The sequence below is a fragment of the Aptenodytes patagonicus genome, chromosome Z (assembly GCF_965638725.1).
Source record: "Aptenodytes patagonicus chromosome Z, bAptPat1.pri.cur, whole genome shotgun sequence".
NCBI lineage: Eukaryota > Metazoa > Chordata > Aves > Sphenisciformes > Spheniscidae > Aptenodytes > Aptenodytes patagonicus.
This window is the reverse complement of record NC_134982.1, coordinates 73338272-73482450: the sequence shown is the minus strand read 5'-3', so window position 1 is coordinate 73482450 and position 144179 is coordinate 73338272.

Below are 144179 nucleotides of genomic sequence, written 5' to 3'. Positions count from 1 at the left end.
AGTTTGATCATGCTCAGCACAGTTGTCTTCCCCCAATCCCCAAGCCAGAAGTACTTCTCACCATCAAAACCAGTGTGTATGGGGGGAATCCACTCAGCCCCAGGTCTCATGTTCCAAAAAATGGTGCTGCTAGTTGCAGGGCCCTGCAAAAGTTAGCTTCACAAGCATGTAGATTATGGCAGCACCCAGGAATCTCAAGCATGGGCACACTGTGCTAAGCAGGAGACATACCCTGAAGAAAAGACTCCGAAGAACTCATGTCAGGTTTTGTTGGCTTCAGCTTTTGATGGTGGGATTCTGTTTCCTTCCTTTTTTTTCCCCTCCCAGAAAATCTCATTTTCCATTCCTGTGACAGATGTTAGCTACCTGATACCAAAAAGCTGTAACTTGCTGAATATCCAGATGTTCTGATAACTGCTTCATTGCATTAACATCAGTTTCACACAGCAATATGTATCACCTTTATTGTAAGCACTGCTATATTCCAGAAATCCAATCAAAATAATCAGCAGAAAAACTCAGAAAGATTAACATCAAGGAGATGCCTTAAAGAGAGATCGCTTTGGAAAAACAACACTGTACATTGAAAAGGGTTCCTTATTAGCCTCTTTGAGTTGTTAAATACATCAGTTCTCATATGACCCTGAGAATTGACAAAATGGATGAGTGTATCTAAAATGGAGGGTACAAAGTGGGACCTGGCAATACAACAGAAAGGGTTATAGAAATAATAAAAGCTGCTGTGGAAAAGGGTGAAATTTGAAGAATATTCTGCTGTCTAATATTCTGCAGGATTAAGGAGAATTTGAGGCTCCACAGAAGTCACTCAAAAGATTGCTGTCAGATCCTGAAATGGAAGCAATCATTCATTCACGAGTTTCCCTTCTAGACCTACTCTCCATGAAATTAAGATACCTGTTCCCCTGGAGCAATGCTGAGCTGCCATCTGGAGATGCCTCCTCCAAAAGCAGAGCTAAACCCTATTAGATGAGACTTTTTTTTTTTTTTTTTTCCTCCTGCTGCTGCTACTGTTGATCTCACGCAGTTACAGTTAAGATAAGAGGTAGGCATAGCGTACAGACCTTTTGCTTCCCTGCAGTAAGGGAAAATTTGGAGCTGCTTCCACATGGGCTTATTCTAGCAAGCCCTGCTTTATTAGAGCACACAGGGGTGCAGCAAAGAGCAACAGATGAGTAGTGATCAAGTGCTGCTGCAATCTCCATGTACGAAAAGAACCAGAAAGCAACCTTTCCAAATCATCAGATCCTACTGGTATTCCAGCAGCTTTAAGTCAAACAAACTCAAAAGGTCTAGATCCAAGAAAGTTCACTCTGCATACATCCTGGGTTTCTGCACCTGCTAATCGCCACTGGGCCAAAAGATAGAGGGGGGTGGTGCTGGGCTAGCTGATCTAGCTAGATCTGAGGAGGAAGTTCCCGCACCACTCCTTGAAGAAGCAGTGCAAGTACTGTAAGTAATCACCCTGGCTACATCTCTAAGAGAACCCAGATGTGTGTATTTATGTATTTATTAAAGGATTAAACTGATGCCTTGGAAAGAGCAAGAAAGATAGGAAAAAAAATATATTTTCTTTTCACTAGATAATACCCAGGTCACATCAGCACTGACAACGACCTTAGTTGCAGTATTTAAAACAAATAAATGTATCAGTTATGTCAGGCTTACAGCAGAAGAAAAATTACTGTTTCATTTATGAAACAGCTAGGAAATCAATGAGAGCTCAAGCCATTGCAGAATTTTGACAGTTCCTAATTCTCCCCCCCGCCCCTTTTTTTTTTATAAACTAATATTTGGATCAGACAAATTTCATTTTCCCTGACCAACAACAGTATGGGCAGGTGTGGTGGGTTGACCCTGGCTGGATGCCAGGTGACCACCAAGCCATTCTATCACTCCCCTCCTCAACTGGACAGGGGAGAGGAAATATAACAAAAGGCTCATGGGTTAAGATAAGGACAGGGAGAGATCACTCACCAATTACTGTCACGGGCAAAACAGACTCGACTCAGGGAAATTAATTTAATTTATTGCCAAGCAAATCAGAGTAGGGTAATGAGAAATAAAACCAAATCTTAAAACATCTTTCCCCCACCCCTCCCTTCTTCCCAGGCTCAACTTCACTCACGATTTCTCTACCTCCTCCCCCCCCCAGTGGCACAAGGGGACGGGGAATGGGGATTGTGGTCAGTTCATCACACGTTGTCTCTGCTGCTCCTTCCTCCTCAGGGGGAAGACTCCTCACACTCTTCCCCTGCTCCAGGGTGGGGTCCCTCCCACGGGAGACAGTCTTCCATGAACTTCTCCAATGTGAGTCCTTCCCATGGGCTTCAGTTCTTCACGAAGTGCTCCAGCATGGGTCCTTTCCAGGGGGTACAGTTCTTCAGGAACAGACTGCTCCAGCGTGGGTCCCCCACGGGGTCACAAGTCCTGCAAGCAAACCTGCTCCAGCGTGGGCTCCTCTCTCCATGGGTCCACAGGTCCTGCCAGGAGCCTGGTCCAGTATGGGCTTCCCACGGGGTCACAGCCTCCTTTGGGCACATCCACCTGCTGCGGTGTGGGGTCCTCCATGGGCTGCAGGGGGACAGCCTGCCTTACCATGGTCTTCACCACGGGTTGCAGGCGAATCTCTGCTCCGGTGCCTGGAGCACCTCCTCCCCCTTCTTCTTCACTGACCTTGGTGTCTGCAGAGTTGTTTCTCTCACATACTCTCACTCCTCTCTTCCCGCTGCAGTTGTGCAGTAGTTTTTCCCCTTAAATATGTTATCCCAAGGGCACTACCACTATTGCTGATGGGCTCGGCTTTGGCCAGTGGCAAGTCCATCTTGCAGCTGGCTGGCATTGGCTCTGTCGGACATAGGGGCAGCTTCTCGCAGCTTCCCACAGAAGCCACCCCTGTAGCCCTCCCACTACCAAAACTTTGCCATGCGAACCCAATACAGAAGGGCTACTCTTTCACACAGGAGCCTGGGAACATTCTGGTAGTTCCAGATATTTTCGTACTTGTGCAAAAAAGGACTATACTCCTTGTGAAGGTTCGATTCTGAGCTGCTCCTCCTAACTTGAACAGCCTTACCCTCCTTCAAGGCTCTACTCTTTCAGGGACAGAACTATATATTAAATAGTATTTTTCCCCTACAACTTTCTCAGGTCTTCAGTACAACCTAATCTGAAGAATTCCTTTCATTTCGGACCTTGTCTCCACAACCATAAAGCATCTTGCATGGGTTTGTCCATACAATGTAACAGGGCAAAATATTCCTTTTGCAAAAAGGAGAAGGAGATTGACCTTTGTCAGCATTGTGCTTAGTGCTGGTAAACAGAAAAAGCAGACAGCAGAGAAAAGTGGAAACACAAAGGTGCACAGAGGATGTTTTCTCTAGGATACTCAAAATTCTTCTATAGCAGGAAACTGCAAATGTTTCTTTTACTATATTCCAGCCAATGTGAACCTGAAAAACATTCAGGTATTCAGATAAAGTGATCAGAACTCAGGCAAACCGACTTACCCCCTCCAAGATCTGATTCATGCTCACTCTTTATTTAACCTGTTCCTTGTTTTCTATTTGAGTAATTGAGAAATTGATTTCAACCAAACAGACTTAGCCCTCTGGCAAAGGTCTATCCAAGAGTTATTAAGCCAAAGAAAATATAAGGGTAATTATCTGTTTATGAACTAATGTACTGTGATCAGACAATCTATTTGTGATACACACCGAAGTCCACTTGTTCTGCGAAACTCAGGAATATGCTGCTCTGTTCCTGGAAGACATCTAGAAGTATTTCACCTCTTCATACCTTCACCATTCTTCATACAAATATAGCACTGTCAAGAACATGTTGTGATAGGGAGGAACCTGCTGTCACTATTGCCTGTTACTGCATCTACATTTCCACATTTTAATGAATGACCTTGTCTAAGCCTGCACAATACCTCGCAGGAGTAAACCTAAAGGATGAATGAACAAATACACACTGGAGAACTGGTTAGAGGGAAAGAAGAGACAGAAAGGGAGGAAATGAAGGAGGTATTTCTAGTTATCTGAATACTTCTCATCTGCATTTTTGAAAGGAGCGTGTGTTGGGGATTAGTATTGTCCGGGTTTGTTTGACTTGCAGCAAACCAGAGCTGTCTCCACTTCCAAAAGAAAAGTAATTCAGTCCGTTTTGTCATGAGAGCCACAAAAGGCAGTGACCTGGTGATTGGTGATATAATGGAAGCAATGACTCAAAGCTGAATGACTACAGTAATAAATAGGCCTGAATATGAAAAACAAAATTAAGAGATTGGAGGCAGAACCAACAATACCAAGGAACAATTTTGCTGTCCAGGAGCAGCACGAAACAGAACCACCTCCAGATTTAGCCCTTGAAAATTGCAACCATAAAGGTGCACTTCTTTTCCAGTCTTGACATTGAGCATTGCTTCACTTATGTAAACTAAAATGTTTGTCAGAACAAAGTCCAAAATATAAAACCGAGAAGTATACTGAATGCTTCATAGGCCACAGACATTTGGAAGTGTTCAGTCTGAAAGGTTACACAGACCAGAAGTGCTGTCCCAGGAAGAGCAGAACCCGATCCTTTAGCAAAATGAAAACTTCACCCACAGCTTGTTAAAGACTGTACTAAACAGACTGAGAAGAAAATGTATGTTTGCTCGCACTAGCACTGTGTGGAATGGCAGAAAATGGTAGACTTATTCCTGATTCACACAGAAGCTGTCAAGGCTCAGTCTGTACTCGGAAATGACAGGAAGGATCCAATGCTAAGATCTGCTTTTGGTTTGTTTGTTTATTATCCTTTCCAGCACTGATAGAGCTCCCCTCCCATCCATCCCAGGACCACGGGCTTGCAATGGAGAATATAATTTTGTAACTACAGACTGTATAGCTATTTGAATGAGCAATGTTCTCTGTTTTACTTATTCTCCTTGAAGGAAGTAAAATAGTCAAGGTCAACACCTACGGTTGACTCTAGCTTACTTGCACACAAGGTGGAATGAAACAAAATGGGTATACATGATCTGCCTACTACTTTCCTTTTCAGAAACGGAGAACAACTGTAATTGCAGATTAGGTTCCCCACAAAAACCATAAGAGCGCAGGAATTTAAAGCACCAAATTTACTCAACAACGTGAGGCTGGAAAGATATTATTCTAAAAGAAATGAGGAATTTGTAATGCTGAGAAAGCACAAGAAAAAACACACAGAATGGCTATTCCAGTCTAAATCATTACCTAAGCAAGTTCTCAAGAGTCAATAATTCTGGATTCTCTTCATAAAGGCACCTCATTTTTAATTCCAAATCCAGAGGCAAACTCACAAACCCATTTTGTTCTGGTGTATAAACATGAGATGCAGTGTCAGTGTAGCAGAAAACTAATGAAGGTATAAAGACCACTTTTGTAGATGCCTTTCTATATTTTAGTGACATTGTCACTGAAGTTGCCAAAATAGGCTTTCCCAGTCATCCCTATTATTCAAGCATCCCCGGCACATTAACAAAATGAAAAGCATTAGCTTGACGCAACTTTATTATACTTAGAAACATAAAAAGTGTGTTAAAGCACCCCACTTTATTTTAAAATTCCCATGTTTTAATTAATGCACTTTTTTAAAAAAGCTTGCTTAAAGTTACATTTCAAGTCATATTAGAATACATTTTTGGATTACCAGCTGCAATGCTTTTATCTTAGGCTCAGCACTGAAAGTGTGTTCTTACATCATATTAAGAATTGTCAGTTAATTGCTGTATGTTAACTACCTCTCTCTATAATGTGATTTAGCCTTATAGTAAATACCACATATTAGCTAACTCAGAAAGAAGAACACACTCCCTTTACCTTCTCCTGCCACCTGGAAAGCTGACTGGAAAATGTGTTTCACAGCTTCTCCCAAAACATTAAAAAAAACCCCATGGCTGTCAAATCCATGTTTCCATTCCCTCACTTAGGAATCAGTTTTCCAGTCTGCAAAACAAGCTTTAATGTCTGTAAAAATAACTTCTCGATATACAAAAACTGTATTCGTAGCATCTGTATTGCTTTTTTCTACTAATAGTATGACACTGAACCCAAATGGATTTACCAAATGTCTTAAGCTAGCTCCTTTTTCTTACAGATATTTGTTGTCAAACTTGCTGCTTCAGTTCTTTCTGAAGCTCAAATACTGTAAACTCAAGTCCAATTACTCATTAACATGGTACACAAGACACAATGGATTAGGTACTCCAGGCTTTAAGGTAGCTGAAAATAGGGATGCTTTGTTTGTAAACTGTCAGGTACTTCAAGGGATATAAAACTTTATCATTGCTGAAGCAGTATTTCCTTCCCTTCTCCCCTCATTTAATTAAATACTATCTGTCATTAATTCCTTGAGTCTTGGTATCCCACTTGCTCAACACTCAGCTCAGCCACAGGCCTGTACAAAGTCCTGATCCGAGAGCTCTTCATCCTTACTTGGCACCAGCATTGTCGACTACCTATATGAAAACTGAGGAATCAGATGTTCACCTTAAAACTGAGGCAAGGCTTACAGGTCTGTCTGTCTTCTTATGGAGCTACGAACGGATGCCTTAAAAGTGAAGAATCACATTGCCCAGCCACATTTTGTCCTGCAAGCACTTTCTCAGTCCTTAGAGAATCCAAATCTTTGTTGAAGCAATTCCTGTGTTCTTGACCACTCTTCGAAGTTTAGGCTATTCAAGACAAGCAGGTTGCTGCCATCCTTTATTCTAACAGATCTGCAGCTTTTACAGCTCAATACCCTTTCCCACCTGGAAGAAAATGGATCCCAGTTTTTGTGGCTTTGCCTTCATATTTCTTTTTCAAGAAATTCAGTCAGCACTCCTGCATTTTACAGCTTCTTCCCTGTCAAGATTGTAATGCTGTCACATACTCTCCATCTGACGAAACTGCATTCTTTTTTTACCATTTATTGAAACTTTTTCATAACATTATATTCATTTTTTGCTGATATTTTTATTTCTCTGACTACTTTAATCATCCTTAATATTCTTTCCCTTGCTCTTGTACACTTTTTCATCATCCTAACTGACATCTGGAACAACCGCTGCCTTTTTCTTTAATCACATCACAAACCACCTCCTTTGGCCAGTATTATCTCATCTGTTTTGTTCTGATTTTACAAAGGATCTTACTTAACATCATTAAAGCACTTGGAAAATACCATTGTGCTCAGTGGAGCTGATTAAAGAGATACACCATCCAACATCTTAGCTGATCTGTTTCAACATGATGTTTGCTGTGTTCTGAGATTAATTTTGTGGTCCCTCCTCACAACTGAAATTTGGGTTTATAACACTCATTTGATGCAGAAGCAAGATTTCAAGCAAAACTCATGTCTAGAAATGCTCTTACCCGGGACCTGCTCCAATCTTTTCCTCTTTCAGGAAGACTCCCAGGTGAAAACCTCTTGAGTTTGCTCAAAGGCCGTTTACCCCGGTTCTTGTCAATGCAAGTCAGGAGGAACCCATTCTGTATTCAGGGAGATAGACTACTGCCAATTTGACATGAAAAAAGGAGAAGTCTCCCTTGCTGGAAGTCTTTTAAAAACAAATTAAAAAGGTGAGATGTGGCATAAACCATTCATCCAAAGTAAAGCAAGAGAGATTTCACTTGTGAACTTGCTGAACTGAGGCCATCTTGTGTCACACGGCAAGCGATGTTACACACAATTTCTAGTCATGTCCCTACAAGTCCTGAAATAACCATAAAATTCGATGTGCTAATAAAGAGCTATGAGATTTAATAATAAAGAAAATCATATATCACTGCAAATGGATATTACTGCAAGCACTGCATGTGAGTGGACTGCAATTCATCATGCAGAGCACGACTGGTTGCGTATTGTCACTCTCTTTCTCATATATATTAAAATTAATATCCCTCATGAATTTTGATGGCTCTTTTCCGTCTCCAGCTTGGAATATACAATGCTCTTCCACTGACCACTTCAGAGCTGGCTGTCAGGGCCCCGGAGGCCGCAGCAACGCCTGGTCTCCAGCCCTGTCGCAGCCCTGCCCGGCCACAGCCCCCACCCCCGAGCACACACGGCCCAGGGCACGCTGAGGGGACAGCCCCCACTAACACCCTGCCCCTCCCGGCCCCCATTGGCCCCCAGCCAGCTTGCCCCTCTTCCACTGGCTCTTGGCATTATCGCTCAGGGAAGCCCTGCCCCTATTGTTGCACGGACCTTGAGGAGTGCCTGCCCCACAGCATTGCCGTAGTGGCACCAGGCCTCATGATGTGGGCTTGCAAGTGCTGCCACCTTCAGCTTCCTGTGGGTTGTGGGGGGATGTTCCTGGTGCCCCTGGGCAGCCGCTGCCCTGCTGCTACTATGGTGGGGTTGTGGCCACTGTTTCTCTGACGGGGTCCCAGCCAGGAGCTGAGCTGCCATTGCTGGGGTACTGGGCCAGACTGACCCCTGTGCCACCGCTGTCTTCTGCCCCCACATCCAGGCCAGGCTGTCAGGGAGCTGAGCTGAGAACAGGGCAGTGCTTAGCTGTTGGGGCGGCAGGAGCAATGGGGCCCTTGGGGCTGCAAGCCCATGGCATGGTCCCCTGCCTGATTTACCTCTCTCATCTGATGCTTCTCCCTTGATTGCTTGAGGCCTTCTGCCCTGCAGTCATCACAGGCTGCATGTGCTGGGTGAGAGTCGGGGGCTGAAGGTGTTTCTGCACAAATCCTGCACATTTCTCTATCCAAACCATTCAAACCCCGCAGTAAAGCTTTTCCACTTACCAAATCAAGAGGGCTAGCAAATATTTTGGGCCACAAGGGCTTTCTGTGAGCAAGGGGCAGGCTGCTCCGATATGAGGCAATGCCCCAGGCTCCTTATCTCTCTGCAAGCACAAGGCAAGATGCTCTGCCATGGGGTCATCCACCAGGCCTTACATCCTGTGAGCTCAGGGTGGTCGGTGGTCACCCTCTGTCCTCTCTGGGGTATGACAGGCTCCATCAGGAGGTGGGATGTGAGAGTTTTTAAAACATGCCCACATTATCTTGGAACTGCCTCTTCCCCCTGTAAAGAACCTGAGCAGTGAGTGTACAGCATGGCACGAGTGATGCCATGTTTACAGGTGGAGGTTCAGCTGAGATGGTTGTGTAGACAGCTGGAACAATATGCACTAGATGTACAGGGGTGTATTTTTGTATCCTCCATTCCCTGATCAAAGGGAGAGCTTTTGGACATCCAAAGCTTTAGAATCACTTTCAACTGGCAAACCTGACAACCAGTTAAGCACCAGTCAGGCCATTCCTGTACCAGTTCAGTTATCCTAAATGGTGGGTGAGAACAGTTTTGGAAGAGCTGGGCCATCCATACAAAACCTAGAGAACCGTGATGTTCACAGCAATGCTTACCTGTAAATGGGCCTCCCAAAAGCTGTTGAGATCTAGGATCTGACGGTCCTGAGGGAACTGGCAGATGAAGTTGCTACGCCACTATCCATCATATTTGAAAAGTTGTAGCAGACTGATGAAGTTCCCAGTGACTGCAAAAGAGGAAAAATAACCCCGATTTTTAAAAAGGACAAAAGGGAAGACCCGGGGAACTACAGGCCTGTCAGTTTCACCTCTGTGCCTGGCAAGATCATGGAGCAGATCGTCCTGGAAGCTATGCTAAGGCACATGGAAAACAGGTGACTGGTGACAGCTAACATGGCTTCATTAAGGACAAATCATGCCTGACAAATCCGGTGGCTTTCTACAATGGGGTTACAGCATTGGTGGATAAGGGAAGACTGACTGACGTCATCTACCTGGACTTGTGCAAAGCATTTGATACTGTCCTGCACAACCCCCTTGTCTCTAAAATGGAAAGACATGGATTTGACGGATGGACCATTCGGTGGATAAGGAATTGGCTGGATAGTTGCACTCAAAGAGTTGCAGTTGACGGCTCAATGTCCAGGTGGAAACCAGTGATGAGTGGTATCCCTCAAGGGTCCGTATTGGGACCAGTATTATTTAATATCTTTGCTGGGGACATGGGCAGTGGGATTGAGTGCACCCTCAGCAAGTTTGCAGATGACACCAAGCTGAGTAGTGTTGTTGATACTCTAGAGGGAAGGGATGCCATCCAGAGGGACCTGGACAGGACAGAGAGATGGGCCTGTGTGAACCTTATGAAGTTCAACAAGGCCAAGTGTAAGGTCCTGCACCTGGGTCGGGGCAATCCCAGACATGGATACCAACTGGGCAATGAGTGGATTGAAAGCAGCCCTCCGGAGAAAGGCTTGAGGGTGTTGCTGGATGAAAAACTGAATACGAGCCTGCAATGTGCGTTCGCAGCCCAGAAAGCCAACTGTATCCTGAGCTGCATCAAAAGAAGGGTGGCCAGCAGGTCGAGGGAGGTGATTCTGCCCCTATACTCTGCTCTGGTGAGACCCCACCTGGAGTACTGTGTTCAGCTCTGGGGGCTCCAGCATAACAAAGACACGGACCTGTTGGAGCGGGTCCAGAGGAGGGACACGAAGATGATCAGGTGGCGGGAGCACCTCCCATATGAGGACAAGCTGAGTGAGTTGGGGTTGTTTAGCCTAGACAAGAGAAGGCTCTGGGGAGACCTTATAGCGGCCTTCCAGTACTTGAAGGGGGCCTACAGAAAAGATAGGAAGGGACTCTTTATCAAGAAGTGTGGTGATAGGATGAGGAGTAATGGTCTTAAACTGAAAGAGGGTAGATTTAGATGAGATATTAGGAAGAAATTCTTTACTGTGAGGTTGGTGAGACACTGGAACATGTTGCCCAGAGAAGTTGTGGATCCCTCCTCCCTGGAAGTGTTCAATGCCAGGCTAGGTGAGGCTTTGAGCAACCTGATCTAGTGCAAGGTGTCCCTGCCCATGGCAGGGGGGTTGGAACTAGATGATCTTTAAGGTCTCTTCCAACCCAAACCATTCTATGATTCTATGATCATCTGAAGGGATCACTAGGAAGACTCCTGGCTTCCCCAGGGATTTGTACCAGACAGACCCTTGGTCATTTTGTGCTTCTCAGCTTTTCATCTGCCACATGAGGGCAGGAATACTTCCTTTGTTCAACCCTGTTTCATTTGCCCTTTGCAGTTTATAACCCCCTGGGTGGTAATAGCAGCTTCTTGTAAAGAAATGCCAAGAGCAATAGAAAGTTGGTCTCACAAAACTTTTGTAAGTTCCCACCCTTTACCCTGTCCTGATGATTGTGTCAAAGGTCTGAGCTTTCAAAGTGTCTCTGGTTGGTAGACAGGGGATTGGTCTCCTCAGTAAAAATAGGAGTCATTTGCAAGAGAGATTTTCACTTGTAGACATCCCACACTGCAGCTCCCTTCACACATGCCAGTTCATCATGGTGATGATACCTGGAATAATTCCCTGGCAGATCTTTCCCATGCACAGCAGCTACAAGGACATTTGTTTTTTTCCAAATGGGGAAAAAAAATAGGAAAAAAATGCTCCTCTGAAAGGAAAGAGGGATCCAGATCTTTGACAACATCTCTGATCTGCCCCGTGATGCTTCATCCTGTCTCAGGGACCTTCCTCATGAGGCAGAACTGTGCTGTTGCCTATGTCTGTCCAAAGGATGAGGAACAGCAGGGTCTAATGCTGTTTCTCCTTTTCTTGCAGCCCACAGGCTGTGAAAGAGCTCTGGCTGTATATGCTCCTTGGGTAAGCCCTGCCTGGGAATTAAATCTGTAGTTCAAGCAATCTCTGCTGGACATTCAGCCTGGCTTGTGCCGTGAGCATTGGGGAGTTTGAGATTTGAATGTGAAGGTTGACCCATACCTCTTTTCCCTCTGGAAAGGAGGAGGACTGACCTCGTGGAAGTGAGTGGAATTTAGCAGTCCAAACGGAGTACAGGGCAAAAGCAGACTTGTCCCAGTGTAATCTGCTTAGAGCAACAGCTAGATCCCAACCCAATGAAAGCACAGTCTGCCTCGTCATCCAAATTTGTTTCTGTCTCTGAGGCAAGGTTCACTTGTCACAAGGCCTTTCTTCGCCAATGTAACTGTTCTTCCACCCCTGCCTGCATACCCTGCAGGATCTCCTGGCTGTGTTGTATGCAGGAGGACCATCATCTGAGGGGGTCTTTGAACTGGCTGCCAGTGAGAAAGTGTGCCAGGAGCTAAAGGAGACCCTCAACAAAGGAGGGCGTGGTGACCTCCAAAGCCAACCTATACACCTGCTGGCAGAGACCTTGAAGATGAGTTCTTCTGACTTCCAGCTGTGATAGCTCCTTGCTAACCCACAGGCTCACTTTAGGAACGATTTGGCCTACCTGTGACTCCAAGCTAAAAGCACAAGGAAGACAAACTGCCTGTTTCAGTTGTAGAAAAGTTTGGCATTTTTGTTTTCTGTCTTCTTTTCTGTTCCTCTTGTACGGCACTTGATTTGTTGTGTGCCTATGGGAAACATTTTATTTTCTTCCTCTGTATCCTCCTCAGGGAGGCTCACTGAAAGAACACTGAGAAGGAGAGCAGAAGGCAGAGGAGAGCTTGGTCATGTTAGGATACTAATGTTGGTTTACCTCGCAGGTACCCCAGAAGCTCCTGCTTTGTCAGTGTTGATGGGTACCAGTGAGAGCAGGTAGCTGAATCCAGCCTGCCTCCTTGTGAGCCAGGGTCACAGAGATGCTCACTCTGGACTCCGCAGCAGTGCTTGAAGCCTCATCTGAAACTCTTGGCATTGCAGAACTTCCTCTGACGCATCCCCTCAAAAATTCTGTTAGCTGACCTCCATGAGAAAGGGATGCTAGCTTTGGAGAAGCCAAGCAAGCAGGGCAAATTAGAAGGACTGAAAGAGTAAGCTTTGCAAGCAGTCCTGCTGTTATGGGGTGACTGGTAGAGCACTGAGGTTTCCCTGCAAGTTGACAGCCTCATTTGAAAGCCCATCATTTCTATTAGCTAGTTCTTGCTGCTGCACAGTTGGATTTGGAGGGAAGGTAACATAGGAAAGCATTTCTGTGGTCAGAACACTTCTTTAATGCCTTTGAGATCGCTTCACAAAATGACTCTCATAAGAAGGGGAGAGAGGTTGCAGTATCTTAGTGAAGGTAGTCACTCTCCTCTAAGTCAGGCATGGAAATGAGAAACACCACCATGCTTCATAGTTGAAAAGCAAGAGACTTGAAAGCTGACGTAGAATACCTTGGAAGCTACACAATGCAGCCACAAGCTTTCATGTGCCTTAGGAAAGCCTCTGGTGAAATGTTATAGGATTTATTAATGTTGTTGATGTACTCTATGACATGGGATTCTGCAATGCTGACCTGTTGGTCCAGATCTTAAAATTAACCTCATGCTGAGCTGCCTTTGGGAATTTTTGAATGGCATTTCTGTTAAGTTGCTGAGAAAAGCACACGCTTTTCTTTTTTTAGCAGTAGCATCATTTCTGTGAGTTTAATGGAAATACACTTCTATAAAGAAGTAGCAGCCACTGAATAGATGCACTGGTATCATACTACATTTGTGTTTCCCTAGGGTGGCTGACAATTGCCTAGAGCAAATCTGTTCCTCCTCAAGCAATTGCTTTCTCTGCCCTACCACACCAGCCAAAACTCTTCAATGAGCAGGATGAATTCTGGTAATCTTGCCATCTGCATTGGGGCAAATATGCTGAGCTCAGTCAAGGACAGCTCCCACTGTAAGTGCTGATGAAGACAAATGACAAGGTACACTGAATTTACCAACAAGCTACACCCTTCCAGGCTGATCAGAACATTCCTGATGAGAGAGAGATACCTTGCTCTCTCCTCTCTTGAATCCTTGTGGAGGTGTTTCATGTGAAAACAGACACATGGCTGCAAGGGTCAGGAATGGAAAAGTCTGTTTGATACATCTTCATCCCATTGTGGTTTTATGTGTGCAGGTGAAGGTGCTGGTAGAGTTTCTGATCAACAACTGAACTGAGATATTTGGGAAGGAGATTGCTTGACTTTTCAGTCTATCGGCTGAAGAATCACCAGCACACATGGATAGCTCCACAGGTGGGAGGATGAACTAGGGATCGTCACAAAGCGGGGCTGCTGGTCTATACTCTTCAATTTGTTACTGAGGTGAATCTGTGAAAATACACTTCTGAGTGCTCAAAACATTAATGCAGAAGTCAGAACATGGATGTGAGCAGAGATAGAGCCCAGATCACTGGTCTGCCTCTCCCTGGTAGCCCCCAGTGCAGCTGTGATGGGACTGTGATATGAATGAGTCCATCAGACAGGCTAAAGCTCACTTCACCACACTTGTCCTTTTGCCCCATGCTGCATTAATACTTTCTGCTATAGCTGACAAGGGCCAGCAGCTCCACTTCACAGCACTGCCTTCAGCACAAGTTCTTTTTCATCTTCCTTTCTCCTTGCTAAGCTATTAAGAGAGACTGTGATCAAGGTTCCTTTACTTCTGCTTCCCTGACTCCCAGCCTCAGGTGCTGGACTTTGACATGGAAGTCAAACTGATGCTTGAGGTGTTGATTGCAGAAACTCTGGAGATCTTCTAGAAGTCATGGAAAAAGAGGAGCTGGCCCACCTGCAGGCAGATGAGGAAGTGCCTCATGCAGAATTTGCTGAGGTGCAGTACCAGGAAAATCATGGGAGGCAATACTGATTGGAGAGGGAGGAGGAGGTACGAGTCCCTAAGAGCAAAATAGGCCTGTCTTACTCCTTGCCAGAAGAGATACAATAATTTCCAGCACTAGAAGGCAAGACCTGAAATAGTCTGATTAGACTAAAAAGACCCTGCTGAATTTTATACCCCTTAGAGCAGCCCGGTGCCTTCCTGCTGCATTCTCCAGCTGGCCACCATGCCCCATCACAGGGCAGGAGTGTTTCTCCTCTGTGGTCCCACGCAGGGACCCTGTGTGGTCGGCCACCTGATCAAGAGAACAAACCTGACAGCATTTTCCTTTTCTACCTGGTGCCATCAAACACCTCTTAGTCAGGTAACAACCATTTGTCTTGCAACACCTCTTAAATTAATCCTCACAGTGCTCTAAAGCAAGAAGGGCACTCTCCTGTCTTTTAACACTGAAACTCCTGAATATACACGTGTACCTCTCAAGATTTCCAAATGTTAAATGCATTTTATTCATAGCACCCATGAATAGTAAGAAGAATGGGCAAGTCTCTGTTATTTGCCATTCGTCAGCCTTGTACATTTGTTTTTATAATCTTTTCTTGGATGGAATGGGATAGAGAAATGAGAATGCTGAAACATTCAGATATTTCTGGACCAACATCATCTCACCCGAAGGCTAACCATCTGCTTTATCTGCAATCCCAATAAGGCAATGTGCCACTAGATCAGTACATGCTAAGATAGCAGAGAAGAGCTTAGTTTTACCAGTCACAAGATGATTGTTTTGCAGACTTACCAAAAAGAAAAAGGGGATTCCCTTTCATTCTCTTGGGGCTTGGTACTACATGTGACTCCCATCATGACTTTAGACAAATCAGTCTCTTTCTGTCTAATTTTGTCTAGGTGAAAATAAATCAGTAAAAGGAAACTGAGATGTGACTCGTGAGAACTGCAAATGTTTCCAATTCTTTAGTGGAACATGATATGTCAGTTTGAAGCATTACTCATTACTGAAAGGGTATTTGGTCATATATTTACAGGAGACTTACCTAAGAAAGAGAATGGCTGTGGATCATCAACCAAATGCTGACTTGAGTTTGTTTTTTTTTTTAATTATCCAAGACAGGAGTGGTTGACTGCAAGATTTTAATTTTTTTTTTCCACTTCTACTTTGTCATTTATTTCCTGGATAACTTGGTTAGAAAATGTTGAATTACTATACTCATGTAGGGTATAAGACAATTTCTACTCTAAATCTTTTTGTAAAATAATGAGTACACACATTGCAGTAACTCAGAAATCCTGGGTAATGAAAAGTCCAGACCACATTAGAGAAGAATCCAAAGCAGGTATGTCACTTTTGATTTTCATGTCCCATTAAAGATGCTGTACAGGAAAGTTGCACTGGCACTTACTTGATATTATGTGAACTAGAGATACACGTGCATATACGTAGCATATCTGTAGAGGAGAAAGCATTTTTAGAAATACTTAGAAAGATGAGTTCCTGATTTCATTACAATAACAAGTTTAAAAACCAAAACAGGAAGAGTTTATTTGTGGCCCAGCACTGGGCCTCATCACTGTAGCCTTTTGGCAAAGAACAAGTCTCCACAGAGACTTCAGGGCTGTATCACACCCCTCTTCCCGCTGGTCACTACCTTTTCACTTGGCCACAGAGTCTTGGGGCAGAGTGTCCATTAGTCAGTATTGCTAGGGAACTGTTAATTTCCTGGGGAGGCCCATGGGCAGCGCTGCATGCTGTGGGATGGGAGGGCTCATGCATGGTTTGGAGCAAAGTTGAAGCCCTTGCTCATAGGTTTGGACCAATTCATCCCTCTCAACCTATGGCTTCCTTGGGTCTCAGGCTGTGAGTGTGCACTGAGCCACAGCTGCTTCTGCATGAGTGGCTTTCCATCTTCCCATGAAAGAAACCAGAAATCCAGGTCCAGAAACATCAGCCAAAATCCTTCCAGGCCCCAATACAGTCTGCAGGGAAGACCTGTGCCTGCACACCCCTGCCGGGGACAGAGCCAGGCTTTGCCCACCCCAGAGAAGGCTCCAGTGAGAGGAACTAGATATTTTTATACTTTCCATTTCAGACCATCCTGCTGCCAATGACACCAACATAACTTCAGCTCTCAAAAATACACGTTAATTAGAAATCACCAGCCTGTGCTCCCTGCAATATCAAAGGGGAGGAAGAGGTACCTCCAGGTGGTGGTGGACACCTCTGTCACGGCCCTTTTTTCCATTGGCCATGGACTGCACCCAGTCAGTCAGCTTTTGCATTGGATGATTTGAGGAGGGAATGGGAAGAGTGAGAATGAAGAGTTCTCTGGCCTGCAGTTCATGTAGGAAATGGGCACTGTCCAGAGCACTGCCATAGTCAGAGCTCAAAAAAGCCTCCCCTTTGGCAATGTTCTTCTGTACCTCTGTTAACCATGGACTCTTTGGAAATGATGAGTTGGGAATAACTCCAGAGTGCAGCTCTGTCACACACATCAGTCCTGGGCATTCAGGTACAATAGAGGACCTAGAGGGAACTGGGACACTTGAGTACAGGCCAGTCCTGCTGTCTTCTTCCTAGCCCCCAACATTTTCTTCTACAGGGAGAGGACCAGAAACCCCTCCAGCCCCAGTGCATGGGTGCCCCAGCTCTGCGAGCTGCACAGGGAGCTGCTGTCCTGGGGGCCCCTCCTTGGCATGACGGGGCTTTTCCAGCCACTCCAGGAGAGGCCTGATGCCAGGGCAGTGCTGCTGGGGGTGCTTGGGGACAGAATCAGATGCAATTTCATCAGGGATATTAGTGATATTTTCTGTGTGGGATTATAGTTGTGTGCAGAGAGTGCAGGGAGCTCTGGGGGTGGAGAGGCCTGGTTTCCTTCAGTAATATGGGAGGTAGAGGAAGAGGAGGGCAGCAGGCTGGAAAAAGGATAAAGGATTATTCTTCCTTCAACAACCAGCTCCTCCAGTGGACTCAAAGGCACCATGCCTGGGTAAGCAGGATCTCAGGAAAACACCCTCAACACTCACCCTGTTCCTACATCGCAGCAGACCTGGGCTCCTGTGCAACCCATCGGAGCTGGTGATAAGAGCCATGCCCACAGTCAAACCACAAGTTCAGTCTCAGGCTGAACATACAGTTTCCTTCCTTCCTTCCTTCCTTCCTTCCTTCCTTCCTTCCTTCCTTCCTTCCTTCCACCCACCCACCCACCCACCCACCCACCCCTCCCATTGCTTTCTTACTGATTCCTTTATTTCAGGTCTCTGACCACAGAGGTGTCCCCTCGACCCTGCCCAGTGAACCTGGAGCTGTATCTGAACCTGGGTCCCCTCACCACACCTGATCATGGCTGACATCTCAGTCTGGGCTCAGTCTGTCCCTGTCCCCAAGAACGTGCCAGCTGCCTAGGGCTGGGACTGCACCAGCTACCCCCCAGTTACCCTGCTCCCTGGTGGGGCAGTGGGATGGTCCTGGCTGCCAGGTCCTGACCTGCCACCCCCAGGTAACCCCCCCAACGCTTCCAGTCCCCAGCAGCCCCCAGCCCCTGCAGTGCCCTGGTAAAGGACTAGGAAAAACATCTCTGTGTAGGAAAGCATTTAAATCTGTGCCTAAAAACTTTTCTAAATTAGGTTAGGTGTCTGGGTGTGTAATTGCACTTTTTTTTTTTTTGCTCAGGTAAGCTTTCAGGATCATGCAGTGATGAAGGAGCAAGACTTAAGTTTTTATTTAGCAAATAGTTCCATCTGAAATTCACCAGTCTTCAAAGGCCCCAGGGCATGTTATTTAGTGTTAGCAAATGTGACTATAGGTCATTTTTAAATAACAGGCCTGCTGCAAATTATTAAACAAAGGAAAACAAGACAATGCTGTCCTTGACTTCACACACTGGTCAATTCTCTGGCATGAAAACAATAGTCTCAATCTTAAAGTCCAGTTATTTGATGTCTGAGCAATTAAAAAAACATAACCAAAACACTAAACCACACCAAAGACACTAGTACCAAGTTTTTTCAAGAAGATGGCATTCTGAGCTGAAGCTGGTAAGCAGTTAACTTGAATTTTTCAGTGGAATAAGGATTTCATCAAGTATCTATCTGAACTATGACCTGGGAATGGGGGAAATCCTAGAAGCTCTTGGATTTTGTGTCTTCCATTTCCTTAGATTCATTCAAGGTCCTTGCAAATAAGGACCCAGATTGAAGTCAGTGTAACAGCACTGCTCACCAGTGAGCCATTGTCAGGAGGAGAACTGATCAGGGACACGGTTTGTTCATTGAGGGGATGACTCATTTACCTCAATCTACTAGCACAGATGTTTTAGCATACCTGTCATCCCTTAGGTGATCCATCTATCTGAAGGCCTAAGCTGCCTGAACCTTCATTTCTGTGATTTGTGATTTTTTTGAAAATATGCTTGGAAGCAAAACCCCATTAAAAAGAAATATATAAAATGTCTGCATCCCCACAGAAGTCGTTTTTCAAATATGGTGTTTTCATGGACATTTATTATGAATGGCCATGATAAAATTGCATAGACAGTGGACGCTAGCATAGTAATAGCAAAGTGAGGGGACGTGATATTAAATATTTGTTTATTTTTATTAAAATAAAGTTTCATCTCAAGTCAGTAAATATTTAAACAAGGCTAATGCTGGCTGATTTTCATTCCTTCAACTCATAAAAGATTTCAAGTGTTTTATTATAGTGTAGCTATAAATCTAACTACAGGTAGTGAAATGAGAGGTGCTCTAACTGAGAGGTGCTTTTATACTATAAAGAAAATTGAAAACAAGATAGCTAATCTAGGTTTTTTTCCTGACGATGTGGCTGTGGATGATACATAGTGATGCCTCATGGAGACAACGAAGCCTTCATCAGACTGAAGATGAGGGAACCCCATGTAATCGCACAATTTGCCATGAGCCTCTCTAAATTTGGGAACAAGGGACTCAGATATTCAATAAAATCTGTTTTTCCAATATTTTTGAGAAGTGACATGTTTTGATGAGTACGGAGTTTCAAGTTTTATTTATTTGAAACAGTCTGACCTTGACCAAATTAATTTACCTCTCATCCCTTAGTTAAAATAGTGGCAAGGAAATGTGTACTTGGTGAGATGCTTTGAAACCAAATGTAAACCCCAGCTGTTGTGGGGCTCAGTTAGAATCCAACGCAAAGCAGGAAAGGCAGGATTCTTCCCTCAAAATACTCCTGGAGGTTCCAGAAGTCCTGTGGGAAATCTCAGTAAAGGCTTCAGGATGATTTCTTGCTCACAGGATTTCAAACCCCAGCTTTTTTGAGCTTCATTCCTTCACAGAAGAACAAAGGTTTATCTGTCTCTGAGGCCAAGGCCTGTGCTGCATGCATACACACATACCAAACCTTTCATGCAAAAGCATGTCAACATCTGCTTTTGGAAGAAAGGTGCACATGTGTACACATGCACACATGTACATCTCTTTGCTGCCATCTACATGAGTGCAAGCAGTATGTATAAATGCAACTGAAGTTTTTCAATCACATATTTTAGTAATCTGTTCAGTCATTCTGACTCATTCTTCCATTCAAAGCCATCAGAGATTGCTTCACAGGCACCAAAACTATATAAAAAAACTATTTAAAGCTCAGGGTTCTCCTTAGCAAAAATGGATTTTTGAACTTTGGATACCTAGAAAGAGTCTGATTTTTCAGAAAATCTGAAGTACTTCCTTTAGGATGACCAATGAGTTTCTGGATGCAGCCAGTCATTTTTTTTCTCCTAACGTATTACGTAGCTTATTGAAGATCCTGATTCTAAGGTATGAGAATTTCCAATATAGAAGGACTTGGGAAAATCAATTAAGATTAAAATCTCTTGCACCAAGGTATTCTTTGCTAGAGAAATGCACAGAGTTATTTTAACAATCCAGCAAAGAAATTAAATGAATTCACTTGTTCATAGTCCAGCTTAAGCAGTCCAAGATGCAGAAACTTTCACAGAAGTACATAAATGCCAGCTTAAGGAGTCCAAGGTGCACAAGCTTTGTATTTCACAAAAGTATATAAATGCCAGTTATCCTAAGAAACACTGGCACATTTTAAGCCATGGGAAACAGGAGTTATCAATTTATACACAACAAAGTATGATGAAACACCTAGAGATACAGAAAAAACTTGTCAGAAGTCAGTAACAGAGCTAGTAATGGAAATCTGAGTTCATCTACAATAAAAAGCTTTGCCTGGTAGACCGAGTAGTTCATCGCTTCCTTGAGCTCAGGGTGTGCAAGAAGGTCATAGACAAGAAATCTTTCTTCTATAAAAGAAAAGGTAGGAAGTTAAATGTAAGCATCCTTATGAAAATGGACCAGTCTCTCCAAGAAGGCAACATGGCCTATATTAGCATGAACAGACAAATAATTGGAGACTCTCCATAAGACTTACCAAAAATATTGAGCAAAAAAAATCATGACAGCCTTCTCACTTTCAATGCTTGATTTGAAGTAGGTCATGTCTTCACGACCTTTCACTTCAGTCCAACATAAAAATATTCTTCATAAGGCACTCTGGATAAAAGCTCCAATTTGTCCCCTCTGTTCATTTTCATTACTTTTTTTTAATTATTTCTAGCAGGTACTTTCTATCTATATGTTAAAATGAGAGAGATTATTTGCAGGGATGATATTTACCATATGCTCACATGGCAGTTCTCAGTTGCAAAGCTGTATTTTTCAATAACTAGCTGCTTATGCATAATTTTTTTTCTTTTATCTATCTTAATGATATTATATTGACCAAACTGGTTTATACCACGAAAGCAGAAAAATACGTTTGAAACTGTTCCCCAGTGCAGGGAATAACCTTCTGTGTTCTTGAGGTTTGTGAAGTTCAAAATCAAAATAGCTAAAATAAAACATTCTCAGCTGTGAATTAAATACTAATTAGTTTCCTACATACAAACTATGTTTTCTTCTTTCCCTTACTACAGGATTAATGATAAGCTTGTACAAAAACGCTATCATTCTCTACATTTTCCATGTCTGACAGTCCTTCCAAAGTGTGACAGTATTTAAAATACACTAGCCTTCAGATAGCACACACACAAATCAGAGATGAGTGGCTGAGAGAGATGAGCAAGAAGAAGCAGCAGACAGAGGATGGCAGAGGGGAAGAGGGAAGGAATTGGAAGGAAAAGTGGAAAACATCCTCTCAAAATGCCCAGATATGGGGGTGAAACAAACCCTGCTAGTGAATCAGTTGTTCAAAACACAAATGTACCAATAGCAGATAAACCAAGTGTTATACCTGTCTAAATAAGGTAGTTAAAAGAGGAGGTCTATTCTGCAGAATGCAGAGAAAGTAATAAATTGAGCCAAGGAAGAAGAAAACTTGCTCAGTCACTACAAATACTAATGATAAGCTTTTATTTTATTGAGCCAAAGCCTTCATACCTTTTTAAATGACTATGACCTGTGTATTGAAGCAGAGTTTAGACACACTCGTGCTAGACGTAGAAGCAGTAATTTGGGTTCTCAAGGCAATTTAACATAGCAGTTTGGGATTCAGCGCAAAGTAACTTAATCTGTTAAAAATCCCTTACATTCACAACTTCTGCAAATCTGAACAAAACAGTTTATTTTCTATCCACAAGCTAAAAGAAAAAGTGTGCCTGGCACATTCTTAAAAAAAAGAAAATTAAAAAAATAGATCTCACATTAATCTTTTGTATGTTCACGACCAGGTAGCTCATTCAAAGCCCACTTGGGAATCTCCCCACTACTTTGCAGTATAGATGCACTGCTGGAACACTGGTCATTTTTAGTGAGCTCATTGGCTTTGATGCAGTCTTCTCTACTGCTATAATTTAATTTATAACAGAGATCTCATCAGATACAAAAAATATTAAACCAAAGCCAGATACCATAGTGTGTCTACCTATAGGCAGTGAAAAATACATATGCACAGCACACTCATGCTGTAGACACCTGTAGATTTCAATCCTGATGCACGTATCATATGCAGGTTTACACTTGGTGGAAATTCACAGTCCTGTGCCTTTGAGTGAAGTAATCTAAGATCTAAAAAGTGCTAGAAGTATGCAGACATCACTTCATTTTTTGTTGGTGGTTTTGGGGTTTTTTTCCCAAAATAAAACAAAAATAAACCACCAAACAATGTTTCAGTATTGGAAGAACATTAGGACATTTGAAATAACATTAAAGAAGCCATTCACAATGAGCCTGAGGGAAGCAAACCAATACCTTTGGAAATTTTGCAGTATGTACTTCCAGACCCAGTCCTTTAGAGATTTTGAGCTGTGAGATAGGATATATGTAGGCTACATATAGGAAAGGCAATAATTTGGCAGAAGGACAAGCTGGATAGATAGACAGCATGGTCCAGGATGGTTTCATGATACAGAAGGACTGAATAAAAAAGCCCAAGGGTAATTTAAAAGGCACCTAACTTTAGGTCCATCTTTGCAGCAGTATTTAAAATTATTTATACTGTTATTTGTGTTTAGAAAAGAGAAAAAAAAAGGAGAGCATATGTTGCTGATCAGGAATATCCTCAAGAAGATCCATCAAGAGCAAATTTGGCAGAACACTTTCTCCTCAAAGTTTATCATAACTCAGTGAAAACTGAGGATTCCTTTTAAAATAATAAGGAAGAAGACGTGTCACCTGTTTCTATATATGTTTTTATATATATATAAATATATATATATATATATATGTTTGGGAAGGTCTCTGGATCAATAATTCTACACCCACATACCCTACAAACTTCAGAGAGAAGCAGCTGAATGTTTAAAACCAGTCTTAAAACCAATTCACAGAGATCTTAAAGGCATGAAGCCAAAGTAGAGGAGTATCTGCAATATTCTGTGTCTGTAAGTGCAGTTATTGAACATTGCAAATAGTTTTATTGCATTTGTTCCCCTCTCTGCATTCCTCTGTCTCAGCCTCTGCGGTGGAAATCCTCCACTATTTTCAGCTTCTTTGGACACAGATCACAATGGAAGAGGAGAAAACATTTGCCAAGGATCTGAAAAATGGTTCCTTGATGAAATAATGTCAGAGCTGAGGACCTAACACATATTAGCATTTTGGAATAAGGCTGGCGCAAACAAAAAAAAAAGGAAAAAAAAACCCAAAACAGTTTCCTGAAGGAGGTGAAGCTGGGAAAAAAAGGAACATAATCACCAGTACCCATCCTATGACTGTTTTATATCCTGACAGAAAGGTGAGAGCTGTCCCAGAAAAAAGTGATCTCAAAGCAAGAAACTGACTTTGCAGAAAGGGCTGGTGTTGTCACAGAGTGCTCTGGAGGATTACAGCCTCACAAAGGAAGAGCTGGGAACCAGGCTGCTTTCGTTAGCTTTTGCAGGTCCTGATAGTGCTAGAGAAAAATATTTAAACTCAGACATGTTCACAGAAAGAAGAGTCCTTAGCTTATATCTGTCAACTCTATGCAGCATTCTTCAGAGAGAGATTAAAGTCTGCTGACTTGAGCTTCATGAATGATTACGCTGTTTCAAAACACATGAATGCAGACATCAAAGCAGAATCATCACGAGAAGTGGATGTACCACCATCTGTAGGGAAGCCTGAAAGGCAATCAGATGGAACAAGATAACTAAAAAGAGATAAAGTTGAGTTGGGAATAGCCAACCACTGAGGAGTCTAAAATATGAAATAGAATGAAATAAAATGGAAGCTCAATATGGTGCTTCAACATTAAGAGAGAATTTATTTTCACTACAGGACAGTATGAGATTCCCAGATTACTCATTTCACACATAGACATAAAGTTGGAACATTTCTCCCTTTTTTTCCCCTGTTGTTCTCCAGTTAGACTCATAGAATCAGAGACTAATTTAAGTGGGAAGGAACCTTTAGGGGTCACCTAGTCCAACCCGCTGCTCATGGTATGGACAGTCAGGTCAGATGATTCAGGGCCTTGTTGAGCTGAGTTTTGAATATGTCTAAGGATGAAGACTCCACAGCAGGACACCTATTTAAGTGTTCAACCACCCTCGCATTACAAAGATTTTCCTTATATCTTATTGGAAATTTCCATGTCACAACTTGTGTCCATTGCTTCTTGTTCTATCATTATGCTGCTTTTTCAGGTGTACACACAGTGTCACAAGAGAAACAACCACTAGCATTTTTAGATGAGGAGACTACACATCAGATTTGAGTCTTTGCAGGAGCTGAAGTTTGCTGATCCTGTGTTGCTGTAGAAAGAAATGAGTGATGTTTTTAGCCCTGAACACAGGTAATTAAAAGGAAGGCATGAAATTTCTAGAATAATTTTATTTCTATGTGAAATAGAAATAGTCCTATGTGACTGCCTGAAGATATCTTCAGTGGTTGCTCTGTGCTTCAGCTACGTGTATGGGCTGGTGTAGAAGGAAAGCTGCTTATTCCTAATCTTGACAATGGCACTGCAAGGATTTCACTAAGACTGTGGAGCTTTTGACTAAACAATGATACCAGTTTAAAAAGTATGATTTGATTAAAATACAGGAAAATGCCAAATGAAAGGAAACATATGTACTTTTTTTGTTACCATATCTCTACAACATACATGCTGACTGGCAATTTAGCCCTGATAAATATGTTTATACAGCAAACCACTGCAGCTTAAATAGCTAATTTTACAGACTCTGTGTGTGGAATCATGTTGGATGTATATAAGTGGTTTTAATAAAATTACAGAAACATAAAATAAGCTGCCAACACAAATGCAATTTCAGAGGAGCGGTTTATCTCCTGGCTTTGTATTTTTCCAACATGCAAAGCAAGGGAGATAAAGCTTGCTGATATTGATCTCAATGCCCAGTCATAAAAAATTAAAAGTTATCTGTCAGTAAAAGAGAAAAGAATGTTTTCCATTTTGTTTAGAGAGCTCTTGAGTGCTTGTGTGAATGAAATTTACGGCATTAATAAAATCCTCTTGCAAATATTATTTTATTTTTATTGGGTTTTTTTCCTTCTCTGATTTAATAAAATACTCTGTAGTGCTAACTTGACTTTCCTGCCCTTAGATGTGCTGGTATATTTAACTACAAGTTTGCATATGTATGTCACCGAGTCCAGTACACCAGTACCCCAACTCGTTTTGGGCTATAGCCCACAACTTCAGTGGAAGTTTCTCCTTTGCTTCAGTGTCCTTTGAGACAGGAGAAAGGGGAAATAACTCTCCATAATGATGGTGAGTGGGACCTGGGCAGCTCTCTGAGCAGGCTACCAAGTTGGGTAACAGGATTTACTTCCCATTTTTTTTAACAGCTCAGTTTAAGAAATGTTTGTTTCAATGGAAAGACTCCTTTGCACACGGTGAATAAGACAACTGTCTAGAAGGTGATGTTGTTTCCAAGGAAAACAGAGGCAGAAATGCCTTGATCTTCATGAAGTTAATCCCTGTATTTTATGTTGTGTTAGAGATCCATGTTAGTGAACTGTGAAACCACTGACACTGAAGTTGGAAATCAAAATCATGTCTACTGACTGTAAAATCACCCTTTTCAGGACAGCAGGCAGGCTTCAAATATCTTCTGGGAAGGCCCACAAGAAGCCATCGCTTCATACAGTATGCATAAACCCATCACTTACATGATATGTACAAACAGACCAAGAAGGGAGATAACCACTTTGTGAAAGGAAGCATTGTGATACTGCATTGGCAGGTATGTAAACACAACTTACATGGGGTGGTAGGAACAAAATAGGAGCTCTTTGGGAAACTGCCATCCCTCAAAAGCCTACTCTTGCCCCAAAAGCCTGCCTTCCCTTTCAGTGCCATTCAGCAGTAGTACAGTTTATACTCTCCTTGAGGGTAATACAAAGAGCAAAACTTTCTAAGTTCCTCTGCTTCGTCTTTGCTTCCCATCTGGCCCTTACATGTCCACTGCTCACTCTCCTGTGTATTTTGTTATCTCCCCCCTCCCCAGTAAGTCCAAGGTAGCCTAAGAAGTCAATGTTCTCTCAGATGTTGTCACGGATATTTAATAAGGATCAGCTGTCTCCCTGGCACAGTAGTGCACTGCCTCCACAAATTTAACAGTAATGGCAATACTCCCCACCCCTGTGAATCCAGAAGCTGTTCTTAATCCTCGTTGGTGGTGGTTTATTTAAGAAAGGGGATTTAAAACTTCTTTTAGTCACCAGAGCACTGCCATCTAGTGCTAATCACTAGAAATGCAAGAAAAGTTTTGTAACTGTAGAGGTTCACACTGCTGGAGGGGTGATGGCCACATCACGTAAAAGTAATTCAGAGCTACAGTTGTAGCTGGAATTTGAAAACTGCTGATGTAATTTGGTATAGATAAAGATTGGAAGGCTTTGACAAGCAGAGAAAAGTGCCTGCAGTATGGACATGCGGGCTGGATAAGAATGAATATCAGAGGATGGTGCAATTACATTTCTGCTCTTGGCACACCACGCAACCATCAGATAATTACAATTGCAGTACAGGGAACAGACCTTGCAACCAAATATTGGGGACCCTGTTTGTCTGTGGACACAGTGATTTGCTTTAATGTGCATTTAAAATTGCCTGAGATTCCCTACCCTGCTCTAGATGAGGGATTGTGCCACCATGAGCGCTAACGAGCAACCGGCTGGCTGTGCTGAGCTGTCCAACCAGTGTGCTTTTCTAGCCTGTGGCAGATGCAAAGCAAGCTTATTGCTAAGCACCTGGGCCTGCCCTCATGCACGCTTTGTGGCTTAGTGATCAAGTTGTAACTCCTCCAGGCATGGTAATTTGCTCCCCTTAGTTTCACCTTTCCAGACTCTCAAGATTATTTTATTTTTGTCAAATTCAATTAAACCTAACTTTGCTAAATATGATGGATTTGGTAAATACTTCCTTTAGCTGCCAATATGTAGCAGAAGTGGTGTAGAAATATAGCTGATTACAGCTTTTGGGGGAGACAGCTTACTAAATGCAGATTACAATGCCATTCTCAATTCCACCACTAATTAAAATTTGAACTGTGGTGTGACAGAATCAGAGAATCAGCTGATGTAAACCGGCTGGGGAGTTCTCAATGTGCAATCTGATGAACTGCAGGGGCACAGTGTAGACTGAATAAGCAAACAAGACGATGGCATACCCTCCATATTATTTAATTTCATTTAAGCCATAGGCCTAAGAACCTTTTCCTTACTTTGCATGTATACAATCACTTACAGTACAAAATGTTTTTGTCTATTTTACAGCATAAATGATGGTTTACCTGTTGTTTTTTATCAAATGTTCTATTAAAGCAAAAAAGCTAGCACATGAAAAAGTAGATACCTATTACTGCTTTACAAATTTATCACCAAAGTCTTATTACAGCAGTACACATATAAAGCACCACAGAGTTCAAGATGAAGCTCTGCAAACCCACAGGCTGGCATCTCAGTTGGTTGGCAATTCCAGCTAAGCTGATTTGTTTCTGACTGTTTGTGACAGCACCATTCGTATTCTCTAGCGATGTTATTTGCAAGAGGTCTAGTCTGATTTGTCTGACATTCACAGCTACTTGGGAAAGTCCCAGGAAACCTGTGCAAACAGTTCTATGTCAGCATTCAGACTCACTGACCAGGGGCAGGAAGGAGGATTGTAATTGCAGAAGCTGTCAGATCATTGTTTTTTCCAAAGGACCAAACACAGAGCAGTGCCCGCTATCTAGGGGCAGCACTGACAGCCCACGCTTGTATTTTATGTGTACTAGTATTGCACAAGCATGGGGAAGCCCTTTATGGTAAAATACCTTAACACACTCAGCACTGCAAGAACTTAAGAGAAAACGCACACAATATAATTAAAAACTGGTAGAGCACCAGCTTTCTGTTGTCTCTAAGGCCATTACCCTGGTCAGCTGTATGATATACATGAACATAGAGCCAGCTTGCTTTGGGGGAAGGAGCAGTATTGATTCTTTCCACAGGAATAAAATACTGCTCAGAGGTTTAGTTTATATGAAGATCTTGCTTTGGTTGCTGTTTCTGACACTCTCGTGAGACTGGTAGTAGTAGCAGGTGGGAGACCTGTGCTTCCCTGGTAGCAACTAGAGGCTATAACATCAGTACCTTGTATAAGTTTAATGTATTTCCACACAGAGTCATGGTTACAGTATTTTGGTCAAAGCCTGTCCCCCTAGTGGGAAGGGAAAATTATCTGTCCTGATTGCTCAGCTCTAGCATGCATCCCAGTATCCAAAGCATCCCAGCACTTCATCACATTTAACATAATTATTTCACAATTGTACTGATGTGGAGAATTAGTATCTTGAATGGAGAGGGCAAATTCAGTCTGAGGAGAGGATTTGAAGATTCGGTTCCAGTAAGTCTCCAGCTTAAAAGTTGTTCTTTGCAAAAAGAGCTGCACTTTTCAAGCTTCTTTCACAGATCATCATATCCATTTTACAGAAGAGGCAGCTGAGGAAAAGAGACTTTCATTCAGAGAGGTCTTACCAGTTCAGGTGTCTTTCTAACTTCTTTCTCGACAACATATATTTTTGTATTTTTTTTCATCCTACGGGCAAAAAATATCTCATTCTATTTCATTTACAGATTCTCGCTTTCCATTTCCCTGCCAAAATTTTTAGGATACAATAGCAACAAAGAATAATTAGGTTTCTAAAAAACCCACACACTTTCCATTGGATTGTAAATATCAATGACCCTTAAGACCAAATTTGACTGCAGTGTACCTGTAGCGTTTGGTTGAGAAATCTGGATTTCCAAACCTGTTCATCTGAAACTGTTTTTACAGATCACTGCTCACTTATGAACTGTAGAGGAGAAGTACAAGTCCCTGTAAAATTGATAGAGTTTATATTTGTTGCCTTTCATTCTTCTGTATATGACCTAAGTTAACCTGTTTTATGCCACACAGCACTCCCTGAACAGCAAGCCACCAATTAATAACTTGTGTAGAATTAGAAGATACAGATTACAGAAGAGATTATGAAAATGTCAGGAAAATATTAGTCGCAGCATATTTCCCCAGTTCTTAAATGAATGGCAGTTATGGGAATGCACAGGAAATACTTGTCCCATTTTAACTTCTGTGCTCCACGACTCTCATGGATATATCAGTTCCTTAGTATAGTTTTCTTATAAATAAATTGTGCTCAGGGGGCAGTCCCTCCCTCCCTCTCCCCCAAGTTATGCGTTGCCATAGTTACATTCAAATTGCATAAAAAGCAGTTTTTCCCCATCAATCATGTCTACAAAAGGACTAATGAAGAAAACAATATGTATTTCTTATCCTGTAGACCTTAACTAAAGAAGGAATCACTGAACATAATTACTAAATCATGGAGAGCTCTGAATTTGCCCACAGCTTCTTCTAGTAAAAGAAAACAATGTTTACATCTACAACTTGACTGAATAATAACAAAAAAAAGAGAAAACATGAGCCAAACCAAAAGAGAAAATAAAAATATTAAAATATTATATTATATTATGTTATATCACAGTAGATGTAATAATCTGTCAATATAATATGAAAAAAAAGCCTTACATATTTCCTCTTTTTCTCCAGATTTTGAAAGGACTCAAACTAAGTAGAAACAGCATTTTTAAAACTGCATATTTACATTGAGTCTTGGACTAGCCAGTTGAAGAGTTAAAACTAAACTTACCAAAATGGCATAAACTCTTTATTACACAAGAGAACATGAAATCTAATTTCCTTGTGATGAACTATAAAATATGTTTTCTGCCTGGATTGAGACAGTTTTATCCTGTCAATATTATTTGAATGACAATAAGTGCAACAACTGAGGTTTCTATTATGCAACAACATTTTAGCACACAAGCAAAATGGATCTGGGTTTGAAGAAATTATACTACTTCTTAATGTAACATGATCCGTCAAAACTAAACAAGGAGTGGTGGAGGAGCTGAAGACAATAATAAATGCTTGAAATCTGTGATGCTTGGTTGTGTTAAATCAAGCAGTTCATCCATACTTTTAAAAGAGCTAAATACCAATTTGTTTTTTCGTAGCTGTAGATACACATCAGCGTGCTGTTGTGCGATCGTGCTTTGCATCACTACAGACTTGCTCCAGTAAGACTATGAGTCTTTACAAGAGAAGAGGAAAAAATACAAGAAATCCCTGTTTAAAACTTCCTAGACTAGCCTCATTTGACTAAAAATAGTCACTTGTACTAGTGTGACTTAATGACAAAGGCATAAAGGAAAGCATAAGCCCCAGGTCATCTAGTCCCTAAGAAATCCCAGAGGTAAAGTGAGAGAGTAGACTTGGGTGGAGACTGTTGTGGTGCAGTGGAACAAAGGAAAAATAAGTGGAAAAATGCCATGGGCAGGCCTGAAGCACAGTTTTGCATGAATTGTATTTGAAAAACATTTCTATGAAAAAGTCTGTTAAAGCATGAAATGCAAGTTTTCAGCTGTAATAATGGCTGTCTAGGCCATTTCACTCCATGTTAAATGTGCTTGAGGTGAGGGATTGCTTTAGTGCAAGATAAAAGGTCTCCTTCAGGACCTGGGGAGCAAAGGTCAGAGTCTAGGAAAGAGAAAGGCAGTCAAGGGATCATTGTAACCTCGAAGTGTTGTTCACGTTCTTTACCTCATCATCCCACCAGAACATCATCTTTTTCTCTCACCAGCTCAGTGTACACTTTGGATCAGTCTTCAGTGGAACAAAATGAAATCTCCCTCATCAACTGTTCTTCGAAATGTTAGTTTCTAACAAGTAAAACGAAGGTGTCGTGGTTTAACCTGTCAGCAACTGAGTACCACACAGCCGCTCACTCACTCCCCCCGCTGCCCTGGTGGGATGGGGGAGAGAATCAGAAGAGTGAAAGTGAGAAAACTCATAGGTTGAGATAAAAACAGTTTAATAATTGAGCAAGTGATGCACAATGCAATTGCTCACCACCCGCTAACCGATGCCCAGCCAGTCCCCGAGCAGCGGCCCCCCCGGGCCAGCTTTCCACCAGTTTATGTACTGAACATGATGTCACACGGTATGGAATGTCCCTTTGGCCAGTTTGGGTCAGCTGTCCTGGCTGTGCCCCCTCCCAGCTTCTTGTGCACCTCCAGCCTTCTCAGTCGGTAGAGCATGGGAAGTTGAAAAGTCCCTGACTAGTGTAAGCACTACTTAGCAACAACTAAAACATCGGTGTGTTATCAACATTGTTCTCATCCTAAATCCAAAAGACAGCACTGTACCAGCTGCTAGGAAGAAAATTAACTCTATCCCAGCCGAAACCACGACAGAAGGCAAAAATGGTTTCAGAAACTATATGCAGTTTGAGCCTTCTTTAAAATGCTGGGAAGTTTGATTTGGAAACTGCGATGAAGATAGCACAGGAAATTTAATAGGTAACTGCTGAGCACATTTTGATGAGATCAAGACTGAAAAATTTGAACACCGAGCAAACCAGGGAGAAGGAGAGGAGAGGAGAGGAGAGGAGAGGAGAGGAGAGGAGAGGAGAGGAGAGGAGAGGAGAGGAGAGGAGAGGAGAGGAGAGGAGAGGAGAGGAGAGGAGAGGAGAGGAGAGGAGAGGAGAGGAGAGGAGAGGAGAGGAGAGGAGAGAGGAGAGAGAAGAGAGAAGAGAGAAGAGAGAAGAGAGAAGAGAAGAGAAGAGAAGAGAAGAGAAGAGAAGAGAAGAGAAGAGAAGAGAAGAGAAGAGAAGAGAAGAGAAGAGAAGAGAAGAGAAGAGAAGAGAAGAGAAGAGAAGAGAAGAGAAGAGAAGAGAAGAGAAGAGAAGAGAAGAGAGAGACAATATGTGTCTTTGATCATAATTTATTTTTTCAGAAGCTAGAGTGTGTGTGCGTTGTGCTAGGGAAAATAGGGCCAGATCCAGCAGCTTGACAGAGGCAAGGCTGCCACAGCTCCATGCCCCAGGTCTGACCAGCAGCAAGACTGAGCATGCATTACCAGTGGGCACATGCACACAAACACACGTATACACCACATGTATACACAGCCAACCACATGGATCAGCACAGGCAAACACACAGACCAGTCACACAAATTCAGACAGCTCCAGTGGCCTCATCCTGCTCCCCTCTCTGGCTGAGCAGGATGGACATCTACTAATGGGGAACATGTATGTGTATACATAGATATAAGGTGTATCCCCCTCAGCAGCTGGGCTCAGACACTCTGTTTACCCTGTAGCTACCCCTTGATCTCAGTCTTGATGGGCTTCATACCTGAACCGTAGAGCTGAGGCTGGGAGGGGCTCAGACAGGTTGTCCCTTCCTCTGAGTCCATAATTTGAGTTCCTGGTAGCCATTGTGCTCCTCTGCAGGTCTACAGAGAGCTTTTATTACAGAACTTTTATCACATAACCTAACAGGTTGTGCCACATTGCATGAATAAGAAAAGATACAACATTCAAATCTAAAATAAGTTCCCCCCCTCCCCCCAACAAGAAGTACAGGCAGCAATTTTGGAATGAAGCAGTAGAAACTGCAAAGTTTATTTTCTGTTGTTGCTGAATCGCTCAGTTTTGATTAAACCTTTAGGTTTGTTTACAGAATTAGCCATGTGCTCTCCAGTGACTGGGGATGGGTTTTTAAAGTGAATAAGGTGGGATGGATTGCAAAAGATTAGTTGTCCAGAAGGCTATTACAATCTTTTGTGCATCAGGTGCTGCTCCAAAGCTAGCTCAGAACAATAACTGCTGATAGCAAGTCAATCAAAGGTCTCTGTGATAAAAATTGGAAGTTCCAGTCTGTTTCTGGGCAAAAATCTACCTCAGCAGTTGTCCAGCACTAGCAGCCCTTGCTGGCACCTGTGTGGTTCACAGACGTGTGATCAGCCTCTTGTTCCTGCAGATGGAGGAGTCTCTGTGGGTGTGCACAAGCATTGCAAAGAAGAAGCCTTGCAATAAATGACTGTGGAGCTCTCATGGCTGTCATTACTGTGCCTCTCCCCAGCACATTCACAGTTGTAAAAGCTGAAAATGCAGCAGAGGAAAAGCAGCAGCACAAGTGTACTATTTGCTAAGCACTGAAAGTGTAATTATGCCTTGGTAGATGAACCAGCAATGGGAGTTGGCTGTTGCTGTGTTTGTGGAAGAGAACAAGGATGAAATTCTAAGAAAATGAAGCATTGGGAAAGAAAGAGAAGAAATGTCACTGTACTGAGAGAGGGCATAATGCAAATAATGCATTCCTTGTTTGTTCAAATATCTGAATGAACAGCTGTCAGAAATTAGTTCCTGAATTTCAAGATTAGACCACAAAAGCCACCTTTCAACATGGCACAACATGTGTAGGCATTTTCATGCTTTTTCTAGCTGAAGAAGGTTTGGGTGGGGTTTTTTGTTGGTTTAAGAACTTGTTAATCTTATCTTTCACTTTGCTGATCTTCTCTGACCTTGCTACTAACTCAAAACAGTAAGTGTGGTAGTCCTGAACATTCAAACTTTTGCATATCTCTCTTAACCAATAGTGCATCCCTTCTAGACAGTTACCAAAACAGCTGAGGAAAACCTGCCCTGTGCACTTTTGCGTGAAAGATCCGTTGGGCATATCTTTTCAGTTTGTCATATTTTAGAGTAACTGTAAAACAGATGTCATTTAGCAGTAACTAATTCAAATAGCTGGTAGCTACCAGGGGGAATCATTCTTTGAATTAGCCATTAGAATGGCTTCAACACAAAGAAAGATAAATTGAGACTCTCTTAATCAGCCACCTGTTCAGGTAAGCTTTGAGAAAAATATTTGTATTATCATGAAAGGTCGTGGAGATGGTCATCGACAGTAGTTTAAATCTGTCACACCCCCCGTACCTCATAAAACAGATATTTACAACAAGTAAAAGTAAATGTCTACTTCTTATTATTTAGTGTATTAGGTAACAGCAGCTTTAAACTGCTTACCACACCTCCTTGTGCAACTGAAGCCACATTATTAAAAAGTTATGTGTCCTAAGTAAACTGGGGAATGGTATACAATGAAGGGGTTTACAGGGGTTTCTGTGGAGATATGCAATTTGAAAAGAGGGAGACATTATCAAGATGCAGTTATAGGATATTAGGAGCGTGGACACCTGCTCCAGCTGCTCCAGCCCGGGGCTTCCCCCTGCCCAGCCACTGGAGCCCAACACAGTGCCTCAGAGACCTGGGGCTTCTGCCCAGGCTGCGGGACATGGCTGCCGCTTTCCTGGTTGCAGGTTCAAATGGTAACAAAGCTGTGTAGCAACTTGCCAGCTGGTCCAGCTCGATGCTCACTGCACACATGCACCACTCACAGACTCATCCCAGCTGGCCCTGCTTGATGTTTACTAGTGAGTACACACACATCCCCCATGCACACTAGGACTGAGGAAGATACAGATGCTCGCCCCCAGCACAGGGGCTGTGACCCACGGTCCTGTTCCAGCTGCCGGTGCTGAGCCCCTCACTCACCTCACTCGTGCCTGTCCCCCCCAGGTAGCTGGTTTTCAGGACATATACCTTTCCCACCCCATGGCTGGAGGTTAAAGACCCCCACTCACTCCAGTAGCTGACACTGACCCCATTCACTGCCATAGCTGACACCACGGGCCGGGGCACCCACATGCAGTCTGACGCCAGGAGCTGGCGCCCAGCCCCTGCATACAGAAGTCTCACCAGCAGCTGGCACTTGGCCCTTGCAGCACACACACACAGAGGATAGAGAGTGAGATTACACAGAGAGCTAGTTAAGAAATTATTTAATATGAAGATATAAGATGGGACAGACTGTGGTGGTCAGGCACAGGACTCAGCCAGACACACGTACTGACCAGCCCCGTTTTATACGCAACCAACCCCTTTTATACCTTTTCTGCCTACCCCTGCTTTGTTCCTCCCTGCTCCCCTTCCCCTCAATGTCCCCTGCTGGTTTGTACAGCTCTGTCGATCCCCACACCCCTCCCAGTCCTGGTTTACAGTCTATTCCATTGCAAAGTCCAGGTTGATCTTCCTGGAAGTGGCACCTGTAGTTTCTTGATAGCCCATCAACTAATGTGAGTGGCAAGGTTTGTTTCTTGTCATTTTCTCCATGTTTGTTTTGTCAGGTCTGTGTCTCTACATATTTTGTCTCTGGCTTCCTCCTTCTTATTATCCCTTGTTGCATTTAACAAGGTCCTTGTCCAGATACCCTTAAAGGAGCAGACACTCTCCTCCCACATACCCTTACAGATTCCTCCTTGAATGGAGGAAAAGTACTGATGTACTCTGTTCTTTAAAGAATTTAATTCATTATGTGAACAAAAAAAAAAGGAAAAAAAGAAAAAAGAAATAAATTTATTTTCCTTCTGTAATTCTTTAAAATATATGCTTAGCAGTGTGATCCCCCCCTTCTCTGCCAGATCTAGCCTTTACCTATCAAAAAACATGTTGTAAAACTTCTGTTATGCTGAATAACTATGAAAAATTTCAGTCATTATGGCTTACAGTGTGAATACATAATAGACACATTTTCTTTGGGGATTGGGTGTAGGGGGTGGGCAACACAGTTTTCCAGTACAGTCTCTACAGTGGTATAAATGACGACTTAGCATGTTATAAATGCAGGTAGTTACTTGGTTTTCATTATTTTCCCATTTGCCCAAGCAAGTGTATGTCCTTTTTTCCTCTCTCCTCCATGTTAGCACAGAGTATTGTTTCTGAGTTTGTTTCCATCACTTGAAGGTATCATGGCAAATAAAGTCAAGCCAATAAAGAAAAAGGAGGAGCTTTACATCAACCAAGTCTACTACCTTTTTAACTGGACTTGCAATCATGCTGCTACACAAGCATAAGTTTCTCCCAGTCCCAGTGGTCCAACAAGAGGCAGCAGATTTCTAGCTTCTCTGGTACATTACCTGAAAACTCTGCATCTGCATCGAAGTTAATCCATACATGAAGTGGAAAAAACCTATTAAGTAGAGAAAATGAAGACAAAAGTGCTCCCAGTTGCACAAAGCGAGTGTTTATTACATAGGGAGTTCAGTATTTTGTATGTTTTGCAAGTTTACCCACTGGAGGCGGGGGGGAGGAGAGAGAGATTGTGGGGGCTTGCTTATTTCTACATTGAAGAGATGAGGGGAATAACAAAAATGAGTAGTTAACATACTGCTGTAATTTCCGTAAATTTCCTGCTACACCTTCATCTCTCACCAACTAGCAAATTTACAGTGAAAATATGGAAAGTTGACATCTGCTTCCACTTTAAAAAAAAAAAGGTGTATTTCCCAGCTAAATGAGCTGAGCACCCTGTCAACAACTGTGAACATCACAATTTCCATTAAACCCTGCATGAGCAGAACTGGGAACATTCAATCAGTTTGCTCTGTGATACTTTCTTTACTTCAGGGGTCAGGAGTGAGCAGGCAGATATATTCAAGAAATAGAATTTAAAAGAGCTTCAGATTGGAGTTACTAATTTCTTTATCACACCTGGAGAAAATAAACTTTAAATCCTCTTTTTTTAACATGCAATATATAAATGCAGAAGCACACAAGTTGTCTCAGAAGTCAAAACCAACTTGGCATAATACTATCATAGTATTGTAGTTGCACCTGAAATATTCTAGATAATAATGAAAAAAAGTTTGTAGGGAGAGATAACAAACCAATTTCAATAGCTGAGAAATAAAGAAAAACTCAAAGAACAGGAACTTTTGAGAAGGAATTGACTACATAGCTGCAAAATGCAGAAAAAAACACTTCTTCTGCTGGTAGATGAACCTTAACTACAGCAAGGCACTTACATCCCAGAGTATCCTCCCTGTGGGAACCAGCTGTGACACTTAAAAATTCATATCCTAGCTTATTCTCACAAACATACCCATGTAGATAAGCCCTGAGGTTACTTTAACAAAGCCAGAGTAAATTCTCTGTTTAGAGAAAGGCCTAAAGCATACAAATGAAAGACCAGATTTTCAAGCATCCAGCTGCTCCTGTTGTAAACAACAAACGCTGTTTTTTTCCAAATCCAGAGGAGAATTTCAAAGGCTCCCAATAACTTTGTGTTCTATCAGCAGCGGCTGGTCTCATCTGATCTACACTAATCTTAACAAATATGTCCTTTTCACTTGCCTGTGCAGTCTGAAGTTATGACATTTTTTGTAAAATATCCCAAGGCCATGGAAGTATGAAAACTGAGCAGTATTAATCATATTTGGGAAAAAGAGTGTTCTTTCTTTAAAATGAAAAAAGTAGGAAATATAAATATTCTCAAACACTAATCAGAGAATACTTCATTTGCAGTGCACTGTATTTAACCCAGCAGGTTACAACTATGATAATTTCCATCTGACATTGTAGAAGAAAACTACTTAGTGCAGATAGAAATATTGGATATGAAAATGAGGGATAAGAAAAACTGCCTGAGGTGGTTTCTTTTCTAAGTTTGTTCAAGTTTTTGCTATCAACAGAGCTGCAGAAGAAATTATCAGAAGGCTTATAGAAAAGTTATTACAACTATTTGTGCTCCAATATTAAATAGAAGTACAGTGCAGAAAGTTGGACACAGAAAGCTTGGTGGAAATGTTTTAGGAAAAGTCTCACTAATGAAAGGAGCACATGCTCAGTTTCCAAGAATAAAGGGAAACCTTACACAGTGAAAATAGCTCTGATTTCTGCTAGAAGAGAGAAAGGAGACTGGCAAAGTCAGAGCAGATGTCAGCTGCCTTTTATTTTGTGTTTAAAACTGCCTAGCAAGTGCCTGATAACAGCAAATGTTTTATTCCTCCCAACAATAAATTTTGGCATAACCCTTTTGCTTCAGATATCAAGTTGCAGCCCATGTATCAAGTAGAACGTTTATTCAAGGCAACGTGCATGCAGCCTAGGTCACTAATGCCCTAACTAGCCACAGCTTTATCCCATTCATAAGCATTTCTCTCAGTCAGAGCTTCTCCTGCCTTTGGGTGATAATAGGATTTCTGTCTTGCACATTCTTACTGCTTTAGTATAAGTAAACCCAAAGATCTTGCTTTGCACTTCTGAACCATTATTATGGTTATTGCATAACTTGACTTGTGATTCAATCCCATGCTATTTGACAGTTTTGCTATGTATATAATTGGGCATTAATTGTAACAATCTAACTACTGAAGTCTAAAAAATCTAACTACTACAGAAAGTTAGAGTTCTAATAGAAATGTCACCCGACAAATAAAAAGCAAGCACAGCACATAAATTAAAAAAGTTATTTAAATTGTGAGTCTCGGTGTGTAATTATCCACTGTGAAACTGAACTGCAGAACAAGAGAATTCAATTATATCAAAATAAATGTGATTTCTAGTAGAATGCTAATGACCACTCTGTTTCTTGACAGCACACTCTGACAGCACCATACACTCACAACTTCATGCTAATGAAGCAGTGTTTATTGCCAGTGTCCTATGGCAACATTCTTCTTAAGTGCTATGTCTAAATATAAAATTAAGGTTTCATTGAACAAAAGAGAATTTAGTGAGACTAGCCATTTGTCCTAATCTCAGCATCAGAGCAAACTAATCTAATCTAATCTAGTCTAGTCTAATCTAGAGTAAATGATAAACTAATCATATTCTAAATGGTGTGGAGGTGTTCCAGTTAATTCTTTTTTTGTGTTTGTTTTGGCAATTAAAAAGAAGTCTACAAATTAGATTGATGATTAGCAGTGTGCTCTTCAGTACTGTACTTCTGAAATTCAAACTGGTGACTATCATTTGGCTAGCTCCATATGGACTTCCTTCTCCAAAATGGATGGTCATGAAAGTCAGAAGAGCCCCAGAAGAAAGAATTGCAGAACATCGGATCATCAGTACTTCAAATCTTTCTAGTGCTAGTAGCAGGTAAGCCACACTGGCAAAATATTAAAAGTGTTAATACAATCTGGAATTTTAACATGTGCCAGATGGTTTTATCATTTGCTGGTTTATGATTACAAATCAGCACCAGATAGATGCAAAAAGCCTGCCATAAACTGATCCCAAACCAAATGTTTCTGTCTTTCTAAACTACACCAGTCCACCCTAGGCCACTCCTTCTAAAAACTGTAATTAATTATGTTGGTGAAAACACAGAAATAACATTTTTTGCTGTAGTCACATAATCTGACACTGAATAGGGGGTACGCTCTTCCTTATTAAAAATGTGATCCTCATGACATTTACTGTCACAGAATGATAAGGTTGAAATGGAAATTTAAAGATCATCTAGCCTATCTCTTTGCGTAAGGTAAACTCAGCAATATTGATTTAATTCGTGACAGATGTTTGTCCAAGTTATGATTAGAGAAACCCCATATCATCCTCAGACCATTTATTTGAGTGCTTTATTATCTACCATTAGGAAAGCTGTCCTAATGCACAATTTAAATCTGTCTTTTTTTCTACAGCTGATAATTCTTACCCTATCCTTCACATGCGTGAAAGACCATTTCTTTTCTGCTTGAGGCAATTCTTCTGTCAGTCAATGGAGTACCTATGTTTCCACTCTTCGTTAGATGCAAAGCAAAGTGTTCAGTTTTTCCTTCTAGGTCATACTTACTGTACATCTGAAAATTATTCTTATCCCCTGGATTCACTTACTGGTTTAATAACTTTCTTAGAGAGCAACACCTAAAATTGGGTGCTTTTTGTCACACAGCAGTTTACTAATTCAGCTGCTTAGATGTACCACAATGGCATACTCCAGCTTTCTGTGTGAAAGATAAGCCTCTTCCATGCCATGTTTTTTTATATGGGAATAAGGATATGCGGTTACTAATAGGAGTCCAGCATGACTGAGATTTTCTAAGGAAAATAGGAAGGGAAGAGAAGCTGATAATTAGCATCATTTGATTTTCCTTTAAGAAGTGAGGACTTCCTCGTGAGAGTAGCAAGCTGAATGAAAACAGTTATTTTTTCAAGGCAAGGTAAACATTATTAGGACAATTTTAATATATGCCTAAACATACTTTCATTCATTCTAAGAGGAATCTTGTCTGCTGGAAAAGGGAAGTATTGGACCCTAAGGAATGAAGACTTTAGAAGAGGAATAACTTAGTGGCAGATTGCAGACAAAAAACCTCATTGCAGATGAAAGTAAGCAATTGGATTCATAAAAATGATGTTACACAACTATATGCACACTAGTTTGATGGAAAATTAGAGAAAATTTTGTATGATTTCAATGCCTTACAGTTTGCCGCCTGCAATTTTACTGAGCTAACAATGGCTGGGGTGAAGGGAGAGGGACTATTTGGAGGATTCCACTGTCCCATTTTAAATAACAGTTCCAGTGAAAGTGCCAAATGTTTCCAATAGTCTACTAGCCTTCTCAATATCAAACAGCAGCTAATATGAATATAATTTCTGTAATTACCTTTGCATGCAGCAAAAGTAATAACTCTTTAATACAGGTATTGCAATTTGGACTATGCCAAGGTTAGTACCAAGTTACCTGGACACCTGAAATAGATTATAACAAATTATTTTAAAAAATCATTAGGGCTATGGAATGGGTATTAATTGATATTTTACTTTGGTCCTTAACTGTTTTATGGAAAATTAGAGCGTGCTACAATAAATCAATACAAACAAGATATAATTACAATTCCTACTCAGATTTTTCCCCCAATATCAGGAAGCTCAACTGAGGTTTGAATAATAAAAAAGAATGCAGTGAAAGATCCTAAATATTATTTTCTTGTCAGAATAGAGAGCTCAGGTGAAATACACAGACTTTGTTCAAATTACTACTTTGGCTGAAATTATTTGCTTAGTTCTCATTAGGTATGGAAAAATGATCATCAATATTTTGGCAATTAAGCCAAGTGTAATAAAGCACCACAATTCACTTTTTTGGATCCAGTCTCCACAAAGACTATCAGAAACCTACAACCCTGAAACATTCGAAGGCAACTCCATGGCTGTATCTTCCTCCAGCGGCCTGTTTGATGGAATATCAGCTGATATTCATGTCCTAATGACACTACTGGGTAGATAAAATTGTGCTTTTTTAAGTCCTCCTCTTCCAGCAGTTTAAGATAAAGTTCCTGGTGAAAAATAAGATCTGATCACTTTTCCAAAAAGCAAGTTTCATGGTTGAAAAGAAGCTTAGCAACATAATCCATGTATGTGAGGTATTTAAAAAACTTGGAGGCATACCCATGGAAATCAAGAGCAACGGCTAAAGGAAATAAAAGGATCTATTTATTTCAGTTGTTTCAGTGTCATGAGGTTCATGCAGGAGTAATAGGACTGGTAGATGTTTGGAATTAGCATTAGTAAAGATCATGTTCAGCTGCTTCTTTTTTTCCTACTCAAAAGTGAATTGGGGATAAATTAGATCATCCCAGGCAGAAACTAATTTCTATACTTATTTATTTATTTTGTATTATTTCTTAGTCCATGAAGACACTCAAGATCATACTTCAGGGATTTCTCTTTATGTATTCTGTACTTCTTTTGCATACAGAGCAATTGATACCAGACTTAACAATGCTTCAGAAACTAATTTCTGCACTTCATCTACCAATTAACATTGCTGAATTATTTTTCACTTGACTGAATGCAAACACATACACAAATTCATATTCCAGTAAAAATAAAATAATTCTTCACACAGGAATTTTTGAGTTAGTTCTCTAGTAGCAGGTCATGTCCATGTAGAGAAGCCTGTGGGAGATGCCTTCTGTGTAACAGAAAGCAACTAGCGATGACTGAACAACAGTATGATTCTGTTTTGTCACTATCCAAAGAAGAACATCCTCAAATTAGTCTCTAATCCTTCTGTTCACAGTTAACACTGCCTAATATTTCCCCATGGCACATGTAGTATCTGCTGTCACTGTGTTTGCTCTTCTGCAGTGGGATTTGAAAGGTTCAGGGGGAGAACTGAGACCCTTTCAGCAGCAGTCAAGAAGGGATCATCATCTGCTGTCCACAGTCAGTAGCAGAAAGCACTCTTGCATGTGACGATGGGAAAATGGCTACCAAGAGATAAACAGTTTCTCACAGAAACACACTATCTACCACTAACAAGTATAGCACGTGTGTATAAATCAGATGCTTATTTAAATTTAGCCATGAAAACCAACCCAAAGATGTATGAGAAAATGTTCTTCCATGCTTTGGTACAATACGGAACAGTTTAGCTCCGTACAGTGTTATAAGCACTTACCTGTCCAAGATGTCAGTATTGTATTTTAAGACTCTAGCTTTTGCAGTCATTAGCTGCACATGACAAGGCACCAAAATGGGGATAACTTTATGCTTTCTGAATGGGAAGCACTGTCTATGCTAACTTAATTAATTTTATTGCCTGATCTGCTTGCAAGGAAGAGAGAAAAAGACAGAAATAACACACTAGCTGATGGGTGAAGCTTTTAGCCACCCAAGGAGAAATTGAAAGAGCCATTGGATTTATTTAGGTTTAAGTTCATCTGTGCAATGCTGAATTCATTTGCCTAAGCAAACAGCGAAATGTGCCTTGGCGTCATTGCAAAGGACTGTCACTACAGAATAGTTCTGAACTCTTCCCCAATATTAGTTTAAGAAGCTTCATTAAAAAAAAAAAAAAAAAAAAAAAAGGTCTATGCAATGACTCAAACAAAATTAAAAGGAAGAAATTCATTTCCAGGCACAATTTTAGTCAGTATGACCTGCAAGCCTGAAAATATTAGCTGCACAGGCACATTTGGAAGCACACAGAATAACTTTCTATAACTGATGGCTTTCTCCTCTCCACTCCTACTCTTTTCTACTAATCACAGTAGCTGCTCTGCAAGACAATAGCACCGTAAGGTGTTATCTTTGGATGTCAAGTGCATCTGTGAAAAAATATTGAACCCCACTGTTCATGTATCCTTCAGGAAATACTTCAGTGAAGGTTCAGCAAAACAGGGATTTGGTGAAACAAACTCTGCCACTGCAAAGTGATTTAAATCAGTTTGTTCAAATTCTGCCATTCTCTCTCCATGTTGTAAAACAGTTTCTAAGCTTTATCAGTAAAATCAAATGCATTTCAAAATCATGGTAATCATTGTGCTATTTTTGGACTGAATAAATATTAATTTATTCCCTCTAATTTAAGGTTTAAATAAATCTGAAATATAAATGTTGCAAAACTAAGCTGACCTTCTTACAAGCTATAACCCCACCAACATTACTGAAAGCCAAATCACATCAAGATAATTTTATACATTTAACAGAATAACAGAATAAGAATGTATTAGGCATCTGAATTAGAGTGAAGACTGTAACAAAAGATAGTAAAAAAGAAGGACGATAACAGGATAGTGAACTGAAAGCAAGAGAGAACTGAGGCACAAAAACCTGACAGCACTGTTTGTATTCTGAGAAGAAGAGAACAGTTGAGCTTTTGCAAGCTGGTATCCATCTGATAGCCAGTCTAGAGCTATGCCTACAGAGGTAGAACTTACAATGTAAAAAGAATTATAGCTAAGAAGATCTGCAAAGCTTACTGTTTTGTGCTTTTTACATGGGTATTTGTTAATCTTAATGGAACACAGCCAATTAAACTTTATTGTCTCATAAACCTCCAAGCCTATCCCCCTTTTGTGAGTTCCTTATACTGCTTTCACAGCTATTGCAAATATGCCATTTATAGTGGTCCATGAGAAGGAAATTCAAACTGTGTATTGCCTTTTGTAACTAAGTAATTACATATTATTGATTAATCAGCTAATTATACTATGAAAAATGCTTCCTTTGTTTATAAGGGATTTAGCCCAACTGTGTCTGGATTCACTGCTCTGAGGAAATACGCAGGTTATACCCATGTGCTTTAATTATTTCCTTCCAATTCTGTTGCCAACCTGTAAGTAAATGTTTAATGCTAGGAGCATTTACCCATATAAAGCCGGCTTGGTTTCCATCAATACATAAGAAAGACAATTCTTGTTTATTTACCTTCTTCAGGATTTTTTTTTCTTTTCAGTGGAGTTTTATCTTGAAAAGACCACTCAACTAATTTATATTCAGTTTTGCTCTTCTTCTTAATTTTACACTACAACTTAGTGCCAAACTGAGCAGTGTCATCTAAAAGCAAAATCTGGCCTATCATTATTTATCCCCTGAAATCTCCAAAAAGTGTCTTGTACTTTTGGGTTTATCTGCATTTATTCAAGGTATTTTAAGTACTTTTCCAAGAAAGGGTCTCATGGAGTTCCTTCCCTGGTGTTACCCTGGGGTGGACTTAGCCTATTACCTTTAGAACAATGATCTCAGTCTCCCATGGGAAGATGAGCCACCACTCTCTTTCCTACTCCGTTTCCCCACCACACACCCATATGTCCACACCTTGAGCTATGGTTTAATTTAGTTATTCCAGCCAACACAAATCTCAGTTGAAGATACGATGTTTGACCTGTTCTGTACACAATTCTTTATGTGACCCAAAGCCTGTGACTATTGGACACTTGGCTGCAATGCAAAGGCCATTAACCATCTAAATTGATGGAAGTGTAGCAAACCTTTTAATGAGTCTGAAATAAGGGTCAAATTTGTAGCATGACTTGAAATAACAGTTTCATTTATTTCAGAAAAATAACTTAGGAGCTGCAATTATTTCTTTTCAAAAATCACATTTTATATTTCATAAAATGTTGGGTTTTGAAAATTGTTTACTTGGTAGTGATTAGCAGAACTGTAATTTTCATCTACTGTTTATTATTCATGAGGATTAGCTAGCAAACAGCTCTGTAAAAAAGCACAACACAGTGCTTTTAGTTCTGAGAAAGTAACCATTACAAGTCATAGATGTTGCTAGACAGTGTCACAATTTTTTATGAGTGAGATAACCCACGTTCAGACTCCAGTGTGACATGTGCCTAGCTGCTGCTGTTGTTGAGAAACTGGTGGGCTCAAAAACTCACATGCTATGAATTTCTGGAGCTCTGTATACAGAGCATGCTTTTCTCCTTCAAAAGTCACAAAATTCCAGATGATAACTGTAGAGAAAGAGCTATGACAACAAGGAAAGCTTTTGAAAATCTTCTTAATATATATTACTGAGATGATTTTTCCTCTTAAGGATACCTGAGGGATTTATAAAGTAATGCCCAGATACATGACAGATATGGATTTTACAAGCCAGTCCTGAAAGGTCATTGTTTTGCCACCAGACAATATAAAGGAAGCATACAAATACTGGTGGCAAAGAGATATGGTGTAGAAAAATAATTGTTGCCAGTTTTCCTCAGATTTTTATTAGTTGCATATCAATTAATTGCACACATTACCAAATTCTACTAAGGAATCAATTGGCCAAACTTCAGTACTTTAGCAGTCTTGTCTGATTTAAATCTGGTACTGTATAGATCTCAGAACTCAGAAAATCTCCAGCAATTGAAGTACATTTTAAAAAATGACATAGAATACTCAGTTTACATGCCACTGTTAAAAACACACCAGGCTGAAACAGCCAATACCATTTATATGCTGCCTTTTTATGCTGCCACACAAACAATGCAAGTATTACATTACCACTGGCAAGCAGCTAGGCATTTTTACATAATTAAGCAAAAAGCATGGTCTATCGAAGAGAATTACGTTTCAAACACCCCAGCAGAGCGATATTTATTTAGATGAAACAAGACAAAGACTCCTGAGGCTGGAACTACTTTTGTTGTCTAATGATTTAAACCTGTTTTGTGGGCTTTGGATGATTAATGCAAATCACCATCAAAGTATGACTTGGCAAAAATTAGAGCTCATGTTCATATTTTAAGAATAAATGTAGGTTTTGCCTTTGTACCACAGGTGACCATAATAAAGAATATAAATATGTATACACACAGAGAAATTCCACATAATATCAAGAAAGCATTTCAGTGCTATTTCAGTCTCGGGACAAGAAACTACAAGTTTTCATTTCAGTTGAAATGCAGCACATTCAGAGCCAGTAACAAATTCTTTCCAAACATCCCATCATTAGAGTACCAAATTTACTGCCACAGTAAGCTACTGAGGCCAAACAATTCACAAAAAATTAATAGTTTTATCTGTTTGCAACGCTTTCCTACAGGCTTCTCTTTCAAATGATTGATCTCAGGTTATATCCAATGAAGCAGTTCCAAAAGCATTGATGCCAGTTTTCCAGTCTAGATTCCCACTTGTTAAAACTTGTTGGATCCACTGTAACATCCTGTTACTGGCTCCCATTTCATGAGCAAGGTCCAAACCTATATTCTTGAAAAGATATTGTTTCCTCAGTAGCACCCAGGCTAGTTGCAGGTTTTTATAGACTAGTTAATATTTTCACTCCTTTTGGCTCTCTCTTCACAGGGCTGAGTTTTTTTCATCACAACATTTGCTGGAAGAAATGCATTTCAGAGCATAAGAAAGGACAGAGAGGAAAATCTGTTTTTCCCAGATGTCTCTCTTTCATGAGCAATCAACCTGTTTATAACCATTGTCCCAAAAGTATCACCTCTGAGCAAGCTACCTTGAATCTGGATTTTATTGACAGCATGGGCATATATAGCAACACAGAACACCTTGGATGTGTGGTGTTAGGACTGATCTGTACGTTATGAGTCTGAAACATAACAAGTCTACTGTGCATTTGCAGTAAGTCTGGTGGTCAAGCCAGACTATTTTCATGTGATAAGTTGACAGATATGAAAACTATGGCTAATTGTCACTTCACATGTGAATTGCAATACTCATCTATCTCGAAAGATCATGCATTGTTTGAGTTTGCATCTTGGATTTCTTAAGTTCTTGCAAGGTTTCTATAAAGACGAAGCTGATGCAAACAAGGAACAGAAATCCAACAGGCCCAGTGGCTGTAAATACACACACATTTAGATCGCACAAGCAGTGGAGTCCTGCCATATGGACCAACAGAGTAGCTGTCACATTTGCCAAAGGGTAAAACAGATTATGAAGATGCTAATTCATAGTGGTGTAGTAGACATAAAGTCTTCCACAGAGCATTATAAATTCACATAGTGTAGCTCTTTCATTTGGACATCTGATTGAGCTGAGAGGTATGAAAAGCCCATCAGCATTTAGCCAAAGAAATCCTGAACCAATACAGAGCTGCAGATGCTGAACAACACAAGTTATTCCAGCTGAGACTGACATTAACTTACATTCAAACTTTTTCTCCTGATTTGCCCTTTTCCTGATGGCAGAGTATGTCAGAGCTTTGTATATTTATTAGGCTACTTATGTCAGGTCAGACAGCAGCCAAGGATCCTTGAATATGCTTACCTATAAAATCAGGGACTTGGCCCAAAGTTAGATGACTCTATGGGGATCTTTGCATTGACTTCAATCATCTATGAATTGCACAAAATAGTTTCTCTGAACTGCAGGACAGAATATAAACAAACAAACAAAAAGAGGTAGCTAAACACCTGTGTATGCACGTATAATCTATAGCAGGTGAAAGTCTTGAGTTACTGCTCTATTTCAATTAGAAAAATTAAAAAAACAAAGGGTTTTGTTTGTCTGTGTGTTTGTTTTCACAGTGCTGACATAAAATCAAATGTCAGATTTCATTCCCTGTCCACAAGTGTTTGACAGGGGGGCTACTCATGGAGTTTCGAGGTAAGCTTTGGTCTTTCTGACCAAAATCAACAGTGATTTTAACATAAATTTTGCTTAGCCTGTGCAAAGTGTGTTGTGAGACGCATCCATCACCCATTAAAATGGTTCTTTCACTTTCAGTAACTTAGAGTGATCATTCATCTTAACATCCTGTTTTAAGAACTGCGGCTCCAGGCTTTGATGACTTGAGCTTCTTGAGATATAGTTTTTATTCAAGTACTCATAGAAATATTCCTTTCTGTGAATGCCCTGTCTCATCCAGAGATGGAGGGTCCAGTCCAGCTCCCATGGAATCAATAGGAATTTGTTCACTGAATTTGTTTAGGTTTGGACACATCCTGAGAATTCTTTAAACCAAAAATTTGCACAAGACCTCTAACAGTGTATGATGAGCAGAGCAGTTGTGGTTCTCTCTCTCTGTGTAGAGTTAACTGTGATTGCAAATAAAAAAGAAAAAAGAAAAAAAGAAATTAAATGATTCTTTAATAAATCTCTGATATTTGTCTACCCACAGATCCCTACTGAAATCAACAAAAAAGTGAGCCAGTACTAGTGCAGCTGAATTTGCTTTTAAGGTCATATATTAGCTGCCTGTTTGTGTGTAGCGAAATTACACTATATTATTTTCACTGAAAAGCAAGAGAAATAAGTGCCTGAGACCCAGAACACCATGGCAAACATTAAAATCATTAAGAAGGGGCTTTGTGTTTTAACAATGAACCGCAGCCTGACATCAGTATGCTATGGCTAAGTTAAGTAAAAGGAGCCCCTCAGAAGCATCCACTCATTTAGAATCATAGAATCATTGAGGTTGGAAAAGACCTCTGAGATCATCAAGTCCAACCGTCAACCCACCACCACCATGTCCACTAAACCATGTCCCTAAGTGCCTCATCTACTCGTCTTTTAAATACCTCCAGGGATGGGGACTCCACCACTTCCCTGGGTAGCCTGTTCCAATGTTTCACCACTCTTTCAGTAAAGAAATTTTTCCCCACGTCCAATCTAAACCTCCCCTGGTGCAACTTGAGGCCATTTCCTCTCGTCCTATCGCTTGTTACTTGGGAGAAGAGACCGACCCCCACCTCGCTACAACCTCCTTTCAGGGAGTTGTAGAGAGCGATGAGGTCTCCCCTGAGCCTCCTTTTCTCCAGGCTAAACAACCCCAGTTCCCTCAGCCACTCCTCATAAGACTTGTTCTCCAGACCCCTCACCAGCCTCGTTGCCCTTCTCTGGACACGCTCCAGCACCTCAACGTCCTTCTTGTAGTGAGGGGCCCAAAACTGAACACAGTATTCGAGGTGCGGCCTCACCAGTGCCGAGTACAGGGGCACGATCACTTCCCTACTCCTGCTGGCCACACTATTGCTGATACAGACCAGGATGCCATTGGCCTTCTTGGATGCCTGGGCACACTGCTGGATCATGTTCAGCCAGCTGTCGACCAGCACCCCCAGGTCCTTTCCCGACAGGCAGCTTTCCAGCCACTCTTCCCCAAGCCTGTAGCGCTGCATGGGGTTTGTTGTGGCCGAAGTGCAGGACCCGGCACTTGGCCTTGTTGAACCTCATACAGTTGGCCTCGGCCCATCGATCCAGCCTGTCCAGGTCCCTCTGCAGAGCCTTCCTACCCTCGAGCAGATCAACACTCCCGCCCAACTTGGTGTCGTCTGCAAACTGACTGAGGGTGCACTCAATCCCCTCATCCAGATCATTGATAAAGATATTGAACAAGACCAGCCCCAAAACTGAGCCCTGGGGAACACCGCTCGTGACCGGCCGCCAACTGGATTGAACTCCATTCACCACAACTCTCTGGGCCCGGCCGTCCAGCCAGTTTTGACCCAGCGCAGAGTCCACCTGTCTAAGCCGTGAGCCGCCAGCTTCTCGAGGAGAATGCTGTGGGAGACGGTGTCAAAGGCCTTACTGAAGTCCAGGTAGACCACATCCACAGCCTTTCCCTCATCCACTAGGCGGGTCACCTGGTCATAGAAGGAGAGCAGGTTGGTCAAGCAGGACCTGCCTCTCATGAACCCGTGCTGGCTGGGCTGGATCCCCTGGTTGTCCCGCATGTGCCTTGTGAGCGCCCTCAACATGAACTGCTCCATAATCTTCCCCAGCACCGAGGTCAGGCTGACAGGCCTGTACTTCCCCGGATCCTCCTTCCCACCCTTCTTGTAGATGGGCATCACATTGGCAAGCCTCCAGTCGTCCGGGACCTCCCCCGTTAACCAGGACTGCTGATAAATGATGGAGGGTGGCTTGGCGAGCACCTCCGCCAGCTCCCTCAGCACTCTCGGGTGGATCCCATCCGGCCCCATAGACTTGTGAGTGTCCAGGTGGCATAGCAGGTCATTGACTGCTTCCTCTTGGATTACGGGGGGTTCATCCTGCTCGCCGTCCCTGTCTTCCAGCTCAGGGGGCTGAGTACCCTGAGGATAACTGCTCTGCCTGTTAAAGACTGAGGCAAAGAAGGCATTGAGTACCTCAGCCTTTTCCTCTTCCTCGGTGACAATGTTCCCCCCCTGCATCCAATAAAGGATGGAGATTCTCCTTGGCTCTCTTCTTGTCGTTAATATATTTGTAAAAGCTTTTTTTGTTGTCTTTAACGACAGCATCCAGATTGCGTTCTAGCTGGGCTTTTGCCTTTCTCATTTCTTCTCTGCATGACCTAACGAGATCCCTGTACTCTTCTTGAGTCGCCTGCCACTTCTTCCACAAGTGGTAAACTCTCCTTTTTTTCCTGAGCTCCCATTCAGCCAGGCCGGTCATCTTCCCCGCCCATTCTTCTTACGGCGTACAGGGACAGCCTGCTCCTGCGCCTTTAAGACTTCCTTCTTGAAGAACGTCCAGCCTTCCTGGACCCCTTTGCCCTTCAGGACCGTCTCCCAAGGGACTCTCTCAACCAGTGCCCTGAACAGGCCAAAGTCCGCCCTCCGGAAGTCCATGGTTGCAGTTTTGCTGGCCCCGCTCCTTACTTCACCAAGAAGCGAGAATTCTATCATTTCATAGAAGCCCAAGACGGCCTCCGACCACCACATCTCCCACCAGTCCTTCTCTGTTTGTAAACAGCAGGTCGAGCGAGGCACCTCCCCTGGTAGGCTCACTTACCAGCTGTGTCAGGAAGTTGTCTTCCACACACTCCAGGAACCTCCTAGACTGCTTCCTCTCTGCTGTGTTGTCTTTCCAGCAGACGTCTGGGAAGTTGAAGTCCCCCACGAGAACAAGGGCTAGCGATTGAGAGACTTTTGCCAGCCGCTTATAGAACGCTTCATCCGCCCCTTCATCCTGGTTGGGTGGTCTATAACAGACTCCCAGCAGGATATCTGCCTCGTTGGCCTTCCCCCTCATCCTTACCCATAAACACTCAACCATGTCATCATCACAATCGTTGAGCTCTATACAATCGAAACACTCCCTAACATACAGGGCCACCCCACCGCCTTTCCTTCCTCGCCTGTCCCTTCTGAAGAGTCTGTAGCCATCCATTGTAGCACTCCAATAGTGAGAGTCACCCCACCATGTCTCTGTGATGGTGACTAAGTCATATCTATTCCGCTGCACAATGGCTTCCAGCTCCTCCTGTTTGCCGCCCATGCTGCGTGCATTGGTGTAGATGCACTTGAGCTGGGCTATCGATTTCACCTAGTTTAAAGCCCTCTCAGTGAGCCCTGCCAATTCATGAGCAATGATCCTTTTCCCCCTGTGAGACAGTTGAACTCCATCTGTTGCCAGCAGGCCCGGTGCCGTGTAAACCTCCCCATGATCAAAAAAGCCAAAATTCCGCCGATGGCACCAGCCCCTGAGCCACGCGTTGATCAGGTGTGTTTTCCTGCTCCTTTCAGTATCCTTCCCTGCCACTGTAGGGATTGAGGAAAACACTACCTGTGCTCCCGATCCTTCAACCAGTCTCCCCAGTGCCCTGAAGTCCCTTTTGATCACTGCAGGACTTCTCTCTGCAACCTCATCACTGCCAGCCTGTATAACCAATAGTGGGTAGTAATCGGAAGACCTTACCAAACCAGGGAGCTTCCTAGTGATGTCTCTGACCCGGACTTTGCTACTTTTGACTCTTTGCTACTCAGGTCACTAACACTAACCAATAGCACTGATAAGGCAAGTTGAAGTCAGTCCATAATCAACGGTAGGACTTCCGTGCTAAGAAAACGGAGTTAGAGAGGCTTGTATAGGAGAACACACGGGTGACTGCTTAACCAGTCATCTGGCTTTGTGAAAAACCAGAAAAAAAAAAATCCCACAATCAGAAGCAAAACACTCCCTAAGGGGTCTACTTCTACATCAACTGTGCCTTCTATGTTTTGAGAGCAACCTTTAAGAATTTGCTTCAGAAATTAAGACTAATTTATTTTGGTTTGCCTAAATGAAGACCCTTGAATTTGCTTTGCAGCATGGGATATCTTTCGGAAAAAAATGTGATCCTTTCACACCAACTATTGCATTTGTTAAGAAGATCCCAACAATCCTACTGTTGTTTATAAATGAGAACAATGTTTGGATGATTGTTCAGAAGTTCTAGAAATTATGTGTAATTTCTATCATCATGGGGAACAACTTGGCAGTGAAAAGGACCCTCCATGCCAAAAAATAAACATTTACCAGTATGAAAGATAGGTTATACAACTAAAAAAAACCAACCACATAAAAAAAAGCCAAGTGCTTTTTAATGGGGAAAAAAACAAACAACAACAACAAAAAAAACCAACCCCCCCCCCAAAAAAAAACCCAAAGCTTTAAAGCAAAAGAAATGCTAATACTTCATAATTTAAAAATGCAAGGTTTTCACAAAGATTGCAAAGTATTATTTTATTTCAGGGCTGTCATCGGGTGGCCACTCTAGATCTCTTAAAATAATTGATTTTGCACCTGAGAAACGGAAAAGAAATTTCAAGCAGATGAACTTGTATTTAAAGATTCATTTTTACTTGCCAGAACTTGAAATGTGAAAACACATTCTGATCTAGGTTCAGCTCAGCTGGTTAAAAATCCTTTAAATGTGTTCATTTCTATGTACTTCCAGTAAAATTGAAGGAGAAGGAGAATTTGATTCACTTCTCACAGAGAAGCTGTAGCAGTTTTTGAAAGGAATACTTGTTGAAGCCTGGGCAGAGGTAGGTATCACATCTCCATGAAGGGTCTCTGGATATGGGGCTGTTCTTATACTCAGCACAAAGCAACAGAGCACCAAAAGGAGAGATGAGAGGTGTGAAGGTCTGAATGTACAGAAGGCAGCTTTTAGGAGGTGAAACCTGGGGGTGGGGAGAAGGCTCTGGGCTCCAGGGGTCTCGGACCGAGGAAATGGACCTGTTTCTTTCTTATCCTTGGAGAATGCATTAACCACCAGGCTCTTGGATCAATAAGGAACCTCATTCTATCACTACAATTTATTCTGTCAACTTTCATGCTTCATTTTCCTAATTTTTAAAATAAGAATGCTCCTAATATATTTTTATTATTTCCAAGATGGTTAGTCATTTTTCTTTTTCTAGCCAAAAATGTTCAAAAGCAGATTTGCACATCCTTTCAGATGTTCCAGAACTGTTGAGTCCTTTGATAAATAAAAAATAATTTCATAGGAACAGGAAGAGCTAGATAAGACAAATTCTTGTGTATTGTCTCAGAGCTGCTGCCTACAAATATTTGAGCACAAATTTAACGAGTAGTGTGACTAATTCTGTTTATATCAACAGAATTATATGCTGTAGAAAAGCTGAGCACAGAGTAATTAAATATGGGACTAAACCCAGAAATTTCCAGAGAAAGTATTCTTTTGCAGTGGGAAACCTGGACTGCCTTCCACAAAGCATGAGGAAAGAAAAGAAGCAAGGAGAATTCAATTCATTTCTTAATCTTGTAGAACTTCCTCTTCTTGCAGGCTTTTCCTCACAAGTGTTCCTACTCACTCCAGGGACACCTCTGCACGGAGAAATCTTCAATCATTGAGATGTTCAGTTTGAAGTTTTGAACTGGGGAAAGGGGACAGATGAAGAAATCTGTGAAGTGACTTACAACATTTCCCCTTAAAAGCCAGATCCACACAGCACCTAACTAGCCTATTTGCCTCATGAATATATAATTTTGAATCAATGCTGAATGCCAAAGCTCCTCTAGCCCCAGCAGACATTTATTAATTCAGCGTATAAGGCATCTAGAACTAAGTTGCATGTGCACTCGTTACATAGGTGATTTCTTAACAATACACATTTCCTTTCTGTACCACTAGAAGGAGGTGGTAGAGTACAGAAGGGTCTGAAGGCAGAGGTGCCCTGCTGTCTGTAATATCAGTGTAGAAGGACAAAAAAGAAAGTATCTAAAAAAAAAATTATCCTATGTTGAAGTGAACTCATACCGGATACACAGGTGACTAGATCACACATCTACTAACTCATTATATCTAGGGATATTGAGGTAGCAGCCATAGTAATCCACTTTTCTGGATGTACGCAGCTGGGAGCATGAACTAGTTTTATGGAATTGATAAGACAGCCACAGAGAAGACATAAAGACACGTTACCATTTTAATTTGGTATTACCTACACCCAAACCATAGTGTGACAAAACTGTATGGGATTATTGAAAACAATCAGTCATCAGCAATGACTATGTATATCTACATTGGTACGCTAATAGACACCTGTACCAGACCAAGCTTATAAGGGGAAGGACAGGCCTTGTTTCTTGTTGAAACACTATGCAGGTAAGCAGATTTAAAACAGGAGCATAACTGGCAAAATATGTGTGAGAGAGTTGAAGTCTGTCTCTGCAGCTGACACTCAAGACACAGGGACTGAAGCATTCCTGTTTACTCCCTTGAATCAGACAGCACTAGTTTTCCCAACTTTAAACTGAAAAATCACTCAAATGCCTAGAGTTTGCTTTCTGATATTTTTCCATTTCCAACAAAAGACAGTTGCTTTACTCAAATGAAAAACAAAGGACATACTCCAGACTACTGAAGAAAAATAGGTGCCTGGATTGCACTGTAGACATTATCTGTGTTTGTACAGCTCCAAACACTGTCCAGAAATTTTAGGGAGGAGCAATAATAGTGATGAATGTACAGTAGTTGGATGAATTTCTTTAAAATTTCAAGGCAAGGTCTGGGAAGGAGGAAATAACTTGGGCCAGGAGAGATTTCTCTGTAAAGAGTTAATGAGTCCAGGTTGCACCCTGTAAAAAGCTAAACCTCCGGGGCTGCCGTCAAGTCAGTGCAAGTTTATGTTGCCCCATAGCCTCCCAGACTGCACATCTCACAGCTGTTGGACAATGGACAATTATGATAGCTAAGAGTTCATTGGCTTCAATCTATTGATTTTTCCCTTTAATTTTCAGATACTTAGCTCAGCCCTCTCCTGGATGATACCAAGGCTTGGGGCTTTGGAACACCAGCTCTGATTTGGCTGGCAGATCTGATCCAAATCCGAGAAAATTCCAGGTGAGAGCTGAGAAAGAAAGAAGCTGAATGCCATCTCCCATGAGACATATAGAAGAATATCTGAATCAAGAAGTCTTGGTACTCAGATGAGGCCTCTTGAGGCTTTGAATGTTTGACAGGTGAAAAACTCTGCAATTTTCTGCAAGAAGAGTATATTTGCTGTAGGGGTAAATAATACAAAGAAGGAGCTCTATGACTACCTCAAGGACTGTTTCTTTTTAAACCATTTTTACTGTGGGTTGCATAGCAGGACTTTCACAGCTCCTGTGAACCCATGACAACCCACGTCATCCCACACTGAAATCACCCTCCCATTCCTCCCATGCATTTCTGGGGGCCTGGGACTGCCCACTGGGTTCATCGGTCTTAGAGGTCATGTCCCAACATCCTGTAAGAACATTTTGTCTTGCCCCTGGACCTGACTCATCTTCAAGGTAAGCTCTTTTCTGTGTTTTGTCCTACTTTACAGCTAGCTAGAAGAACTTCAAAAGCTGACACCAGAATAAGAGACAAAACAGCCCCTACCTTCCCAAATCACTTCTGGCCTGACCTCAGTGCACATGAACTCAGAAGAGCTAATCATTCAATTCCATTTTCTCTACAATGAGCCCTCTCCCATCTACGGCGGTCAGCGTCCTGACAGCTCCTCCTGCAGACTTGCACCAGGCATTTGTTACAGAGCAAAGCAAAGGGAAGGACGCAGAGTTTCTGACAGAGCCCAGAGTTGGTTAGGTAGCACAAAAAAAGACATAACAAGGTCCCTGCAAAGGATGTAACATTTCTGTCTAACTTGGTGGAGAGAGATAAGGCCTTCAGCTCCAGTCAGGTTACTGTATTGACTCACACTGAGAATCTAAGTATTTACAAGCAAAACCACTTCCTTTTCCCTCAGTCTATGGGTTTATTATTATCACTGAAAACCACTTGTCCTGGTTTCGGCAGGGATAGAGTTAATTTCCTTCCTAGTAGCTGGTACAGTGCTGTGGTTTGGATTTAGGATGAGAACAATGTTGATAACACACCCATGTTTTAGTTGTTGCTAAGCAGCGCTTACACTAGTCAAGGACTTTTCAGCTTCCCATGCTCTACTGACTGAGAAGGCTGGAGGTGCACAAGAAGCTGGGAGGGGGCACAGCCAGGACAGCTGACCCCAACTGGCCAAAGGGATATTCCATACTATGTGACGTCATGCTCAGTACAGAAATGGGAAAGCTCCCCGGGGGGGTCGCTGGCTGGGCATCGGTTGGCGGGTGGTGAGCAATTGCATTGTGCATCACTTGCTTTGTATATTCTTCTTATTGTTATTAGTATTATTATTATTATTATTATTAGGATTTTATTTTATTTCAATTATTAAACTGTTTTTAGCTCAACCCATGAGTTTTTCTCACTTTCACTCTTCCGATTCTCTCCCCCATCCCACTGGGGCAGGGGGGGAGTGAGCGAGCGACTGTGTGGTGCTCAGTTGCCGCTTGAGGTTAAACCATGACACCACCCAGTGACTGATTTTTATCAATGACCAGTTGCAGTTTATGAAACATAGGAAGCATGCTTTCTTCCCCTTCTATCTGTCAGCAAACTGATCCAGTGTTGAAGGATCTCTGTGCACAAGCAATGCAAACTGACCTCACTGAGGAGGAGAAAAAAATGCTATTGCTGCCTGCTGGAAAGTGGAACAGATTACTGAGGACAAACATTTGCAGGCTATTTCACAGAACATCGGAGCAGTTATAATGATCAAAAGCCAGGAGTATGCACAGAGACAGACGGCAGTGGGGGTGGCTTGGAGGGGAGGCAGATATAGTTTAGGTGTAAGAAATTAGAAAGCCGATGAAACAAAAGCTTAAAAATGGATAAGGGCTTCATGGTAGCAATTATAAACCATATAAGGAAATCTTAAATAGCAGCACGCAGAAAGTAATATGAGAAATATATGCATATTGAAAGAGTCAGAAAGGGAAAAATGTTACAGAATAGAAAGTCTTCTCCTGGAATTACAGAAAGACTGTCCACATTACATTGAAAAAATAAGCATTAATATCGCAAGCAAGCTACAGAGAGCCACTGTTTTATCCTCTTTTATGCTCTTCTTATGATTCTCTATACTCTTCACAGGTGATGTGTTTCTGTAATAAAATGGGGTTTGGGGTTTTTTTGTGTTTTGTTTTGAAATAGCTAATGGAAATGTTTGAAGGTGAAAGACAATTTTAAAAAATGGAGAAGGCGAAGAAATTAATCATTTGGTACATAACATCATCTTTATTTTAGAGATGGGAAAACAGAAGCATAGAGAGGGAAAAATGAGTGTCTGCAATTCTACATTGAGTCCTTGGAATAAACTGGAAAAAACATTACCTGTTAAGTTTTTGAAGGCACAGGGGGAGGCTGAACCAAAAGCTTGTCAGAAGCAGATTTTTTTTCAGATTTATCATTTCTTAGGACATATACCATTGAGTAGTTTCTCCATTAATTCAGTTTTTGGAGTCTCTTTCTGAAAAATAGGGATCTTAGCAACCAAAAGAGTCTCTCTGCTTTGTAAAAGCCTTTTGCAAGTTAAAGACCTAAGGCTGTCCATCTGGGTGCTTGCTTTAAAAACTGACATTGAAAAGATAATATTAGCCTGTCCGGTCCTCCTCTTTACAGACATTATTGTTTGCCATACATCTAGTAGCTTGTACATTTGAGGTTATACTGTCCTTAACCATAGCTTCCTGCAGTTTCCATTGGACCATTATTCTATAGACAATGAGACATAACATTAAAAATGCATAGTACACCTTGCTCAAATTATCTCACTGTTCTGGCATTACAGAAAACATGAGGAGTGTATTTGGAAAGTAACTTACTTCCTTCTTCTAATATAGGTATCCTTAATTCCTTTGTAAGTTTGTTTGAAATAAGGGGATTTCTCCAGAAGCACAAGCAGTATTCCAGATGCAGACAGAGTCTCTCTGGAGAGACCTGGACTCATTTTTCTCCTGCTCCTAAAAGAAAATCTTAAGTTTTGCAGCTCCACATTCCACTAGATGTTTTAAAGCAAACAAACAAAATAAACCTGAAAGCACCACCATATATCACTGCCAGTTGATGGATTGATTTCTGAATGTACAGAGTGGAGCGAGCATCCCAATCCTATGGAAAGTCAGTGAGCACGGAGGGCCAAATTCCGGTCTAAGTATTTCCTCCAAATTGCACACAATTACCACTTCCTAGGTTTTTCTTTCTATTGCCAGAATATAGTATCAGCAATATTTTTTTCCCCAAGATCTATTTGCTTGTATTTTCCAGCCTAGAATCTCATTTAATCTTCTATTCAGATATCTTATTTCATTAGGTTTACTTTTTATTATTTCTTTATCCTTATTGATGTTCATAAGTTTTCCCAAGTTATTATGTCCTGTGGATTTCATTAGCATGTTGTTTGCCCCAAGTGAGAAAATAAGCTTGTGTAAATGAACGGTATTTCTTTCCTCACTTCAGTGCAACTATGCTGATCCACATAGATGGAGGCTCTATCTGACTGTCCCTAGAAGATTGTTAATTGAAACTAGAAGCGAGCAACTGACTGCAGTATTCAGTGCACAGAATCCCTACAATTATACCCTGATCATAATCCTTCAAATCCAGCTGTCAATCCCAATAAAATGTTCATGCACTGTCTCCTCAGAATTACAGTGAATTCCTATTTTCTGCAAGAAGTCCTCATTTGGGTTAAATGGATACCATTGTGATACGTTTCAGTGAAGCTGTACCAGTAGACAGTTCAGCTTGGTCAGTCAAATGCTGTTCTAAACTGCATGCATTAGTGAATCATCTCAAAGGGATCACTGGTTTTAAGAATATAAATCTTTTGATATACAGGAAAATAGAACTGTAGGGGTCAAAATGAAGATTACTCTATGCATAAAATACATGCACAGCTGAATCTGGATTGAAAGCAATATGTGGCTCTTAAAATATTTTCTGTCTATATCTCAAGATATTTTCCATGAAAATGTTAACAAAGTTCAAAATGAGCAAAAAGAAAACTGTGGTAATATTTATGGACTTAATATTTATTAAGACCAATATTATTGTCTCTAGATCATGAATATCAAATATATACAAATATATACAAATATCAATATAACAAATAGTTAAATAGCTGGCATATGAACACTTTTCGATTCCACAGCTTGGAGGCTTTAGTAGTCTTTTTATTCACGAGATGAAACCCATTTGCTTCATCAGTTAGCTACAGTGAACAACTAAGCAACAACAAAACAGAAGCTAGCTTTCACATAAAGTTGAAAAAAAAATTATAGGTGTTAAACCTACTTAGATTGACTAACATGTAATAAGCTGAGCCAGCATATTTTCTGTTTCAGTGATTGCCATAAGGACTGCCAAAACTGCTCTCAGAATCACACCTTGTGAAGCATCCCATCTGATTCTGTAATATTTGTTTGATTTAGTTTCCACCATAAGTCAATATCATTCCCCCACCAGGATCAAAAAACATAATGCAGAGTTCAAGTAGATATTTTACATACAGAAAAAAAGATTGCAGAACGTTAGAATGCAATTTGAATCAGAGGGCGATCATCTGTCACAGGCATTTCTAGGAGAGGTTCTGTTCTCTTTAAAGGCAAATTATGGAATACACAATGAGATTATAAGACTACTTACCAGACAGAACAGAAATTAATGCAGCAAATCCCAAACAGTTTCAAAACAGCCACTTTGTGACTGTAGTTTCCTCTCTGTCAAATATAAGGAGCCAAGTGGGTAGAAAGACATATGGTCAGCATGTCCTACAGAAAGGAAACCAAACAATAAGGAGTGCTTTAAGGGAGGAGATGATCACAGAGAAGTGTATTTGTGAACACTGGTTTCATCCCTTCTGTTTCTTCACCCCTTGAAGAGCCTCCTTGGTCTCAATATATCAAACAATCTTGAAAAGTCTTCCTGGGAAAAAAAAAGTAAGTCTCCAGATTGCTGTTTCTGGAGCTAGTAAATCCTGTGTGGGTTAGTCGTGGAGCATGAAAGACCTTAGCACCAAGAAATGTCAGTGTTGTTCCCCACCTCAAGGAACAATGGTCAGGAAGGGCATTTCACTGTAGTTCTCATAGCCAGAAAAACAACAGACACTGGAGGCAGAAGAAGGGCTCTGGAGATGAAGGGAAGAGGAGGTGGAAGGGGAATGCTATGCACAATGCTCAGCAATTGCTACTGGGCCCATACAAACCAGAATTATGGTGCATGCTATTCAGCACATCCCCTGACAGTTTATCTATGAGCTAAAGGACAATGTACTTTTGGCTACAATAGGATAACCCATTTACTTATGCATAAGGTAGGGTCAGCTTTAGCTCTCATCTTAACATATGTGCAAATAACAATCTCTCTCTGCCAGACTTTATTGCCTATTTCTGCAAGTCCAAGGCTACAGTCTCCTTTTTTTGAACAAAGTATCACACACACGGAGTTTATTTCATTCAAGATACTCTTATTTGTGGCTCATCAAGTCTTACATGACAGGGAAAAAAATAACCTGGGAAAGTTCAGGAAATCCAATTGTCTCACATGGTAATGCTTCGTACCAGCACCTCCAGATGGCAGGTTCTGAGAACATGAACAAGTTGTACATTAACATTGAACTTAAGCCAATTTGATTTTCAGTCTTACTTACTAGATAACTTTCAAGCCCTGAAAGAGCCATGCAGGTTTACAAGCATCCTCTTGGGCTCATACATCATTCAGTACTTTTTCTATTCAGTCTGGATTTGCTTCTATAAAATCTTCTTAACTGTGCTGGTTTTGGTGACACCAAACATATTTAAAACTGATAGCTGAAGTATGAGGCGGAGAAGGAAGAGGCAGATCTTGCTTCCTTTGGGTACATTTACAAAGTCTCATAGGCAGATGTACTGCCTCACTTTGTCCACATTCAGAGTCAACCCAAATCCATATAACTACTGTTAACTTGACAATGAATCCAAGCTAAGCCTGTGAGTTACTTTAACTGAGACTTAGCACCATGTGATTGCAAATACACCAGTGCATGAGAATGTGACTGTGCATCTGCCTGCAAAAGACAATGTAGACACACCCTCTGTCGAAAAAATAAAAAAAGAAAATTAAACTGCACTTCATCCCTGTTGGTGTAAAAAACACTGCTTCCCATGAGGTGAATAAGTCCCAGTGCAAAGCTTTATCCCAAAAAGGAAGAAATTGGGTAAAAAGGAAAAAGGATTTTGAAGGAAGGACCTGTGATGAAAGGGTAAAAAGAAGAATAAAATGAAGCTATGATATGACACTGGAGAAATATGTGGCATGTTGGGGGCATGGGAAGCAGGAAGAGCATTGAATGGTCTTTGTTTTCAGGAGGTGAAACGAGGAGCAAAGAGAGAAACTGCAGAGGAACAGTGCTACCAGCGGAAGGCCAGAAGTGCTCAGAGGCACTCAGAAGAGATCAGCTTTCATTGGTCTATTTTTTTTGTCAGATAAATAATCACTGTGCTTTTTAAATTGGTTTTGCTAGTCAAGGAAGAAAGTCAAGGCCAGGCTCTGCCATTCCCAGCATGAATTTTAGGCATGTCACTGTCAGTGGCCAATGTGAGGTTTGGGGCCGAGGTCTGAGAAAGAGAGGTGCTGAGAAGGAAGCAGGACAATTTCCTCCTTCAGCCCCTGGGAGGGGTGGCTGTTTTCCCTTGTGCTCCTCCTCAACATTTTGGGGGCTTGCCTGAATACACCAGGCTGCAGCAAGATGCAGCCAGTCAAAGAGAAAAGAGTCATCCCCTGATGACACAAACACTCATGCATCGGCGGTTCCTAGCAACCGCTAGGAAGAGGGATTTGGGATTTTGGTGAGTCAAGGTGTTGTTTGTTTACTTATTTATTTTAAAAAATAATTTCTCCTGTGGCCTAACCAGAGGCTGCAAGTTGTTACATCAGATACAGATTTTTACTCCATCATCTGTGTTTAACCATATTTGCTCTTTTTGTCCAAAGAATGGGACCAGTACAAATGATCAAGAACCCCCCGCTGTCTACGTAGGAATTGTAGAGGTGTACAGAGACTGTGGGCCTTTCTTTATAGAAAAGTCTTTAAATCCCTGTGCCATAAGCAACAGAATACACAAAAGAATAAATAAAAAAATAAAAGCATTTTGATTATTGGTGTCTTGTTCATGCACAAAAAACTGCACAGATAAAAATTATGGGATTTTCTTTTCCCATCATATGATTACTTAGTGAAGCAGAGTTGTATATTTATGTATGCATACATGACGAAGTACAACACTACACTGGGCTACAGGAAAAATACTAAGGAACAGCAAAGACACGCATTTAGGCAAATGTAGTAGAAGGGCTTATCAGGCTGCTTAGGATTCAGAGACTGTAGAATACCAACACTACTACAGAGACTTATTTTCATCAGCTGAGACTTGCCTTTAGATATATGTGGGATTAGGAGATATATGTGGGATTAGGCAAAAATCTTTCCAAGAGAACCTTTTAATAATAATCACACTTAGAAACCACTGAACTTTCTTTTATGATTTGAAATTAATACATCAGAGTCCCATTGTAGCTGATCATGTAACTAAAATAGGAAGAAATGAAACAAAGATATACATGTATTAACTACATTTTCCCAATGGCAAAATAGTTCATGTTAGAGATGTGATAGATTTGAATGCAGAAGTAGTAGTTTTTATGAGTATTTTTGCTGTAAAATTTTACTAGTATTATTGGTGACTGAAATATGAAATATTTTATGTTCATCTGGGACCAAACAACACAGAAAAAGCAAGTGAAGGCATTTTCCAGTAGTCTTTAGTACAATAAAACATGGCAAAGGATATATATTTGTACAGCCCTGAAGTTTGCTGTTCAAAAACAAGTCACTTTTTCACAGCTGAATTTAAGTTATACTTAGAAGGGATTTACCAGCGTTCAGGAAAAGAGGATAAAATTCTTTTCCTAAGGGATTTCCATAGTGGACATAGGATGAGTATGCTTATAAATAAAATTTTGCAGTGCAGCACAGACGGTGTGGCAAAGGGTCAGCCCGTGCTGGCCAAGGAACTCCCTCTTCCCTTTTCCCCATCTGAAAGAACCTTCACTTCTTCTGAGCAAAGAACTCTTTCGATTTTGCACATAATCCTAATGAAGTTTACATCAGCTTGGGGTGAGGAAACAGAATTGAAAACACCTCTTTTGTAAGTAGGAGTGCATCTTTTTGAGATACAAACCCATCCACATTAGCTCTATCTAAAGCAGTTTACCTTGCATCCCCAAAAAAGTCAGCTGAATTTCTCAGCTAGACTGTATCCACTGCTCCCGCCAGAAAGTTTAGCTTGGAGCCTGGACATTGTTACAGACAATAAGCATTTCTATATCTAGGTCTAGCAGGTATGACCATTTGTGACAGAATGACAATAAAGTTTAAAGAGAAGAAAGTTGAGAAATTACAATTAAAATATTATACACAGTTAAACCTTGCTTTTCAGAAAGATTAAACTGCCATTCATTTTAGGCAAAGTTGTGGTTGTTCATTGTCTCTCTTACCAAAATTGTGAAGCTGAAACAGTTAGAGTAGCTGAATAGTTTAGGGCTCTGAATTTAGGCTTACTTCATGCTGGTTGTTGTTGTGAGATGATGTGGAATGTTCCTGGAAGTATTGTGCAAGTCAGCTAAGTGACCAAACGAAAGCTTCCTAACTGAAATAGCAGAACAAAACAAATGAACCAAAACCAAACCTCACTTACTGAAGTAAGTTCAGAAAAGATTTTCTGACTGGAGAAGTTACAGCATGAGGATTGCCACTGTCAATAAGATATACTTGTAATGCTAGGTTAGGAAATGCGCAAAGCTGTAACGAAACTTCAGCACTGGTTCTTTGTCAATATCCTGACAAAAAAGCTTTATGGTGCCTTGTCCGTTGCAGCTGTGTCATTACAAATTGCAGCATGGGAATGTGCTCAGATAGTTACTGATCAGCCAGCAAAAACAAGTGGTTTACTTTCTGTCGGTGGGTTAAAAGGATTCTGTTAGTTATGGAGCTTTTTAAGCAGTACAGCTGCCAAATAACTCAGCTGTTTTTATTCCCAGACCTTGCAGTAGTGCACTGAATTCATTTGTCTACTAGTTTTTGTTCAACATGTTGTTTGCAGGATTACACAATGCACTTCATGGAATATTTGGGCCATTGCCTGTGAGGCAGTGGTTTTGGATATAAAAGACAGAATGAAATAAAAGTGAAACAGAGCTTTTGCAGTAAAACTGCCACCAGTTAAGTTATTGCTCTCAGTAGCAATGATACTGTCAAACCATCTCCCTCATATGGTAAGACAGTGAGAAATTACTGATAAGTTACACAGCTACTACAGGCTCTGTACATGCAGATGTAGATGAGTGTAAGGAGATCACAATGAGATGGAAAAAGCAGGAGATATGGATACAGAAAGAGGAAGAGAAAATTTCAGTAGAGACAGATTTAAAATAGAGATTGCTATGGAAGGGTGAGTTGTGCAGTGAAAAATCTTTTCAAATTATTGTGGCTTTATCAGTGCTTTGCATGCAACAGAAAGCCAGCTGACTGAAATCACCAATGGCTGCTGTTATGTTTTTGGCAACTGTGAAGGAAGGAATTTCAGGAAAGAGGTGTTATTAAAGCTAGCTAGTTGCAGACAGATCACCAGCAAATGCTGATCTTTGAAACGCATTATTATAATGCAGACTTCCACCTCTGGAACTAGAAGCTGTGGTCCTCCAGTTGGCAGTAGTAATAGGATGTGGTGTTCAAATAGCCCCACCATTATGGTGGGACATGGCAAGGAGTGTTATTCATGAGAAAGGATTTTAGACATCAAGACAGAAAGGAACGCCTCAAAGTTGAGCAGAATTAATAATTTGGTGGCAGCCATGCTCTTGGGATGAAGAGAAGAGAACAGTGTGGCCTTACATTATTATAAGGATCAGGTTTTCCAGACCCCAGTTTGCAATTTTAGAGATCAGTTTATACCATTCTGACTCAAAGGTATTGCTGAAGTCAAATCCTCCCACTGCTTTAAGTGAGGAATGCAATGTGAGGAACCAGATGAAAGAAAACCCTATCCACAAGCACACACAAGTACATTGGCACTAGAACTGCAGTTGGCTCTGGAGGCAAAGATTATGATGAAGTCACTTTCCTGCCAGATACTAGGCAATTTCTTGAGGAAAACGTGTACGTGGTGGAGAAATGGCTTATGCTATCAGCACATTGTAATTAGGATCCTCAATATATTTTACAGGATTTGATGGTCTGTTTAATGCTTTTTTAAGTTCACTGCATCGGGTTTCCACTTATTTTTGTGGATTTAAAATGGCCCTTCAACAGCAGAGCACATAAAAAAAAAACCAAAACAAAGCAAAAAAAAACCAAAAAAACAAAACCCAAAAAGCCTCTGGGATTTCTGTAACATCTTTCCATCTTCACCAAATACAACTAACTAATATTAAAAAAAATATAAGGCTCCATAATAGACATAGGACAAGCATTTAGGTGGTGTAGAAATGAAGACTGCATGTGTAAGTTTGTTCTTTTTTATTGCTTTCCTACAATATATGAAACAATTTGTATGTTCACTGGATTTTCAGTTTACCGCATTAGTTTAGAATTCAAGATTCTTGAGGCTTTATGACTTTCTCTAAGCCCAGTTGCATCACCCCTTTAGATCTTGATTTTTAATGAAATTGAAACCAAGGACACAATGTGGCTGGGTATTAGTGAAAATCCTTTCTACATAAGAGAGTCATCAACCAAGCATAATAAGTGTAAATGTTTTTTAAAAAAGAAGGACATAGGAAATTATGCCCATTGGATTATTGTCACACTATGACCACTAACCTAATTGCCACTTATACAAGCACTCAGTGATGGAAAAGAGGTTCAGCCACTCAGTCACAGCTTAAGCCCTTTCCAAGTAACAGGTATTCCTGTTTAGTACACATAGCTGGTTATCTTCTTCAGAGACTATTACTCATCTTCTTACTGACTCTCTCTCTGGTCATCACCTGTGTTTATTAGATTCCAAAAAATCAAGACCTGAAGTGCTTTTTTGGAAGCTCAATAATGTTATGTAAGTCTATAAGAGATCAGTAAAGTCACTTTCTAAATTTACCCCATAGTTGTTATGTCATTACCTGGACTTTACAGCTAGTGATTATTTAACTTCTTTTTCCCCCTCTTGATCTAAACCACTGAAACTTGAGAAGAGTTCAAAAAGAAAATGGGTGTCAGATCCAGCAGAGCACAGGTTTGGGAAGAACACATTCTTATTTCCTTACAGTCCCCAAAATGTACATCACATTGACATTCTTAAAGTCAAAGTTGTCCATATATTGCTATTTTTTGCACCTTCCAAAAACCATCACTGAAGATGAGACTTAAGCTCATTGTTATAGTAAAATATGTAATTAAAAATAGGAGAAAGAAATAAAGAGATAATAAGTCACAACACCTAAACCTAAATCTTAAACCTTGTGCATGTGTAAGTAGTTACCTGGACAACAGAACTTGTGTTATTTAAGTCATACTCCCACCAAAGGAATTTTCTGAATCAGATCCTTAGGACATACCAATATCTCATTTTGGAAACAGAGACCAAAATAAAAATAACATCTTTTATGTAAAGTCCCTTAAGTAGCTTTTAACTCAGCCTTTTTTCTTACTCTGTTAAGGTGCTGAAAAATTTATGCTGCAACATAGGACTGTAATTCTATCTTGCATGAGGTTACAGCAATTTGGTAACATTGACTTACTAAATCTTTTTTTAGCAGTTTGAAATATTGAGAGAAAAGTCCTAGCATTATTTTGCTAATTATCATCCTGAGTCTAAGTGTCAATATTTTCTCAAGTTCATCGGTAAAAATAATCATCAAACACAAACAGCAGTGCAACTGCCCGAAACACTATCTGGGACTTAGACTCACTTGTTCCTTCACCCCTAAGCACCCCTCATCTGTGATGCCTCTCTAGAAAGGAACAGCAGAACAGAGAAGACTTTTTAGAAATTTAACCAAGAAAAGGCTTTTTTCAAATGAGACAGTGAAAAAACATTCCAGAGGAGCGGAAAGTACATGATGTCCAGTTTGATATGCTGTAATTAACCAAATAATTTGCTTCAGCTTTTTATAACATTCACTGATTTCAGGTGACAAAATCTGAATTGTGAGGCATAGAAAAACTGACTAACTTCTGTGCCATGATTTGAGCAGTGGTTGTGTCTTGACTTCATGCTGAGATAAGACTCAGGTAGGCATCAGTCTTTCCTCCCTGCATGTTACTTTCTGGTGGAAGGGAGGCTGTAGTTGGCAGGCAAGAAAAGAGCTGAGAGGTTCATCCTAGAACATCACAAGGTCCACCCTTCTTGGATGGTTTTTAATGTCCCATAACTGCACAACAATATTTAACACCAGAGTAGGTCAGTCAGATCTGGATTAAAAGGAACAGAAAAATTCATGTAACTTTTAGATCTAAACTTGAATCCAGGAAACCTTTAAGTTAGAAAATGTTCTCTTTCTCTTCAGATAATGATTTTGTGTGAGTTTACGTCTTTACTTCCTACCATATCCAGAAGCTACAGCACTAGACTGTCATGATGCAGAGTCAGTCTACTATGGAATCCTGAAAATAGGGACACTCTCTAATCTTACATAAGGCATTTAATTTTTTTAAGCACTTATTTGGATAGATAGGTAAACTGAAGTAAGGTAAGATAAGCTAATGTCAATTATGCTTTTTGCTCATGCTCCAGTTGGCTCAGACCAAAAACTCTCACAATAACCCCTGTATATCCCATCAGTCTTTATTATGACCAACACAGGTCAAAAAAATCTTCCTATTAGAGTCAAATGACAAAGACAGGAAAGTTAGAGGCACAGTGCCTCAGGTCAGATTGCCTTTAGAGCAATTTGGATGCAGTAAACTCAAGCTACAGAGATACTGTAACTAGCAATTTGCATGCATCTGGTCTCTCAGGAAGGAAAGGAAATCACAACTGCTAGTATCCCACAGGGGTCTCCAGTATACCGGAGGTGCTTCATCCAAAGATGACACAGAAATGCTAACTGCTCCCTATCACCAACAGTTCTCTGCCATCTTTAATATCAGCCAATTATCAAGCTAGTAAGTGGTTCAGTACAACACAAAAGAAAAAATTCAGGGCAGCATTTAGCCTGCTGCCAAGCCTGTGTTCTATCAGATGCTGTAAATATATCTGAAAGTGGTACTGAAGTTCAAAAGAAATAGTTAATCTGAAACAATTCTTCTGTAATGAGTCCTTCCTATCAAAAAGCTCTTAGAGTTAGGCACCGAAATGATGAATCACCAGAAACTGGGTGCCTTATTCCCTTGATTGACTTTTTTTTTCTTTACCTAAAATTTTAAAATGTCGTGAGTTACCAGCAGCTCTCAGCACAGTAATTTTTTACCATAGTTTACATCTATATTGCTTAATTAATTTAAACAGTATAACAGTCACTTTTTCAGAAAGCTGTTTTGGCAGCCAATTTTACAAAAAAAGGAAGAAAAAGAAAAGAAAGAAATCCTAGATAAATATAACTTTAAGCAGATGTGAAGTGCACAAGTTTTGTTCATTAGCATAATAAAGTCAGCATTAAATGTCAACCACAAGTGCTTTTTACCTAATAAAAAAATATTATCCCAGAATAATTAAACAAATTATATTTAACATAACTTACATTCTCACAGTTAAGGTCAAATTAACAAATCAGTGGGCTTCTAGAGAAAATGGCAACTTCTTTTATTGCTTATATAATGTTTTGTCATACATAGTGATATTTGCCTGGGTAGTATCTTAAATTATTTGTGATCTTTCTGCTTGTAATTGCTATTTGTTAGTAAAATGTAAGATTTGCAGGTCTTCTGTGTGATACTGGATCTGTGCAGGAGAGAACACTGGCAGGCCAGACCATGTCATGCTGATGAGCAAAAGTAGTAGTAAATAATGATATGACCTTTAAAAGGCTGGTCTAGCTGTCAACAAAATGGGTACATGGGTTCTCCCCTCAAACTCCTCTAACAACTCTAGAAAGATTCATGACAATACAAAATGGATATGAGTAAATATTACTAGCTACCTGGATATTAAATGTGAACTGCTATCTATTCCAGTGCAAGAAGTTGCTTTGCTGTGATAAAACTCAACCATTTGCACACCAACTTCACATCCATTTGACCAATCTCAGAAAAAAAGCAACCTAAATCTTTATGAACATGCATTTTCTTTTGATAATGATCATTTGAGAATGTGAGGTCATGTCACCAGATATTAGATCTGGAGTAACAAGCATCATGCAGAAGTATTCTGATTTACTACTTCAGGTGGACAGCCAAGACAAGAAGCTATACTATTCCTCTGTCTTGTAGGAGGACATAAAAGGCCAAACCTTCAGGTCTTTTTTTTTTTTTTTTTAATAAGGTGGGGAAGCGGAAGCTATGATTTGTCCCAAAAAAACCCATCATTCACAATGTTGGTTCAAATCGAAAGGTCAAATCATGGAAATAAATACACACAACATTGTAATGTCATAATATTGACAACAGATCTTGCAGTCAAATCCTCCACCATTCAGTTCACTATTCACATATAGTAATGCAGTCTCACTTGCAATGGTATTTGAAGCTGCAGCAGTAGCTTGCAAGTGCAAAGGATGCTATACATGCCGTATTTTATATGGGTGCCTACATTTGGAGAGGCAAGTCGTTTCACAGGGTTTTGGGATCTCCATCTGGAGAAGAGAGCTTTTGCAGCTTACCTTCATACTTGGTTTCCTCCTTTAAGCCAAGAAGAGAGTGTGTGTACATCACACAGCATTTCCTAGGGTAGCAGTTTCTGTAAATGATCTCAGCTTGGACACCCATAGCCCAATGTACTGAAAAAAAAAAATTAGTTTTCAAAATCCATTTTGAAAGCACAATTCCACTCACTTTTACAATGAGGCAATCTAGTTTTGCAATGATAATGCAGTGCACAGGTTTTCTTATGTCATGTAGATGCCTAATTTCTGTTTCTTGTGTTCCCATTCTTGGGTCAATATCATTCATTTACTAAGTTTTGTGCTGCTGAGAACAATAATTTCTCATAATTATGATGTATTTTTCTCTTGATCCTCTGAAGAGAGTTGAAACATGCATACACTTGTGTGTATATATGTGTCTAAGAATTAGAAAGGGAAAGGCAGAATATTTTGCAGTTACTGTGTAACAATGATGAATAGTATATTGTTTTGCTTAAAGCATTATTCTGACATCTGTACTAATTATATCACAACCCCTTTTAAAAATGACCCTTTTTAAAAACAGAAATGTGCTGTCTTTCTGATATACATTGATTCCAAACTTATCACCATTGCATTGCTTGGTTTCAGCATGGAAAAGAATTATTACAGATAAAAATTGCTTCAGCTATTCATGGCTAGAAGAAATCATTTTCTGTGATTGCTGTATTGTAATATCATTTTTATTTGAAAGAAAAATATTTGTTTTGAGGGGGCAAGTTTCTTTCTTTGCTAGCTTCACACAACACATTTTCTCTGGGTCTACTTTCTTTCCAACCTGCATACAGGATACTATTCCATATAGAAATTTTGTTGACATACACTCCATGCTATTTGTCCAGCTTACAGAATGTAATTAAATTGCTGTTCACTCTGAATAACATCAGATGTATTCCTTATGTATGAGAATTTCAGTCACGCCAAGTACTGGCTTCACTTCAGTTTTTCCAGAGACCTAGAGTAATTTGGAAACCATCGTCATGTTCATAATCTTGTTTTGTTTTTTAATTCTCCTGTACGTCTCCTCACTTCAGTTTATCAGAGTTTATTGAAAAATATTTCTCCAGATAACTAAATAAAGAAAAATCTTGTGTTGGTGGTGTATGCTGTACATTCTAATATGTCAATATTGTCTTTTCATCTAAACTCATCCCAATGTCAGCATTGCTTGGTGGAATTAGCAGAGGAGTGAAGTAGGTCTTGTACAAATATAACACAACACTGTTCCTGGACCAAAGTCTCAAGAGTCTTTACAAGAATTTTTTTTGCCATTTAAAATAAGGATTAATTTCAAAGATCCCGTACTTCAAGTTCATTACAATTTGGCAAAATGTGCCATTGAAGGAAATTTTCATAAAATGTTGTGTTTGGAAAACAGAGCACTGAAAAATCTTGACTTATCCATGCTTTCAATTAGAAATTATTTAATTTTTAAATGTACCTATAAATGTTTAAAACTGAAAATTAAATTAAACTTTAATTTAAGTCATTATTTTCCTTTTCTTTCTGTTTAACTGAAAATGTGAGGGAGAAGGAATAATTTTACAACTTTCAGATTTTTCTTTCCTTTTCATAATGAGCATAATACTGGTTATTCCTACCTATCCAGTTGCCTTCTAACTGGAGAGGAGACAAAAGAAAAGGGGAATGATATGACATTTTCTCCATTTCATTGATATTTATTTCTCTTATACCTAAATAACACCAGAAATCCCTTGTGAATTACCAGCTACTGTCCCCAGCAAGTAAGATCCTAAAACATATAATTGCTAAAACGTGAGTAGTTCTAAAGGATGCAGTTCATATGCCAAAAGAAAAACATAGATTTGTCAATCTAATCACTGTTACTCCCATTATTCTTGTGTTTCTCTCCTACTAAAATTAATGAGAACATTGTGACCAAAATTCTATAAAGCTCTATGAAAATGGAAAAGTTTGTTGTGTGAAATCACCAGAAAAGGGCCTAGAAAATTCCATGGACCTTTGGGTCCCTGTGCATCAGGCCACTAATGAGAGAAGGATAGGTATCTTCTGCATTTAATTTCAAACTGTTTCCAACATTACTTTGGTCTTGCTGAGATTCACCAGAGCAAGTCCTTCTTTGTCAGATACCTGAACCTACAAGGGAATCTGATGTCTGAGTAAAAACAATGGTGACGTCAGGAATGAACAAGATACCTAACTGAATGTCATCAGTGTCCTATTGTCTTCTGCAATACAGCCCTTCCATTGCATTATATGGGTTTCTTTAGGTTTCTAAACTAAATTTACCATTTTCTGCTAAATTTTCTTAGCTAGATAGTGCCATGTCATGGCTCTCTATACTGGGAACAGAGATAAGTCAATCCAATGGATCTTGAAGTGAATAGTTTCTCAAAGAAGCACACTGAACCTCAAAATTTCTATCTGTATAGGTGGATTTTGCATAATACGTCAGAAAAGGACTGTGAGCTAGGCAAAACAGTAGTGAGGTAGTAGGTAAGACTTGCGTCACCTCTATCCCTTTTTTGGCTTACTACTTCAGGGGAAATAAGTTTCATTACATAATTTGATTTTGCAGAAGGTCTTGGAAATGTTACAGCCATTTCTAGAGGCAGGGTTACAATGACTCCAAAATGATAGCTGATTTATGGACAATTAAAGATAAAATCAGGTTTTATTATCATGCCTGAGGGAGGTAGAAGTTCTTCTCAGCAGTATATGCTGCCCAAACAAGCTTCTACCACAAAAAAGGTTCATGTGTCAACACATATGGAAGTTTGCAGCTACTGTCTTTATCAAATACTAATCACCACTGTGTGTCTCACTGAAAACAAGACACAAATATTTCTATTTTCTTTTAATTTTAGCTGTAATTCGTAAGGTCTGTGTTCCCTTGCTAAATCATCAGCAAGGCAAACAAATGCCAAATCCTGCACTTGGGGAAGAACAACCCCAGGCACCAGTACATGCTGGGGGCCACCCAGCTGGAAAACAGCTTTGTAGAAAAGGACCTGGGGGTCCTGGTGGACACCAAAGTGAGTATGAACCAGCAATGTGTCCTTGCTGCAAAGATGGCCAACAGTGCCCTGGGCTGCATCAGGAGCGGTGTTGCCAGCAGGTCAAGGGAGGTAACCTTTCTCCTCTGCTCAGCCCTGGTGAGGCCACACCTGGAGTACTGGGTCCAGTTCTGAGCTCCTCAGTATGAGAGATATGGACATACTGGTCCAGTGAAGCACCACAAAGATGATGAAGGGACTGGAGCATCTCTCATATGGGGAGAGGCTGAGAGAGCTGGGACTGTTCAACCTGGAGAACAGAAGGCTCAGCAGCATCTTTTCCACTTGTATAAATACCTGATGGGAAAATGTAAAGAAGATGGAACCAGACTCTCTTCTCGGTGGTGCCCAGTGACAGGACAGAAGGCGGTGGGCATAAACTGAAATATGGGAAATTCTTTTTAAACGTAAGAAAAACAGAGTGGTTTAGTTTTATGATCAAACTCTGGAGCAGATAGCCCCAAGAGGCTGAGGAGTTCTACAGCCTTCAAAACCTGACTGGACATGGTCCTGAGCACCTGCTCTAGATGATAAGCTTTTTGAAAAGCACATGGGTTTACCTGGAGAGAGTGCAAGTTTCAGACTGATCTGCCATGCACTGGGCAGCCTCAGAACCCAGGCGGTGGCTGAGAACACTATCCTGTAAAAAAATGCAAAAACATGTAGGCAAAAGAAAAAAAATTACAAAGACCTACAGGAAACAAAATGCACAAGAACAATGTACAAATCAATACACAACAATTTTTCTACAGAGAAAATGTACTTTGTAACATATACAGTGACAGCAAGTGTTTTTTCCAGGACACACTTATACTAAGTAAGGGAGGTAATATGGTGTTACAGCCGCCTTGGTGTCTGTAAGACCTGTGGATGGCAAAGCCATGCAACTTCTGTGAGCTTCCTCCACTTTGACAGAAGTCAAGATCCAGAATTCAGAGGGAACGTGATGTCCTTCCTACTAGTCTGACTTTGCACCCCCAGAAACTTCATTTGGTATATATTTGCTACACGATCTCTGCAGCATCTATATAGCATAACTTGTCCCTGTGGTCCCTAGTTATAAGAAGAAATTTCTAAACATTATTTTAGAAATAAAAAAGATACACTTCTTTTCTACATCCAAAAAATACAATACTTTTCCTGAAAAAAATGCAGTTTATTCTTTGTAAGGGCAGTAGGAAGATGCTTCCTATGCTAGATTGCATTAGACTAACACATAGTGACAGAAAATATGTAAACTCCATTGATTTGAAACACATGCTGAAGACATTTTTGTCACTCAGTAATAAAAACATACAAAAGTTGGAGAAAGTTGCAGTGTGCTAAGAAAGAATTTCCTTTTTATAAATTGTTTATTATTAGCGTCCAAAACAAGACATCAGTCCTCATAAAAGTGGCTCTAGCATGATTTCTTTCACTATGCTTCAGCTAAAAGGAGATGTAATTTGCCACATGCCTCAAAGGCTTATGATATAGGCAAAGGGGGTTTGTTGTTGTTGGCTTTTGGAGTATTTTTTCTGGTTTGGATTTGTTCTGCTTTTTCCCCAGAGGAAACTAAGGCAAAGCACAGCTAATGGAAATTTCTATCTATAGATTTAGAAAATTATATAGTTATAGCTCATAGACCGCCGGTGAAAGCTTGCATATCTTGGTCAGTTTTTCATAGAGCATAAAGGGACATTTATTCCTACAAACTAAAGGTGAAGATTTTGTAACCCAGCTGTTAAAAGTCAGTTCCTAATCCATATTTCAACACTTACCATAAAAGTCCAGACTTTCAGAAGTGTCGGTCAATCAGCAGCTCCTGCTGTTTTCTGCATGGCCAACACATTTGAAAACCAGATTTTGTTTTTATGCCTTGCATGAGTATTTAGCAATCTCACTTTAAAAGCCCAAGGAGAATCTAGGACAAACTTTTTATTTCTTTTTTTTTCTTTTTTTTTTTCCCCACTGAGGGGAAATAAAATTGCACATGGGCAAGGAAAAACTGGTCTGTCAGGATAGGAGGTATTGTGCCCTCTATTGGTAACACTAATTTGGCCATGGACTTTTCATGTGATTCTCTGAAGTTCCTGAGTTGTGGCTGGAATTTGCAGGACCAGTTTGGTGCTTCACTTACTTAAACTCCTTTGAGAATTTCCAGTCTAGTTGCTTCTAACTTGTTAAACTCCAAGAATTTGTAGAAGTGGACTCACAGGATCACAGAATGGTTGAGGTTGGAAGTGACCTTTGGAGGTCAGCTTGTCCAACCCCCATGCTCAAACAGGGCCACCTACAGATTGTTGCCTAGGACCATATCTAGCTGGCTTTTGAGTATTTCCAAGGAGGTAGTCTCCACAACCTCTCAGGGAAACCTGACTCGTCGAAAGCATTTTGTGAAGAACTTGCAGATCAATGGTGTCTGGAAAGAGAAGAAAATTCCAAATATCACACGCATAGAGTCAAGAAAGTCTTTCCATCTGAAACAATGAATGTTGGACTAAATTATGGTTCAGTTATGAAGTCTACATTAATAAATATAATCAGTGTGTCTTTCTCCATCAACCTTCCCCAAATTAAATGCATATTAAACATACTTACACAGAGCCAACGTTATCATCAAACAGGGAAAGTTAACTGTCAACTACTAAAGGTAGTACCCTCTGTGACCCTCTGTGACCGGAAGCTGAAAGCTCTGTGAAGCCAAGTTTGGCTGTCTTTTGCAAGCATGGATACCCTGGAGAAGATGCATGCGAAGAGTTCCACAAAGCATTTTGTAAGCTGTATTTCAGACACACTTGACCATAGTATGTCAAATACATATTCACACAACTAAATTCCTTTAGATTCTTAAGATGGCCTAAAATTAAATCCTTTTTTTCTTGTAAAGACAAACAAAGGGCAAAAAATACGATGTTCTACATTTATTAATATCATTTTCCATTCTTAAGTTCATTTCCACTGATGAAGTAGAGGATTAACTTATAAAGCAAGACTTCTCAAATATACAAAAATCTGTCATTGCTCCTGAGGGCAACCTTTGAGTGTGTAAAATTCACTAATCAGTAAAGCTGTATGAAATCTTTCAGTGAAGAAAATGAACAGAAAATCATGGTTTGGTATTTCTGTGGGGAAAAAAATCCAAACCAACAAACATTTGATTTCTTTGATATTTTTTCCATTTCCTGGGAAAAAAAAGTCTATGACATTGTTTTATTTGAGTTTTTGCTCGTTCTTTCTTCCAAAAGTGTGGCCAGGTTTTTGTTTAGAAATATTCTCCTTCACAGTAATTCTAGGGGAGAAAGGCACATGTTTTACTGATTAAAAAAATAGCTTGTCTTAGAAGATAAAGAAGGCTAGATTTTCATATCTTTCATGATTACTAATGGCTTGTTTTCCTGGGAGGCTGCACCATGTTAGAGAAATACTTTAATGAGAATGGTTTCTGATTTTATCACAGACTAATCCTCACCAAAGAGAAGTGTTTGCAAATCCATACTCTCTTTCTTGTTAACTGGTCTGTTCTTCAGCCCTGTATTTTTCTTGAAGGTAGGCAATATTTACAAGACAGCAAACACAGAAGCCCAGTTTATCTGCAGAACTTTTTTTTATAGTAGGGAAGAATGTGTCAAGAACATGTCTCTGGTTAGTCTCCCAAAACCAGAGGATCAGCTCAAATATTTTTAGATAAGAAATGAACATCTACACTGAAATCCTGTGTATCACAAACCACAGAACCTCACGTTAATTTGTGCAGAAAGTGTAGGGATTTCTTTCTTAACTGTGTGTCATGGTTTAACCTCAGTCAGCAACTGAGTACCACACAGCCGCTCACTCATTCCTCCCTCCCCCCACGGCGGGATGGGGGAGAGAATTGGAAGAGTGAAAGTGAGAAAAACTTGTGGGTTGAGATAAAAACTGTTTAATAATTGAAATAAAATGATAATAACAAAAATAATAATGTAATAATAATAATAATAATGATAATATACAAAGCAAGTGATGCACAATGCAGTTGCTCACCATCCGCCGACCGATGCCCAGTCAGTCCCCAAGCAGCGGTCACCCCTCCCCCAGCCAACTCCCCCCAGTTTATGTACTGAGCATGACGTCACATGGTATGGAATGTCCCTTTGGCCAGTTGGGGTCAGCTGTCCTGGCTGTGCCCCCTCCCAGCTTCTTGTGCACCTCCAGCCTTCTCAGTCGGTAGAGCACGGGAAGCTGAAAAGTCCTTGACTAGTGTAAGCATTACCTAGCAACAACTAAAACATTGGTGTGTTATCAACATTGTTCTCACCCTAAATCCAAAACACAGCACTGTACCAGCTACTAGGAAGAAAATTAACTCTATCCCTGCCGAAACCAGGACACTGTGGTTTATATTTTAGAGGAAGTAAAAATCCAGCTGAGGGGAAATCTACTGATTTCTTATATTAGCTCTTTAAAATGTATATATCTTCAGGTTGGAGGGCCTTACCATTCTTTGCCTGTAAACAGGAAAGTTCTACAATAGCTAAAAATTTAGGTACAGGTAGAAGGCGTATTTTGGATTCTGTCCTTATGTCACAACAGTAATGGAAAAAAAATCTAAAATCAGTAAAGAATAAGCAGACTTTGCCTAATAGGACTTCACGCTCATCAAAGACTATTAGGACAGTAAAATAATTTTTGCATTTTTCTACCACTCCATTGACAGTAGTGAGGCCTTTGGTATTATCCAGCTTATGTTGCAGGTTGAGGTATTTAGGTATTTTAGTGTGTGGTGGGGTGGGTTTTCTTAAGCAGAAGAGAAAATTGAGTCTAGAAACTCACAAGAAACTGGAGGAAAAGGAGGGCTCATTACACTATTTGGAACAGTCCAGTTTGGATGGCAATTCACAGGTTACTAATTCCTGATGAAGAAGGAGAGAAAATAAAAGTACCCAGCAAAAGCTAGAGGCGCCAAGGGAAAGACACGTGTGTAGAGTAGAAAGGGAACGGGTAACACCCCATGGTAGTATGTGAGAAGTGATTACTGGATCTGTTGTAAGTATTATTTTAATGACAGCAGTAAGAAAGCAGAAGCCGATTTTTGTACTTCCTTTTGCCTTGTTCAGCCATCTACATACATGTGTGAAATGCAAAGTGCAACATGTGACTTTTTGAAATGAGTGGTATTTAGCAGAAATGTATAATCACATAAGATGCCAAGGTTCTAGTTAGGGTCCAGTATTTTGGCTTTTAGTGGGTTCTTCTCTGCCAGCCATGGCAAGCCACTGTACCCTTCAAAATTTTGGACCCTCTGCCCACTGCAGCATAGCTTCCCATGCAAGTCTGAGTTTCGCACTCCAGAGTAAAACTTGGCCTTCTGAAAGCCTCATCCATTTTAGAAAGCAAGATACGGGTTATTTTGGAAATGTTGCTCTTGACAAACTTCAGTGGGAAACAACTGGATCAGTTATGCTTTCCAGTGTTCCTACTTATGTGCCACACATAGGCTTAGATTAAGCTAAGTTGTATAACATTTACATCTTAATACATTATAGCCATTTTCTATTTATGACCATGTAGTAAATTTTCCTTGCTGCTGATTTTATTACATGTAGGTGGAACTGAGTTCAGATGAATATTCGTATTTACCTGGAAAAATGTGAGTGCCTTAACGTTCAATTCCAGTAAGAAACATTGAAATACTGAAATAAAATTCAAATGTCATCCTCCTTTGCTTTCAGAAAGCCTCTGTTCTTGATGCAAAACATCCAATTAAAAATGGTGTTCTTTTGCTTTTAAACGTGACGCTTTCAAAAGATAATCCACAATGTACCAACAATTTGAATAACCACAGGAGATACTGAGACATGCTTCACCTAAAAAAAGTCTCATGATGCTTCCTACTTCATTCTGCTTTTGCAGGACTGAAGATTCACTCTTTTATTGTGTGTAAAGTGAAGAAGGCGATATTGTACAGTCTCTTCTTATGTTAACATGTTTCAATGCATTCAGCATTCTCAGTGAACAGTTTCTGGCCACACATCTTTATTTTCATAATAGATAGGATTTGTTTTATCTATTTATTTGTTTTGTCCTGCTGTCCAGATGTAAGTTGGCTTGGCTTAAATAACCTGATCTTTTTCTTAATACAGCTTCTTTTTTACTAGAAAGCCTGGATTTCTAGTTTTCTTCTTATATTCATTTTACTTTATAGTCAATTGACTGTTTTAAAATGCCCTCTTGGAAAGTAAAGGAAATTCACACTTGAGTTAAAAGTAAATCAGCTATCTTTGCTCTTAAAAATGAGGGACTCCTACAGTTTTTCTACATGAAAAATCTCTTTAGACTGGGAGACTGATAAACGAATACAAGATTGAGGTTATTTGGTGCATAGCCCGCTCCCCACTCCCTTTTCCTTTGCGAAATACGGGGGCTGTGCTTTTTAGCACCTCACAACTCCATCTGCAGCTTCAGCAAATGGTACGTAGTCCTAACAGCAGGCAAAAGGCAGGCCTTGGAGAATTACCATAAAAACAGAGCATTCTGTGCCCATCCAAAAAACAGAGCTAACATGATATTGTTTAGTCAAACACTAAGGGTAAAAAGTCAGACTTAACTGAATTAGATAAGAGCTCAATGGGACCCCAACTTCAAATTCCCTTAATACCCTTTTTCTAAAGGTCAAACAGTCAGGATGTTTTCGGATTGATTTGCTACAGCTGGATAATTTGTGTTAGCTCAATTATAAATCCTTTGGTGGATATAGATTCTTGCAAACTCTTTGCCTTGCTCTTCTGCCCATGTTTTCATAGAGTTGACCTTAACAGTCCATTGTGAAACTTCAGTTACTGGGCTAGCTTTGTAAGCATCTTTCTGCCATCATATTGCAGTTCAAAGCGTTCAGTGCTCAGGGTCCCTTTTTCTATGCTGGATTGTTCCTGTATGAGGAAGGTATTGCTTTCTCTAATGGAAAACAAAATGGGTAGCTGTGTTCTCTTTTGCTGGGTCTCTTTTTTTTTTTTTTTTTTTTTTTTCAAAAATTGCCTGTCTTTTCTTAAGCAGGCCAGTTCAGAAATGCGTACTCAAATTCTCTTATTCTTTATATTTGCAGCTCAGTATCTGAAGATCAAATGGAATCTGTGAACAGAAGCTCTTTTAGATGGCAGAGCTCATTCACACTGATGCTACAGTATTGCATTCTTCCTCTAAAAAATCTACTCACAAAAACTGAAAAAAAATACTACCGCTCAGCAAAAAAGAGGGCAAGTGTCATTTTCATGAAGCGTTCTTACAAGCAGAGACGAAAAGATAAATTTTCAAACTCACCAAATTATTGTTTCCTAATCAATGGTTGCTCCTTAGATTTCACATGGCAAAGTCAGGTTTCATGTTATTTTTTAACAATGTATTTTAATAAGATGAAATATCCAAATGAAATTAAAGGTAACTTTGAAAAGAGAAATTAAAAAAGGAAGTGTGTCACTTGAAAAATGAACAAACAAGTCTCTTTGACATTGCTTTAACTTTTGATTTGGTTTTCTTCTGAATCAATCTTACAGGAAAATTGACCCAATTTTGGTCTATGATTAGAGTGCAGTAGACCATGGTTCCCCTAAACTTTCTCTAAATAGTTATCCAAAAATATTAATGATATTCTTAGATCCACAATGCCTTGGACTGGACATAACAGCATGTTGTGAGGAATTTACTTTCCAGCTAAACATGGCAGCTTTTCTCTCCTTTAAGCACAGATCAAAGACAGAAACCAAGTAAGTGCAAAGGACACTAGTCATGCTGGGTAGGAAATACATCAGCTTTTCATAAGTCAGTCACTGTAGTTAATGGCTATCTCTTACAACACTTAGAGTGCTAAGTATATCACACAGTTTGCAAATTTGGGAACAAAATAGCAAGGAAGTCTTGGAGGAAATTTAATTAGCTGGACATCTCCCACAGCCTAGTAAACTAGAGCTCCATTAATCACTGTCATATACCTCATGAAGCTATTTGTACCTCTGCCACCTCTTTTGTGTAAAGCATTAGGGTAAAGCAGAAGAAAAAAGGCAATACCTGCAAGCCTCCTGGCAAGGTGGGATGCCTCTTCATAGTCACTTTGGGAAGAGCTTGCACACAACACTGGAAACCAACAGCCTCTGAGCTTTGAAAGTTCACCAGATGCTGGCTTTATCTTTTAAACAGAATTAACAAGGTACTTATTGTAAGACAAGATGAAAAGAGAGAGATAAGAAAAATAAGACAAGAAAAAAAAAAAATCAGGCCATGTTTGAGGGAAAACTGCCCTACCTGTGAATATCTGTATACTAAAAGGACTGATTTTATCAATATTACAAACTATGTGACAAAGGACAACTGAGTCCTGTTTTCACAACTGAAGATTTATGTGCTTGTCCCTCAGGTGTGCCCATCAACACACAAATGTGCTCAGACTTTCTCATTTTTCTCATTCCTCTCCATGGAGTAAGTGGTCATACAAGCATACAGAGCTAGTACTGGATTTCTCAGAGTGAAAAATGTAGTGCATTACTACACCATTAATTCTACTGTTTTATGAATCTCAGCTTTGCTTTCTTGCCATAAGATAAAACCAACCTGCAGTTTTGAGAGGTAAATAATTAAAAATATATTATTTATTAGAAATTCAATAAAGGAGGTTGCAGGCTCTGGACCAGTAAAAGGAATGTTGCAGGAAGGCTTTGACAGAATTTTTTACAAGTGTTTGTTTTTTTGGAGCTAAAAGCCTAAGGTCTGGGGAACAGGTTTATTAGATGATTATAAAGATTTTACAACTCCTGCAAAGCCAAAGTCTTTTTTAAACCAATGTCACATGTAAGGATTGGTTATTTGTGTCCTAATATGCCATGCTGTTATGAGGGACCAGTCAAATTTATCCCTAACTATTTAATTAGCTTTGAAAATCTTAGCATTTTGTTTCTTTTCCCTATACACAAGACAGCATAGCAGGGTCGAAGCTGTAGACATCTGATTGTTTTTAGGCTGCATGCCTTGGTGTCAGATACCTCCTGTAGCCGACGTGACAGGCTGCTCACTGCTCACTGCCTGCAGACAGCTGTTTTCTGAAACCTTGCTGCAAGCTGTTCAACACAGGGTCATGGCTTGGATGGGAAGAATTGGTCTGGGTCATTCACATGGAAGCCTGAACCTCCCCAGACTTAACCAAAAGAATGTAAATTAGATCTAGCAGAAAGGGATGCTGTGTGCCCTTTTCTCTGTTGCTTGCCTAGTACAACGGCAGATCATCACATCTCCAGTCTGCTCCACCAGACATGGAAATATCACCATAAACTGAGCTAGCAGCCTGCTTAGGTCAGCAGGCACTAAGACATGTGAGGAAACATGGCTGATGTTCGGGGCAAAGTCATTCAAAGCAACCTTCAGGAGTGCACTTAATGACAGCCTTGAATAATTGGGGACTTGGTTGCCACTCCTCTAAGTTCAGCCCATGGGCAACCTGCAGAAGGCTGCAGCCCCCAAGGGAGGTGGGTGAGAGCACAAAAGCTGGCCTCACCCGGGTGCCTGTGGCAGGTATGAGTTTGGTCATGACTCTACCCAGACATACTAATCATGTGTGACCCCACTTGGTTAGAGCCAGACAGCCTGCTTTTGCTCCTGACACCAGCAGTTTTGACAATTTGCCATATTTTCAGGGGAGAAATCTCAAAAATTTCAAACATCCCTGATGAAACATAGTTTTTATCTGAGTTTGCTTGGAAAAGACTGTGTTCATTTAATTTTGCTATTTCTAAAGTGGGAGGTCTGATTCTTCTGCAAGTGAAATTGTTAGACATAAAGAACTTTTTCATTTTCTGCCTCCTGGCAAACCTCACAATAGTGCAGGCCTGCCACAGGCAATATTTTGGTTTATGAAGAAAAACAACTGCTCTAGTACTGCATGTATCAGACAACAAAAACAATGAGACTGAGTTTATTCAGCTCAGTGCTGAAGTGGTTGGTAAATCTGTATGTTGCATCAGCACAAACAAACATACCCATCCATTCTGGGGGAAAAAAAATGTAAAAAAAAAAAAATATATATATATATATATATCTCTTTCTGCAATGAGGCTAACATTGCTTTCTGAAAATATATAGATGTTAAGAAATACATAATTTATGCAAAGGAATAGAACTAAAACACTCCAACGGTTCCTCATTTTTAGTTCTCCAGGGCTGGTTAAGCTTCTAGAAAATTAACTGTGATACTCTATATACAGTTTTGGTACCCTTGTTTTTGAAACTAGCAACAACAAGGCAAACTCCATTGCATGTAAATATGTAAATGTCAGGTGTTCTTGACGTTCCAGTTCCACATTCGTGAGGATGACAGAAGACACAAAACTGGATTTTTAATCCTCAGTTTATGCAGTCATGAGTAGTATAAAGAGCTTACCTCAGGATGAAATGGATACAGTAAATTTGGGTTCACAGGGGCTTCATTTGAATGGGTTTTGGTGGATTTTTTTGCTTGCCTATCTGTTTTGCAATGGATAACATGTTCCATGTAAACAATTTGGCTCCTGTAGTGGTTGGACTAACATCTATGCACTTATGCAAATCTGATGCACCCACATGAATTTCACTATCCTGCTGTAAGAGAAAGAGTAATCCATAAACAACAATAGTTTTGCAGTTGTCATTAAGTTCCAGAGTTCAATTATTTCAGCAGGTGTTAAGGACTTTTGAAGAACTGGCCACCACCTTTATTATTTGAACAAGAATACACTTGTTTTTGGTGCTAGCTACATTTTTTTAATTCAAAACTCTTCTGAGTCACAAACTAGGTGGGTTACATATAAAAATAGATACCATAGTTCGAACTTGGAAAATCTGTTTAAATAATATTTATAATGTCTGCATGTATGTGTGCATGTATGACAGCGAAGGCTTTATATTTAAAATGTATTTTCAAACAGTATGTATTTACCATATTGAACTAATTAATTCATTTTAACATTAACTAGTATTTTGACAAATACAGCCTTGTCTTGCGAGAGGAATCTTCCATAAAGTCACTTATCATTCTAGAGACTCTGATGTTCTAAATATATATGAAAAAAAATAAATCATTTTTTCTCTCCTCTGTGGAGATCAGCAGAGAGTAATTTAAAAAAGCAGTGGGAGTGTCAGAAAGGAACTATCCCTGCCCTGAAAAGGAGGTGTTTTTTCCCTGAAATCTATCAAATCTCTCTATCCTTTCCAAGAAGTGATCGATTCTGTTAATTAAATAGGCTGCAGGGTAGCAGCAAGCTTGTTCTACATCATCGTTTCTGCTTCTGTTTCAAAAGCGTTTTTTCCTGCTCCAAATTCTACATTACTGTGCTGTACAGCAATGATGCAATTGTGTGGGAAAGCTCAGGCTTGAGTAGTAATGTCACAGCAACAAACAAAAAGCTTTGCAGCAATGGGAAGTTAACAATAACAGAAATAGGTGGTAGTGTTATGTTTTACAAAGCAACTTTAGAAAAAAGAAAAGTGAGCATAAAGCACAAACAGCAGGATGTATAAATTTCAGCATGGGAGGTTTATTAACTGGAGTAATTTCTTTAGCTATTCTTATAGTCTTAATCAGAGTTATATATCAGCATTGCTAACGTATTTACTTTCTCAGCACCACTCTTTGTAATGGAAGTGTTTCCCAGAGGAGAAGCCAAAGTTTCTTGGACATTGAAGACTCTGCAAGAAAGCAAAGTTTGCTTCGAAGCCTCTAGACTTTCAGACTCATCTTTGAAAATAAAAAAAGGACAGGCAGATCTTTTTTCCTGGCTTATTCACTGAGCTTCATCTTTGAAAAGCACTTTGACAAACATCTCAAAGTTTAAGGTTAGGAAGGCGTAACGGGTGGATTTGCTCAGCGAATGTCCCTGGAGCCGGGGAGCTGCTCCTCTCCCTCCAGCTCTGGTTAGCAATCGCCTGGAAGAAGCCCATGGTTTCTGTTCCACCTGGCACTTGCCATTTGAAAGAAGCCAGACAGGAGATGTGACCCCTGGAGAAGAGGGTTAACTGAGTCTATATGCCAGGAAAATGTTTACTCTCTCTGCCTCAGTCCCCTACTGTGTAAAGGACAAATAACAACGTTTATCTTCTCCTTTCTTTTGTCTTTCTGTTGTAAAGCTGAAGTCAATAAACTCTTCAGGACAAGGCTGTCTCTTTGTAGGCATGTGTTCAGCACCTAATACCACAAACATGGCCCCTTAGAGACTTCCAACAAAGCAAATACGCATTATCTGGCTATTTACAAGAAGGCTGGACAACCTAAAGATTTTCATTCAATTCTGTGGGTTTTAAGAGCCCATAATCCCTGTAGCCTGGAAAGGGAAAAGTTGTTGCTATCTTTAAATGATTCCTAAATAGACAGAATTTTACAACTATTTTCTTTTTCAAGTGGGTCATCTGTAAGATCTATCCAGACAGATGTATCTGACCTGTTATGAAAGCTCTTTTACAGGAGATTTATTGGATACCTTAAAAAATTTTTTTGTGATTGTTGATTTCCAGATCAAAATGAATCAAAAAGTAAATTAATAGAAGTAAATATTTCTTTTGAAAATATCTGTGATAGGTACCAGCATTTCTCCAGGGTATTTCAGAGCAGTTTCTCTCTTCAAACTAGCACAAAGTAACAGAGGTATGATTCTGATTTCTGAGGCTGACCCTGAAAAAAGCAGTTATAAGAAGAAAGCAGACCAGTATTTGCAGCTATACCCACAAAAAATCAGAGTAAATAAAAGTTCTTTCTCCTGCCACTTGCTACTGATAAGAGAGACAGCAGGCACAACCCTTACAAAAAAAAAAAAAAATTTCTCCCTCTGGACAGTGCACTGGCTCCTACGGTTTCTCAGGTGGGATGGAAACACATGGGATCAATATATTTTCTAATAAGACACCGTTTTCACTCCACAGCAAGTCAGAGTGTGGTAGAGGAGAGCTGCGTTTCGCTCGTGGGCCTGGTGACACTGACACACATTTCACCATCCATAGCAGGAGACACCATAACACTGTTCAGAGATGGAAAGCAGACCTCGCTCAGAGGCTTGGGAAGTGCTGGTAATTGAAACAGAAGAATGACTTCAACAGTTTTGTCTTCTTGCAAAACTAATTTTCACAAACTGTTAAACATGCTTTAATGAAACAAATTCTCAGAAAGATGATGATTGTAAATATCCTCAACAAAACACTCCTGGTAACAGCAGCTTTTTCCAGCTATGAAGGAATTTTGACAGTCAGCCCATGTGCATGTACTGTGGATGGAAATGGATTTTAAAATCAAACAAAGCCCATGAACAATTTAAAAGCAGAATTTTCAGTGACCCCTGCCTGGTCTGTTTTCAATAGCTGCACTTCATTAAAGACCCAAATGACAGGCTTAGATACTAAAGTCAATATCTTCAGCGTAGACCTCCAAATATGTTTCTTTCTAAGGTTTTAAGCTGCCACCATTAACAGAGTGTCTGAGTTTCTTCCCTAAGAAATCAATAGCAAAATGACTTAATATGGCTTACCATATTTTCTGGCATCTTTGTTGGAAAATGTGTTTAATCTGTCTGTTATGTGCGTGTACTTTTATCACAGGTATAAGAGCAGCTTTCTTAGTTACTACTAATCATATCACTGCCATATCACTGTTGTCGGTATTAGCTTCCTTAAATGAAATGTGCACATAAACACCTAGGTAGTATGCTTAAATCTCAGTAGTACCTATATGATAAGCAAATTACTCAGAGATGCTTGCCCTCCTGAAAGATGGAACAATGCCCTTAAAGTATTGAAGCAAGCCATGAAAAATAAAGCAAATTCATCATCCACTCTGACAACCAGCCCACTTACATACCAAAACTCCCGCCCAATTCCTGAAGGACAAACTGGGAAAAAAATTTTAAAAATCATCCTAGCCCTATACCGTAGTCATCTATTAGATATCCATGGGGTTGAAATGTACACAGTGATCATGGAGAACATTTCAGAGTCTATCCATTTCATAATCTGTCCATAAAATGGTTTCTCTGGAGGAATTATTCTAGTTTAAAAAAAAAAAAAAAAAAAATTCCTTTCAAGCTCTCACTTGCAATTCTCAATTCTGACTTTTTTTCTCTAACAAACATAAATTCCAGCCAATGGCTTCTCTGTCCTGTGTTAAGGAAAATCCTTGCTTAATGTACTGTGTTAGCTCTGACCTACCAGGCTTTAGGCAACTCTAAATATTATCTTCAATAACTTGTTTATGCCTAGAGAGGTTTGATAAGATTTTCTCTTGAGCCTCAGGATCTGGGCTTGGCACAATGCATTATTTCAATAAAGTCTATGACAGTCTTTGTGTTTTAAATCTACGCACTGGCCCACTAATACCTTTCATCTCAGAACAGGGTATAGCACTGTTCCAAGTGACACTGCCAATACCTCTGCTGTGCTTCTGAAATGCCCAGGGTTAAAAGGATACCATAAAAACACAGATCAAGCTGCAAAAAGTGTGGTGTCTTCTCCTCAACCACACTGCATTTTGGGTGCATAGTAAATAATATGGTGCAGAGGGCAGGAAAAACATCACAGAAGGGATGACAGGGTCTTCAGGAGAAGTGAATTCAACATGATGGCTTTCCAAGCTAAGCTTAGGAATACCAAATATGTATGAAACCAGAAGCTCGCCATCCCTCACATGTGTCAATTTTTTGGCAAGGAGCATATTCACCACTGACATGAGCGTTCCCAGTCTCAGCTGGTGTCATTCAAGACAGTTGTCATGTATCTCCAACACCCACTGATGTCCTGTCCCCTTTAGCTGCACAACTGACAGTTTAAAGTTCCCAGCCCTAAGGTTGCAACTGCTTTTTGCCTAAATACTGATAAGACACAGGCATAAAGCATAGCTGCTGCCAGTAATCCTGAAGAGCCTTCACAACAGAGAAACACCCAGTGAGAACCTGTGGGGATAAGGGTCCCGTGCAGAAAAAACTAGCCAGCAAAATGCTGCACTGCTGGAATTTTAGTGTGGGATTCAATTGCACTACCAAAATGTTTTCTTTTTCATGAAATGTGTTAGTGTTGGAGTATTTTTCTTTCATCAATTTGAGTCTCCTTCAAGAACATGGAGTTCTGTTAGAGATCTGAACAATCATATTGCTCCTGGAAAACAATGTCTATCCTCCACTTGAATTCAACAATGAGCTCCTGCAACACATGTACCAAAGGCTCTGTTGTCTTTATAAAATTGGGGGCACATACATTATGAGAGATGCAAAGAGGGAGTGCGGATTGTCTCTCTAATCTTATTTTATTACCTGGTGTACATACAGCTGCACTGATTTCCAGAGTTAGCAGATATATATATTCACCTTGTTTACACACCTCCCTGCAATGATGGCGTTCCCCAGCAGTGTGCAGAAGACAGACTTTTAAATGAATGATTAGCAATATTCTGTTGCTTCATTTGCCCAGTCCATGAGGGAGATGTAACCTCTTTAAGAGGGCCAAAGCTCTTCGGTATGCCCTTGTCTTCTCTCAGTAAATGTAAAAGCCTCATCTGAGCATAGTCCTTCAGTAATATGTGACTGGAATAGCTTCTCAAGCTGTTCATCATAAGGATGCTGGTAATGTTATCAGTACATTTCTTATTCTTAAGAAGAATGCTGACAGTAATAAGGTTTTCAACATGAGGACAGAAAGTTCCAGATGTCCTCAAATACGATTATTTGCAAAGATGTGGCTTTAGTTGAAAATCTACTCAGCAAGCAGAGCAAATGAAAGAATCTGCTAGAAGAGAAAGTGCCTGAAAAAGTTTAATTTCTCTGAGTGAAGGGGGGAAATGAAAATGGCATATTACAAGCCCATATAAACTGTATGAAATATAGGAAATAGTTCTTGTAGGAAATGGAAGTTAAAATCTTGAGCCCACTGTGGTCAAGAGTGAGGAAGGCACAAAGTATCACCATTCATCTCCCTGTCTCCAGCATATTCCCCCAGTCTGATGGGGACATACTGTACTGCAATGGTGATTCTAATGAAAGAGAGGTAGTGGTCTAAACCAGATCAGCAAACTTAATAACACACAGGATTTCCATCTAAGAAATCTCCAGCCACTTCGTAAATCATCATATGAAATGGCAAACTGGCAATGTGATGCAGCTTGTCCAGGGACCAGCAGAAGGTCAGACATGAGGGTGGGGAGGCAGCTTGTCATCTCATCTACATAAAAATGGCCAGTCAGGATTATTTCCTCCTCTCTTTTCATTTCAGTGGTTTAACATCTAATCCTTGTTACAGGATTAATTTTCTAATCCTCACTAAATCACACATGGAAAAATAACAGCATGTTGGCTAACTGACAACACCTTTATAAACTTTGAAATCCACTTGACATGTTTGTTTACTAACTTCCTTCTGCAAATTACATACCTCTTCTCTACTTATTTTTATGCATATATCTGTATATATATGCATATATATGTGTATATATGCATATACATGTATACATACACATACATGCTTAAACACGCGCACACACACACACATATGTTTGTACATTCACTCCAGGAGCCTATGTTATCCATTCCTAATTTAAAGTGAGTCTATTCTTGCTGTTAAAAAACTTTATCAAACTATTACTTCAGTTTAATGAGAAATAAAACAAGAAAAACTTTTAAATGCAATTGTCTGTAAGGAAAGCACTGACAGTTTCTCTCTGCTGATGGAAAGTATGCAGTACCTTGTAGAGGATGAATTATTACATGGGCATGACCATCAGAAAAATAGATTTGATTCCTTAAGAAAGTAAGACCATTGCACTGTGCTCACAAGTTCAGAGTGCACAAAGCAGGTTTTATGTTTATTTGCTTGCTTTAATATCCCAGACAAGCCCAACTGAAACAGGCTTGCTGGACAATGCTGAAAATTCAGGTATGTGGAAACCAGGCCCATCTAACCAAAGCAAAATATAGCCTGAAAGATTTAGCAACAGAGACATAGTAATGCTCTGATATGCCCCTCTCTCCTGTCCTCTCCCCCAGAGAAATATTTGGATTAACATAGTTTTTGGGGTTTGGGTTTTTTCCCATTTTTTCGGGAGGGGGAAGGGGGATAGTCAATAAAGCCAAAAGAATTCAAAATTTAACACATTAGGTTTAGCTATCCAACTGAAAAACAAACAAGCACTTCTTATCACCAGTAAAATGACCTTGCAAAAGTGTCCTTGTTTGTTAAGACAGCATACACTGAATAGCATTTTCATGTGAACATTTGTACTTTGGGGTCCTTCCAGAGGCATAGTAGACTTCATATGTTATAAGTAGATTTTGCTGTCATTTGAATGACATTACCTACTCTGTGGTGACATGAGGAAGCTTGCTGCCTATCATGCTTCATCACAAGGACTTTTTTCCAATTAGAGAATACAGATGATGTGAAAGCTTCATCTGTGCACTTACACAAAACAAGTTTGCCTCTAAAATCCGTACAATGGCAGGATAAAGTGCACTGTCACTAATGTCAGAGTAATGGAGTTGTTGAAAACCATCAAACCCAGATGAGCACAAAGTACAGCTTGGATTTCCAAAGTAATGTGCAGGGAAAAGAAGCAAGTTGTGCCTGATGAGGTGTCTCAGTCTCTGACATCTGCTGCTATGATCCTGTTGCACATGGGGATCGTGGCATCCCAGAACTATGATCTGCACAAATTGTCCACTTACTGTTGGCAGCGTAATGCCTTCCTTTACGATTCAACCCAAAGCAATTATTAACAGATTTCATTTTAGCCTCTTGCAAATGTGTACTTTGTTTTCACACTTTACTCTGCCAGAAATCATATAGTCAGAACAGTAGAGCAGACTTAAATTCACACACACTCTCAAGAGCAAAAGTAAATGCTACAAACAAAAACCAAAAAGAAATCCCACCACTCTGCTTTTTGAAAACTTGAATATTCCACTGGCTTCAAGAAGCTTGATTGCTTTCCTGCTTGCATTTTGTATTTGAAGTGGGTTTTGTGCAACAGTAGGAATGAACAAATTAACAGCCTTTATCTCCCCTTTGTAGTGGCAAACAATTGTATTTGCATGTTGCTCTCTTCCTAGGACACTTAACAAGTAAAAAAAAAAAAAAAAAAAAGATAAGAAATAAAGAAAAATTATAATTAAAATTGCATCTTGAGGTCTTTTAATTTCCTCAGGACTTATGAGACTAGACTTAGGGAACACATGAGTTCAGCCTGCAGCTCATTCAGCCTTTCCTCTTCCTTTGTGAAAGATGCTTGGAAGAGAGGTATCAGGAGGAGAGCCTGCACTTGAGGTCTGGAAGCATTCTTCAGGCCTTGTGACAAGTCCACAGAAGTCCCAGCTGTGCACAGCCCTACAGAAACAGTCAGGCAACACAAGCCAGACTTGGATATCTGCTCTGTGATAGCATGGTTTTGCCCACCCATATCTCCTACTTATCTCGTAATTTCCCAGTGGTCTACAGCTATATGTGCAAAGTAATTAAACAAGTAAATGAGCAAACAAGCAAGCAAATAAATAAAACTTTCTTCACTAGAAATGTGCGCCACAGTCTAACTCTCCATGTTTGCTTGTCTGTTTATTTGCTTGTATTTAGCCTGACTTCAACAGCTAAAGCAGCCTTTAAGCATTGCCTCCTGCCGAAGGAAACATGTAATCCACTGGTAGCAACATGGGAAACACAACTACAAAAATTAAAAAGTAGCAAAGCAGAAAAGTATAGCATACCTCAATTTAATTTTTTCTACTTTATTTTATTATGTATAGAACCTTCATATTCCTGTTGCAGATGAAAGGAGGACTAACAGCTTAGCAGATCAAAGGGTGCACAGTCTGGAGGCAGAATCTGCCTTAATCCTTCCCAAAGCACTGTTAGGCACAGCCAGCCTCTGGCTGGAGAATGAGGCTACATAGTTACATCGAATCTGCTCACCGAAAGCTCCGTGCAAAAAGTACGATAATTATTTTAAGTTCAATGGTTTTGTCATCTGTATTAGCCAATCTATTTCTGGAAAGCTGACAGATAACTCGATACCTTATAATTCATTTAACACGGCTCCACAAAACATTTCTTATTTTAGCTGGACTTGCTGAATCCTTCTAATGAGTATATGTTTTTTCCTTAAGCAGGAAGATAGTAATAAATGATATTTAATGAAGAATCTGGACAACATTTTTAAATTTGATGCAGACTCCCACAGATACTTCTGTAAAAGACACAGGCAGAGCAAAAATCAAGATGTGGAAGGCTGGGAAGTAAATGTGAGAAAGTGTTCAGGAATTCTTAATAAATCAATCAAGCAAACCCTCTGGGAGGTGTTAATATCCCAGCAATTTCAAGGGTCAGTTCCCGAATTTGCTCATCAATACCTTCTTGGATTTCTTACACATAGTTCCATTCACTTGCAAAAATACATACCTTCAGAATCAGTATTCCTGGATTGTTATCTGTCAAGTGATTTCAGAGAGAAAGAAATATGAAACATGGAATTTAGCTTCCATCACGGATTTAATAAAAACATACTTTTTTTTTCATTCGAACAGTGCTCAGAGCAGCCAGTGAAACCACGTCAATACTCTGATTAGGCAGCAGAAATAAAATGCACCTATGCCCATTAAAACTATATGATCAATTACATTTTTATATATATATATATATATACACACATAAGCTTATGAAGAAGGGAGGCTGGAAGGACATTTGTTTAGTGAGATATGATAACTTTGTTCTACCTTATGTGCCTTAGGTTAAGATGCTCGAGAGTCAGATTTCATCACCAGTCTGTTCTGGTGCTGCTTCCTGATCCAACACAGCCCTTCCCCACGTTCACACAGAGCCTTCTCACAGGCAGACACTGCTGTAAAACAGAAGAAACAGGAAAATTAGTTCCAGAAAGACTGCAAAAATGGTTATGGCCAGTGTAGACAAGAGGGCAGAAAAGAAGAAGCTGGTGAAAAAATAAGCATAGCATCTGCTAAATATGTAAAGCATTGAATAGAAACCAGCCTGGATTTCAGAGATCATTCTTGCTCCCTAATCAGCTGTCAAGGACAATGCACCGTATAGTCAATAGATCTAAGTTATCAAAAAGAGCAAAAAAGAAAGACTTGGCTTAAATGGGCAGAAAGGATAAGCGTGAATCAGATCTTATAGGCCAAATTTTAGTGACAAAAGGAAAAGCTGTCATAACAAAATCCAGTGTGCATTTTAAAATATGACTGAAATGTAAACCCTACTATGTAGAACTTACTGTTTATGTGTAAGTGTGGATAATGGACCACCTAAATGAAAAGTTTATACTGAGTTCAACAGAGATTAAATGAAATTATATATTTAAAACAAAAAACAACACAACACACATGAATAGCAAATGGACTTCTTTTTTTAAAAATATTCCAAATTCTTCCTCTTTAATTATGTTGTTGAGTTATGAATCTCCTTTTAATTCTACTAAATCATTGAAGAAAGATAATATTTTAAATTTTGTAGACTTTTCCACAGAGCAAAAAGGAAGAAAGGGAAAAGTCTCAATTGAAGGCAAATGAGTGCAGGAACAGAAAACACATACAGAAACAGTGGAAAAAGAGAAGAAAGCATGGAAGGTTTTAATGAAAATAAACCTAGTATATCAAAACTTCAACTGTCCCAGCATAGCTGTTGGCATATAGCTTAGCATATCTTTCAGCTAGATTTATTTTTTTTTTAATGAACTCATTTAGATTTCATATGCCTAGAGAGGGAATGAAGGATTTGCAAATTTAAGTTTATGAATCTCAATGAGAGGGTCTGTGGGAAATTGGGTTTTGACACCAAATGACAAGAAATTTCAAGGGAATGCCAGAGGCCATTTTTATTATTACTGTTATTTAGTAGCACCAAAAAGAGCAAAGAATATAGGGAAGCACATTTGTGAAACCTTAAAAGCTATAGTTAAAGGCTTGAATTTTATTCTGTACAGGGCAGGGAATGAAGATGGACTTTAACAGGAGGAATTCTGTTTCAGGAAGAAAATTATTGCTGACTGTATTTAGCATGGTTTTGTAGAAAGAATTCAAAGCTTCGCCATAATTACTCCTCAGAAGTGGCTTGTGGGTGGATCTGTGGGTGCTCAGCACTACTTCAAATGAGACTCTTCATACAACAGCGTACCTTTAAGCCTATGAAATCAAAAACACTATTCAAAAAGAACAAGTATACATAATAACACACTAAACACACATAATTATAAGACAGCATCATGAACATTTCTGTCTGTGTACCCCTACATGCTGCTGTGCTCTAGGTGAAAGCCAGAGGTTGGGATTTTTTTTACCATTTGCCTGGACTGACTACCATTAGAAACTAAGCTACAGAACAATTCATTGATGCAAATGAGGGACTTAAATTATCACAGGCCTGCCATAAAGAGAGAGAGAAAAAATTGCAGATGTCCCTTAGACCTCCAGGAAGGCTATTATAAATCAGTCATTTGCCTGCTACTGAATCAGACTTTGTCCATGTAAGAGATTTGACATCATGGAAAATAGAGTAATTTAGGATTAGTATGCCTATAATTTTAGATAATTTAGTCTTCATACCATGTAGACCTTATTTATAATATTAGTAATTTTTATGAGTCTGCAGAGCTTTCTGATTCTATAAACTATTTTTCCTCAAACATTCCTTTGACAGCCATTTGGTTAGGAGCAATGTCATACCATGTCTGGTATGTTTTTCTACATACCAGAATTTTTTTACAGTGTTTCTTCTCTTTTCATCTCAGACATGTTTGCTACTTAAAATATTTTCCTACCAATTACTTTGCTTAAAAGAGTAACAAAATTATGCACCTTCCCTTACTCACTTGAGTTCAACACAGTAGTAACATCAAAAGACTTGCATACTGATTTTTTATTTATTTCTGGCAAGCATAACTTATTTTCCTTGGGAAACTATAGCAGCATAAAAGGATTTTTAAGCATGCAGAGAGAATGGCATTTGACACCTCTCAGATGTTATAGTCATGAAGGTTATAATAGGATTAGTCTGTATTACTCTCATTTTGCTTGATTAATATGCTAGAAATCATTTTTGTTGTGCAATGTAGCAGTTTGACACATAGGAAAATTAACTCAAGCTGCATTTATTATCTTTGCTGGGATAGTCTAATGAACCTTTGCCATTACCAGCCACCATAAGTGACTTCTCTGGGATCTGTGAAGCACTGAAGGGTGAAATTCACTGCTCTGAGAAGACAAACACAGGACCTGTCCTTCACTTCAATGTTCAGCATAGCACTTGCAGACACTTAAGGCTCGGGTCAGTGATGTGAGCAAGAGTAAATTTTACCCTTTGTGTGGAAATCTGTGGCTCAGAAATCTAATTATGTCAGCAATGAGAGAGGGTACTTACTATGACTGAGAGAGCAAAAAGGTATAGCTGTTTCAGGAAGGGGGGGGGGGGGGGGGAATATATTCTCTGATTAGCCCATATCTTGGGTGAGGAATTTTTAAAAGAAAGAGAATAAGAATGCCCTAAGCCCTTCAGCTTGTGAGCAGAGCAAATAACGCACTACCTACATCACTTGTGACCTATGCAAGACCTTAAAAAGATAAGCTTAAGATATGCCTTCACTATTGCTAGCAGTATCTAGTGGAAACAGGGAAGACTGTATTCTATTTAAGTGTCTAGGACTATTGTTCTTGCCCTTATTACTATTATTATTTGATTTGTCATGATGTTTTGCAGTCCCTGTTATAGATAAGAATGGAGGGAAGAGAATTTTCTTCATTTGAATACTGTGTCCATACCTCCAACGTGTTTTATTTTGGTGTATGTTTGGTGTCTAGACATTTTTCTGTACAGGGGTAACTTACTGTGTAATCTGGCATAAATTCAGAAAAGTTTCTGATGTACGTCTACAGCTGAAATTTAATTGACTCCCTGAGCAAAAAGTTAAACATGAATGAGCAGTCTTCATGTACATCAAAGGAGAATCATTCTCAGATGCCTCATTTGCATCCTCTGAGTCCAAATAGATGAAGAAAACTTCAATACAATAAGGTCTATAAATTAGATATTAATTGAGTGGATGTATTCTTGTCACATTACTTTGAAGTTTCACTTTCCTTGATACACCTGAAAACAGTGAGGTGCCCTGAAAACAACAAGGCCAACATCCTCATCACAAGCTCTGAGGAAAAGTACCCATGCGGACAGCACCAGCTTAGTCGTCAGACCCTATGGCTAAGCCGGGCCTTAAAGACCCATGTTGATACACAAGGAAAGACTAAAATGTCAGCTATCCTGCAAGACTATACCTAATGTCTCTGTTTTCCTCTTTTGTTGCTTTTTTTTTCTTTTTCTCAGTCTTGCAGTCAAGAACTCAAAAGCATAGCTTTTTACTGAAGTGTACATTATTTAATCTAGCATTTTTGCTTGTAATAAGGATGAATTCATATCAACAGGAATGAATTGTTTCTCCAGAAGCAATGACACAAAGGAGGTATGGTGGGCAGATGGTTGTGGTGTTTGTGCAAAGGTGTGTCCTGCCATTTAGAGAGAAACCCCTCTTTAAAAGCATAAAACAGTATCTTTCTGTGTAAAGGCAGAGCAGCAGGCAGACCCAGCTGACTGCACCTGCTCCAGAGTTTCACAGCATTGCAAAGACTTAAAACAGAAAAATACTTGCCCAGTAAAGTCTGCTTTTGCTGTATTTGTAAAGGGGTTTGTAGAAAAAAAAAGGAGCAAGGTGTATATAAACAAAAAAAATATACAGAGGGACAAAACAAAGATTAAATAGTGCCTAGATCATAGCATGGTGCCAAAATCTCCTGTGTGAAGCACGGTGAGATTGGGCTCCATTGCCTTATAGATTTGGAAGAAGACAGTGATGTTTAATAGATTGGCTGGTTTTCTACTTAAGTTCAGCAATATTGGCTAACACCCTCATTTTGATGAAAAAAAATCCAGCCTGGTTAGTTTACCTCTTCAGCTAGAAATGACAGACTGAAAAGAAAGCCCTCTCCAGACTATGGTTTCCCAAGAAAAAAAATATTGCTAGAAAAGCTTTTTGAATGGAAAACCCCTTGAAACCCAAGTAGCTGCAACAAAGTTACCTGGAAGAGGACACAAATGACAGGAAGTCAATCAGAAAGGGATTCCCTGTATGTTACAGGAATGCAGCCTGTAATGAAATGTGTGTATGACATTTCTGTCCACATTCAAAAGCAATACACCCATAGTAATAAACTATGAGACAACACTACCACTAAGGGCTTGTATAATCCTGAAAGAGGCAAAACTTTCAATGGATATTGATGGAAGAGACCTGGATACTGACTAAAATGGATGAGGATCACATATGCCAAATGAGAATCTGCGAGTGAAATGAGAAAAATGAGCTAAGATTAAATCAGAGCCAGACAAAGATGGAATATCACGTTACCTGTAGCAATTCTGGAGAACAAGCTTGTTTACATGGAATGGGGAAAGCATAAACACCCAGCAGGTGTTTCAAAATAGCAACTAAATACAACTTCTAAAAGGTTCCCTGTACGAAGTCAGGGTGTGGGACAGCCACAGAAAGAGAAGAGATTAAAATGCTAACAAAAATATTGTGGCAAGACCTGTGGAATTTAAATTGTAATTGAGATATAAATATGAAAATCAAGCCTGCCGTTTAGCGATAACTGTGGTGCAGCTGGGTACCAGGGCTGTGCCTGTGTGCACACCCGGTACACCTGAGTCGTTAATTTGGGGGTGGCCCAGGAGCTTCCCCGCAGGTCATCGGCAGAGGTGAGACAATGGTCTGGCTGGAGACAATGGACCCACTTGGAACTGGGTGACTGACTGGACTCCTGACCACCTTCACAATTAGCTACCTGACTAGTTGGTGCAGGAGCACTCCTGGTGGTAATTTTAGATTATTCTGGAGACTCCTCCAGGCTGTTTAACACCCAGCCTGGAGGATGACTTCCAGAGACTACCTTCAGTGGCCTCTCCTGCAAAACTGGTCAGTTTGTACAGAGATAAAATATTTGTCAATAGTCATTTGAAACTGTTGCTGCTGATACAGAAATGATCACATAGGATAGTCTTTTGTACAAAGGCAGTTAAAAGGCATTTTGCGTGTGGTTCATATTAACTATAATGAGGGATATCAATAATGAAGGAACATGCTTGTGGTGGGGTGCTCATACAGAACCACAATCAGCTGGAACATAAGAACTGAGACAAGCAGGGGTTTGGGAAGTATCTCCTGATCCAGCTGAAGACAACTCTGCAGGGGGCCTTACAGCAGAGACTCCTGTTGCCATCCATATAGTGATTGATCATCTTATTTGGGAGATTTCATTTCTCATATGAGCATTATGCTATGCCAAAAACCCAATAAAATAGGTTTTAAATATAAAAATAACACAGTCTATGAGAGTCTGTGCAACAAGATTGAGTTCTACACTGTGGACTGTGGATTTCAGAGCATAATGGGCTACATTTCATTAGGCACTTTGGTTTAGAGTGATGATGGACTATATTTCTAATTCATTAGGCACTTTAGTTTTGACTGATAACTGGAGATACTTGAAAGGAGGTTATTTTTTTAGGAATGGGGATTCTTCACTTGTAAAAAGAAGGCTTCTTCCATACCACAAATTTCTGACAAAGAATTCAGTAACTGCTGTTGAAAGTATGTACAGTCCTTTGGCATACACGAGTAGAAGAGACCTCAAGAGCACATTAAGGTCAGTCTATCTACTAGAAGGAATCTAAAGTGGAGATTTTATAGTATTTCCATGTAATAGCAAAAAGTGTCATAATAATGCTTTTAGACAGTCATGCTGAAACAACGTATAAACAACAAAAATAACCAAGTTGCATCATAGACATATAAAACTTCACTATAAATACATGATAAATTCAAGGTGGCACAACTTGGAGATAAAAACAGAGATGGTGAAGTTCCATTAGGAATAAGTATACAGGAGAAAGCTTTGTCCTTATACAAAGCTGAACTGGCAAATGGAGGGCAAATATATCTCAATCTTGCATAATTGAAGCGCCTATCTGTAAAATACCCAAATACAGTCAACAGCAAGTGAAGAGGAGAGAGAAACAGGAAAAAGACAAAGCAAGAAACAGTAGACAAAAACCATCATGAGGGCCTTAGACAAGAAAAACACTCTCCAGCAGCATATCTGTACTCTGCAACAATCTGGTTCCTAGGGAAAAGGTCCAAATAAATTTGGGTATCTGCAACATCAGATTCCCACTGAACTGGCTAGAAGAACGGAGGCACAGTGCAGCAAAGACCATAGGATGTAAGAGCAGGTGTTAAAACAAGATTCTGGTGTCCCAGTCTGCCACTGAGCTGCTGTTTAAGCTCAGGTGATTTCATTTCACTTCTATTTCTTCTCTTACCTTTTCTCAGTCCCATCTTTTTGATTTACAAGCTACTCAGGCTGCTAGCTGCATATTCAGCACCCAACACAGTGAGTGCCTGGAAGCTGAGCAAGGCCCACACACCTTTCTTATCTCTAATGAAGAAGCCATTCTCATACAACATAAATGGTGTTCAGCACAGCATCCTGTTTCCCTTGCACAAAGAAACGGGTGTCTGCACTGAAGTCTGCAATCTGTGCAGCAGAGGTGTCATCAGAAAGTTTGCAGGGGAACAGGTTCCCTCACAACCCTCTTGAAAGGCGGCTATGAGCCAGCTTGAAAGCAACATCTGTTCTGTATGCATCAAAAACAGTTTGTATGATGGAGGGGATATGAAACAAATGGAGGCACGAGAGAAATGGAGTGACACAAGCAACCTCCAGGGAACTCGGGGATAGACATCCTTCTGAAAGGGCACAGAACCCACATTTCAACATCGGCATTTTTTCTTTTTGAGTCATCTCAGAAACAGGAAGATGAAATTCTTTCTTTGTCAATAAGCATTCAAGCATTACACTTGAAGAAAAAAAAAAAAAAACACAAATTTTTCTAAAGGAATAGCACTGGATATAATTTATTCAGACTTCCAACAGGTTTTGATGAAATCCCTTGTACAGTGGAATTCTTAAAGTGTTGCCATGGACTAGAAACAGGTGGTGAAATTTGAATGCTACTGAAGTGAGAGCAGTTCTGTCATTGAATTCAGTGAGGTTATGCATTTAGCCAGAAAATCCCAGTGGGAATAAATGGTCATCTTCCAACTTGGCAAAAATATCAGAATGCAGTAATCCATGCATCTCTGCTAGGATTGGTTTTGTACAGGTTAGTTATACAAATATAAATTAAACCCTGAAAGCAAGGGTAAGACTGAGCCAGAAATAGCAACAGAAAACAAGTTAGTCAATATTTGAGAAGACTTTGCAGAAGCTATCCCAGGGTATCAGAACAAATTTCAGTAATAAATGCAAGGGCACACCTTTTATGAGCACCAATCTGAACTACTGATCAATGCTGTTTGACTCTATATTTACTAGAACAATTTAGGCAAAAAAAAAAAGCCTGTCATATAACTAAATATTTATGAAAATTTTTGCAAAAGAGAAACCACTCAATTTCTGTTTGAACAGATGTCTGGATTCGTAAGTATCTCTTTGCTCAGGTTGCTCCTCCAGTTTGACAGAAATGACATATCTGCCCCCTCTCCTCCCAAGCCTAATAATTAGACACTAAAATTGCAAAGCCAGAAAGTCAAACCAAAGTAAAAGAAACATATTTGTGAATAGACTTTCAGTGCAGCTTGTAACATTTACCTACTCAGAAAACACAAACTTTTTAGAGATTTATAATTCAACTATTTATGCAGATGAGGGTCAGGATTAGGAAGCAGACCAACATGGGTGGCATTGTTGTGGCTATCTGCTATAGACATCCTGACCAGGAAGATGAGTTAGAAGAGGTCTTCCTCAGACAACTGGAGGAAACCTTACTGTCACAGACCTTGGTCCTCACGTGAAACTATAACCACCCTGATATCTGCAGGAGGGACAGCAGAAGAGGGCACAAACAATCCAGGAGTTTCTGGAGTGCATTGTTGACAACTTCTTGAGGAGCTAATGCAGAGAGGAACCCTACTGGACTTCTTACTGGCAGCAAGGAAGGACTGGCTGGGGACAGAACTTTGGGGTGACCATGAAATAGTGAACTTCAGAAGCCTGAGAGGGTAGAACAGGGCAAAAAGCAGGACCATAGCCCTGGGCTTCAGGGGAGTAGATATAGGCCTGTTCAGAGTTCTGCTTGGAAGAATCCCATGGGATATGGCCATGAAGGGAAGAAGGGTCCACGAGAGCTTGTTGCTATTCAAGTATCACCCCCTTCAAGCTCAAGAAAGGTCCATCCCGACACATAAGAAGTCAAGCAAAGGTGGTAGGAAACCTGCATGGATGAGCAAGGAACTCCTGAATAAACTCAGACATAAAACTGAAGTGTACAAGAGGTAGAAGCAGAGGTACGTAACCTAGGAGGAATATAGAGATACTGTCTGAGCTTGCAGGGATGGGGTTAGGAAAGCCAAAGCCCCCATGGAGTTGAATCTTGCAAGACACATGAAGGACAACACAAAAAGGTACATCAGCAGCAAAAAGGAGGCTATGGAAAATGTGGACCAGCTGCTGAATGGGTCAGAGAACGTCTTGACACAGAATAGGCTGAGGTACTCAATGCCTTCTTTCCTTTGGTCTTAATGGCTAAGACCAATCTCCAGAAGTCCCAGACCCCTGAGGAAAAGGGAAAGTCTGGAACAGAGGAAGACTTACTCTCAGTGGATGAGGATCAGGTTAGTGAGCACTTAAACAAAGCAGACATACGCAAGTGCATGGGGCTTGGTGGACTGCACTCACAAGTGCTGCGGGAGATGGCTGATGTCACTGCATGGCCACTCTCAATTATCTTTGAAAGGAGGTGGTGAGTGGGAGAGGTTCTTGAGGACTGAAAAAAAGCAAATGTCACTCCTATCTTCAAGAAGGGCAAGTAGGATCTGGGGTACTATGGGCTTGTCAGCCTGACTTCAATTGCAGTGGAGGTGGTGGAACAATTAATCCTGGAAGCCATTTACAAACACATGAAGGACAAGAAGGTGATCAAGAGTATTCAGCATGGATTTAGGAAGGGAATATTGTTCTTAACCAACCTGATAGATTTACGCAATTAAATGACTGGCTTGGTGGATGAGGAGAGAACAGTTGATGTTGTCTGTCTTGACTTTAGTAAGGCTTTTGACATTGTCTCCTGTAACACCCTCATTGTCAGACAGATGAAGCACAGACTAGATAAGAGGACATTGAAGCAGATTGAAAACTGGCTGAACTGCTAGGCTGAAAGGGTTGTAATCAGCATCGCAATGTCTAGTTGGAGGCCAGATGTTTGGGGTGGACTTGGGGGTGTTGGTGGATGGAAAACTGAATATGAGCTGGCAACGTGCACTCGCAGCCCAGAAAACCAACTGTACCCTGGGCTGCATCAAAAGAAGAGTGGCCAGCAGGTCGAGGGAGGGGATTCTGCCCCCTGCTGTGCTCTCATGAAACCGCACCTGGAGTACTGTGTCCAGCTCTGGGGCCCCCAGCATAAGAAAGACATGGACCTGTTGGAGCAAGTCCAGAGGAGGGACATGAAGATGATCAGAGGGCTGGAGCACCTCCCGTATGAAGACAGGCTGAGAGAGTTGGGTTTGTTTAGCCTAGAGAAGAGAAAGCTCTGGGAAGACCTTATAGCGGCCTTCCAGTACCTGAAGGGGGCCTACAAGAAAGTGGGAGAGGGACTTTTTACAAGGGCATGTAGTGATAGGACAAGGAGTAATGGCTTTAAACTGAAAAAGGGCAGATTTAGATGAGATATTAGGAAGAAATTCTTCACTATGAGGGTGGTGAGGCAGTGGAAGAGGTTGCGCAGAGAGGTGGCGGATGCCCTATCCCTGGAAGTGTTCAAGGCCAGATTGGATGGGGCTTTGAGCAACCTGGTCTAGTTGAAGGTGTACCTGATCATTGCAGGGGGGTTGGAACTAGATAATCTTTAACGTCCCTTCCAACCCAAACCATTCTATCATTCTATGATTCTATGAAAATTCCATCTGAATGTAAGAAAAAGAGGTTTTTTTACTGTGAGAGTGATAAAATATTTTTTATACTACTCCCTAGAAAGTTTATGGAGTCTTCAGCTGTGAAGATATTCAAACCTCTGATGGACTTCAAAATTTTATTTGAAAGCAAGGAAACACAAAAAAAATAGTACTTAAATAGGTTTAACACTTCTTTTTACATGAACAAAACAAGCTACTTTACCCTAGTCTTCTACACACAAACGTCTGTGCTGTTAGAGTTGAATCTCTAAGAGAAGTGTAAAGCTACAGCAGTGACCCAACATGGGAATGCTCTGGCCAAAGCAGCAACTGACAACTGGATCCTTTAAAGCAAATGTTAAGCAATCTTCAACTGAAAGTTCTATCTGTTCTACCAGCAATGCTCACTGGGAAGGTGTACTAGTACATGGGGAAAGTCCAGTTGCATCCAACTGCTGCTGCAAAATAACAAAGGCTGTAATATTCATCTGAGTGACAACCATGATGTTCCCTGGTGGCCACAGATTTCTTGCAACATCCAGGTATGGTTATTTAATTTGGATGTTACTTCAAATATGTGGAAGAGCTTGGGTCCCAAGTACCGTCACTCAAATATGCAACTACAGGAAAACAAATACCTGCATTTGCCTCCTTTTCAGTCATGAGGACATCCATTGTTAGCAAGGAAATTTGCAAGGATAATACATCACCCACTCTGGAAGGTGAGATGTGTTTCTCTGAATGCACAAGTCTACCAAGTTTCAATCTATTATGGGTTAGAGGTAGCTCCTGGGGAATTTACTATACAGATATTTGCGCTTTAATGCTGGCTCTCCTGACAAAACCAGAGACAAAATAGTACTTTGTTCCTAGAGAGCATGAATATCTCTGCCTCACGCTACAAGTCCCCCATAGCTAGAGAGTATGCCCATGAAGGTCAAACTGTGTGACTCGTGTGACTATCAATTAGGCATGTAATTACAAACAGGCTCCATATAGCTGGCTCGAGATGCAAAGGTTCAGAGATGCTGCCTGAATGCATTAAATGCCATTTTTCTTAACTAAAATTATAAAGGCATCCTTCAGCCTGACAGAAAAAGGGGTTAAATTGAACCATTTGGGCAAAAAAAGCAGGTCTTTTCATAGATTCACCCTTCTTATTTTAGCTGGGGCAGTGTTGGGGTGGTAGGTGTATTGGAAGGTGTATTGGAAGAGACTGTGGCGGCTGCAAAACTTTTTCTGATTTTAAGTACTTTTTTTGCAGGATGAGAGGAAGCAGAGGATAAAATGCCACCAGGTGGCTGAAATTAGCATTCTCAATGTTGCTTTTCTCTCCTGATGCTCACACTCATTCCATACTGAAGCTACACAATATTGCCTGTAGCAAGATGGGTGGATTTTTTTTAAACAGGTCCTAACTATAGTAACCCTGTGTATATTGGAGGCATGTACTCAAATGAGGCTACCTCAGCCAAAATGCATTCTTCTGGAACAATTCCTGTACAGCTGAGAAGAGTGGTAAACAACCACTAACAGTTACTCTCCCTAAAGTGACTTAAAAGATATAGTTGGGATAAGGTCTCCATGGCCTAGATAATGCTAATGAAGGAAGAAGGAATGAAATTACTGCAGACAGTAAGTGGGTTACTTGAATCTTGCCCTGAAAGCTACCTCCAGTAGGTAGCACATTTGTATTGATGTACAGTATCCTCAATTAGCAGGGATGTAATAAGAGATTTTATTATTAATCAGGGAGCTAAGGGAATACCTTGACATATGGGTAATGTTTTTTGGAAAATTTCAGTGGTGCGGTTACATGGCAGATACAATTAGTGTCTAACAAGGCACTACATTTTTTTACAGACTCATTGGGGAACAAATATTTTAGAGAGCATTTTCAAAGCACCTGATGTGTTGGTGTCTGGCCTGCCAATTGGAGAACTGAAAGGTGCCACAAAATGAGAATATTCTGTCACTTTATCTCTCAGCTGAGGGCTGGTGACATGGAGAACAGGCGAGGGGGAAAATGAAAGTATTGCAGAAGTTCTTTCTCCTAATGGCCAATTTGGGAATACTTCAGGCAATTAACAGGCAGTCTGCTGATTCAAGAACATATGAAAAATTGTTATACACAATATGCTCATTTGGGATGCTGAAAAAAATAAGTCCCCGAGTTATCCAGTTTGAACATTTATATGAAGAAACAATAAACACAGTGCTGACAACAACTAGTCTCCTGGCTGGGAAGTTTCATCGAGTGAAATTTCTGCATTAATTTTAATGCTTTCAGAGAACAGCACTGAGAGTGAGTGAAATAATTCATCCCTGGATAATAGGTGCACCAGCAGATGAGTCCAGCACAGACAGACTGTTCATAATGGTAACCTCCCCCTTTTACTGAGACTGATGATGCCTTAAAAAGTAAAAGAATCCCCTACCCAGGTCTGTCTTTAAAAAAAAATTCACAACATAAAGCTTCTATATGTCTGTTCATTTTGATAAATGGTGTTGCTGTATACTTAAAAATGACAGACCTTTTTCTTGTTTTTTAACACAGTGTTTATTATGGAATAGGACATAGCTGAACATGCCAGATACAAAATCTAAAACATCCCAATGCTAATAGATTTTGCTGCTTGGTGATTACTCCCAGTGTCCCATTTGTAGGGGAACAACCATATGTTCTCACTGATTTTGTATTCTGAAATCTGTATCGCCAATTATAGGCTCATTATTAATAAGACCAATTCTTTTTTTTTTTTTTTATTTCCCCATAATACTAAGGTAATATGCAATCACATTCCATAATGTCCTTTTCATTACTCTGCTTTTAGACTATAGGAGACTTAAATATCTGACTTCCGAATTAGGCCCATTCTTCTGCTAAACATTCAACTTGAACTGCAGGTTTATTCTGTATTAATACACTAGACTTAAGGTTAGTTGCACTAAAGATTCATATTGTGATGTGTTTTCATGAAATAAGATATATTCTTGCAAAATGTATCCTGTTTCTTTAATCACTTTCATTTCATACCTTCTCATGTCTTATTGTTCAAACAATCCAATCTGCAATTTGAATTGGGCAGAATCACTTTGAAAAACCCTGAACCCTGGCAAAGAGAATGAAGGCAAGATTAGGAATATATATTCCATTTCCTGAGGCTCATATGCCAGATAGCGTTTGGCAAACATTAGTCCTGCAACTCACACAACAGTGTCCAAAAGCACTTAGTCTTACTATAGAGCCTGTTAAAAAGGAAAGAAGTTCCCCTTCTCCTTGGATTACACATGGAATAAAGAAAGAATAATGAAAGAATAAAAGAATAAAGGAAGTTGAGCTTATTTTTCTCTTATGATCCATGAATTTGTAGTAAGTAACAGATTTATTTATTTTTTAAATTGTTGTCTCCATATGTGCTAAACCTGACCTTATCTGTCAGTGGGATCCACGATATGAAGAAAAGAATTTACTTAAGAAGCAGCGCTGTAAATAAATTATTTTACCCTGATCAAGCTGCATGTGGAGAGAATCATCTGCCTATGGAAATCAAGTTGAACTGCAGTAATAAAAATCCAGTGATGTATTGAACTACATTGCTGTATAAGACAGTAAAACCATATTAATATCTTATATTATAGGTATGCTTTTTATTTCAATTTTGAAGAGTGAACTGCAGTTGCCAGTGAATTTCCTCACTTCACAAGAACTTCCTGAGATACAAGAAACTCATTCAAATTCAAGGCTGTGTTGTACAGCCTGTTGCTTATCCACAAAGCAAAAGACATTTGCTATTCTTCAGAGCTCACAAAACCAAGTGGATAAAGAATATAAGAAGAAAATATTTCATCTCTTTTTCACAGGTGAGAAACTGAAACAGAGAGATTAAGCTTGCTCTGTGCACACCAGCCCCAAGAACTGAAGAACAGGCCTTATGGATCAAGTGCTGTGATTGAACTACAAGACATCCCTCTTCAAGTCTACCGTGTCATAGTTATAGCTATTTACAAAGAAAAAAAGAAAAAACACTCCCAAAAGTTCAAGAAATATGGCCCTATAAACTATCATCAAGGTCTTTTTCTATATCCTGAATATATAATCAGGGTTATAACTATCTTTTTTGTTTCAATTATTTTATTTTAATCTGTGAAATTTATAAAGCCCATTGACCTGTGAAATGCAAATGGATTTCCCTATAAACTGTCCTTGGGAAATTGTTACTCTCCAAACAAAAATCAATTATTTCATTTGTGGCTTACTTCATTTCTGGATGGTGATCCAAAAGTTCTTGCAACAGTCTGAAATATGAGATATCATTTTATCTGTAGGAAGTGTGATGCCCCATTCATGTTCTACCACTTAAGTGATAGTTAAGGGTAGGAATCATTCCCTACTATTATTTTCTGTTTACAACATGCTGGGGAAGGATGCTAAGAGTGGATTTTGACTCACACTGTTGTGGCCAGGTGCAGCTGGAAATATTGTGGTTTTTACTAGGAAAACAGAAGGTTTTCTAGTTGTAATCAGAAGTTACTTATGCTGGAACTGAAAGGTCCTCTGTATCCTCAGCAGCGCGCACGTAGGCAGGATGTACTGTTTGACACCACTCTCACCTTCATCAGCATTTTTTTCTAAGGATGCCACTACTACATCTCAGCATACTTAAAGCACTCTGAAGGGGAGTTCAACAGGCATATTATGAACATGTCTAATAAACAAATAAGTGACAGGTCCCAGGTATATTTGCTGTACTGTGCTCCTCAAAATTGTCCCTGAAGGAACACCCTTCTACTTCCAAGAAGTCTGACTAAGCATATAATTAAATAAACGGCAGCTAAACAGCAGAACGATAGCTCTGTACCGATTTTGGCCAGGCTTCCTGCAGAACTTACCAAACATTTCTACAGGACCTGCTGTTATTTTGACACCGGAGATATGAGGATAGTGCTAATGATGAGACTTAATTTTGCACAAGGCCTCACAGTATAGATTAACATATCTAAAACATAATAAGCCACTGTAAGAGGCCTGGTTACAATATGCTATTAAAAATAAAATTTTCCCAAGAATCTAACTGGGATAATGATTGAAAAATGACTGTCACTCACAGGGCTCTGTTAAAAGACTAGTGGCATGTAAAAATGCAGCTAGCCTGCAGCTCACTTCTGTAATGTTATCAGCTCAGACATTTGTTTTCCTATTCCATTGCCCTGACAGCCATCCGCTGCAAAGCACTAAACACCTCCACATCACAAGACAAATACAACAGAATGAAAATTATGGCTCAGAAAGTAAGATATTTTGTTTAATATAGGGGTTTGATTCTCTAGGTTAGATTTTATTGACATTGGGACATTTTTATTCAAAATTGCTTGCTTAAACAGGGCATGATGCAGAGATGCTTCTCCTAATGGAAGGCTTCGACCACAACCTGGAACTTGTGCTTCATAAGAGTTCATTTGCGAGCAACGTAGCACATAGCAGAAGAACTCACACCACACACCCCCCAGCATTACTATGGGGAAATATGCTATTTTGCTTTGTCTAGACTTGCCCTGTGCTAGTCTAGCCAGTATGCCAACACCTTTACATTCAGAACATGGACCTTCAAGGGCTGAACTCATACAAAGCTATGACATTTCTCACCCCATCCCTTGTGAGCTGTGAGCTCCTGCTGTTGATAAAGATGCTCATCTCTCTTTGCACAACCGCTCCAAATCTCTCCATCTGTGGTGGTCAGAGCTCCTCTGAGAAGACACCGTGCTGCTGCAAAAGGCATGTCAGCTTTCCAACAACCAAGGAACTTTGCGGGGAATGAGGTGCTTTTGAAAAACCTCCCTTCTATGTCCTTACCATTAAGGAAAATATCATTAGCAAATAGGAACTAGTTCCTATTTGGAAGGTAGTAATATATAACTTGTCTGACCTATTTGACACCAGCAGCTTTAAATTCCAAACTTAAAATACATACAAAGAGTTGTAAAAAAAAACCAACAGAATTTGAAAGCCAAGACAGTAATTCCTGGTCTCTGCCAGCACAACATATTTTTGGCAATCGAACATCTTCCACTATTTTGCCATTATTTGCTCTACTTATTTAAGATTAAACATGCATTATGTTAAATATACCAACGAAACCTCAACAAAATGAGGGGGTTTTGTGTTTGTTTGGAGGATTAATGTATTTTTAAAGGTTCATTTATCGGGGGGGAAGGAGTTGCATGGTATGAATATGAGATTTGTTGTGAACGCCACAATATTTGGCTTTGTTTCAGATAAATAAATAAATAAATATGGATTTAGTTAATTCAGAGCACTAAACACTGTTTGTTGTTGAGTTTAGTTATACTAGCAACAACTCATGACACTGCAGTGAAGGATATGTCAGCGTGTCCAATATAAATCTCCTGTTGTCTAGTGTTTAGCACTCAACCAGAAAAAATCACACTGTAATGAAATGTAGTGTACCCAGTGTTTGCCCTGGTACATTTCCATGGATGATTCATGTTTAGCTATAGGTTTCTAGTATGTAAAGTTTTGAAATTAGAAAAAGTAATAATGGTGAATGACAATTTTTATCATTTAAGACTAGCTTATAGTCTGAAATTCAGCTATGCTAGACACTATACAAACATGGAGGAAACAGATGGTTTTCAATTAACTTCTCAGATGCTTTCACATTGATAATGCACTTTTTTATAATCAGCTTTTCTGTATTGGCCAATTACTAGGACATCTATTCTCTTTCTTCTTTATGGCAGTCATACTTAGCAGCACCCTAATCAGTGAGAAATATCTGTATCCCGTTAGTTCCCTTCATTTCTTAACTAAGGGCAGCAGCTGCTGAATAGCAAGCTTATAAGCATGCAATGTGATGTACTCTAAATTTATTGGTAAAGCTGCAATGGAATGAAGTGAGGGCAGGGGACGTTAACTTTTTTGAGGACTTACAAAAACTGCCTGAGAAACTTGTTTGCCCAATGAATTTCAGCATGTCCTTTGAAACTAGTTATAACAATTTGAGGCTACAATATCAGTTTCTTTTTCCATAAGAGGAAAATAAGTTTATTATCTGAGCCAAGATCAGTATGTGAAAGAAATGAACCCACTGTTCATAAAAAAAATAAGGTTTTATGGTATTGAATCATGCTTTTCAAACCTGAGTAAGTGGGAGTCCTTCAACATCTTGAAGGATCAGTGTTTAGAGAGGAGTGAGGCATGACTGCTTTTCCATGTTAATGAATTAGGGATTTGTAAAGCAAGCTTTGATATGTCATTGTAAAGGTCACTTTGTGTTTCTTTCTGTTTTTTGAAGCTATGTAATGTCTCTAGGGATAGATAATTTCCACACAGAAATGTTTTGAGAGTGAAATTTACTGCTGTATAAGCTCCTTTCTTTATAACCTAAAGTTGGAAGTTTTACCTTCAAATTTCTTGACCTTTCAATAAAAATCAAGAATTCTTGTGTTAATTTTCATTAGATTCATCATGGGTTTTTTTCTATATTTAGAAATAGACCTGAGATAGACACTGCAGTTTTAAACAGTAGGAAAACACATGCCAACCATTTTATATCTGCACATAAAACCTTCATAAAATGTGTTTTAGCAGCTGAGCATTACTTTCTTATATTTTTTCTGTTGTTTTCTTATATGTTTTCTGTTAAATTTCACTGAAGATTTTGCAAAACTCCAATGTAACTCACATTTTAGTCACTAAGATCTCATAATTTGATTTTGTCTTCAGCTCAATATTCCTAAAATAATGGGTGAATCTTCTCCTTTCAGCACTATATAGTGTTCTCTTTTCCTCTCAGAGATTATGAATTTAATCCCTCTACATTTCTTTTAGCAAAATATCTGCCTTAATTGCTTTGATAAATGACATGTTTTAAAGCGAATCTACAAGCATTTGTTACAACCATAAGTATTTTAAAGAGGAAATGTGAAAGATTCGGGAAGATTAAAGGTTCTGCAACTAAATGTAAATATAAAAGTGCAGCTTAATGATTAATAATTTATTTGCTTAAAGAAGATCAAGGTAATTTGTGTAATTTTATATGCAACCATGAAAACTAAATGGCACATTAGATACTTGCTTCCCATCCACGGCTCCCATTAACTGACCAGTTGTCGCTTTTGTCACCCACTACTCTGAGTTTTCTGAAGTTTACTGGGAAACTCCATGTCTGAGGTGGGGTAATTTTAGACTGGCAAAATGAACTCTTATTTATTGTAATACCCTATTTCAATGACAGATTTTCCTTTCCTGTCAGAGCTTGCGTCTCTTCAAACGAGATCATTTTCCAGCCACTCTGTAAGCTTTCCCCAGTATTTTACAGTCTCCAGGAGAAAAATACATCTTTTCAGCACTGATGTCACAGCATGGCTTTTCAGCCAGGGTGTCACAGTGGAAATTAGAGGTGAGATCATGGAAAGGACAGACCCACACCACCCACTGACTTAAAATTTACAATGTATTTATTAAGTGGGAGGGGTGTAGTGGGTAGGTAGAAATTTCAATCTAGAGCTTTTCACCTCTATTATGTGACATTCACCGACTTCATGCTCACCATGGTCCAGCCCAGTGCCTCAGCTTCCCCTCCAGCTGCCACTGGTGCCATGGCCTCAGGTGACCAGGCGCTTGCTCTGACCACCCAACATCTTGGAGCAGTGTGGGGTCATTTCTCTGTGGACTCACAATTCTGCGCACTTTTGTGTACGGATGCTCCCCAGGAGATGGGCAGATACAGCCAAGGTCCCACTTAGCTAAGTGTTGCTTTTGGATGGTCTTCATCCCATGACAAAGGCCATAAACTCTTTTCAGTTTGGATAATCCTCATCTGCCATGCTGAAGTATGATTCATCAGCTGTTACATGGTAGTAAAATAGAAGTGATTCATTACAAGCAGGCTGCTTCTTCCCACCCTCCTGTGCATCTTTGCCTTCCAAGACTGAGACGTTACCCTGTTTCAGTTGGTAAAACCTTTGCTTCACGAGGGCCAATTTTTAACCTTCATCTTGAGAGAGGGACCCTTTCTTTAGGGACGCTAGCAGAAGTATGATAATGAGACAGCAGCCTGCCACACTAAACAAGCACATTTCTCATGCTAACCTAAATCTCTCAGACTCTGCAATAAGCTGCATTCATGTATGAATTGGCATATGGGGAACCCTAGCTTCCCTTTTCTTCAAAACCAATTGATTTCAAGTAACGGTCTTATGAGTGGGCTGGCAGTTCCACAAGGCTCTAAAATTATGAATATTTAAGCTCTTCCCGTCCTTCATGAGAAGTACCTGCTGACCTCTAACCCAATACAAAGGGAGAGGGTTACTAGAACCACTTTTTAAATGTTTCCTTTACTGACCTTACTGGCAAGACCATTTCAGTGCTTTGCTGAAACAGTGTGCATGTTTTTTTCCTGACACTGACAACACCATGAACCACACTGGATGTTACTCAGTTGTCATGCAGACACAGTGCTTTCCTGCAGCACATTCATTCATGGAGAGGCTGCCAGAAATATGCCAGCTTGTGTGCTGCATTCGCATGTGCGCTGGCATTGATATGGAGAAAACCAACTGGCTGGGCACAAGCCACCTAGCTGCATTGATGTGTTCATGGCTTCAGCTCTCCACAGCATTATTGTCCTTCCTCTGGGAATTACTATGCTTTGTGTTTTCTCTTCTTTTTGTCTGAATAGTATATGATGACATTAAACACCTGATTTATTACCATTACTCCAGCGCTAACTTACAACTCCAGACATGATGAATTCTAGTTTGCACTAGGTCAATGGCCGCTATAAATCCTTCCTTGAGTTCACAGTTTCATTGAACATACGTAGCCCTGCTAGTTCTGTACTGTCACACTGTTGTGAACAAGTCTCCTATGTGTCACTGAGATGTCAGTGTCTGCAAAGCATGCAAAACTGCCCCTAGCACACCCTATCAGAAAGAGAATTGTGTGCAAATGTTATTTCATACTTGGTTCACATAACAAAAATGAACTGAAACCTAGGTCCTATTTGACATGAGAGTGTGTGCACACATGCACATGCACGAAAACATCTGACAGTTCATACTATGAACAGTTTAGTCTAAATGCTCAAGTGAGGGAAGAGGTGGAAAATATATTGGACCAGATAAGTGAAGTTACTTTTCTGTGGTCAGTGATAAGCACCAGCTTCCCATCCTTCACATCACATAAGTGAAGGATGATTTTCTATAATGCCGCTTGCAGTGACTTGCATCTGCATCCCAAGTGTCTCTGGAGATAAGGCCTTTAATGCTTCTGCATCAGCGTTGATTCAGGAGACTCCGGAGTTTTTCTTTGCTTTAGAAATGTTGGTCCACATCCAAGCCTCGGTCTTTCCTACCATTTCCAGTGTGTAGAACGTGAGCAAAAAGAAATCTTTGTGCAATCATTGGTGACACTGTCCATTAATATCTGCCCTCACCACCATAATTCATGCTAGAGTCTCATACGTTTCAGTCCTTTACTAACTCAGCCTTACACTCAGTCCTGGTTTCGGCTAGGATAGAGTTAATTTCCTTCCTAGTAGCTGGCATAGTGCTGTGTTTTGGATTTAGCATGAGAATAATGTGATAACACACGGATGTTTTAGTTGTTGCTAAGCAGTGTTTATACTAAGTCAAGGACTTTTCAGCTTCCCATACTCTGCCATCAAGGAGGTGCACAAGAAGCTGGGAGGGAGCACAGCCAGGACAGCTGACCCAAACTGGCCAAAGGGATATTCCATACCCTACTACTCTTCTGCGGAACTGCCCGCTGGAAACTGAAGCAGAAATTTTCCTGGAAGAATCTCCTTTTGTGATTGTTTTTCCTTGCAACTCATGTACCCATGTGTCCTGGTTTCGGCAGGGATAGAGTTAATTTCTTTTCTAGTAGCTGGTACAGTGTTTTGGATTTAGGATGAGAACAATGTTGATAACACACCGATGTTTTAGTTGTTGCTAGGTAATGCTTACACTAGCCAAGGACTTTTCAGCTTCCCATGTTCTACCGACTGAGAAGGCTGAAGGTGCACAAGAAGCTGGGAGGGGGCACAGCCAAACTGGCCAAAGGGACATTCCATACCATGTGACGTCATGCTCAGTACATAAACTGGGGAAAGCTGGCCAGGGGGGGCCGCTGCTCGGGGACTGGCTGGGCATCGGTCGGCAGGTGGTGAGCAATTGTACTGTGCATCACTTGCTTTGTGTATTATTATTATTATTATCATATTATTATTATTATCATTTTATTTCAATTATTAAACTGTTTTTATCTCAACCCACAAGTTTTTCTAACTTGTGCTCTTCCAATTCTCTCCCCCATCCCACCGGGTGGGGGGGAGTGAGCGAGCGGCTGCGTGGTGCTTAGTTGCCAACTGAAGTTAAACCACGACAGTCCTTTTTTGGCGCCCAACGTGGGGCTCGAAGGGTTTGAGATAATAACAGGTTAACCGGAGTGTATTAAAGAACTTATATCTGTTAGTAGTTGTGGGTCACAATGTTGGTTTCTCTGTTCTCGATATTGATTTGTATAATCTGCATCGCGCTCTTTTTCCTGCTGTACATGTTAAAGATTGGTGTTGGGTTTTGCAGTTTGCTGTGGTCTGCAGTGAATAGTAATGTCTCGCTTGTGAGGTTTGTTTTTAGAACATTGACCTTGACGTTTCTGTGGTATGTAAACTTTGCAATGAAGCCATTACTGTACCATGGATACCATATCGTGGAGACAACTAGCAATTGCAGTAACTTTTCTGAGAGTTTCTTTACGGAGGAAATACAGAATGGCAGGGTCACTACCTTCTTCTATAATGTTTCCTCCTTCACTACAGTAATTTTTCAGTATTTTGAACATCCTTGGGCAGTTAAGATACTTCTATTAATACTTCTTGGGAATACTGTTTCGGTTTTGTCTAAAGTTGGTAAGCAATTTAAGAATATCATCCAGAGATCTGCCCCAAGGCTGAATAATTATGAGTGGCAGGGTGTGTGGGACAAGATGGGCAAGCACCTAGGCCAATGGGCACCCCCAGTGTTTTGGAACTTCACCCCTGAGCAAGTGCAGAATCCTGAAAAGTTAGTAGAATATTTGGAAAAAGTATGCTGTCACCCTGGCAACTCCAGAGAGATGCAGATCATTGCAACGTGCTGGGGCCTGGCCCATGCCTACCGAGCCCTGTTCAACACCATTCAGTTCCCTCAAAGGGAAGAGAAGGTCTCTGGCTCTGACAGTAAAACGACACGCACTGCGGCCACTCAGACCCGGGCAACGCGCCCTGCGGCCACTCCGACCCCAGCAACAGGCCGTGCAGCCACTCAGACCCCGGCAACAGGCCCTGCGGCCACTCAAACCCGGGCAACACGCACTACGGCCACTCCAACCCCAGCGACATGCACTGCAGCCACTCAGACCCCGGCGACATGCACTGCGGCCACTCAGACCCTGGCGACATGCACTGCGGCCACTCAGACCCCGGCGACATGCACTGCGGCCACTCCAATCCCGGCGACATGCACTGCAGCCACTCAGACCCCGGCGACATGCACTGCGGCCACTCAGACCCCAGCGACATGCACTGAGGCCACTCAGACCCCGGCGACATGCACTGCGGTCACTCAGACCCCGGCGACAGGCCCTGCGGCCACTCAGACTCCGGTGACATGCACTTGCACTGTGGCCACTCCAACCCCGGCAACAGGCCCTGCAGCCACTCAGACTCCGGTGACATGCACTTGCACTGCAGTCACTCAGACCCCGGCAACAGGCCCTGCGGCTACTCCGACTCCGGTGACATGCACTTGCACTGCGGCCACTCCAACCCCGGCGACATGCACTGCGACCACTCCAACCCCAGCGACATGCACTGCGGCCACTCCAACCCCGGCAACAGGCCCTGCGGCCACTCAGACTCCGGTGACATGCACTTGCACTGCGACCACTCCAACCCCGGCAACAGGCCCTGTGGCTGAACCAAAGAACCAGCCTGTGCCGGTATCAGTCGCCCCTGTACACAAGAAGAAATTTTGGAAGCGGAAGTCGGCTCGTTTAGTAAGGGAGGAAGAAGCTTCTTCTAAAAGGGAACCGGAGGAAGAACTGTACGAGTACCCTGGAGAAGGGCCATCACGAGAACGGGAGGAGGAGGAGCCGGCCGCTGATCGGGGAGGAGGAAGAGGAAGAACTCATAAACGAGGCAGTAACCACCCGATCTCTATCCCTGAGTGAGCTGCGAGATATACGAAAAGATTTCAGCCGTCGTCCAGGTGAGCATATTGTCACCTGGCTGCTCCGATGCTGGGATAATGGGGCCAGTAGCCTGGAATTAGAGGGTAGGGAAGCCAAGCAGCTGGGATCCCTTTCTAGGGAAGGGGGCATTGATAAAGCAATTGGAAAAGGGACACGTATCCTCAGCCTTTGGAGGCGACTCTTGTCAAGCGTGAAGGAAAGGTATCCCTTTAAGGAAGATGTCATATGTCGCCCAAGCAAGTGGGCCACCATGGAGAAGGGTATCCAGTTTCTGAGAGAATTAGCTGTGCTGGAGGTGATTTATGGTGACCTGAACAATAAACAACTATCCAAAGATCCAGACGAAGTCAAGTGCACACGACCCATGTGGCGGAAGTTTATAAGGAGCTCACCATCGTCATACGCCAATTCATTGGCAGTGATGACCTGGAAAGATGGAGAGGAACAAACAGTGGATGAATTGGCTAGTCAACTCCGGCAATACGAGGAAAGTCTTTCTTCCTCCATCGTCTCGGCTGTGGAGAAACTGTCCGAAAAACTGCCCCGGGAGATCCAGCAACTCAGAGAGGATAGGTCCTACTCCTCACCTGTACGGACCAGTATCTCGGCTATTAGAAGTAAGCGTTCTTTTGCTCAAGAGAGAGAATATAAAGGGTACACACCACGGGGCACCCTATGGTTTTATCTGCGTGACCACGGAGAGGACATGAGGAAGTGGGATGGGAAACCTACCGCAGCCCTAGGGGCACGGGTACGCGAATTGCAAGGGAAAACAATCACAGAAAGAGGTTCTTCCAGGAAAATTGTTGCTCCAGTTTCCAGTGGGCAGTTCCCCAGACAGAGTAGAAGGGCTGATCTTACTCTTGATCTTAATGAAGAAACTTCTGACCCGTACGTACAAGAAATGAGAAATGAGTACTGTGATGAGGATTAGAGGGGCCCTGCCTCCAGCCAGGGGGAGGAAAGGGACAACCGGGTTTACTGGACTGTGTGGATTCGGTGGCCTGGCACATCAGACCCACAGAAGTATAAGGCTCTGGTAGACACCGGTGCACAGTGTACCCTAATGCCATCAAGATATATAGGAACAGAACCCATCTATATTTCTGGGGTGACGGGGGGATCCCAACAGCTATCTGTATTGGAAGCCGAAGTGAGTTTAACTGGGAACGGGTGGCAGAAGCACCCCATTGTGACTGGCCCAGATGCTCCGTGCATCCTTGGCATAGACTACCTCAGGAGAGGGTATTTCAAGGACCCAAAAGGGTACCGGTGGGCTTTTGGTATAGCCGCCTTGGAGATGGAGGAAATTAAACAGCTGTCCACCTTGCCTGGTCTTTCAGAGGACCCCTCTGTTGTGGGGTTGCTGAAGGTCGAAGACCAACAAGTGCCAATTGCTACCACCACAGTGCACCGGCGGCAATATCGCACCAACCGAGACTCCCTGATTCCCATCCATAAGCTGATTCGTCGACTGGAGAGCCAAGGAGTGATCAGCAAGACCCGCTCACCCTTTAACAGTCCCATATGGCCAGTGCGGAAGTCTAATGGAGAGTGGAGACTAACAGTAGACTATCGTGGCCTAAATGAAGTCACGCCACCGCTGAGTGCTGCTGTGCCAGACATGCTAGAACTTCAATACGAACTGGAGTCAAAGGCAGCCAAGTGGTATGCCACAGTTGATATTGCTAATGCGTTTTTCTCAATCCCTTTGGCAGCAGAGTGCAGGCCACAATTTGCTTTCACTTGGAGGGGCGTTCAGTACACCTGGAACCGACTGCCCCAGGGGTGGAAACACAGCCCCACCACTTGCCATGGACTAATCCAGACTGCACTAGAACAGGGTGGAGCTCCAGAACACCTGCAATACATTGATGATATCATCGTGTGGGGCAACACAGCAGGAGAAGTTTTTGAAAAAGGGAAGGAAATAGTCCAAATCCTGCTGAAGGCCGGTTTTGCCATAAAACAAAGTAAGGTCAAGGGACCTGCACAGGAGATCCACTTTTTAGGAATAAAATGGCAAGATGGACGTCGTCAGATCCCAATGGATGTGATCAACAAAATAACAGCCAGGTGTCCACCAACTAGCAAAAAGGAAACACAAGCTTTCTTAGGCGTCGTGGGTTTTTGGAGAATGCACATTCCAAATTACAGTCTGATTGTAAACCCTCTCTATCAAGTGACCCAAAAGAAGAACGATTTCAAATGGGGCCCTGAGCAACGACAAGCTTTTGAACAAATTAAACGGGAGATAGTTCATGCAGTAGCCCTGGGGCCAGTCCGGGCAGGGCAAGAAGTAAAAAATGTGCTCTATACCGCAGCCGGGGAGAATGGCCCTACCTGGAGCCTCTGGCAGAAAGCACCAGGGCAGACTCGAGGTCGACCCCTAGGGTTTTGGAGTCGGGGATACAGAGAATCCGAGGCCCGCTATACTCCAACTGAAAAAGAGATATTAGCAGCATATGAAGGGGTTCGAGCTGCTTCAGAAGTGATCGGCACTGAAGCACAGCTCCTCCTGGCACCCCGACTGCCGGTGCTAGGCTGGATGTTCAGAGGGAGGGTCCCCTGTACACATCATGCAACTGATGCTACATGGAGTAAGTGGGTCGCACTGATCACACAACGGGCTCGAATAGGAAACCCCAGTCGCCCAGGAATCCTGGAAGTGATCATGGATTGGCCAGAGGGCAAAGATTTTGGAATATTGCCAGAGGAGGAGGTAACGCGTGCTGAAGAGGCCCCACTGTATAATGAACTACCAGAAAATGAGAAGCAATATGCCCTGTTCACTGATGGGTCCTGTCGTCTTGTGGGAAAACATCGGAGGTGGAAAGCTGCTGTATGGAGTCCTATGCGACAAGTTGTAGAAACTGCTGAAGGAGAAGGTGAATCGAGCCAATTTGCAGCAGTAAAGGCCATCCAGCTGGCTTTAGACATTGCTGACCGAGAAAAGTGGCCAGTGCTCTATCTCTACACTGACTCATGGATGGTGGCAAATGCCCTGTGGGGGTGGTTGCAGCAATGGAAGCAGAGCAACTGGCAGCGCAGAGGCAAACCCATCTGGGCTGCCGCATTGTGGCAAGATATTGCTGCCCGGGTGGAGAACCTGGTTGTAAAAGTCCGTCACGTAGATGCTCACGTACCCAAGAGTCGGGCCACTGAAGAACATCAAAACAACCAGCAGGTGGATCAGGCTGCTAAGATTGAAGTGGCTCAGGTGGATCTGGACTGGCAACATAAGGGTGAATTATTTCTAGCTCGGTGGGCCCATGACACCTCAGGTCACCAAGGAAGAGATGCAACATACAGATGGGCTCGTGATCGAGGGGTGGACTTGACCATGGACACTATAGCCCAGGTTATCCATGAATGCGAAACGTGCTGCAATCAAGCAAGCCAAGCGGTTAAAGCCTTTTTGGTATGGAGGACGATGGTTGAAATATAAATATGGGGAGGCCTGGCAGATCGATTATATCACAGTCCCACAAACCCGCCAAGGCAAGCGCCACGTGCTTACAATGGTGGAGGCAACCACCAGATGGCTGGAAACATATCCCGTGCCCCATGCCACCGCCCGGAACACTATCCTGGGCCTTGAAAAGCAAGTCCTATGGCGACATGGCACCCCAGAAAGAATTGAGTCAGACAATGGGACTCATTTCCGAAACAACCTCATAGACACCCGGGCCAAAGAGCACGGCACTGAGTGGGTGTATCACATCCCCTATCATGCACCAGCCTCTGGGAAAATTGAACGATACAATGGACTGTTAAAGACTACGCTGAGAGCAATGGGTGGCGGGACATTCAAACATTGGGATACGCATTTAGCAAAGGCCACCTGGTTAGTCAACACTAGGGGATCCGCCAATCGAGCAGGCCCTGCCCAGTCAGAACTTTTACGTACTGTAGATGGGAATAAAGTCCCTGTAGTGCACATAAAAAATATGCTGGGGAAGACAGTCTGGGTTATTCCTGCCTCAGGCAGAGGCAGACCCATCCATGGGATTGCTTTTGCTCAAGGACCTGGGTGCACTTGGTGGATAATGCGGGAGGATGGGGAAGTCTGATGTGTACCTCGAGGGGATTTGATTTTGGGTGAGAATAGCCAATGATCTGAATTATGTGATGTTAAGTACTAATTATAGTTATAATAGTTATACTAATAATACACAAATATACTAATAATACTAATACTATTATATGCCATACTAATGTTATTACAATAAGAATCACCCAGACTAATGAAGAATAACTTCAGTGAAACCAAGCAAAGCACAGTAATGATGGTACCAGAACTGACTTCAACATGGAACAATCCAACACCACATACCATCTCCATTTTTCCTGCCCTGAAAGATTATTATGACAGATGGAGCCCGAAGTCATGGACTAAATGAACTCACTGAACATTTTAGAGGGATGGCCCACAGACGAAGGGAATGATATCTCTGTGTGTGTGTATATATATATATATATATAAAAAGGGGTGGTGATTAATGAAAATGTACTGGAAAATATGAGACTTGAGCATGACGCAGATAGTATAGAATAAGGGGTGGATATTGTCCTGGTTTCGGCAGGGATAGAGTTAATTTCTTTTCTAGTAGCTGGTACAGTGTTTTGGATTTAGGATGAGAACAATGTTGATAACACACCGATGTTTTAGTTGTTGCTAGGTAATGCTTACACTAGCCAAGGACTTTTCAGCTTCCCATGTTCTACCGACTGAGAAGGCTGAAGGTGCACAAGAAGCTGGGAGGGGGCACAGCCAAACTGGCCAAAGGGACATTCCATACCATGTGACGTCATGCTCAGTACATAAACTGGGGAAAGCTGGCCGGGGGGGCCGCTGCTCGGGGACTGGCTGGGCATCGGTCGGCAGGTGGTGAGCAATTGTACTGTGCATCACTTGCTTTGTGTATTATTATTATTATTATCATATTATTATTATTATCATTTTATTTCAATTATTAAACTGTTTTTATCTCAACCCACGAGTTTTTCTAACTTGTGCTCTTCCAATTCTCTCCCCCATCCCACCGGGTGGGGGGGAGTGAGCGAGCGGCTGCGTGGTGCTTAGTTGCCGATTGAAGTTAAACCACGACACCATGCCATGATACACTCCATGGCCTTGAATGAACAATTCTCTTCTATTCACATTTTTCACAATGCCATTGCATCTTCCCCTTGATTCACCACAATGGCAAAAAGGGACCCTTTCTTCTTGCTATAGGTGTCAAACATGACTTCTCTGAGTCACCAGTGCTCCTATATGCCTCTTCTCTCCAAGTCACAGCTGATGCCATTCTTTTGCTCTGCTGATATCCCAGCCCTTTTTATCACCAACCTGGTTCACCTTGAATGCTGTTTCTTGTAGATACTTATAAATTGCCTATATAATCAGTATTGAAACTTTTCCCTTCTTTTGTTTCAAATATCTTCTTTAAAGGCAGTTCTTTCTTCAGCCTACAGGATACAGTCAGGGGCTCAAGGATGAAGAGGCAATGATCCTGCCCTGACTATCTCTTGATTCCTGATCCTGCCACCTGCAATTTTTTCATCATTGGAATGCTTTAGAGGGTTTGTTTTTTTTCTCCATTCTTTTTTTTCTTCTTTTCTTCATCGCTATCACATGCCTGCTCTAGTCTGCTTCTTTCTAAATGCAAATGTCTCCACAGGGAATTAAAAGAACTGGGTCAGTTATTTACCCATACTACACATTTGCTCTGCTATTCTCCTTTTGATTAGTCTCTATTGTTTAAGCACCATGTGCTGAAGACTATTTGGGCACATTAGTCCACTGTTATAAGGTTGTACAGCAGCATCACAGGAAGATTAATTGCTCTCCAAAAAGAATGTAAACATGTGCCATGGAAAATGTCTAGTATTTCTGTCTTTTTCTTACCATCTTTAACTTTGTCTTAAGTTCTCTGACTTTTGGTAAAAGAGAGAAAGTTAGATAAAAATACTTTCATTAGGTGATATAATATCACTAATCTTAAGTTACCAAAGGAATGAAGCAATCACAGCCCTCAAGGATGCATTAGAGTGGATTACTGTAATACCTGGGGGGTCAAGATAAACTTTAAATATCTTATCCCTTCCATCTCAGCAGCAAGCCTGAGGCATTATATTTTACTCAGAAAACTTAACCTAAATTAGTGAGAGAAAGAGACAGACAGAGAACTCCAATAATCCTGAGTAATTGGCAGAATAATTCTTCAGCATTTCGACTGAAGAGATACAAAATAGCATAATAATGGAATGGAAGGTAAAACACTAAAAAATCTTTCTCATTATGTGCATGTCAAGCATTTAGCTCTAGCTTCACCAAAACCTCAGCTTCTTGTGTGCTACTCCTTCTCAGGTAATTAAAGGGCACAAACTCCATTCTCCAAGCACTTTTTTTGACTAAAGCACAATTTTTTCCATTTGCACAGGACTCTGCAAGCACTTCCACCTGGGATTCAGGAAAAGTCTCATCTTTGCCTAGTGGTACCACCATCTCTGGTTTCAGACTGTGTCCAAGATAAAAAAAACAGCTCCTTGGCTTGAATAGTAGAATTTTATGCTTTTATGTTCCAAATTCACTGGCTCCTATCTGAGTGTCTCATTTGAGGAGTTGCAACTTATATGAAAGCCTGTGTTCCAATAGACTCTGGATACCTTAAGTTATGCTTCTAGGCCATTTTGGAAATCCTTCTTGTAATACTAGTAGGTTCATCACCAGTGCATGTGTACACACGTGTGCTGGGACACACAGTCTTGAAGGCACAGCTATATGTTAAAGGGATAACCTGTGAAATTGAAACTCAGCATTTGCAGTGTCTGTTACTATTTGAAACTCTTGCAAAGGCCGTTTGTAACAGATTCAGAGACATGAGATCAAGATCTCCACCAGATTCAAATCCCATTCACCTGTCTTTTAAAAGCATCTGAATGTCAGTACCTGGGTTAATCACCTATTTTGGACAGACAAGATTTTAGTACATATTTATACATTTAAAAGTGAAGTGGTTGAAGTTTATAAGAGAATTTTAGAGGATATTTATCATGACCCTTATAATGAAGAAATTTTGCCATGGGGTTATTAATAGACTTTTGGGAATAATTTTATATTATCTAGAAATCTTTTGGATAATTCATTTAGTTGTGTCCTAAAGAAAATCCAATAGTGAAAAGGATTCAGTAAAGCTGTACTAAGACAGTGCTTTGTAAAATTAATGGTAGTTGGTTACATTTTAAACAAAGACACATCATTAAGTACATGCAATTCAGTCTCCCTAAAAGCAATGACATCCCTAGGGATGAAAGGTATTGACTGCTTTTCTTCAAGGAAATTCTAGGTAACATCTGCTGATTGATTTAAGATGGTGATGTGGCACTTATTGAGAATAGTAAGATGAAATTAATAGAAACTTAAGTGAAATGTTTCTGACAGTGGAACTTTCTGTGCTGTCGACGATTGCGTTCTAAAGCAATAGAAGCTCCATCGCCCAAATAATTTCTAAATTGTCTTTCATCAAATAATGTTTTTAAGAGTGAAGAAAGTATAAGTGATCTTTCCAGAAGGTGAGATTCTGGTGCCATTAAAACCAATGGCAAAAGTCTCACTGATACCGCAGAAATCATGCCTTGTCTGCTGGCTCTTCAGAAATATTTTTTTTGTCTGATGAATTTCCTGTTGTGTGTACTGAATCATTAGAGATAAAAGACCCTCTCACTAGATTAGAGGGATACTTTACAAAGCAGAAAAAAATATTGTCTTTCTTTTCTTTTAACTTCTACCCTTCATTCCTGCTTCCTACTTAGGGAAAATACAGCAAGTGCTCCTGATGATGCAGTGCTTTGTAGATGAGGACTGAATGTACTTATTCAGTCCACAATTCCACGGAAGGGACTCAGCTTCATCTGCTAATTTCAGAAAATCTCATTATTTCTCATTTGGGATAGGTCACTAGGAGATTTAGCCCACTTTAGATTCAATTAACTTTTATTTTTTAATTAGTTGGAATTTTAATAACCCTTCCAGAAAGCCATGAGGAACTATGCATTCCCCAAAGTAAATCTGGAGAGGATTTTAGCCTGAGAGAATTCCTTGCTGTTTCTTGCACAGGAGGTGGGATGGCTGAGTTACTGCACAGCTATTTGTGAAGACAAAATACCTTCACCTTTCACAAAGAAATTCTTCCCTAATGTTTTCCTCACTGTCTACTCCCTCCACCCAAACAGAGAGTACCAAGTTAAAAAGGTGATATTACATGTCTTTATAGCTTTGGTGAGATCCATTCTGGAATAGCACCTGCAGTCTTAAGGGATTTTTTTAAAAAAGAAATCTGCTTAAAAATCCAAACATTAGACTGAAGACTGGAAGAAAGAAAATTATGATAAAGTTAAGCAACTCAATCTTTTTAATGGCTTAGAAGACCAAATGGTGATATGATTACAGTCATTGTCATTATCTTCAAGGGGACAAAATGCCAAGTACTATGGAAAGGTCTGCAATCCATTGAAAAATGCACAATAACAAATATTGGTTGAGTATTAAAGATGAACAATTTCAATTAAAAAAATCACTAAGTTGTATCAATGCAGCCATGTGAACCAAGCAAATATTTGTCTTTACTGTATTTTCAACCTTTTCTTTTAGTTCAGAAGATTAATCAGGTTATAAGTTGAAGGAAAGCATAAGTAGATGACAACTAGTATTTGGTTATATGAGAGCCTATGCTAGATGATCCAATGATCCACTCTGGCTTAAAAGGCAAAATAATCCATACATAATGTCAACATTCATCAGCACTAAAAAATCCTGCTTGTAAAGGAACGTCTAGATACCTATATTTTAATTGCATATTAATGGATTAATGATAACATTCACATGGGTATAAGTTCCCTTCAGAGTATCTGGGCAGTCAACATGAACTGCATGAACGTTAAAAGAAAGACAAATCAAAAAAAAACTAAGGAAAACCCTGCATAGTTAGGACAATCAGGGTTGGATTTCCATATGTAGTTCTTCCTTAGTTTGTGCAAAGCTAACCTAAAGTTTAGGGTAAGTTAAGTTTCTTTTTAGTAAAATAAGTAAATTCTCAACTTCTGAAAACAAGTGTTCATCAAGTTCTTGTGATCAACCTAAGTGGCTTCGTGATTTATTGAAATGGCCAACTCATTAAATGTATGATATTAATGAATATAATTTTTATTCATTTTTTTCCTTTAGTTATTTCATAGGTTATTAAAAATGGTAGCATTAGAAAAATCTTGTTTTCTTGTCACTGTTGTTCATTCTCTTGTTCTGGTTAGAACACTGTCATTTGCTTAGTTTTGGCTTTAAAATTCAGTTCTGCTGTTTATAGGTCATTCTTAATGAGTGTAATTATAGGGTTAACTAAAAATCGTAGTCATAAAAGTTGGATTTACATAAATTTAGTTTCCAAAAATTCAGGGAAGCTTTACTTAGAAGAGTAACAGAGCTTCTGTGCCATGGCTGGGTTTCTGGCACAAGTGGATGCATCACACACACAGAGACCTAGCAAAACCTGCCAATAAGGAGTCACCTTGTCTCTGTCAGTCTTAGCATTTTCTTCCTTGTGCGAAGACCTTGTGCAGAGAACTGCTGAATCACACTAACAGGCTGAGAACGAAGCAGCAGCACTTGTTTTATTCTCTCTACTCTTTCCCAATTATACTTATTTTTGTAGCTTTCTTTCAAGACAGACCTTTCTGATGTGCCAATAAATAAATGTATCAAGTGGAGATCTCCTGCATCTCAGCTGGACAGAGGCTGCTTTTATTGAGGTGAAATTGAATCACGTGAACTGTGCTGAGACACTTTAGTCCCTTTCGTTCACGTTCACGTCCGTGAAGCTGACTGAACGATCAAAGGTTCCGGTGAGCTGAAAAACTGGCACTTGCAGCCTGGATGAATACTTTAGGATGCCATTTTTAAGAAAATGAAATTAAATATGTGACAGAAAAGCAGGTAAGAGCCTGATAAATGAAAGGGAGACATGATGAAAAAGCAGAAGTAGAGAAAAAACTCTCATGACAAATCATCATCCGGGGGGGGGAATAAAACCAAGATACAAAGAGAGAAATATAAAAAACCTAACCATTAGACAACCTTCTGAAATGGCTGAGGATTATGAGCAGCCAGATATGCACCTTTGAGGAGCTCAGCCACCAAAAGAGCACCCTTGAAAATGTCCACAGCGCGGGCTGGGCTGCCGCTCATTCATACAATGCCCCATACCTTCATGTCCTCCAGGGCACAGCAGCACATGGGGGTAAGGGAAGGCTGGGGAGGGATTTGCAGAAACCCTCAGGAGCATGACTGTAACAGCAAAAGGTACCACTTGGGAGGCACGACCAAGGGAGGAGTCACCCCACAGGAATACCCAAGCCTCCGCTGTGGCTTTGCAGTCTGTTTTATGAATGCACAGGCAAGAATCTAAGTTAAGGCGCTTGAAAAGTCTCTGCATATCGGACCAATAAAACGTAAAATGTATGGTAAATAACAGTGTGCCACAGTGAAGAGACAGGTGCTAAAACCAGGTCTACATATTGCAAAGATGATGCTGAAATTTCCAGCACACTCAGCATCTTGCCTCAGCTCTCTCCACACAGTGGCTAGCTCACTTGTAAGCAACTCATGACACGAGAAGTAATTTCAGACCTTTGCATTTCAGATCAGGGTCCTCTGTAAACTGATTTAGCCTCACTTTCTGAGTCACAGTGTTGGATTTCATCCTTGCTGTTTCAGCTCTGTTACATCCTCCGAAGATCTGAAGAGTTTCACCATTGGCACACTTAATCACATTAGCATATGACAGTTAGCACGCTTATAATTTGTGGAAACTGATAAATCTCTTTGGGCATTTCCTCTGCCTGGGATTTGTCCTTCCATGTTTCTGAATCTCCTTGTGAGTACTGAGAGCTTTTGTAGCACAGAGCCCAGGGAAGCACCAACTTTGAAGTCTTCTGAGTACCTCAGTCACACTTCAGCTGTAAATAATTGCCTTCCCATCAGTACTTATGTGTGTCTGAAGTTTTAGTCACAGAGGTCATTTTTTGCAGTCAGCAAGCAAACATTATTTGTCTTCTGCTAATTTCCTTATCTGTCTGGTAGGCAAAATCCTCCATAAGGCTTCTAGCAGACAGTCGGGTAGGGAACAGGGATGAAGGAATACGGGTATAAGTAATCCCTATTAGAGAACACGATCTTTGGTAGAAAAGCCATACATAAAAAAGGGTATTTGATCCCATACAGTGCTTTTGTAGATCATTTCATCATATATAAATTCTAAAGTCCTTCTGTAAGGACAGTGCTTGTGTACTAAGCTAGAATTCCCCCTAAGTATATGCAAAACCACGTTGTTGCTTTCCTGAAGACACCTTCAATTTATTTACCAGGACCTTGACAATGGTGGACTTGTTAATAAGCAGAAAGCACTGCTTACCATTTCATATGTTGCCACACCACATTTTTGTATTCCTGTTTTTTCGCAAACTGTCATCTATTGCCTTATACCTGAGCTTGTAAAGTTTGGGGATTCAGGGGCTATTAATGCTTTTGCACCTCCTGGACTCCTCAAGTCCCTAGTAAATTACAAATAACTAATATTATTGAGGAGCCGTGTGGGGTCATGACATGTCCTCTCTGAATTAGCTTTCTAAACTGAAGAAATAATTAAGCTGTACTTTGTACAATTATTGTCATTCTTTTTATAGTCTTTTTTTGGATTCTCTTTCCCAGTTGCCTGTTTTTTATCTTTACGTAAAAGATGCAAATGTGCAGAGAATGCTGACACCTCTACTACTTAATACGGGGGCCTAGTTTTTCAGTGCATGTTCGATTTTAATCTCTTTTCATGCCTTCTTTCAAAGTCAGAATCTGATCCAGAGCACATTTTTATTTCTGTAAAGTTCATTTATTTAGGCAGCTAGAGAATGTCATTTCCTTTAAAAATGGTAGAAGAGTCACCTCCCCTCTTCCCCCACCTCCTACACACTCAAAAGGTTACAATTTTCTTCTGCAATTCCCTCTATAGGGAATGTTATATTGGTACTCTTTGGCAGCTCTGTAGTCAAAATATGCATTTAAATAGAGACACTCAGTAAAGTAAAAGCACATAGGAAGTTGAAGTTATTGATTTTTTTTTTCTCTTTAAATGAGGCATTTTATGACACAAAGGATTTTACTGAAAGTCTACATTGTCTAGTTAAAGTAGCAGAGGAATTCTTGTGGGGACCAAAACACAATAATAAGTGTAATTTTTTTGTTTTCCTTCCAGGCTGTAAATGTTGTTTTGTATTTGTCATCAAGGTGACACTCTTTTGCTGTAATAGCCATCCTCTGCTCTTTTAATCCTAAGATCTTAAGGGGTGTTTCACTTTTGGCTGTTATTAATACTGTCTGTATTACAGAACCAGATGGGATCTCTCCACAGAAGTTTCTACAGGAGTTTAAATCTTAACTGCTGCAGATACAACAGGAGCTGCCATACCCCACAACCTCCAGGACCTGTACCCTTCTCCTTCCACGTGCCCTCTGATCCAGGGGTCTCTCCATCCCAGCCTGAGGGATGCGGCTGTGGCTGCTCCTGCTCACGGGTCTGGCCAGCAGCGAGGTATGCACACACACCCTCCCACATGCAGAGAATGCTAACGCTTGTGTGTCTGTGTGTTTCTCACTTTGGATGTAATTTGTTATTTCTTTTACACTTTTACTACATTTTTGTCCTAACGAAATAACAATGAACCAGATGCTCTCAGACTGCTCATAACTTTATATAAACAACTGAAAAAGGCAGAGGTTATTAAAAAGAAAGGATTAAGGTTATTCAGCTCTCTTATACTTTTACCAATATTTCATCATTTGTTATGATCCTGAAATGTGATGAAAAAATTGAATGTTTGTTTCAAACCTTTTTAAGGAAACAAGTGATAAAAACCAGATCTGCCCTCCAAAAGGGTAGAACAGTTTGATTTTTAAACTGATACTAAATCTTTTGTGTCAGGTCAGCTCAATACTAAGATCCCTATGGCTATTGTGTCACAGTGTCTGATGAGACCTGTATTTTTGTTTGATTATGTTGTTCACTATAAGCCAAACTCTCCTGCTTCCCATCTTGCATCATGTGGCTTGGCCAGGGGAGTGTTTGCAGCCCTCAGAGGATGCACAGTTCAGAAAGGAGATTTGGGACCTACAAAACATCAGCACATCAGATGACCTGACCACAGCTTTCATGAAGACAGTACAGCATGACAGTAAAACACAGCTTAGTGCTGAACTGATTCAGAGTAGAATATTTTGAGTAAGGAGGTTTGGCAATCGTTTTCAAGCAGCTCACAATTAAGTAGTTAAATGGTTCCTTAAGGTTTTCCTGTTGTTGAACTATTATCTTCCTTATAAAATAAAACATTCTCGATAGCACAATAGGAAATTCAGTTATGATGTAAAGAAATTAAAGGCCAGGACAGAAAAACAGGCAGCATAAAGCAAAACATCATGCTTGTGGTGACAGGGGAGATAAGCCCTTTGGTAAACGTGGCACTCCAGATTCCTTACTTGCAAGTCAGGATCGCACTAAGTTTACAAAATCTTCTGCAATGCCCTCAAAGCTCAAACGTCCTGGCAGTCCAGTTGGAAGGTGGTGTCATGAAAGCTATTAACCACCACTTCAAACCCTCCAGCAGTCTCCTGCACGGCCTCCAAACTGGGAGCAGAGGGGGAGGACAGGTGAACATGCCCCGTCTTCATTTGAATACCGGACACTGCCAGACATATTCAGCCCAGGCAAAATCTGCTTCCCAGTTTGACTGATACACTCTTGCTGGTAGCAACACCAAAGAAGTGGATTTTGTCTTCTGGAGGGGGTGTTTCCCATGTAAACAGCTTGGCAGAGCACAATTTTCTTTTTATATTTTTAGTCTGACCTATTTTGTGCTTTGCATCTCCTTTTGTGTCACAGCTCGATATGCCTGCTTCAGGCAAAAAGGGTCTGACTGAAGCAACAGGAACCCGCACAGAGGTCCCACCATGGCAGAGATCTGCAGAGGCAGCTGTGGCAAGGGAAGCAAGCAGTGGGAAGGTGTTTGCATTCAAGAAATCCCAGTTTTCTTCAGTTACTCTTCCATGCAGCATTGGGTAGTAATTTTAAAATCAGTGGATGAGTGGTGGATCTGAGGGAATCAAAGTGTCACTTGCTGAATTCATGTCCCAAGGCAGTTTGGAGAGCAGGGTAAAGTCTAAAAACACCCAACGAAAGGAAAATCAAAACTGTTTCGTATAGTATTAGACAATGAAATGTTAAATATACAGTTCAGGTCTCTGTCTAATGCAGATCAGTCACTACACTGACTTCAGCGGAACTGCAGTATTTTGTAAGTATAGTTTACTGTGATGTACAACCTCCTAAATCAGATGTTTGTGGTAGATGACTCTTGTTTCATTTTCTTATTTTAATTCTTTGTCATGCCACTTATTTTCTTGTTGTAAAGACAGTGTTTTGATTTAAACAGCCTTTCTGTACATTTAAATTCCTTAGACAAACATTTACACCAAGATGACATCATCAAGCAGAATACAAAGAGTTGCCACCACTCAGTTCCCTGCTCTCTGAAACAGCACAATCAGGTCTGGCAGATATTCCCAGTGTCCTTGCATCTTTTTCATAAACCCTGCATTCAAACAACAACCAACATAAATTGCAACACACCTTCAAAATTGAACTGGAGTGGAGAAAGGCCAGGAGAGGAAAGGGGGAAAGCCAAGTGATTAGAAAAAGTAGTGAAAACGCAATCAAGTTTTTTTGAGTTTCAAAATAGACAAAGGCTCACAGCTACTCTTCTTTGTGGAAGTCTCGGATATTGAACATCTAATTATCTTAAAGCATACACACGGCAGTGAGGTATGCAATACTCAGTTTTCTGATTATCCCAAAATGGCATTGTAAATTAAAAAAATTAAACTGAATGGTTTGCTTAATAGCAAGACTGGTACACAGATGAGTTCTTTAATGAACGACATTATTTTTCTGTTCAAGTTCAATTTCACATAGTGTTCTTTAAAATAAGTGTCACAGTGAGACTGATTTGGATTGTGTACACGTGTCCAGTGAGTAAAAGGGATCCAAAAACCTTGTGTGAACTAAGAGATGGCAGAACAGACTTCCCATGCTTATTATCTTTAACAATCTTTGCTCTTCCTTAATCTCCCCCCTTATTTTTAATATCTGACCCAGCACATAAAAACTGTAGATTTTTTGACATTTCTTTTTGATTCAACAAAACTTAAAAATTCCTCTAATCCTTTAAACTTTTGTGAAGCATTCACAGTTGTGTTACTGTGCTACAGTAGTAGCAGCCAGGCAAATCTGAATTTCAGGATTTACTAAAACATGTCCTATGCATCCATACTTTGGGATTTGCTCCTTCCAAACCTAACTTCAGATCTTTGAGAGTATAATTTCTTTCTTTCTTCTTTTAGGTTTTTGGGTTTTTTGTAGCCTAGAAATCAGTTGTCCATGACCTGAAAGTAACTCCAAACTTTTTCATTAAAAAGCATAATGGTTACCTACACTGACCCTTTCGGTGATTTTTCTTGGTCTTTTGCCTAGACCCAAGAAAATAACTGATATTTATTTTGAACCAAGGGAAAAAGAAAATACTAAAATTGACTTTGCATCAAGCTAATATGGAAAACTCACCTCCCTCAATGAAATTAAATCCTTGATATAAACATAACTGTCCAGATAGCTGAAGTCAAAGTAAGATCACAAATTGAGATATTTAAAATAAGAAAATGGCTATCCTGTTCTAAAAATAAGGAGGGCTATTTCCAGGGGAAGGGGGGAAAGGCGGGGGGGGGGGGGGGGGCGGAGGGATAGTAGGTCCATTTTTGGCTTTTCTGAAATTATTTCTATTTTCTTATCTTGATAAAAAGGATTCATCAAATTCTGTACAGATTTGGCCATCCTCAAGCTTTGTTTTTTTCATTAAATAGATTGTTCAAAGAAAATTGTTTCCTCCTCTGCTTATAGAATCATAGAATCATAGAATCATTGAGGTTGGAAAAGACCTCTAAGATCATCGAGTCCAACCCTCCAGTCCTGCTCCCTTGGAGAAGTGATATGGGTTTTCCTTTTGGTTTTAATGAGCTTTGGATCAAGGTCTCAGACTACAGATTAATTACAGCAGGGAATATCCCATGCCTTCTCTTTTCAGCTATAATGGCTCGTGGTAGTAATTTCTTTATAAAAAAATTGTCTTACTGGAATAGATCACCCATAACTCACTCTTTGGACAAAAAAAGTTTCACTGCAAATCCTTAAATTTAAGATTTTTCCTTCAGCATCATTGCTGGTTTAGGTCTGACCAGCAGAGTATCAGCACTAATGCAGATACAGCTGTCAGGCTAGCAGTGGTTTTCTTTAAATGAAACTGTTTATGTTGAGAAAATATAAAGAAGACTTCTGCCGATTTCAGTCATGCATGAGCTGATGTGCTTTGGTGTAAAAAATATTTAAACCAGTAAAATAAAGCTACTCTAGACAAGCTGGGCCGCTTGACCTATCTCATGAGCAAATGAACACACTTGTGAACTTCAAGTCTTCCTATGCATGTCCCCAGCAGCAATTTGCAAAAGTAATCCCAGTCTGACTGAATGAGTGAAGCAGCCCAGTTAAATGCTGTTTGCTGGATCTCCCTAAACGTTATCGTATAAAACATGTTTGTTCAGGAATATCTTGCTTTGCTTTCTGCCTCCGTCTGTGTGTGTTCACAGCTGGTATTAGTGCCTGCCAGTCATTTTGCCAAGCTCTTTTGACTACACAGGTTAAGTGGTGATGGATAGTGAAGCCCCTTGTGCACAGGGTAGGCTATTCAATCCCCTGTGGAGAAAGCTGACCCCGCTTATGTTCCTATTTGAGATCTCAGCAGTATGTGCAGAGGAACAAGGAAGACTTTGGGAAGAGCGAATGAAGCCAACAAAATTATGAAGAGGAGTTTTTGCTTCCACCTCTGTATTCTTACTGAAAAAAAACTGAGATGTTTCTGATGGGAACTGTAGACATAAATAAAAGATTGATTTCATTGAAGGTCCACTGAGAGTTGTGCCGAACAACAGACTTACAGATGAAGAGGGGAGGAATCTTTATCATGCAGCCTCAGAGCTCGCGCCGCCAGGAGCTCACCAGCTCTGAGGAGGAAAGGAGTGCGTGTAATGAATATATACTGACCTTCTGAAGCAGGATCTTGCATGACTTTTTGTTAGCATTTTTGTCTAAAAGAAAAAGTCACTTAATGCAACTGCTTACTGCTTAACATTATGTAAAGGACAGGCTGTTCCAAAAATAAAACTTTTTCGCTATGGAATATGGTTTTACAGTGAAATAAATAGCTTCTTATTAAGAGATGCTCAAAGAACTTCAGTTTTTGAGGCCTGAACAAGATTTCCAAGACTGGAAATCCTTTGTAATTTTATCCTCTTTTTCTTTACGCTATAATCTCAGATGCCAGGTATGAACATGTAGAGACTTATTTTATCCACACCATTCTCAGAACAGTGTAATTCACAGTGTGTGCAGCCTGAGAAGTAGACTGTGAACCGAGAGAAGGCTGCTCATGCCATGATGAAATGAGATGAAGACATTCTCATATAATTTCTCTTCTGCACAGTTAAGTTAGTTTCAGAGCCAAGAAGTGACAAAGCTCCGGCCTCACTGACTTTCCCCATAACTCCTTAGAGATTCACAGAAATGAAAGCAGAGCAGTCAGTCCCTGCCATTTAGATACATGAACTAGGGCACCAAAGGCAAGTTAACTGGCATTATACGCAGCACTAGAATATTTTACAGCAGTGTCCTGAAATGTTGTATAGCCGTAAACATGCAGCCACATTCAAGCATCTTACTACCAGTTATCATAGCAATTAGGAAAAACATCATAAAACCTACTTCCCAAAGTAAATGAGGATTATTTGATTGAGTAGTTGGTTCTGCTTTCCACCCCTTCTCCCAACTTCCTCCAAAATTTTAAAACTCACTAGTGAATTTCAGTCACATCTGACAGAGAGGGGGAGCCCTCAGAGAAACTGGGGTGCTGCAAGTTTCTGACAAAGGAAAAGATTCAGGTGAGTATCTTCAACAGAAGGTTGATGTCTGTATCGTGTTCAGCTGTATTACCTAGCTAGAAACCATAAGAGATGGTGTCAGAGGAAATAACGCTTTGTAAAATCTCTGCTTACTGTAGAAATGGGTTTCTTCCCCAGTGAAGAGGTATCTTATTGGTAAAACTGATAGAATAATTTTTTTAAATGGCTTTGTTTTCCTGGATGTCATGAACCAGATGATAATAATTACTATCATTGATTCTTGCTGCCGCTTGCTAAAGATGTGTCCCAAACTCACTCTTGCCCCTTCAAAAGCTGAAAGCTCGTATTATACCCAGTTATTCTTCTCTTGGGCCTCTCTCTATGCAATTAACAATGAATTAGGCTCTCATGTGAGGACAGATGGAAATGTAAACACAATGCTCCAATTAATGGAAGGGAGGGCTTCCAGAAAAAGTGTCAGGGAATTCACTCACTTGATCCATTTGCCTGTATTCAGAGCACAGTCTGCTATTTCTAGTTCAAAGGGCCTTTGTTTTATCAGCTAGACCAGTCTGAAAATAATCTATTGTCTTCTGATGCTATAAAGCCACACAAGTAGGTGTGGTCATGTTCTTGAAGTTTGAGAAATAGGAAAGAAAAATAAACAGGCTGTACTGTATATGAATATTGCAATTATAAATATCTAAAGGACATTAAGTAACAGGTATACAGTAGAAAGTTTAATCAATGGTTAAATACATCTAACTGGAAAGAAAGGAGAAACAACAGTAAACAGGAACAAATGTTTTATTCACAAAAAATAAAGGTTTCTTCTTACACATACTGCCAGCCCTTACTTTGTAAAAGAAAAAAAAAGCAATATGTGAAAATATCAATATTTTCACTCAAAAAAAAAAAGTTGCATCAAATATGTCTGACTCAACTAAAGTTCCACCAACATTTAAAATCTCCTGCAGGACAGTGCACTGTTTATGACTGTTCAGCTAATTCATTCATCATGCTTTATTTATGCCTGCAACAATTGATAACAGCTATGAATGCTCTGTAGCAACCAGTACTAAATGCAAGCTGCTAGGAGACAATGTCAGCAAGGGAATCAAATCCTGCAGCCACTGAAGTGAAGAGACTTCAAGAGGTGCAACTTTCAGAAGGCAGGAGAAAACATACTCCCTTCTCTGGGATTTGATCAGTGGCCAACCGATATTTAAACTGTGTGTATACCTGTATTTGCAGAGTCATTGCAATTTTTTTTGACTTTTTAATTCTTTAGCCCCTTCAATATCCTCACCTTTTCTTTCCAATCGTTACTGTCTCTTCCCTACTCCTCCACACAAACTCCTTCTTTTTCTTGGTCATGCCTCTTCATTATTTCCTCATTTAGAAGGGGTGCTGCATGTATTCAGAAGCAGTGGGTAGCTGCCAGTGCAGTCAGTGCTGGAGGCAGCCCCTGCACAGGCACACCAGGATGCTTGGTGTGTCCCTCCAGCAGTTCTCCAGGGAAGCAGCCACCCCCGTCCTCACAACTCTGGAAGCCAGTGAGGTGGGACCTCTGTGCTGGGGTCAACACTATGGCTTTGGTTTGCTGTTCTCATTTAGTCTGCAGTGATGAAACACAGGACTACCTGAAAGGGATCGCCAGACAGCACAAACTACAGCATTTCCATACACTGTTATTCCCTTCCCTGTTTCCTGATCTTCCTTTTTGCCTTGTTGTACCTGTATTCCACCTCCCAGTTCCCTTCCAAATAAACAGCCTGTGCTTAATTACTTTTTCCCTTTTGGTCACAGTTCTGCTATCTCCATACCTAAATTTGATATTTCTGATACCATTACCTAGTTCACCTTGGCCTTACATGGTATGATTAGGCACTGCTGCCCCGCAAGACTCCACTCCCCAGAAGGTCACCTCAGTTATCTCTGAAGTTTGGCAATCAGTCACACACTTCCCCTTAACCATCTGCAAAATCTAGCCACCCTGTAGTGCTCTTGGTAACTTTTGTCAGCTTCTAACTGTTATCATCACAGCCCGCAATTTCTCATGTCACGCCCAGTAGCTTCTCATGCTCTGTTCAGTTATGTAGACCTCAGGCCAGCACCTATTCATCTGTTTGCAGCCTTAACAGCATACATAGTACTAAAGATAGATATCCATCAATGCCCATTAGTACAGATACAAATCCTGTCATCACATCAATGAAGAGGAGCTCAAAACATCTGTCCATCACTGAAGCCTGCAGTCTTATCACCTCTTCATCTGACAGCATTGTAAACTGGCATGGGGAGCAGGGAGAAGACACGGGTGAATCTAATCAGCACCAAAGTACTAGCCTTGTATTGCTCAACAAAATGCAGAATCAGAAAGCCTTCTCAAGTTTTTCCAGAGCATTTATACTTCCACAGGCATGTGTTTTTCTAAAAAGGCAAAGGAGACACTTCTAGCCATTTGTGTCAGAGATGGGCTCTATGAATCACCTCCCAGGTTACAGTGCAGGGATCACGAGCTTCTACTTTATACAAGCTCTTTACTGGACAAATATATAGGCCCATGGATGGGGCTATAACATACAAAGAACCTAGGAAAGACTTCTCAGTGCTTAATTCCGGGCAGCATTAGGTAGCTCAAAGCTCTAGCACAAGGTAGATAAAAATATTCTCTCTCACATTTATACCACCACAAATTACTTCATACCCCAAGACACTTCCATTTTTCCTCCTTAATCCTTCATCTTGTCCAAATTCACTGCTAATAGCCCTAAAGAACAACTTGACATTACCACAACAAGCATTCAAGATAGTGAGGAAGTGCAAAATCCCTTCTTATGCAGGCAAGAGTTGAAAAAGTCAGCAGGAAAGCTGAGACTTGCTGGCTACAATTGCTGCTGCTAGGCATTCTGCCAGTTCCCTAACGGTAGGTTACATTATGTACTCTATATACAGCAATGAGGAGGAGGAATGGAAGGAACTTAAACATATCCTGTGTCACTTCCTCAGCTAGTATGAATCAACATAATGCCACCAACACACAAGTATCAAGCCTTCAGTCCTGCTCAGGGAAGGTTGTTTTCTATCATCTTCAAGTACTCCCAAGCAGCATGGCTCACAAGGAGAAGGTTGTCTGACTTGCATTAAGAAAGTGATTGAGGAAAATATTTAACACCTGTTTTGAGAGAGGAAGACAGAATTCAATACTATGATGAGACCTGGGCTCAGCTCAAAAGTTGTTTTGGGTTTTTTTGTGAGCACAATGAGATTAATTGTTGGGAGTCTTTGAGCCTGTAAGTGTTAAAGTAGGCAAGTTTTTGGCTTGTCATGGTTTCAGCGTGAAGATCTGGGACCTGAGCAGGTTGCAGAAGAAACTAAGAAGTAGTTACCACAAAGCCTTTGACACCTGTTGTCTCCACTTCATGGATGATAAGCCATGGCAGAAAGTTCGTAAGATGTGCTGAGATATCTGACGTCAGTGAGTTGGAGGACTATCTTAACTAAACCTGGGTTTTATTCTTAAGTAGAATAACATAATTTGTGCCCCCTTAAAGGCAAGGAACACATCAGAAAAGCTGTTACGTGCTTTCCAACATGAGAGAAATACAGCAAGGGTGAGAAAGAAAGAACATAATGTGGAAAATTACTCTGTGTGTAGTCTAGATCCTGTAAGATATCCTACCAAAAAAAAAAACCCTTAGGATCGCTCTAGTAATTTATTTTGTCTCTCACACTAGCCAGCTCTGTTAACCCATGGATCTGCTGGTTTATTGTACCCTGGATATGCCAAAGAAGGTAAATTCATGGTGTAAGTGGCCTGATAATTGTTAAATGATACAGCTTCTTCCTCTACTTCACTAACCAAAGAAGCAACTTCTTTTAGTCAGTACTGACTCACAGTCAGTGCTTCTACTCTCTTCTATTTATCTAGTTTACTAAAATCCTTCTTTGCACTAGAGCAGAAGTTATGTTGCTACTGCAGAGAAATCAACAAATAAATTTAAAAGATCTTTTAAAATAAATCTTAAAAGATTTTAGACCAGTCTGAAGTGGGAATAGGCCAGCCAGAATGAACAGAGCTTGAAAGAGAGCTGCAACCAATGGGTCAAACTGTGAAGGAAGACTTTAAGAAACTGTGTAATAAGCTGTTGCTGTTTTGAAAGCATGCCTGTACGTGTGGAGTTGCAGGGAGGGGAGATGTTAACTTTGCTTCCCAGCTCCTATCAGGCATTTCAGTGAGAGTCCCTTTTTCCTCTGTTTGAGAGGTAATCCTGCCAGGGCTGTGCCTCTGGGATGTGTGCCGTGTGGTGAGGTAGAACATACCCATTTTTTAGACTGACAGTTTCTCACCTTCTACAAGCAGTAAATTAATCATGAGGATTTAATTGGACTTGGTCATATGACCATGACTACAGTTCCAGCCCTGGCAATAAAGAAATGACAGAACAATTTATTAGATACACTGCTGGTATTTAAGTCACAATGTTGAACTCAGTATCTTCCTTTTCTTATTACCCCAACAGCCATTTGTGTCAGCAGTATCCAAGGATACCTATATTTGCATGGAATTATGAGCTTCATTACTTTTCTTCATTCACCATCACACAGTGGGAAACTTGTATTAAGCATAATCTATACTAAATTCTGCCACTCAGAAGCAGAACAGTTGTATGCACATTAATAATATGATTATGCATATATGTGTGAATATGCTCAGCTGCAATACACAGTCTCCTAGAGTGCTGTACTGAGGGAAAGCCTTGGCATAGCTAGTGCTTATGTGGCTTATATGAGTTTTAGTGTATTTAGTGAATTTAGGAAAAGCATCTTTTGAGCAGGAAGGCTGAAAGAGAGTGAAGCAGGTCAGTCCCAATGGGTGTCAGCAGAGCACATCACCTGTTTACATCAAGCAATTAGTACACCCGAGACCCAGATGTAATTTAAACCTGAGGAAAGGGGAGCACACTTCATTGCATAGGAGCAGAGGAGAGAATTATGATACATTGACCAGCATCAAATTATTTCCCTCTTCTACTGCCTCATCTCTCCCAGTTGGGACTGAGACCTAGGCTGGAAAGTGAGATCACACCTATTCATTGCTTCCTTGTACTGGAGGGGGAAGAATGTCTGTCTTGGCTGCACCACAAATCAGTTTGATGAAAAAAGCAAGTGGATTGAGGAATAACCTTACTGTAGGTTAAGAAGAGCAAGAATTACTACTGCAAACTTTTTAGTTCATGGCACATCTTCTCCCTACCTGTTTAACCATGTGCTAGACCTGCTGCCAGGACCCCTCTGTGTTTGCTCTGTATGTCACACCGAACCTAGGCACTGGTGAACAGCTCTCCCAGAGGTGGTGCCAGGTGCCTAGGATCTCCGATGTGAGCTGCTCCCAATGCCAAATCCCCTTCCCTTTCTCCCTGGTAGGTCCTCCATCTCCTAGCAACTCTGCACTACTGACCTTCTGGAAACTCTTTACTGCTGTCTTAGTCCCATTTTGCAAGCTGTCCAGTGCAGCCTGTGCCATAGTTAATGAACACCTCATGTAGGCATGAGTCAAGACATCTACTGTCCATAAGGTCTAGTGCTTTATCTAGCCCATGGGTCTTTCTTTCCGTCCTCATTACCTGACCTCTGAAGGACACTGTCCTGAAAGTTCTGCAAACTGAAGCAGAGTGCTAACACTTGAGTCTTCTTTGACCCTCCTGCACTGGTAGCTGTTAAATATCAGCTGGTGCACATCACCGATGTCATCTTCTCAGGAGCCTTCTTCAGTGTGCACCAAATGTGTAATTAGCAGCTCCGTACATTCCTGAGCTTCATATGCCCCTGGAGAAGTCCCCCAAAGGCAGCATCTGCTGCACAGCCTCACCGTTCAGGAGAGCAAGTCCAGGACGAGTTTCAGACACAAAAAATTCTGCAGAGAGACAAGGAGTAAGGTACTGTGGACCATAACCGTACCTTTTCCACTGAAGATTTAGCTTTCTAAGAACATCCTAACTTTGCTTCTTTTCTTAATCTGTTATCCTGATTAACTTTTTTTATTCAGGTTTGTTCCTCAAGAGTACTTTACAGTCAAATAGATGTCTTCTAGGCTTGCTGTGTGCAACAGCTTCATTATAACAGCAGAGAGACATTGAGGCTAATTCTTTAGTAAGAAGTAACTCTTTGTGTGGTATTCACCAGAGCATTGGATTCAGATACAGAAAACCTGAGAACTCTTCATCGATGTGACTTAGACTTTTGCAAGTTCTTTCACACACCTTTTTAAGACTAGGGTGCTGATATTAGATTAAAGCATTTGAAAACTGAAGAGAAAGTTTTGCAAGAGCTAAGTGGCATCATTCACTGGATTTACTCACATTTTACAGCAGAGAATTCTGTAGCAAAATTTGACTTGAAACATTCCTTATCCAATTTGATGGGAAAGAAACAAAAAGAAAAAAAAAAAACAGAAAGCATTACTGCTTTAACTGCATGCTATTAAACTGTAGTGAGCCACATGAGCAGGTATTAGATAATTTGACTACAAGACTGCTTAATAGAAGAGAGATATCTGATTCTTCCAGGCTTGTCAAAGCTGGAACAACCCAGATATTGTGAGATCACCAAAGACAAGTATGTTAAATGCTTAAATCAGAAATATAAGTTAAATATCATTAAACTCCCACCACTAAATTATGTGTAAATCTCAGCTGAGAAAGTAATTAGGCTGCTGTGTAGGAACAGCAAAGCTAATATCCTCTTCCTCTTTTACTTCAATTGCAGAATAACCTAAATATTCTCACTTTTATATATCACTTTCTGTTTTCTTTTTATTTCCCAGACTGAAAATGCCATAGGAATATTTCCCAATAGTTGTTCAATCCCACTTAGGACTGTGGAGCATTGAAATTGGATTCTCTTGTTTATGCTTTTATACAGGACGTGTTTCCATCAGAAACACAAATTTAGTCACAAGATATCTGAGAAGGAACAAAACCCTAAACTTTCATAATCTGCCTTTAATTGCATATATGGTTTGTTGATAATGTTTCCTTATTTCCTCCTGGCTGAAAGAAGTAGGATGGAAAAATATTTTCTGGCAGAAAAATATGCCTAAAAATTAGGACAGAAAGTAAAAGGAACCCACACAGATGTAGATCATCAAAATAAAGTTGAACTTCACTGATGACTGTTTAGTTTAAATTAGAATTAATAGCGATCAGAAGGTAATTTGGGGATTCTAGTCAAACAGTGAAATATCTACTAGTCCTTTGAAATGTTTTATGGATGTGGTGGTATTAATTTCATGTGAATATTTTTAGTAAAAACTTGTATTATTTTACAACCATTTCTAAGGGCCTTATTTTTGATTCTTGCTGATGGTGTGCTTTTTTCCTTCTTTCACTATTTCCATGAATATGCAAGCTGCTCTCCTTCCAGCTACAGCAGAAATGCGAAACTACATTTGAAGAGCTCACATAATACTACTTGAAAAAAATACATTTTTTTAAACCTGAACAAATAAAAATAGACAACCATACATATGTCATTTTTACCTATATACAGAGTCCATTCTCCACTCTGCTCATTAGTTCCATTTTAAAGGAGCTTAAAAAAGGACATTTTCTCTTTTTCTGGGGGAAATTACTGAGTACATAATGTATATGCAGATATCTTGTTTCAGCACTTCGGCTGCTTCAATTACAGTGTGATTTGTTGTGATTTAATGGTTAGTCATCTTGTTTTATTCAGCCTTATCCTGTTCTACAAACACTACACTCCCTCTTTTAAGGTACACATTCATCACAGGAACACTGTCAATTTAGGTATCAAGAAAATAGTGCCTGCATAACCTCAATGTGATTTAACTATTCTCCGAGTTTCACAGACCACATGAGAAGTGGTTGGGAAAGGCACACAGCCCTTTCAGGGGCATTGTGGGTCTTAAGATACAGGTTTTAGATATTTTTGCAAGAATGGTCCAAAGTGGTTCTTGTCAAGATCCTCCTGCAGGTGTGATAGTGGTGGCATCACTATCCATTTTAGAAACAGAAAATTGAGAAAGAGGGTTGAAATCCTGGTGTCGTAGAAGGCAGTAGTAGCCCTGCTATTGGCTTCACATGCAATCAGTATTTCCTTCAGAGACATTGGCTGCCTGTGAGACAACCAGAAAGGAAACCATGCTAAAATGGTTCCTTTGCCTAGATGGTATCCTGTCTTTTAGGAGTCAGAAGAACAGTATGGAAATTTTCAACATGCTAAGAGAATCTTATTACTTCAAACTTTTATTGTTCTTTAAGCTATCACTGTGAAGGAGAGACCATCAAGACCCACCTTCTTGCACTAGAAACATTCCTGTCTCACTAATGTTTTAGGAGGTTTAGAGAAATTCTCACATTCCTCTTCCTTTTTGTTTTTGTTGATTTTACTTTGCAGCGTGAAATGCATGGTTTCAATGTTAAAGATGAGTCATAATTGCCCAGATTTTTGTATTATGTATTATGGTCAGCAGGATGCATATGTGTTTGTGAACAACATTATGTTTTCAGAAACATTTGAATTATTAGCATCTGCTATATATACTAATTTCATTAATTAACCAGTTTTCATGGCTTCACTTTATTTTTAGGGAGCTGAATCAGTTATCTAAGTGGGTTATCAATTTAAGCTGTCAGACTCTTTCTTATAGCTGAATAAAATCATACTTGCTTAGCTCTTGTAGCTGTGCATCAAGCTAAACAGACACTACAGATGCTTACAGAAAAATTACTTACAGACTAATATTTAATTAGTCTCTTCCTGAAAAGGCTGTGAACACCAGGCTAAGGCTAAGGTCTCTGTTGGTGTGTAAATCTACCATCAGTCAAAAAAGTATTGATCTTTAAATTAGGAGAGAGGTGGAGTCCTAAACTCTGCTTTGGGTGTTAAGCTCTAAAATCTTTGATACAGGGCATATCCAGTTGTTGTAAGACATCAGCCCAAGAAGGAAGAAATAAAGTCTGTAGCAAAGCAACATACTTCAAGATCTCTACTCTGCCTGGAGTTCATGATATCAGTGCAATCATAGTGGAGGTCTACAGCAAGCAGTGCCCAACAACATTCGGACAACAAGCAGTTACAATGGTTCACTTACTCCCCTAGGTAACCTTCACTGATGTAGCTGTTATGTGTAGTTTAAGTGTTCCTGCTATTGAAACCCCCCATCGCAAAAATGGACAGTAAATTACTCTTCTATCATTGCTGAGTGCAGTCATATTATTATTATTTTTTATTATCATTATCATAACCATTATCATAACTGATAAGCAAAGTTGCAATTACAATCTCTTATAAAAGGTGAATCACAAACAAAATATACTATCACTTCACAGTCAACTGTCAGGGATATAACTGTATGAATTTGATTTCTGAATTTTATTAGAGAAACAGGAAAATCTGCTTTTCTAA